Here is a 144,179-nt window from a genome sequence, read left to right on the forward strand (position 1 = left end):
TATTTTATTTATGGACTCTTAGGGAGGGCTACCCTGTCTGTGTAGCATCTTTTCTTCCATGTTCTACTAAAAGAAAGAGGTTGTTTCTCCTCTTATTTTCTTAGTAAATAAGTGAAGTTCCAGAATGATGAAGCATGGAGGGCTACCCTTATTTTCTAACCATCTATGGTGTTATTCATATATGCGTATTGTGTGTGTGTGTGTGGAAAATTCTTCTATGAAGCCTCACCATATGGTTATTTTTTGTGAGTCCAAGTATGACACTAGAAAGGCATATGTTCTTCCGGTTTCATACTCTTCCAGCATAGACATTTGCGAGGTTGATATCATTTTTTATAGAGTGGTTTTTGAAGGGATTTTTACTTCCTGGAGATTATTTGGCCAATGTCATTTTCCAGCTACAGAAGTGCACCCCCTGCTTGTTGTCTCTCTTAATTGATAACACTTAGCAGGCAGCCTCAGAAACTGTTTAGAGATCCAACGGCATGGTGAAACTCAAACTGTTTATAGTTTTTACTCTTTGCATAGGGAAACCTGCCAAATTGCAAGAGATATAAAAGAGAGGAAGTGTTACATAATGAATTATGCATGAATGGAGATGGATCGGTATTCAATTCTTTTTCACTTACTGTCACACCATAATTATCCAGATTGGATGGCTCTAACCATATTATCTATCAACATTTTTCTGGAGAGCTTGAAGAACCACTGGGGTAAATCACTAATTTCTCTTTGAGAAATCCATGAATGATGATATTTTGATTTAAGTTTTCCTGGAAATAGTTTTACAATCTGCACCGTTGGAAATTATCTGAATGGCATATTATCAACCAGTGCAGACAAGTTAATTGAAGATGGAAATGGTTGGAAAAAATAATTCTATTGGAAGTTGAAGTGCTTAATCATGTCGGTCAAACTTGGTTCCTTTGTTATTTTTAAGCAGAAAGAACCTTTTTGTTTTCTACGATAAATTGATGCATTTGCTGTTTTATAAGCTCAGTTTGGAAGGAATACAAATACAAATATGTAGAGTACATACAAAATACAAGGTTTTGCACTCTACATATTTGCATTTGTACTCCTTCCAAACTGGGCCATAACAACTCGGATGGCTGAACAGAATGACATAGTTCTTTGTCTTTTGGTGGATAAAATAATAAAATATTCAAGGGTATGGTAATTAACCCACTTTCAGCTTCGGCCATTAAGAAGCTCACAGTATCCTTAAAAACTTACTAACAGACAGAATAATAAACCATTCAGTTCAGCCACTTGGTGCCTGTTTGGGAGGGCTGAAGCACAGTGGCTTCTGGCTGTCCATGTGCGGGGCCCAGAAAGACAACCTATAAGCTATGTTTGGTGAAAATTCTGGAGAATGAAATCAGGTATTGATCGGTGAGCTGAAGGGCTGTCTACTCCAGCCTCTTTGAATAGCTCATTCAGAGCGCCTTGCCAAGATTATCCGACTTCTCTGACTTCTGACTTCTTAGGCAGCTAAGAAAGTTATCAACAAACATAGCTTAATGTTATTTATGCAGCTGAACCAAAATGGCTTCTTTTAAACATCTAAACCAGCTTGGGTGAACCAACTCAGCCCTCCCAAATGGGTCCTTTGCTGTTATCGAGCTGTTTCAGCGAAAAATGATGCATCAGTTGTTTGAGAAATGATAGAATTAAATGGAACTAGTACACGTTGCACCAAAACATACCGACATCTTTCACATTGGAACTGGTGAAAAACAAAATTAAATAAAAATTCTTCACAATCAAATTTACCTAAAACAGATGGTTCTGAGAGCAGAATATTAACAATCTGAGTGTTAGAGGGGCTTCCATGCTATAAGATGTCAAATAATACATAATGTGGGCCAAATACAACTATAAAAGTTGCAAAATGTTTAAATTAAACAAATGATATTGTTCTAAAATCTTGAGATGAACGGGCATCTTCGAAGTGCTCATCAATCTCGAATTTATCTGATCTCAAACAAGGTGGTATATATTCCCTGAAGATAGTCTCCATGTTTGGCATCTCCTTTAATTCCAGACAGGCAACTTCTAAAGGTGTGTAGCGGAAGGATTTGTAGAATTTCTTTGAGCAGACAAAAGCAAAGACTAAGGACAGTACAGGAAGGGGTATCAGAAGAGGTGTGAACGGGAATATCTTCACTCCAAAGTAACCAAGCATGGTAATTTGGTACACAATCAGAGCTGCAAGAATACGTGAATGCATGTGGGGCCACATCCGTCCATAGCTCTCATATGATGGAACATAAACTTTGAGAGCCTGTACAAGAAAAGAATCTTAGATTAATGTTGGGAAATCAGACAAAGAACTGATTAACACCCATTCTTAGAGATACCTAACGAGGATATCATTACCAGCAGCACTTCCTCTGAAGAATTACCACTAATATATTGGTCTGGACAAATGGATCATATCCAATCACCCATCCATTTTCTTCTGGAATGTTGCAATTGTAAGATCTCAGGTTGACAAACATGAAAATTCAGGTTCAAGTCCAAGAAGGGCCACTTAATAGGTGGGTCCTGTATCTACTCCACCTCTCTCAGGACCAGATAGCTGGGACCAGTATTAAGTGATGGCCCTTTTAATGTCAATCCAGGAAAAGTATAATGTCTTTTAGGTCCCGTTTGGTTTGTGGGAATAGAGGTTTAGAATCGGAATTGGAATGGGCCATTCTGATTCCAATTATTTGATTGGGCGGAATTGGAATCCCATTCCTATTCCTGGTGGAATGGAATTCTCCCATTTGAGGGAATGACCATTCCCTCCCCCTCCCTTGGGAATGAAGTCCCATTCCAGTTGATTCTAATTTCCATTCCTATTCTTGTCTGAACCAAACAGACTATGGGAATGGGAATAGACCATTCCAATTCCGATTTTGATTCTGACTGCGAACCAAACAAACCCTTAGTTGTTCAAGGGACTGACGGATTCATTTTACTGGATTGACATTTGACCTAGAGTATCACCACCAAGTCACGGGCTTATCTCTAAATTTGATATCAACAGACTTTCCAGTTAGAGTGACCAAATCTACAATCATAAATTTATTACCTAGAATTTACCTAAAACTGTAGCACTTAGGTTGTTCTAGACTTGTACATAATGGCTGAGAAACTGCATTAATATTTATTCTAGCATGTTGAGGATTGTGAAAGCAGATTTCAATTGTTTCTAGAATTTAGAACCCAAAACGCATTGAAAGTTCTAGACTTGCCTGATTCCTAACAATAAGCCATCCAAGGCTGAAGTACGCCATGCCAAAGGGAATGATGATAGGAGTTATTACAGAGTAGCAGATGACGATCGTTATGATAAGCATATCATTGGGAACCCTTGTTGCATAACCAAGATCTCCAGGAGCCCAAGCCTCTTTGAATTCTGCTTCAGTTTTACAGAGAAACTTTCTCTTAAGGTAGTAGATTATCAGAGGAACTAACCGGGACAGCTCAAGCCCATAGCCCACAAAGAACCTGGTAACCAAGGGAAACAAATATATTTGGATATTTATCAAACAGTAGCGTAACCCTCCAAACTAGAATATAAGGAACAAGAAATTTCTATGTCCAACCACAAGAAAAAATGGTCCACTAAATACAATATTTGCTTCCTAGATTCCTATAGTGCCAAGAATTCTTTAACAGGTAATTAGCATGGCTAAATAAAAAGCAGTAATAATTAACCAATATATTGCTAATTTATGCTTCTTGTAGACCAATTTTCCTAACAAGTGATCAAGATTGCACGGTAATACAAAAAATTATCCATTCAATCATGGTATTATGACCCACTGAAGGTCAAGTCATGGCAAACAGGAGAGATGTATTACCTACTTCGATACCAAATTGATGTGGGACTAGAATGGCCAAAGGATGACTTTGGGAGGTTTAGGATGGGTATAGGGTGATCTAGAACTAGAAACCAGTGTTTTAAAAAATGACCTGAAAATAGAACCTTTTTTCCATGGTAGTGGGTCAATGGTTCAACCATATGTGTCAAACAAATCAACTGACATCATAATTAAGTAATAAAAAAGATAAAAATATTTAAAAATACAAGAAGTTATAGAAAATACAAAGTGTAGAAAAATTGGGCAGATCATATTCATTACATAAAACAAAAATAAGTATGATAAATAAGAATTACTTTTATTAATGATAGAAATGGTTAAAAATACTTTTATTAATGAAATAGGTAGAATTACAAGGAATAGTTGTAGAGGGTGACCAAGTCTGGTTTGGTTCAGAGTGTTAAAGTTTAAGCTGCAGGGGCAATATTGTCTTTTCCCTTTTGTTTCTTAGCCTTATGTTATATGTAACTCTTGGAGTGTACTGTAGTGACTTTTGTCTTTATTAGAAGCTTAATAAAACAAAGGTTGATAGGAGGGAGAAGGCAGTTCAAATCTCTCTCTCTCTCTCTCCCTCCCCTGGACCTTGTTTCTTCTCTCTTCTTCCTTTTCCTCTCTTTTTGGACCTTGTGATGTAGGACCAGCTCAGTTCTAGTCCTTAGAGATTGTTGAATGGTCTTCTTTGATCAGAATTTTATGGCTGTTGATGGCTGTAATCACTCACAAGGTGCCTAGAATCACTCACCATAGTTAGTATAAGCTGAAGAAAACTCAATAAACTTCATTGTCCTTTGTGTAAAACGTCCACACATATATATAGACTCTAAACTCATAATAAACCTAGGAGTCAAATTGTTACTCATAATGATAGTCCTAGGAGTCCAACTGTTAGACTCAATAATCCTAGTAGAACTCAAACTAAGCTGTCATATCCCATTTTAATTCAAAGAAGACTCAATAACTCTAATCCTACTTATTCAATGACTGAAATTTTAAACATAAAAAAATTATAATAGACAATCAAACCCTATTATTGGACCCCACAGAAAAATTGTAAAATAACAAAAATACCTTTGGTGTCCAATTCAGTCCAAATCCCAAGTACCATCACTATGCCATATCAGGACCTGTTGTAAGGCCTTCTTCTTTGTAGAATAAGTCTTCAAGAGTGCTGATTGATTCCAATCATGTCTCCCCGGCTTGAAAGAACTCGACCTCGATGAGTTAAAAGCATGGTATGCCTCATAAAGATCTAGGTTGAGATGATGAAAGTCTTCAGCAATGATCCAATAACTCTCAGACATGGGCCTGCCTTTCTACTTGACAAGGAATTTCTGATACCCTCCTGTAGCAGTAGATATTATTTTCTCAACTAAACATCCTCTAGAATGTCATTTAGAGATGCAATAGTTGGCAACTTAGGTATATGGGTCTTAAAAGGATCTACATGTCCATGATAAGGAGTCAAGTCCTCGATGTTGAAGATAGGACAAATACCCATGTCACCTGGCAGCTATAGAACATAGGCATTAGAACTTATCTTCTTGATGATTTTGTAAGGACCTGCACTCTTTGAGTGTAGCTTCTTGTACACACCTTTAGGAAAACACTATGGTTGTATGCATACCATAACCATGTCTCCCTCTTGATAATTTTCCAACTGTTGATGAATATAAGCTCTAGCCTTGTATAAATCATTGCTTAATGCAATTTTTCTCATGACATCATCATTTATCTCTCTTATGTGCCTAGCAAATGCTTTTGCTTCAATGCTAGTACATGCATCTTGTGGTAAGGTAATTAAGTCAATTGGCTGCTTAAGCTGAATACCAATCACCACTTCAAATGGACTTCCTCTTGTGGATCTATTTATTGAGCTGTTATAAGAAAACTCAGCTATTGGAAGCACTAGATCCCATCTAGAAGTATGATCACTGACTAGACACCATAAAAGATCTCCCAAGCTTTTATTCACTACCTCAGTTTGACCATCTTTTTGGGGGTGAAACGATGTAGAGAATTTCAGCTAAGTACTGAGTAGTTTCCAAAGTGTCTTCCAAAAATAACTCATAAATTTGGTGTCCTGATCTAATGCGATAGTAGAAGGCACTCCATGAAGTCGAAACACTTTTTTGAAAAATATAGTAGCAATATGTTAAGCATCATGTGTTTTGTTGCAAGGTAAGAAATGAGCCATTTTGGAGAAACAATCCACCACAACATAGATTGTATTGTGACCCTAGAAGTCTTGGGCAATCCAAGGACAAAATCCATGGATAAATCTTTCCATGGGCCCATGATTCATGAGGAATAGGTAGGGGTATATATAGACCATTGTATGCTTTCGTCCTTTGGCAAGTTGGCATGCCCTACATTGCTTTATTATTATTTTTTTTGAAGAATCAGAATAAAAATTTCATTAAAATAGAAAAGAGTCACACAACCCGGGGGGGTTAAGATAGCACCCAACCTAGAAAACAAGCTGATTACACTGCACTAGAAAAATCAGTAAAAACAGAACTGGTCAAGATTACAAGACTGTAACTCAAGAACATCCCAAAAATTCTCCCCCATCTCTGTTTTGCTAGTCTGAAGGAAGTCTGGGTGCACCAGAACCCAATCTGACACCAGATTTACAATCAAAGCTAAAAGACCTTCAATATTCTTTCGTTTGTTCTCAAATAATCTTCTATTTCTCTCATTCCATAAGACCCAGCAGACCGCAAAAGGGATACAGCTCCACACGATCTTTGCTTTCCTGCACCCATTAAGTCTTGGCCAGGAGGAAAATAACTCTGTTGTAGACGAAGGATGAAATAAGTTCATTATACGAGCAACATCGTTCTTCAAACTAGGCTAATAAAACCTATCTTCCACCATAGCAATGGTATCATAAAACAGATAACCATTATGTAGTGAAAAGGAAGGATACTCATCTTGCTTCCTAGCTTGTAAGTCAGTATAGATGATGATGAAATCCTTACAACCAGCATAGTCTTGCTTTAGTTGATCAAAACCAATGACTTGGACATTCATGGAATGAAGTATGTAAGGCATCAGACTTAGAACATCTGCCACTTTATTCTCATTTCCAGCTTGGTGATTAAGAACGAAGGGGAAAGAAAGCTTCTTTCCCTTGAAACAAGTCTTCTTTCACCCCCAAATGACTCTAAAACTCCAAATCTCATTCATAAAATGCTAGATATGCAAAGAAAACGCAAAAATACACATGTGAATCATCAATGTTTTTGAAAAATTTTCAAGTTTTGAAAGATATTACAAAAATAGGTAATTTTTTTTTCAATTTTTCATAATATCTTATGATTTTTTCCTTGAATGATTGAAAATATTTAAATCTATGTTGATCTAGATTAAATATGTTCAAAATCAAATTTTTTATGTGTTATGAGTAGATTTATGGAAATTTTATGAAGAGATTTGGAAAAAAATATAAAATAACAAAAAAATTGAAAATGTATTTTTTTTATCTGCCTAGAAAGACTTATTATGTTCTAGATCTATGGATTATCTATCATATCCATAGAGCAATTGCACTTTACTCCTAAATAAATTTTTGTTTTTTTTATAATTTTAGAATTAAAAATAATTAATAATAAATTATGTTTAATTGAAATTTCTTCTTTAATAAAAATTTTTTGAATATGTTATATAATGTTTATTTATTTTTTATTTTTTATAATTTATGAAAATAAAAAATAAATAATAATTATTTAATAAGAAATAATTATTAATTATATTTGCACTTAGAAATTGTGAAAATGAATGTTTCATGGTTGGATAGGAAAGCTGGGTTTTCCTATCCCTTAAAACTTAAGAATTATAATTTATAAATTATAGTTAAGCATAGGGTTTTTTAATGAAATTATAATTGACTACGGTGTATTTCTTCATAAAACCATTAAAATATATTAATTTAATGTATGTACGCCTCATTGAGGCCTTATATTTAGTGTTATTGATGTATTTTTATGATTTATTGAAGTATTTATAGTGTTTCTATGCATATCTATGCGTATCTTAATTTTTCTCCAATACACATGCATATCCAAGGCGTATCTTGATAGTTGATACGTCTCTTAAACTTGCCTTTTTGATACACTTGGCGTTTGTGATACTTTGAGCATTGTGTGCCTACTCGATTTTGAGGAGATGTAGTTAAAACAACAATTTATCTCATTAATAGACTTCCCTTACAAACTTTTCATCTCCAGTCTTCTCATCATCTTCTCTTCCCTAATGATCCCATTTTTTGTCTTCCTCTTAAAGTCTTTGGTTCTAGTTGCTTTGTTCATAACTTGAGCCATTGCCTCAAACTCAACCCGAAGTCTATCAAGTATGTTTTTTTCGGTTACTCCTTAGTCCAAAAGGGGTACAAGTTTTGGGTCCTCACACTGTTGGATGGTATGTGTGTAAGGATGTTACATTTCTTGATTATACTCCGTTCTTTTGGTCACTTTGTCCTTCTATTTAGGGGGAGAGTATCAGTGAAGATCGGACTCCATTTTGTCTCCTAGTTCTTGCATCTATGGATATTCCTAGTTCAGTGATAGTATTCTTGCTCCTTGTCCTCCTCTCTCTATTCCTCTACAACGGTCTTGGCAGCAATGGTTCAAAAGGCACAAAAGGAAGGTTACTCGTGTGGTTAAATGTCCACAACAATCTAACCTCTTGGTTCCAAGTGATTCTGAAAGCAACTTGAGCCTAAGACTCCTGTTAATTCTAAACTTCCTATTCCTACTTTACTAAGCCTTATATCTCAGACCTTGACTTTCCCATTGCAATCCGAAAAGGAAAAAGGAAATGCACTGCCTATTCCATTAGTATCTATGTTTCTTATGATGACCTTTCACCTTCCTACTATGCCTATATTTCTACCATTTCCTCTATTTCTCTTCCTCGTCATATTGCATATGTAGTGCAGTCCCCTCAGTGGAAGGATGATATGAACCAAGAGATGGAGGCCCTCATAAAGAACCAAACCTAGGAGATTGTTCCACTTCCTAAGGGTGAAGTCCTAGTGGGTTACAAGTGGGTGTATACAGTTAAACACCGAGCTGATGGCTCAATTGAAAGATACAAAGCTAGGCTAGTGGCAAAAGGGTACACCCAAACTTATGGGATTGACTATCAAGATAACTTTGCACCTGTGGACAAAATGAGTTCTACTCGAGTGGTTATGTCTCTTGCTGCACACCATTCATGATCTTTGTACCATATGGATGTGAAGAATGCCTTCCTTAATGGAGGTCTTCAAGAGGAGGTCTACATGGATCTTCCCCTAGGAGTTACCCTCCCTAATAGTGAGGGAAAGGTTTGTTGTATGAAGAAATCTCTTTATGGGCTCAAGCAATCTCCTAGAACTTGGTTTGATAGATTCAAAAGGGCTATTTTTAAAATTGGGTTCACTCAATCACAGGCTGATCATAGTCTATTTATAAGAAGGGTTAATGGACTAATGACTTTGCTGAAAGTGTATGTTGATGACATTGTTATAACTTGAGGTGATAGCTCTGGAATATCCTATCTAAAGTATTTCTTGCTTCCAAATTTGAGGACAAAGATCTTGGGAAACTCAAATACTTCCTTAGAATTGAAGTAGAAAGGTCAAAGGAAGGGATCTTCATTTAGTAGAGAAAGTATGTGCTTGATGTCAACTCGGATCAAATCAAAGAAGAAAGAGTTGAGAGTGAAAAGGGTGTGTTCTGTCTTGAACCACACGCCCAAAAATATTTAACTTATATATGAAAGAATACAATGTTATGGAAGGACAGTTATGCCCTTGTCTTACAAGAAATAGTAGATATTCAAGACTGCTATCAGCCTTGAACCCTAATAGATTTCAGGTTCGAAAAAGGAGAAAAAAGGTATAGAGAGAGGAGAAAGAGTAGAGAGAGAGCAGTAGAACACATGAATTGAAAGGAAGGACAGAATCTGAATGTTCTGCCGCCGCCACTTCTATTTAGTATTTATGGGTTATGCTAGTTACATGAAAGGACAAATCTGCCCTTGGTATTTACATAACACATAAAACAATATAAAACTGAAATATAAATAACAACTAGAATAACAGATTGACCATCAGCTAACCCTAGGATGACTAGGGCACATTCTACCTTACGGACAGAGTGGGACCACAGCTGTGGGGCCCACATCAGTGTTCTCTACACTCCCCCTCAAGTTGGGAATAAATGTTTATCATTCCCAACTTGGATAGATCCGCCTCTAGCTTCTTTCTTGATACGGCTTTAGTGAGGATATTTGCTAGTTGCATACTGGATGTGATGTAAGGGAGGCATACTTCTTAAGATGAGACCCTCTCTCGTACAAAATGTCGGTCAACTTCAATGTGTTTGATTCTGTCATGCTGCACTGGATTATGTGCTATATTAATAGCTGCTTGATTATCACAATACAACATCAGGGGCTTCTCATACTCAATACCCAACTCCTCAAGTAGAGATCTCAGCCATAGGATTTCAGCCACTCCGTTAGCCATTGACCTGTATTCTGCTTCAGCACTAGATCGGGAGACAACACTTTGTTTCTTACTTCTCCAAGAGACAAGATTACCTCCCACAAGAGCACAATATCCTGAGGTAGACTTTCTATCATCAACACTCCTAGCCCAATCGGCATCCGTATAGACCTCCACCTTCATGTGGTTATTGTTCTTGAATAGTATACCCCTACCCGGGCATTTCTTCAAGTATGCTAATATTCTTTCTGCCGCAAGAAGATGTGTGGTTCTAGGAGAATGCATGTACTGGCTGACAACACTAATAGCATAAGTAATATCTGACCGAGTGAGGCAGAGATATAGGAGCTTTCCTACTAATCGCTGGAACATAACCTTGTCTTTAAGAGGCTCCCCACTCTCTGCACTAATCCTGTGGTTCTGTTCAATGGGTGTATCCGCAGGCTTGACACCTAACTTTTCAGTTTCTGCTAGAAGATCTAGGACATATTTCCTCTGAGAGATAAAGATCCCCTGTTTGGATCTAGCAACCTCAATACCCAAAAAATACCGAAGTACACCAAGGTCTTTCACCTCAAATTCTTGATGAAGGAGCTGTTTAAGGGATTCAACCTCTTGGCTATCATTCCCTGTCACCACAATATCATCAACATATACTGCAAGTAGTGTCAAGGAGAACTCAACCCTCTTGATGAATAGAGTATGATCTGATTGGGCCTGTACGTAACCGAACTTCACAAGGGATAGTCTGAATCAATCGAACCAAGCCCTAGGTGACTGCTTCAAACCATACAAAGCCTTGTTGAGCCGGCAGACCATCTTACCTATTTCTGCATCATAGAATCCAGAAGGCAAACACATGTAAACCTCTTCCTGTAGGTCTCCATTCAGAAAAGCATTTTTCACGTCCATTTGGTATAAAGGCCAAGTGTGACTTGCTGCAAGGGATAATAGGACTCGAATGGTGGTCATCTTGGCTACCGGGGCAAAGGTCTCCAAGTAATCTATACCATAAGTCTGGGTGAACCCTTTTGCAACTAACCAAGCTTTATACCTCTCAATGGATCCATCTGAATTGTGCTTCATGGTAAATACCCATCTGCAGCCAACTAGTTTCTTTCCTTTGGGTAGATCAACTAGCTCCCAGGTGTTATTTTTCAATAGGGCATCCATCTCAACCTGCATTGCATCTTTCCATTCCGGGACGGATAGGGCTTCTTGCACTGTTCTTGGAATAGGGACATTGGCAACGGAACTAAGGTAGGACCTGTAGGTTGGAGATAGGCGACCATAGGATAAAAACTGGGAAATACAGTGGGCTGTAGATGTGGTACAATGTCGTTTCCCTTTACGGACGACAATCGGAAGGTCAAGGTTATCTGCAGGAGGTGAAATGGCAACAATAGAGGAAGTCTCTGTGGGCCCTGGGACTGTAATACCTGGACTTGGAGCTGCATATGAGATTGGAGCTGGCCTGGACTGCTGATGACTGGGATCAACCTGCCTGCATCGCCTGTGATAGACCCTCAACTCCTGATCCCTCTGACCACCTTCACCATTGCAGCTCTCATCGCCCAATGGAATAGATAAAGGAACTACCCCACTCTCACTGCTCTCCCCCTAAAAAAATGGACTCAAACCCCCACTCTCATTGCTCTCCCCCTGAGGAGAAACCCGAGGATAATAGGGTGTCTCCTCAAAGAAAGTGACATCCATGGAGACAAACTTCCTCCCTAAGACAGGATCATAGAAGCAATAACCCTTTTGAGTTTGTGCATAACCAAGGAAAATGCATTTGGAGGCCTTGGGTTCGAACTTGGAGTGATGGGGTCCGAGAAGCTGAACAAAGCAGGTACAACCAAATGTTTTAAGGGGAATAGAAAACAACTCCTCACTTGGGCATAGAAGGGAAAAAGGAGATCTCATATCAAGGACCCGGGAAGGAACCCAATTAATAAGATATACCGCCGTGAGGATAGCATCACCCGAGAAGCGAATAGGGACATTAGAGGTAAACATAAGACTTCTAGCCACCTCCAAGATGTGCCAATTCTTCCTTTCTGCAACTCCATTCTGCTGAGGTGTATGAGGGCAAGAGCTCTGGTGTACAATACCCTGTGGTTGACCTCCTGTCTGATAGAGAGCCAGCCCAATCAGCATCTGTGTACCCTACTATCTCAAGAGGTCCTCCTTTTTGGTATAACAACCCACGACCTGGAGCACCCTTTAGGTACCTAACAATTCTCAGAATAGCTTCCCAGTGAGGAACCCGGGGATGTTGCATAAACTGACTCACCACACTCACAACAAATGATATATCTGGTCGGGTAATGGTCAGGTAGTTCAACTTTCCCACCAACCTTCTGTATCTTCCAAGATCATCAAACTCTTCACCTGCATCCACACTTAACTTGGCATTGAGTTCCATTGGAGTCTCTGTTGGTTTAGCACCTAACAACCCTGTTTCTTCAAGTAGATCAAGAACATATTTCCTCTGACATAGGTTGATCCCCTGTTTTGACCTCGCAACTTCTATTCCTAAGAAATACTTTAGCTTCCCCAGATCTTTCGTATTGAAGTGGTCCTGTAAGAATTTTTTCAGCCTGTCAATTCCATTGTTGTCACTTCCAGTTATGACAATATCATCCACATACACGACTAGCAAGATTTTTCCATCTTTCGAGTTATAGCTAAACACGGAATGATCAACCTGACACTGTTTCATCCCAAAGGCCTTCACCACTTCACTGAACTTGCCGAACCATGCACGAGGAGATTGTTTCAGTCCATAGATTGCCTTTTTGAGCCTGCACACCTTACCAACCTCCCCCTGAGCAACAAACCCTGGTGGTTGCTCCATATACACCTCCTCAACAAAAGATCATACATAGTAGCCAATGAGATCAACACCCGAACTGAACCAATTTTAGCCACAGGAGAGAATGTCTCCATATAGTCCACACCATATAACTGAGAATAGCCCTTGGCCACTAACCGTGCCTTCAATCGTTCCACACTGCCATCAGGAAGATGCTTCACTGTATAGACCCATTTACACCCAACAGTGTGCTTACCAGGAGGAAGGGTGGTGAGTTCCCACATATGATTATGTTGTAGAGCAGAGAATTCTTCTTCCATGGCTTGCCGCCACCCTGGAGAGGCAAGGGCTTCCTGTACAGTCTTGGGAATGGGAACCGAAGAGAGTAATGATATAAACTTGCAATGGGAAGCAGAAAGGTGAGCAGTGGAAACATAGTCTGAAATGGGATGAGAAGTACAAGTACGTTTACCTATCCGCAAAGCAATAGGGAGATGAAGATCTGAGGGAGAAGGAGCAGTAGCAGGATCTGTCGATGGGTGCTGAAGTGGAGGAGGAGCCGAAGCACTTCTGTGAGTATACACTTGAGTAATTGGCGGCCTCTCTGTAGTAACCGACATATGATGTGCATTTGTAGTAGGAGTGGGAGCTATGGGAAGGGGGTCCACAACCGGAACAGGAAGAGGAACTACAGAGGGAGAAGAAGAGACCCCGGCATTGGAGAAAAAAGAAACTGATTCAAAGAAGGTGACATCCGGGCACACAAATGATTTATGAAACTTAGGGTTATAACACTTGTACCCTTTCTGAGTCCTTGAGTATCCAAGAAAAATACACTTTGTAGCCCGAGCATCTAGCTTGTCTACTCCATGCCCCAAGTGCTGAACAAAACAAACACAGCCAAAGACTCTTGGGGTGAGAGGAAAGGGAGACAAAGTGGGGAACAACACAGAGAAAGGGGATTGACTTCCAAGGATTGACATGGGCATCCGATTTATCAAAAAACAGGATGTAAGAACAGCATCACTCCAAAAGTGCTTTGGGACATGCATATTGATCATCAAGGACCGAGCAGTTTCAAGAAGATGTCTATTTTTCCGTTCAGCTACACCGTTTTGTTGTGGGGTGTAGGCACAAGAAGTTTGATGAATTATTCCATGATGTTCTAGGTATTGCTGAAATGATGAGGGGATGTATTCTTTGGCATTATCGGAGCGAAGTATTTTCATATGAACACCAAACTGAGTGCGTATTTCAGCATGAAATTTCTGAAAAATAGAGAACAATTCATTACGGTCTTTCATAAGATAGATCCATGTCATCCTTGAAAAGTCATCAACAAAGATTACAAAATACTTAAAACCATTGTATGACACCACTTTAACTGGATCCCATACATTAGATTGAACTAAAGTAAAAAGACTTGAGACACGACTATCAATTCTTAGACTAAATGAGACTCGATGATGTTTTCCCAACTGACATGACTCACAATCTAATGATGAAAGATGACTCAAGGAAGGAACTAGCAGCTTCAAAGCCTTGAGAGAGGGATGACCAAGTCTGCAGTGCCATTGGAGAGGTGTAAGAGATGACTGGAAAGCCACTGGAGGGCCACCACCATCAAGGTAATACAAACCACCGGCTTCATGCTCTCCACCAATCTTCGTCCCCGTCTTGAGATCCTGAAACACACAAGAAGAAGGATAGAAGGTTACAGAACAATTAAGGGACTTGGTTAATCTACTAACAGACATAAGGTTAAAAGGGAACTTAGGAACATATAAAACAGATGCTAAAGACAATGAGGAGAGATCAACATCACCAACACCACAAATAGGAGATGTAGAACCATTAGCAAGTGTAACTGTCTAAGATGTGGAGGTGCGAGAAAGGGAAGAAAATACATCAGGAGTCCTAGACATATGGTCCGAGGCGCCAAAATCAACGATCCAGGGTGAGGCTTTGGAAGCTAGACAAGTCATACCTGAATGGGCAAGTGTAGCTGTGTTCTACTGAGATGTTTGAAGGAACTGATCATATATTGCCCGTGGTACACACCATTTCCTGCCCGGAAGCACAAGTGGGTGTGGAGGGGGTTGGTGCAGTTTGCTGGCTTTCAGTAATTGTGCTACTACTCTTAGATGTAACATGGTTAGCCCAAGTGTTAGGTGGACCATGCAAATCATAGCAGAAATTAACTGTGTGCCCCTCTAAGCCACAATGTGTAAATTTTCTCTGAGCATTACCCCTTCCTTTTCCACGGCCTCCCCCTGACTCACGGCCTCAGTCTGGCTACTGGCTCGGTTAAACATGTGTCAACCACGGTTGCTTGGAGGGCCACAGCTGCCACCACCACTTCTACTTCCACGACTACTCCCTTTAGTCACTACCAAACCAGATCTATCAGAGAAGGAAGAATAATCCACTGGCTCAATGGATGTCCTCTTAAGATGGGCAAAAACTTCTTCAAGTGAGGGGAGAGATGATCCCCCCAATATCTGTGCTCTGACAGGCTCATACTCAGCCTTCAAGCCCACAAGAAACCTAGTCACATCAAGCTGTTCACATTGCTGTTGTTGGATCTGGACATCTGATGTGAGAGGGTGATACACATTTAGCTCATTGCGGATGTTTCTCAAACTTGCATAATACTCTTCTAAGCTTTGACTTCCTTGCTTCAAATTGAAGTACTCTTGGTATAACTGATATACCCTAGTTGTGTTGTCTTGTTCAGAGTACAACTTTTTAGCATGATCCTAGATCTCTTTGGCTGTATCTAGGAACATGAAGTTCACACTAATCTTTGGTTCCATGCTGTTCCAAAGCCATGTCATTATCTGTGCATCATCTTGTTCCCAATCACTGAACCCAGAAGAATCAGAGGAAGGTTTCTCCTCCCTCACATGTTTTGCTTTCCTCTTGGCCTTCAAGAACACCTCCACAGATTTTGCCCATGGTATATAGTTCTCACCATTCAACTTGATGGATGTCATTTGAACACTTAGATAATCTGAAGAGAGCATGATGCCTGTTTTGTTGTCATTCCCAACTACAATTGAAGCCATCTCAATTATGTCTCCTCTGAATATACACCACAATCTCACACTTGTCACAAGACTTATTTCACTTACAATACCACCAACCCACTTTCTTCAATTGCACATTACACACTACACTCTAAAGCTGAAATCATTCAGTCAACACATCAAACACTTGGACTGGACACTGCAGGACCATTTACCACCAACACACCACTACTGAAATTACTCAGTCATTTCATCGAACACTTCTTCTGCAAACTGCAGAACCGATTACACACAAGGTCTAGGGGTTCACTTTTAAGCATTTAAAAACATAGATATGTCAGCCACCACAACACAATCAACACTACACCACTGCTGTCGTGGACATCAGCAGTCTACCACTCTTCTTTCAGCACACATGTGAGCAAGAAAACACAAAAAAAAAACATGACTGATATGTGTATCAGTTTCACCCAGCACCACAACAACTAACTTTCGAAGCACACAAAAAAAAATCAGCATTCACAGTCCATTTCTGAACACGCGACAGCAGTGTCCATACCTGTATACGACCAGCCCTCTTCGTACACTGAATAGAGGGTCTAGTATACCACTTCAACGACCACCACAGCACCGGCCAGAAGCATTCTCACCTCCAGGCCCTCAAAACGACAACTCCTTTTCAGCCCTTTATCGAGTCTTCAATCAGATCAGCTGTAGGATGATGAAACCTACTGTGAAGCTGGCGGCGAACCCAGGAAGAAGACAGCAGCAAGAAAAATGAACACCAGACCTTAATGCTCTGATACCATGTGAATAAACCCTAGTTGTTTCTAGGTCAAAGTAGAGAAGAAGAAAGAAGAAAGAAAGAAAAGAGAAAGAAGAAGAAGAAGGAGAGGAGAAGAGTATTCAGCCAGACTATAAGAGAGGATATACAAAAGTACCTCTCCTAGCCGACCCACTTGACTTTTATTCATGAAAAATTTGAGTTACAAGAAAGACAATTTTGTCCCTCATAGAAGATGGGACACATAACTTAAACTCAGATACAATAGACATTTCACTTTCAATAAGATATAGCAGAATGACCAAAATACCCCTGACTCGAGCATTCTAATAGCCGGAACCAAGTGAGGATGCAGTTTCCAACATGTTTCTTTTGTATGTTTGGGTTTCTTACAATGTTCACATACCACATCCTTTTTGTCTTCCTTCCTCCTGTCCTCTGAATCACCCCCTGATTTGGGTTTGATAGCTACAAAGGCTGGTGTGAGAGGCTGAGGTTGCATCATAACTTTCCTTCTGGTCTCTTCACTATGTACTAAGGAGTATGCCTGAGAGAGAGTCACACTGTCTCTAGTCAAAGTCTGTTGCCGCACAATATCATACTCTGAATTTAGGCCTGCCAGAAACTCAAACACCCGGTTTGTCTCGACCTGCTTTCTATATATCTGTGCATCTTTGGGACTCTCCCACTCAAGAGTCTCTAAGTGATCAATCTCACGCCACAGAGACTGCAAGGTAGAGAAGTATACTAAAATCGGTTTCTCTCATTGTTTAAGGTTTTTCACTTCACATTTCAATTCATATGCTTTGGCAACATTAAGGGGTTGGGAATAAGTTTCTTTCATAACATCCAATATCTCCTTAGCTGTCTTTGCCCACAAGTAATTTCGGCTAATATGAGGCTGCATAGAATTACACAGCCATGTCATAACCAAGTAGTTTTCTTGGATCCACTTGGTATACATAGGGTCTCCCTTGGGGGGTTCTTTCACATCTCCCAAGAGGTACCCTAATTTACCTCTTCCCCCAATAGCCATCACGGCTGATTGGGCCCATTCCAAATAGTTTGATCCATCAAACTTTACGGTTGTAATCTGACCACCTGTCTCAGAAACACTACCATAACTGTTGTTCCCAAAACTGCCTTCTGCCTGATTTTTAAACTCCATCTCGGTTAACTCTCAAAAAACAGCACTTGGACTACCAATCACAATCAAAACAGTGTAGGACCAATCTGTAGTTATAGTGTTTGTGCACAAAACAGGTATAAATCTGAAACCAACTAGCAAACACAACAGCAGCAGTCCATACAGTTCTCACCCCTTAAGAGAGTTCAAAAACCCCAAAAGGATCTGAAAAATCAGCTTAGAAGCAGGTCTGATATGCTTGGTAGAATTAGGGTTTTAATCAGTCCTTAAAGAAAACATTTCAGTTGCACATTCCAATCAGTACCGTATAGATAGACTTGCAGTAGGGTTAATATGAAACCCTAAAAGCTGATCAATGCTAACAAAACTTGAGGACAGCTCCAGGTAAATCGCAAGGTTCAGTCTAACATTAGGGCTTGCCGCAAGCTTATTAGGGTTTTCCGCAAGATCACTTTCAAACCCTAGAGTAGGAGAAAAGAACCCTAAGGCAGTTCGGCCCAACAATAGGGTTTGCTGTAAAACCCTAGAGAATAGAAGGGAGAAAACCCTAGAATGGTTCGGCCGCCCTTTCCAGATAGGTCCAACCTATCCTCTCTGATAATACTTCTCTTAGAAAATAAATAACTTACAAGAAAAAAACTGTTCGCTGCCTTCCAAGGTTACCCGAACCTTAGTCTTCTCTGATTCTTCCTGATCACCAACACTCTGCAACTGTGACAAGTCTTCAACAACTGCTAAACCCTCTGGCGATCTCCAAGAATCAGTCCACGAACTCCACTTTCTCAGCTTCCAGCCCTAGGGGATTCTCATGTGGTCGGCTGGACTAGACTCACATGAGAAACCCTAACCTTGCTCTGATACCAAGTAGATGTTCAAGACTGCTATCAGCCTTGAACCCTAATAGATTTCAGGTTCAAAAAAGGAGAAAAAAGGTATAGAGGAGAGAGGAGAAAGAGTAGAGAGAGAGAGCAATAGAACACAAGAATTGAAAGGAAGGACAGAATCTGAATGTTCTGCTGCCGCCACTTCTATTTAGTATTTATAGGTTATGCTAGTTACATGAAAGGACAAATCTGCCCTTGGTATTTACATAACACATAAAACAATATAAAACTGAAATATAAATAACAATTGGAATAACAGATTGACCATCAGCTAACCCTAGGATGACTAGGGCACATTCTACCCTATGGACAGAGTGGGACCACAGCTGTGGGGCCCACATCAGTGTTCTCTACAAAATAATAAAACAAAAGATAGTGTGCACAAGTTACAACATAAAAGGGTGGTCCCAAGTAGGAATGGCAATGGGGCGGGGATCATATTCCCCGTCCCCGACCCCGATTATAAAAGGAACCCCCGTCCCCGTCCCCGATCCCCGTCGGGGATAAATTTTGTCCTTCATCCCCGATCCCCGACGGGGATGGGTTCCCCGCGGGGACCCAAATCCCCGGAATTTTTTATATATAACAGTATTTATTTGAAAAATAAATTTACTTAAAATAAATAAATATTTTAAATTATAAATAATTTTTTAAATATGTTTTGATATATATAATATAAATAATATAATAATATATAAATAATATAATAATAAATATATATATACATAATCGGGGTTGGGTAGGGCGGGGACCTCAATCCCCATCCCCAACCCCGACCCCGATCAGGGATTCCTATTAATCCCCGTCCCCGTCCCCGTCCCCGCCCCGCCAAAACAATCCCCATCCTCGACCCCAAAAGACACATGCCCAAGACGGTGATGCCACACTTTCCATTGACTTAGTTTCTCATCATGACAGGACTTAGACTGACACGTTAACCTTAACTTTGGAGACTGATCAAGAAGATAAACTCCATCGGCTTCATGTCCATTGCCAATCATCTTCCTCGTACTCAGATCTAGAGAGACAATGAGATGGAGAGAAGGTTACAAAACAATTATGAGACTTTGCAAGTGAGCTAACAAATAAGATATTTCTATACAGTTGTGGGACACAGAGAACATATTTTAGAGAAAGGTTGTTGGTAAGTTTAACTTCACCCAAACCCGAAATTGGGGTTTGAGTTCCATCAACAACGGTAATCTTACCTTTCCTTGAAAAAAGTTTATAAGTGGTAAAGTAGGAAGGCATACCAATCATTGGCTCTTGTGTCAATTATCCAAGAAATAGAGGATGAGGCATGACACACAAGTGCAATACCTGATTTTGAAAAGGCACTAGAAGGTGTATGTGAACTAGCAGATGTAGGCAACCCACTTTTTTCAAGATGGAGTAAGATGCCTCTCAATTTTTTCATCACATTAGAGGTATCATGAGTAGATGCCTGAGCAGAAGAATTTCCCTCAAGCATGCGAGTCTGAGAATCATGACTAACTATAGCAACACGAGCATTTACCTTCTTTCCAGTTTTAAACTTCCTAGGCTTTAGGTGGGAATTTAGTTTCCAACACCTATCCTTGGTGTGCTTTGGCTTCTTGCAATATTCATAAACTACCTCTTCAAGTTTACTAGAACTTTATTTGGGTTTTGTGGACAAAGAGGTGTGTGTTCACCAACAGGTACTTGCATCATGGTATTCCTCCCACTCTCTTCATTTTGCACCAGAGAATATGCTGTGGAGAGTGACAAAATATCAGCAATAAGGATGTGTTGCATGGTGAAGTCATAACCAGCATTTAGTCTAGCAAGAAAATAAAAGACTTGGTTTTTCTCAATGTACTTCTTGTATTGTTCAGCATCAACAGGATCCTTCCACTCCAAAGCCTCTAAATGATCCATTTGTTCCCAAACTGAATGTAAGGAAGAAAAATACATGGCCACCGATTTCTCCCCCTGTCACATATTACATGCTTCTCTTCGCAACTAATAGATTCTAGTAGTATTCTTCGCTTGAAAACCAGTTGTAGTTAACCTATCCCAAATGTCCTTAATTGTTGGAAGGAACATATAGTTGCGGATGATGTAAGGCTGCATAGAGCATACCAGCCATGGAATAATTTGGATCTTCATTCTTCGACTTAGCTTCCTTACCGCTAATAAACCCAAGCTTACCTCTTCCTCTGATTGTAAGCTTAGCTGATTGAGACTATAGAGAAGATGGGCCGAATGGCCCATAGGCTGTTTATCCTTTTTATCTTTTATGTTCTTTGCTGTAATGGGCCTTAATCTGGGCTTTATTCTTTCTTATGTTATGTTTTTTAATTTTCTGCCCAACTAGGGGCCTCTCTGTAAATTACTAAAGTTTAACTTAATGAAATGGAATTAGGGGTGTAAGAGAGGAGGTTATGCTCGAAAATCTCTCTCTCTGAACCCTAGTTGCCACCACCTTCTTCTTCTTAAAACCTGATTTCTGCTACTTCCTTTTGATTTTCTGCAACCTTTTAAACAGTCCTTTCTTTTCAAAAGGCTGTTTTTCTTCTTGGTATCAGAGCAGGCTTGACTTTTCCTTTTTTCACCTCTTTTTCCCCATACACAGTGTGTATGGAGAACTGAATCGTATGAATAGTTAAAGAAACCTGTTTCAGCCCAGTTGTTAGTGGTTTTTGGAGAGAAGGGGACTGGTTTTGTCGTCCTCCTGACAGATCAAGTGTGTTGCCCGAAACCCTAATTTTCTGAAGAAATCTGATTGCTGGCCCCACAAAGAGTTTGACCTAGGCACTCAGTGACTAAAAGTCTTCTCATCCTTCACCTTGAAGATCGATTCAAGTGGATTTGTGTTCTGTGAAGTCTACAAGGAGCGGCTGAGATTACTCTATTTCTCCGGCTTCTGGGTGTAACGCAGGTAGCTAGTACAGCTGCATAGAGGTTGGCTCACAACACAGTTTTTTATTCTGTCTTCATTTGTTTTTATTCGAAGTTTTTAGAAGTTATTTTCAAAGTATTTTAAGAAGATGAACCCTTCAGAAGTTGAAAACAAGCATGTTGCTGAATCTGGACAGGTTCCGGGAGCCTCTATAGACTCTACTGGCTGTGACCACAGTCAAGCTAGATGGAAATAATTATCTGGCTTGGTCACAATCAGTAAAAATTCATATTTGCAGTAGAGGCAAATGTGGTTTTATCTCCGGGAGCAAAAAGGCTCCTTTGGAAGATGATCCATCATATGAAAAATGGATGCAAGAAAATTATGCTATTATTGGATGGCTTGTGAACTCAATGCAACCGTAGATTAGTCAACACTATTTGTGGATAAATTCAGCAAAGGAAATTTTGGATAGTGTTGCTGAAACCTATTCCCAGAAATTAAATGTGACCAAGGCTTACAAGCTAAGGAGTAATGTGAAAAATTTGAGACAGGGGGAAAACCTTTAGCTGCTTATTTCTCAATACTAAAGTTTTTATGGCAAGAAATTGATTTGATAGAAGCTGTAGCCTGGGACACCACTAATGATGCTGAGAATTACAGGAAACTTGTTGAGAGAAACAGGGTGTTTGAGTTTTTGACAGGGCTGAATCTAGAGTATGACATCACAAAGCAAAATATTTTATCCAAGGATAGTGTTTCACTGTCTCAAACCTATGCCTTGGTAAGTAGTGAAAAAAGCAGGAGACTTGTCCAGTTCAAGGGGTTGGTCTAAATGATCACTTTGCTAATATGGGAGTGAAACCCAAGGGAGTTGCAAGGACTCCAAGTAGCTCAGGGAATAAATAAATTATTCGTGACAGATACCTGTTGGAAATTGCATCCTGAGCTTCTTCCTCTTCGGTTTCAAAAGAATTCTGATAATATGAAGGCAGGGAGTGCCAATATTGCTACTAATCCAGATAGTGACAGATACCTAACTGAAGAGATGACAGCTAGTGAGCAGTTAGCAGCTATGAAGGCAGAGTATGAGAAGTTTGGAAAGATGATCAGTCACCTAGAGGGTGTGGCCTCTTCTTCCAATCCGCCAGGAAATTCAACCTCTTCTGCATTTGCTCATTCAGGTATACAGGCTTCTGCCAATCACGCAACTATTTCAGGTAATCGTAGGATCCCTTGGATTATTGATTCTAGTGCTTCTGATCATATGACCAGCCTTTCCACTCTGTTTGTTTCTTATGATTTACTTCCAAGCCATAAAAAAATCACCCTAGCCGATGGCTCTCTTGCCCCTATCTCCAGCAAGGGAACCATCAAGGCTACAGATTCCTTGGTACTTCCTTCTACTCTTCATGTACCCAAGCTAAATACAAATTTGTTATCTGTAAGTAGCCTAACTAAGTCATTGAACTGTTGTGTAACCTTCTTTCCTTCCTACTGTGTTTTCCAGGATCTAGAGTCTCAGAAAGTGATTGGGAATGGCCATGAGGCAAATGGAATATGTTTGCTGGACACTCCTGGACAGAACCATGGACAACCTGGAAAAGCTGCTTTTGGGTCTACATCTACAGAGTCCATCATCATCTTTCTTTTTCTGCATTAAGTCATTTATTCCCATAACTGTTTAAGGGAATTAGTCTGTCCAGTCTTCATTGTGAGTCATGTGAATTGTCAAAACATTGTAGAAGCAGTTATCCTTTGAGTAATAAAAGATCTTCTCCATTTCATATTGTACACTATGATGTGTAAGAGCCTTACCACTTACCTTCCATGGGTGGCTACAAATATTTTATCTTGTTCATTGATGACTTTTCTCGGTTCACTTGGATATTTTTTATGAAGTCCCGTGATGAAATTCCTAGACTTGTGAGGCAATTCCATGAATTTGTTCTAACCCAGTTTGATACCAGAATTAAAATTTTCAGATCCGACAATGCAAAAGAATATTTTAAGAAAAACCTATCCTGTTATCTCACTGATTTGGGGGTTATTCACCAAAGCTCCTGTGTTAGGACCCCATAACAAAATGTAGTTGCTGAAAGAAAAAATCAGCATATTGTTGAAATTGCAAGAAGTATCCTATTTGCCTCACATGTCCCTACAAAATTTTGGGGTGATATTGTTCTCACTGCAACCTACCTAATCAATCGTATGCCATCCAAGGTTTTGGGGTTTAATTCTCCTTTCAGTCTTCTTCATCCGAGCAAGGATCTTTTTCCTATTCCTCTCCGTGTCTTTGGATGCACTTGTTATGTACATATCCCAAGTGTCCAGAGACATAAATTTGAACCAAAAGCCCACAAGTGTATCTTCCTTGGTTATCCCCCCACACAAAAGGGTTATTGTTGTTTTGATCCGAAGACTGCCACTTGGTATGTCTTAATGGATGTCACCTTTGATGAGCTCTCTTCCTTTTATGATTCTTCTCATGAGAGGCATTGTCAAAAGGGGGAGAATTTGTCATAGTTGCTTGCTCTCCCCCTTCCTATCCCAATTGAGTCTTCTATTGAGACTCTTCCTCCTTCAGATGAGTCAAGGGAGGATCAATCATTTCATTCTCATTCCAGTGTTCCTACCCCTCCTCCTTTACCTCCTCGTCCTCTTTTTAATCCCAGGTTGTACCAACAACAGAGAACCAGAAGTGAGCAGATTGTTTCCCCTACAACACATTACCCTCTTACACTTCCAGTCAGAGAAGAGACAATAGGTACTGATACAACCCCTTTGGAGTCATCCTTTCCGGACCTTGATATCCATATTGCTATTAGGAAAGGAAAAAAGGAAGTGTGCTGCACATTGCATTTCCAAACACCTTTTTTATAGTTTGCTCTCTCCTTCATATTTTGGCTACCTTTCTTCTGTTGCTTCTAACCCAATTCCCAGGTCTGTGTTAGAAGCTCTTACTATTCCAAAATGGAGGGATGCTATGAGAACAGAAATTGATGCCTTGCACAAGAGTGACACTTGGGAAGTGGTTGATTTACTTGAAGGGAAGGATCCAGTAGGCTGTATGTGGGTTTTTACCATCAAATATCATGTTGATGGCACCATTGAAAGATACAAGGCTAGGTTGGTTGCAAAAGGTTATACACAGACATATGGAATTAATTATTTGGAGACCTTTGCTCCTATTGCCAAGATGACTTCTGTGAGTGTTCTGTTATCTCTAGCTGCACACTCAAACTGGCCACTTTATTAGTTGGATGTAAAGAATGCATTTTTGAATGGAGAGTTACATGAGGAGGTTTATATGTCTCTTCCTCCAGGGATGTATGAAACAGATATGAAAGGGAAGGTCTGCAGGCTAAAGAAATCTCTTTATGGACTTAAACAGTCCCCTAGGGCATGCTTTGAAAGGTTTAGGGCTGCCCTTGTTAGCTTTGGCTATGTACAGACACAGTCTGATCATACCCTCTTTTTGAAGAGGAGAGGATCCTTGGCCGTTTACCTGATTGTGTATATAGATGATATTGTTGTGACTGGTAATGATGTATCAGGGATTAATGATCACAAATCTTTCCTTCATACAGAGTTTGAGATCAAAGATCTGGGGGAATTGTGATACTTTCTTGGCATAGAAGTTGCTAGATCCAAAGATGAGGTCCTTATCTCTCAGAGAAAGTATGTACTTGATTTGCTTTCTGAAACAAGGAAGATGGGTGCTAGACTAGTTGTTACTCCTATTGATATGAGTCATAAACTCTCTACTTCAGATGGAATATTGTTGAAAGATAAGGGAGTCTTCCAGAGGCTACTTGGAAAACTTCTCTATCTATGCATGACTCGGCCAGACATTGCATATGCTGTCAGTTGCATCAGTCAGTTCATGCATGCTCCCAGGGATACTCACATGGTAGCAGCAGAGCGGATTCTGTGTTATTTGAAGGGTTCACCTGGAAAGGGAATTCTATTTGCTAAGCATAGCCATATGAAACTTGAAGCCTACACAGATGCTGATTGGGCCGGAAATATTGATGACAGAGGATCTACCTCTGGGTACTGTAGCTTGGTGATAGGTAACATTGTCTCTTGGAGAAGCAAGAAACAATTAGTTGTTGCCCAATCTTCAGCTGAAGCTGAATACATAGCCATGACTCAGAGTTTTTGAACTACTGTGGCTTAGATCCTTGATGGAGGAACTAGGTATTGAGCATGATAAGCTAATGATGTTATACTGTGATAATCAGACTGCCATCAACATTGCTCATAATCCAGTGCAACATGACAGAACTAAACATATTGAAGTTGACAAACACTTCATTCAAGAAAGAGTGGCTTCTGGAGAGGTGTGTCTACCTTTCATCACTTTTGAAGGATAGTTAGATGATTTCCTCACCAAGGGCATTCCCAAGGCTAAACTTCAGCATGGTACTGGCAAGCTTGGCATGATTGACATCCATGCTCAGCTTAAGGGGGAGTGTAGAGAAGATGGGCTGAATGGCCCATAGGCTGTTTATCTTTTTTATCTTTTATGTTCTTTGCTGTAATGGGTCTTAATCTGGGCTTTATTCTTTCTTATGCTATGTTTTTTAATTTTCTACCCAACTAGGGGCCTCTCTGTAAATTACTAAAATTTAACTTAATGAAATGGAATTAGGGGTGTAAGAAGGAGGTTATATTCAAAAATCTCTCTCTTTGAACCCTAGTTGCCACCACCTTCTTCTTCTTCTTCTCTCTTCTTGAAACCTGATTTCTGCTCTTTTGATTTTCTGCAACCTTTTAAACTGTCCTTTCTTTTCAAAAGGCTGTTTTTCTTCTGAGACCATTCATGAAAATTTCTTCCATCAAGTTTTATAATAATAATATGCCCTTTGGCATTGTCATTACTTCCTGGGAGGACATAGGTAGGTATGCAAACATCATTGTCTGAGTCCATCGATCACCACCCCTCTAAAAACACCTTTCTCACCAACACTACAATATCCCAACACTGGCTGAACACCCAAACACCTTTCCCTCAAGGTTAAACACGAGCTATAACAATAAAACAAGGAAAAATAGGTGTTGGCGGCAAAATAGAGAAAGAAAAAAATTTCCCAAAAATGTTTTAGGGCTCCAAAAAATCTGAGACTACTTCCTATAGTCTCAGAAATTTACCACGATTCAAACACAAGAAGATTTAACAGCAACCAATCCACCATGCGAGCATGCAAGCCCTCAACTCCATATCTGTATTTTTTGCCAAGTTTCATCCAAAAAATCCAAGAAAAATATAAATAGCTTCAAACCTCCATGAAAGCTATATCAAAATTCCTCTAAAAATGAGGCACATCAATGGGCATCAGAAACGCATATGGATGCCTCTGACTGTATGGAACTGGCAGTGTGCCGACATCAGCAGGTTTGTCTATGAGTCACGACTAACAGCTAATGCTCTCCTTGATCTTACGATGCTCTAATACCAAGTTAAAGTAGGTTTTGTCGAGAGCTTGTGGTGTATTATTGTTCAAACCTTGAAATCCTTTCACTTAACATATTGAAGAAAATTACAAAGGGGCCCTTGAATAGGCACCCAAATACAAAAAACATGAAAGGGCATAAATGCCCTTACACTTTCAACATGCAAAACAGGATTCATGTGGCAACCCCATATAACTGGGATAAGGCTTAGATGATAATGATTTTAATCATAGTACATAGTAGTTGCAAAGAGGAGTTTTGTTTACTAAAAAGGGAATCTTGGCAAGGGAATTCACAGCATGATAATATGGAGGTGGAAATTTTCATAGACACAAGTTGGGCAAGTTCATTAGAAGACAAAAGCTTAACTTTTGGGTAATGTTCTTTCATTGGAGGTAATATCATGGTTTATGGAGAAGTAAAAAGCAGTCAATTGTTGCTTAATCTAGTGCAAAGGTAGAATGTAGAACCATGGCACATGGAGTATCAAAGGCCTTGTAGTTGTGATCACTACTTGAATAGTTGGGAATATACCAATAAAGAAGCCATTGGTGCTTATTGTGATAATAAAGTGGTGTTTAATATTCTCACAAGTCACAACTGAGTGCAATATAAAAGGACAAACCATATTGAGGTTTATCTCCACTTTATATGAAAAGGAATCATGTTTGGTGAAGTTTTTCTCCCTTCGTGAAGACAAATCAGTTGTCAGATGTGTTCACTAAAGAAGCTTATTCTATGTTGAATTGATTTATAGTATATGTACTCTAATTAATTATTCTAAATCGGTGCACACATATACTAAAATAAATAGAGTAAAATAGGTAAGAAAGAAAAATAGAAAGATATCCCAATATGGAGAAAAGAACTAATGGGAATTTATGATACAATACTATGGAACCTTTCTATTCCCTACCTATATTTGATACTTTATATTTATGCAATTGCTCTAAATTTAAGATTCAAGGTCACATTATTAAGATAAATCTGAAAATTAGTTTCTCTTGGGTGGAGAAAGTCAACTATTAGAAAAGGAATGGAGAAGGGAAAAAGAAAACTTACTTCAAAGCCACAAAGGTCAGAAAGAAGGTTGCATTTCTAGGTAGGCCAACTCCAAGCATATTGGCAATACTGTTGGGATCCTTCTCAAGGGTCTCAGATGCACTAAACAAGGTGCCACCAACTGTAACTCCAATAAATACATTTAAGACAGTGAAACAGAAATACTTTCCCGAGGCAGCTCTCACGGCATGACTTTCAGAAGGGATCCCCTCAGCCTTGGATAGAATCATAAGAAAATTTGGCAGCAATGCCAAGAATACAATAAGTGCAATATTAGGCAGATAAGCTTCCAAAATTGTCTTAACCACTTGTTGATGCACAATTGGCTTCATAAATGGCAGGAGCTTCTCCAGATTCTTCACAGTTGTGAATGCAGAGATGAAACCAATTGGGAACATGTAGAAGAATATGGTCAATGCCACTACAACATAAACCATATACCGCCGTATCTGCCTGTAATAGAACTTCATTTTAAGATTACTCCATATTACTTGGCGGGGTTCAGGGGCTTCTATCACAGTCCACGTGTCAAGCATCTGGGCATGAAGTGACTGAGCTGCAGAAGCTGCAGCCAACCTGTTATTAAAGAAGACAAAGGCAGCAGATAGCTGTTTCTCTCTGATGGTCAGCTTCTGTTCAGCCTCTAGTTTTGGGGTAAGTTTTTTTATCTTCTCATTGCAGTAATTTATTGTGTCTACTTTTCGTCCTATGAGACCAAGGAAGCCAACTCTGTTTGTAGGTCTTTTTCCTTCCGGTTGGCTTGTTGTTTTTGATTTTGCAAATACGGCTTCTGCTTGGGCGAGCTTCTTTTTGTATCCTTCCAGTTCTTCCCATATTTTGTTAACCTGAATAAAGCCAAACAAATAAAACAAACAACTTCAAATACTAGATTGCATGGTATGAACATAAAGTGGGCATGAATCTACAACAAACTTCACCAATTAGGTAAGCATAGCTAACGCAGAGGATTTAATATGATCAGAGAAAAATGGTAAATGGTACAGGAAAATGGTCTACAAAAGAATTACTGTGGTCTTTGCGCTATTGGAAGAACACTGATGATGAAAAACTCAGCAACATACCTAATAATTGGTAAGGAAAAATGATAAATGGTACAGGAAAATGGTCTACAAAAGAATAACTTGGTGCTTAATTTTGCAAGAGTTCGAAATGATGCAGATTTGTTTTTAAGAATGGCATGCAAGACTAGGCTCAAGCCTGTATTATTTGATATATTTCTTTTGTAATGGATTTATAATTTTATACTGTTGAAGTGTCTTTATTTATCTTATTTTCTATTTACGGTCAGTAGGGGCGTAGTTGGGATTTCATATTATGTTATGTTATATTTCTCTTCTTTGTTAGTTAGGGGTAAAGTTTTAATTTGATATTTATTAGTAAATCAATAAAAGTGGGCGGCAGTTAGAGAGATGAACAGACTCTCGATGTCTACTACTTTCAGCCCTAGTTCTTCACTTCTTCTTACATCTATCTCTACTCTTTCTCTTTCAGACTGAGACTTCTAGGGGAGATTTCTACTATTTTTACCACTTATTTTATTCTATTTTTATTTATTTTGAAGATGGTATCAGAGCATATTCACACAACTGATTAGAGAACTCTGTTACTGAACACCATGAACAACTTTCTCCCTTCTATAATCAATCTTCAAAAAGGGTTTGATTATAATCGACTATGGTCAGGAGAGTTTCTACTTCACATGTTGATTCTACCTCAATAATCGAAAACTCAGCTATGGCAGCTAATAGAGGTGGAAGAGGAGGTATACGTGGCAGAGGTACTGGAGTAAGGGGTGGTGGTAGAGGTGGACAGATAGGTGGTAGGGATGGAAGTGGTGTTTGAGGATGAGATACTGGTGGATGTGGCTTTATTCGTGAGTGAAATCATTGAGGGAGAGAGGGACAAACAATTGCTTGTTGTTATGATTTGCATGGTCCTCCTTCCACATGGGCTAATCATGCATCTATTTGGGGAGGAATCTACTATTAATGATACATCTACTTCTGCAACAGGAAAAGACGAGTTAGTTTTTATAATACAAGGAGTATGAAAAACATTGTCTATCATCTTCTTCTAGTGGTATTGTGATCCTTGCCAAATCATGTATTATGTGTCTAGTTTCTCAGTCCAAACCATCTACATGGACTATTGACTTTGGAGCCTTAGACCATATGACTGGGTCTCCATATGTGTTTTCCTCCCTTACCACTCTTCCACATCACAATCATTTATTACTTTGGCCGATGGTACTACTTCCTCAGTTTCTAGTACTGGCAATGTAACTCTTGATTCATCATTACCCTCTGTTCTTTATGTTCCTAAATTCCCCTTTAGTCTCTTGTCTGTTTGTAAATTAACCAAGGCATTGATGGCAGGATCTCAAGATGGGGAGGATGATTGATGGCAGGCATGAAGCTGGAGGACTATACTATCTGGATGGTGGTGGCACTTGAGGGCTGTACTATCAAAAGGTCAAGCTTTTGGTAGTATATAAGTTGTGAGAATCAGATGGATGTGTTTTTCTTTTCTTTTTTGGATTGGTGGTGTTTGAAGTTGTTTCGACTACTGATTTCACCATTGTGTAAGAAGTTCTGTGTCTTCCAGCTGCTAAGTGTGCTGTTAGCAGACAGACAGTCCTGTTTTTCCTTTGTTGTTGCTGCTTTTATCTTTTGGTACAAGTTTTAAGTGTGGTTGTTGCATTTTGTTGTGTTTGGGAAATGTCTACTAATGATTCAATCATATCCAAACGACCAAAGTCATCAGAAGTCAGAATATGGTCCAGGGGCTGAAAGTTGGAGTTTCCCTGTATCTATTACTTGGAGTGGTCAAAAAGTGTTAAACTGTATATGGGCTCAAGAGGAAAGATTGGATATTTGTTTGGTGATGCTCCTCAACCCAAGGAGGTTGGTCCTACTCGTGATAAGTGGGATTAAGACAATTATTTGATTTTGTCTTGGCTTGTTACCTCTATTTGCCCTAGCCTGAGGACGAACTTTATGTGATCTAATACAACAAAGGAGATTTGGGATCAAGCTAAGGCTATTTTTTTCTAAGCAGGGATACTATGCTCGTATTTATCAACTTTAGGTTGAGTCATCCACTTGTAAACAAGGGGAGAAAAGTTTGTCATCCTACTATTCTTCCCTTACCTTGATGTGGAAGGAACTTGATTATTATCAAACAGTTGATTAAAAGAATGAGTCAAATGCAAGAGAGTATAAAAAACTTGTGAACCAGCAATTCGTGCTTGCCTTCTAGGCTGGTCTTAACCGTAGTTATGAGCCCATTAGAGTTCAAATTTTAGGGAGTAAGGAGCTCCCATCACTTTAGGAAGTGTACTCTCTGGTTCAGTCAGAGGAAAGTAGGAGGATAGCCATGAATCCTCCAGAGGGGGAGTAGCAGGTTGCTCTCTTACCCAAGGGAATGGAAATAAAAAGGGTGGTGTAGGGATGAAGAGAGCTGAGGAAGTTGACAAAGATAAGTTAAGGTGTTCTCATTGTGGTAGACCAAACATGCCAAAGAGACATGTTGGGACCTTGTTGGCAATGCAGTTTCTGGTGGTTCGTCTCAAGAGAGTATCTCCACAGGTTAAACTTTTCTAATTGGTATCAATGCTAACTTGGTATATAGGACCAACTGCAAAAAAGCAGTTTAGCCATATACTTGTCCAAAATTGAATGGGCTTCTCTTGCTTTAATCTAATCCAATCTGGATTTTTTAAGTATGGGCCGAATTGGTCCATGTAATGGCCCATAAAACCCTTGACCTAAGTTATAATTTGATCACTTAACAGTAATCTTTGAGGGCTGTTAACAGTCCTCAAACAACCATAGGTTCGGCCCAACTATTTGGACCAATCCTAGGTCAATTTGGCTTAGGTTTTGGTGTTCCAAACCATGCACCACTTTTAGGGTTCATGATCTGAATATTCTCAGTTCAGATTCATAATTAAAACAGCAGAAAGATAACACACAAACATATAAAAAATAAAATAAAATTGGCTGGGAGTGTGGTGGTCCGAATCTAATCCAGAAAAACTGCAACTAGCCATCAAATTGCTCCTAGTGCACCATTCTTGAACTTCTTCAAGTTCTGCGGTCTCAAGCTCTTTCTCTAATGTAAATCAACAAGATAATAAACCCTAATTTTCTAGTACTTACATCGGAAAAATCCTAATACAATTTGTCTAAGAAAAATAAAAAATAATTACAAATTGCACATAATAGCTGAAATCGCATTAATGTGAATAATTCGTTCAAATATTAAAGATTTCGATCTCCGCCACACTCTAGTCAGGAAGTCCAAGATTATACCATGAAATTATTCAAAAGAATAGCAGAAAAAAGAGACACAATATTCAAAATTACGCAGTACAGAAGTTTTTAGGTCAAACCAGCTAAACTAGTTTTGGCTGATTTGGCTCTTGGTTCAAATCTGCTCAAGTCCAGTGCTAGAACCAGACCTAGAGCTCTTATACCACTGAATAACAGACCGATAATCAATGGCTTGACATCCGGACCAGTTAGGCTTAATGGTTGAATTTCAAAAAATTTCAGTCCGAACCCGAGAACCGGATTCTCGAACTTTAGAGAATTGGATTTTCCATGGATCAATCTAGTATGTATTGAACCAGATTTGAAATCCAAAATTAAATTGAACATACCTGATACAGAGTCCACAAATTGAAGCTCCCAGATTGGTAGTTTGTGCCCAACACTAAAACCTAAATCAGCCTCCCACTTGAAGATGGTGCAATTGAAGCTGGATGTTGATCCTCTATCTAGTTTTCAGCTGAATTCGATCTCCAACAACCTTGGATGTATGCAGCTGTGAGAACTACTTCAATTCTGATGTTTTTCTTCAAAAACACAGCAGAGAATGATGGAAGAACAGTATCCTCCTAGGCTGGTTTGAATTAGGGTATGAGAAGTAAGAGAAAAGAGAAAGAGTGCAAGAGAGTAACTAGAATAGTGTAGGTCGAACTCTCCCTTTTGTCTTTATATATAGACCTCATTCCTAATGTAATTAGGACTAATCCAAATCTGATTTGGGTTAGTTCTCTAATTACATTAGATAATATGGGGATCCAAACCCATATTCAATCCAAATCACATAAGTTGTCATGTGACTAGTCTAACTAGTCTTACTAGTGAATGGGCTAAGGCACATTTCTTTAAGTGGTTCATCTACATAAATGTTGCAAGCCTTATTGGGCTTGAATAATGTATGGTGTGGGACCCATAAAGGTCTCATATTAGTCCTATGACTTCAGCCCATGTCTGGAAACACGTAGGCCAATTGTATTGGGCTCAATCTAGGCCCAACACTTAAGTCTAAGTTACCCTTGGTTCCAACCACCCTATGAAGCCCAAGGATAATGGATTGATATAATCATATAAGATAAAACCCATCAGGTTTTAGCCCTGTAATGGTCCTTTGCTCTTAACCTCTCATCCCTAAATGGTCAATAAACTACTTACAAGAAAGGATCTCTCTCCCTGACTATAAAATATAGTGTTACACCCTCTACTCAGATGGATCCTGGGATTAAAACCATTTGAAAACCTTTTTCATAAAATAATATATCACAAATATAAATACATCTTGCAAAGATATTTCAAAACTAGTTGAAATCCACTACTGACAGTTTTAGGTTTCCATCAAAGAGAGTATAAGTATTGATCTTCTCTTTGTATGACAAAGGGATTGATCCTATCACAATGATCACCTACTTAGATAATATTTTGAACTGCTCCAACATACCTAGGTATTTGACCCTAAGAGGATCTCACTAGTTGCCACATCAAAAGCAGCTCAGTCCAAGACCTAGTACAATATCATTATCAAGTCTAGGTTTAAGTGCAACTTTCCAGTTTTACGCATCTATCTCCAAGGTCTAAGGCATAACTAGAAATTGGTCCATGTTCAGTGTTTCTTACAAACACCCACTGACTATACTTAGGGTCAAACCCCAATAGCTGAGATAAGCTGCTCCACCATTTTGGCAACACATTAGTGTCATCCTTGTCAAGATAAACTCCCCAAGTTTATCCAATGGCCGAGAACTTTCTAAACTAACACAAGTCTCACAAGTGTTCAGTTTAAGGAATAATTCACAGAAACATACCAAACTGAACATGAAACAATAATGAACTGATTTTATTAATACATAAAGCCCAGGGTACATTAAGCTAATTGGAACTAAGGGCGTACGTTGTCTAAGAATATGGTCAAAAGCATCAAAATCTATTACCCAGGGGATCCTACGATTACCTGAGATAGAAACATTGTTCATAGTGGAACAAATACCTGAGTATGCATAAGAAGAAGAAGAAGAAGAAGAAGAAGAAGAAGAAGAAGAGACATTGCCTGGAGTAGTAGGAGCTGTAGCAGTGGACTCTAAGTGACTAATGATTCGACCATACCTCTCATACTTTGACTTCTGCAAGTTGTTCCCCCACAGACTTCTCATCACTAGACCTTTTTCATTCTTTGGTGAGGTGGCTACATTAGCATTGCTACCTTTCCTACTCCCATTCTTTCTACCATTATTATTGTTCTTGAACCTTGCATGTAAGAGTTCCAGATGCAACTTCCAACGGTTGTTCTTTAAGTGCTTGGGTTTCTTACAATATTCACACACAACGTTCTTCTTCTCATTAGCCTTTTTTTGCATCATCCCAGCATTGGAAAAGTGGTCAACTGGAACTTCCAAAATTTGAACCTATCTTCTATTTTCTTCACTATTGACTAATGTGTATGCATGAGATAGGGTCACCTCATCCTTTGGTAGAATATTTTGCCTAACAATGTTATATTTATGGTTGAGTCTAGTAAGGAACTCAAAGACTCAATTCCTTTCTACCATTTTTTTTGAGTCTCAACATCTTTAGTACACTCTCACAATAGTATCTATGAGATCAATCTCCTTCTAAAGAGAGTTTAAGATTGAGAAGTATATGGCCAATGGCCTCTCCCCATATCTTCAGTCGTTCACATCATTCTTTAACTAATCAATTGTAGCTACATTCAACTTTTGGGAACAAGTCACAGTAACATCATCCCATATCTCCTTTTGTAGTAACCACCCAAAGGTAGTGTTGGATAACATGAGGATGCCTAAAATTTACTAACCAGCCTATAACTGTGTAGTTTTCTTGCATCCACTTCTCATAAGCAAGACCACCCTCTTTAAGTTTCTTCTTACTACCAATATTTTACCCCCATTTACCTCTACTATAGACATGAATTCTCACTAATTGAAACCAAGCCAAATAGTTGTCCCATCTAACTTTCATAGTAGTCATTACACCTAATAGTGTCTCTACAAACCCTCCCTAGCCAAACCTAAACTTTGTAGGTTGTTTTGTCTCAATTCTAGATTGTTTAATTGGATAAAAGGAAACAAAAAAAATATGATACTACTAACCAAGAAACACCATCCAAAAGCCAAAACAACTCCTCTATCACCTCAATTTAGGGTTTCACAAAACCATACAACTTTGGGTAAGAAGAAAAACGGTAGTTGCTCCTTCCAAGAGATTTAGGTCAAATTTTGACAAATGGGTCTCTTGAAGTGTTTAAAGTTCAATGATAGTGTCTAACTGGTCCAAAGCTGGGTTAAAGAGAGATAAATCTAAGGATTGTAGTTTTCATGCAAAGAAAGTCAAAATTGGATTACTTGCTTAATTGAGGCTCAAATGGAGGATATTTGGGGTAAAACCTAATGGGAGAGCATTTTAGAGTTTCTATGATTTAATATATTTAATTAAGAGTTAGCGGTAATCATGGGTCAGGCCGAGCTTAGTAGCTAAGATAAGGGTTATAACCCAAACATAGGCTTTGCCTGGCCCAGACCTTGGGCCTAAAATATAAGCTCAAGTCCAGGTCTATGGGCCTTTGGCATCTAAAAATTAAAATTTAATTGTTTGAAAAAAAATAAATTAAATGATGTATAATACATTAAAAAAATATTGCACAAGCCCAAGCTAGGCTAGGCTTGGCTAGGCTTTAGGCCTATGGCACAAAAAATAAGGCATGAGCTTCATTTAATTCCTAGGCTTGGCTTGGCTTGCCTATCCTTCTATGGATGAAGACAAGACCTTCATTCCCATTCCTAAGAAATGTGGGATAGGGAACACCACTCAGTAGTATCTCAAGTCTTACATTGCTTAGGACTAGGAATGAAGGCCTTGCCTTCATTTGTACAAGGCCCTGTCTAGGAGGACAACTCTCATACTTGATTTGACTCATGTTTTGGCACATACATCATTTCATGAATATGTCTATGTTAAAATTTTTATATTTTACATAAAATATTTAATATAAAATAAACATATAAATAACACATAAAATATATACAATATTAAGCATAAATTATGTATTATATATAGTACATAATATAATTAATTATATTATGTGGGCTTGATGCAGGCTTAGGCCAAGTCAGGTCTACACACAAAAGCATAGGCCTAAGTTCAAAAATTTGTGGGCTAGGTCAGGTTGGGCCAAGAATGATAACCCCTAGTAAGAGTGGTGTCAGAAAGGTGGATTAAATATTATGGGTCTTTGGCCCATGAGATTGGCTGGAATGGAATTTGAGTTTGGTGGAAGTAAAAACTATTCTTTGAACAAGAGTGCAGGATGGGGGATGTAATAGTTCAAAGCATTCTAAGTGAAGTTGGACTGGACAATTTAGTGTCTCATAATGGAATCTAGGTTCGTTCAAGGGTCAAATTGAGGAGATTATGAATGAAACTTGGATGGGTGACAAGGGCTAAGTTTCTAGGCTTAAGGGTAAGTTTCAATTAGATTAGTGGTGTGCAGACAAACACTTTCTAGAGCCAAAGGTTTGAGTCAATTAGGGGTATTGGAATGGAAACTATTTTATAGTAAACAAAAAAAATTATTAGAAAAAAGAAAAAGGAGTACATTAAAAGAGGTGGTGAGGAATTACCAAACAAACAGGCCAAGATTAAAAGAAATACAAAAAAATCATAACATTCAGATATAAGACATTAATTCCTAGGGTCCAAATCAAACAAAGACTAAAAGCCATTTCTAAGTGATTCCTTTGAGATCTCGAGCTTTGTCTTAAAAAATTTTTTCTATTTCTTTCCTTCTAGATTTCCCAACAAATGGCAAAAGGAACATAACTCCAAGCAACCTTCACCTTAATATTCCTCTTAAATGTAGGGCAATGAGCAAAATTGTTTCTGTGCAGTCTTGGCTCCCAAATCTAAATGTTAAAGAAACCAAAATCGAATCTCCAAATATACTTTGAATAGAAGTAGCCAAAGAAAATATGCAACATGTTCTCTTTAGCAGCGCTACATAAATAACATCGACCAACAATCTGAACTCCTCTATTTTGGATATGATCCTATGTGAGAATGCTATCCAATGCAACCAACCATGTAAAGGCATCCACCCTAGGGGGAATTGGGTTTCCCCACACTCCTTTTACTTTTGACTTTTCTACTTGATTTCTTGCAAGTGGATTAAAAAAAAATCATAGAGAAAACCCTATTCTTGAACTCCTTCCACCTTCTGACATTTCTTCTCTCAACTTGTATCTCCATTGGCTGTGGCTTTGACAATGACTTTAAATGTTCCTAAATTTCCCAATCAAACAAGGCCTTCTAAATTTCGGGCCCCATACTACCATTTTTTGGGGCATTTTAAAGGAATTTGTGATAGAGACATTTTTCCTACTTAAATTGTACAACCAAGGGCATAAGTCACAAAATTTACTAATCCCTGCCCAATAATATTCCCAAAACCTTATAGATGAACTATATCCAACCTTGAAACAAACATAATTCAGGAAAGTAGATTACCTTTCCAAACATACACCCCATATTAATCCACAACCCCATATTCACATGCCACCACCCTTTATTTATCAATAATAGAACCATTTTATTAGAATTAAGCAATGAGAAACAAGTACAGGTGTAGGGAGAGGTAAACTCTCTTAACTCTCCCCATGAGGAACAACAGAATTATAAGATAGACCAAAACATTTGATTCCTTCCCATTCCTTGTTTGGCAAGTGTGTCTACAAAGGAATTAGCACATCTTTTAACCCAATGCAGTCTCACCCCCACACCAATTGGGCCACTACCCTTCCCCAAAGAGCATTCCTTTCTACCCCAAACTTCGAAAGCCATTTACGCAAAATCACCTTGTTAAATAACTACTCTCCTAACTCTCAACCCTCCATCTTTTTTATCCCTACAAACACAATCCCATTTTACTAAGTGATACTTCTTTTCTATCCCTTTAATACCCCAAAGGAAGTCCCTTTGCATCTTCTCAATTGAATTCACCGTAAATGATGGAACTTTAAGGACAAGTAATACATGGGAAGGTTATATAAAACAACTTTTTTTAATGCAATTATCTCCCCAAGAGAGAGATACTTTCCTTTCCGTCCTGCTAAACTTTGATCAATTCTATTTGTCGACAAGATATGATTTGCGGCAAATTAAGAAAGATATGATTTGCTGCAAATTTAGAAAGATTTGATTTGATTAATTACAGATTTGAATAAATTTAGGAAAGATTAGATTTGAATAAAATTAGGAAAGTTGTATCCTAGGATTAAGGGAAAGATTTAATCAATCCCTAATTGAGAGAGATTCTAGGAGAAATTGAGAGAGATCCTAGGAGTTTGTCTCTCCTATCTTTTCTTATTTAAGTTGTATGCTCAACATGTTTTTTCAACACATTATCATTACAGAAGTATTTCTTCTTCTCTTCCTCTTTATTTTTCCACATGGTATCAGAGCTTTAGGGTCCGATCATGAATTTTAAGGCCGCCATGGTTGGCTCTGGTTCAGCCTCTTCGGATGCTACCAGTGGTGTGACATCTTTGGAGGGAAGTATTCAGTTAGCGGCCATCTCTCCCTCTGAGAATTCTCTTCAAATTACCATTCACAAATTGAATGGAAAGAATTATCTTGAGTGGTCTCAGTCCGTGCGGTTGGTGATCGACGACAAAGGGAAACTCGGCTATTTGAATGGCGAAGTAAAACCGCCAGCCACTAATGATCCAAAGTACAGGCAGTGGCGTTCTGAAAATTCTATGGTTACCGCCTGGCTGATCAACTCTATGGACCCTGTGGTTGGAAAACCATTCATGTTCCCGTCGACTGCTCGTGATGTGTGGGAAGCTGTTAGGGAAACCTATTCAAATCTGGACAATCATTCACAACTATTCGAACTGAATACCCGAATGTGGAAGATGCAACAAGGTAAGCGTGAAGTAACTGCTTATTATAATGAGATGATGGCTGTTTGGTAGGAGCTGGATTTATTTGAAGAAGAAGAATGGGAAAGTCCGAGTGATAGTGCTCGGTACAAAAAGAAGATAGAAAGAGGTCGGGTCTTTGTCTTCTTGGCTGGTTTGAATAAAGAACTCGATGAGGTTCGGGGACGTATCTTAGGGCGAAAGCCCTTGCCTACAATAAGAGAAGTTTTTTCAGAAGTTCGTAGAGAAGAAGCACGGCGGCAAGTGATGTTGAAGAATGTTAATGAAACAAAAACTGAGAATGAAGGGTCTGCTCTTGTGGCCCGAGGTGCAGACATAGACGGAGATAAACGAGGAGGAAAGCAAAGGCCTTGGTGTGATCATTGTAAAAGCCATGGCATACTCAGGAAACCTGCTGGAAGCTGCATGGGAAACCAGCAGGTTGGAAGAAAAAATCAGACAGTGACAACAAGTCAGGGGGAGATGTCCGCGTGCTTCAAGTAAGCAATTCGGATCCAGGGCAGCAATCATCCTCAGAGTCTCTTCCTTTCACAAAAGAACAAACATAGCACTTATATAAAATGTTTCAATCTCAATCGTTAAGAAACTCTAACCCATCCTGCTCTCTAGCCCAGTCAGGTAATTTTTTCACTGCAGCCATTGCTTGTACCAAATCTAATGGCTCCTGGATATTAGATTCAGGTGTCACTGGTCATATGACCGGCACTTCACAATTCTTCTCTTCATATAGACCCTGTGCAGGGAATCAAAAGGTTAAAATTGCATATGGTTCCTTTGCTACTGTTGCTGGGAAAGGAACTATCATACAATCTCTTATCTGTCAGCAAACTAACCCTTGATCATAATTGTCAGGTTAATTTTTGGTCTTCTTGTTGTGAATTTCAGGATTTAACCTCGGGGAAGATGATTGGGGGTGCTAAACTAGATGGTGGCCTCTACCACTTTAATAAAGGATCAACCTTTGGAAGGCAAGACCGACAGACTTGTTTCAGCTCTATCTCGGTTTCTAGTGACAGCGAAATTTTGTTGTGGCATTATCGGTTAGGGCATCCTAGCTTTCAATATTTAAAGCATCTATTTCCCAAGTTATTCATGAATAAAAATCATTCGTCTTTTTAAGTGTGAATCTTGTGAATTAGCAAAACATCATCGTGCTGTTTTTCCGTCCCAACCATATAAAAAATCAAAACCATTTACCATGATTCACAGTGATGTTTGGGGTCCTTCTAGAGTAACAACTCTTTCTGGAAAGCGTTGGTTCATTACTTTTATTGATGATCATACTAGGGTCACTTGGATTTTCCTTTTAAAAGAGAAATCAGATGCTGAAACTGTGTTTAAAACTTTCTATAACATGGTTCAAACACAATTTCAGACTCAGATTAAAATTTTTCGAAGTGATAATGGAAAGGAATTTTTTTGTTGAGAAAGGAATTGTACACCAAAGTTCGTGTAATAATACACCTCAACAAAATGGGGTGGCTGAAAGGAAAAACAAACATCTCCTTGAAGTTGCTAGAGCCCTAAGTTTCCAAACTAAGGTTCCTAACTTTCTTTGGGGAGAAGCCGTTTTAACAGCCACTTATTTGATTAACAGACTGCCTACACGAACTTTGGATTTTAAAATACCCATACAGGTTTTCATTGACTGTTTTCCAAACTCTTGGCTAGTGACAAACATTCCCTTAAAAATTTTTGGAAGTGTGGACTTTGTTCATAACCATGATCCTAAACGTTCAAAACTTGATCCAAAAGCACATAAATGTATTTTTGTAGGCTATCCCACTAATCAGAGAGGTTACAAATGCTTTGATCCAATTTTGAAAAGGATGTTTGTGACTATGGATGTCACATTCTTTGAAGGAACCTCCTACTACAGACACTCCCATCTTCAGGGGGAGAGCAACACTAGTGAAGATGGTCTTTTAGTTGGTTCTGATTTAATGTTTGAATTTGTTCATAATGATGTTCCTCACAACCAGTCACTGAAAGAAAGTGAGGCAAAAAATACAAAATCAGTGGAAACAAATGAATTAAATATTGAAAATGAACAACCTCCGGTGATGCCATCTCAAAATAAAAAAACTGAAACAACAGAGATGTGTGTGAAACAGTATAAAGGCCTTGTATATTCAAGGGAACATCTACAACTGAAAAGGAGAGGCACTATTCCGCAGCATCAACAAGAATGTAATCTGAGGGTGGATCATGAAATTCATAATAATTCTCCAAAAATACCTGAAAATATTCCTCCAGGTAATTCTAATTCTTCCAGTCAGCTTGATCTTCCCATTGCTCTTAGGAAAGGTGTTAGGTCTTGTACAAAACATCCTCTGTCAAATTTTGTATCTTACAAAAATATTTCACCTTCATATTGTGCCTTTATTTCACAAGTGTCTAGTGTTTCCATTCCTAATAGTATCCAGGAGGCTCTAAATGTTACTGAGTGGAAAGAAGTTGTTTTTGAGGAGATGAGAGCTTTGGAAAAGAATGCTACTTGGGAGAAAGTGGATCTGCCGGATGGAAAGACAGTTGTTGGTTGTAAATGGGTGTTCACTCTGAAGTACAACTCAGATGGATCCTTGGAGAGATATAAGGCTCGCCTAGTAGCTAAAGGCTTTACTCAGACGTATGGAGTGGACTACTCTGAGACCTTTTCTCCAATGGCAAAACTAAATACAGTTCGAGTACTCTTATCTGTTGCAGCTAACCTTGACTGGCCACTGAATCAGTTGGATGTGAAGAATGCCTTTTTGAATGGAGACTTGGAAGAAGAATTATATATGGAGCCTCCACCTGGTTTCACTGAGAAGTTTGGAACTAAGGTATGCAAGCTAAAAAAGTCTCTATATGGACTTAAACAGTCTCCTAGAGCCTGGTTTGAAAGATTCATAAGGTTCGTTAAAAGTCAAGGACAATCTGATCATACTCTTTTCACAAAAAGATCCACCGAAGACAAGGTATCGGTTCCGATTGTCTATGTTGATGACATAATCTTGACTGGAGATGATATTGAAGAGATGAGCAGAATAAAGCAGAGCTTAGCCAAGGAAGTCAAGATTAAAGATTTAGGCCAGCTAAGGTACCTTCTTGGAATGGAAGTGGCTAGATCAAAGAAGGGCATTGTGGTTTTGCAACCAAAATACATTCTAGACCTCTTGAAAGAAACTAGAATGAGTGGATGCAAACCTTCAGACACTCCGATAGAAGTTAAGGCTAAACTCGGAGAAGTTAAAGATGGGGTTCCAGTAGATGCAGGTAGATACCAAAGGCTGGTAGGAAGATTGATTTACTTGTCACATACACATCCTGACATTGCCTTCGCTGTGAGCATGGTGGGTCAATTTATGCACTCCCCGTACGAAGAACATCTTGAAGCTGTGTATCGAAATCTTAAGTATCTAAAAGGCACACCAGGAAAAGGACTCTTCTTCAAGAAAAATGAGAAGAGAGGGGTTGAAGTGTATACAGATGCTGATTGGGCAGGCTCAATCACTGATAGAAGGTCAACTTCGGGGTACTGCACATTTCTTTGGGGCAATTTAGTCACTTGGAGAAGCAAGAAGCAAAGTGTAGTTGCTAGAAGCAGTGCTGAGGATGAATTCAGATCAATGGCTCAAGGAATGTGTGAGGTTCTTTGGCTAAAGAGGGTGCTAGCAGATCTTAAGAGACTAGTGAGCTTTCCTATGAAACTGTATTGTGATAACAAGGCAGCTATCAGCATTGCTCATAATCCACTTCTACATGACAGGACTAAACATGTTGAGATTGACAAACACTTTATAAAGGAGAAACTTGAAGAAGGAATAATTTGCACTCCGTTTGTACCAACCACGCAGGAAGTTGCAGGTGTTTTGACTAAGGGCTTATTGAGACAGCCATTTGAATTTCAAGTTAGCAAGTTGGGCATGATAGATATCTTTGCACCAACTTGAGGGGGAGTGTCAACAAGATATGATTTGCGGCAAATTAAGAAAGATATGATTTGCTGCAAATTTAGAAAGATTTGATTTGATTGATTATAGATTTGAATAAATTTAGGAAAGATTAGATTTGAATAAAATTAGGAAAGTCATATCCTAGGATTAAGGGAAAGATTTAATCAATCCCTAATTGAGAGAGATTCTAGGAGTAATTGAGAGAGATCCTAGGAGTTTGTCTCTCCTATCTTTTCTTATTTAAGTTGTATGCTCAACATGTTTCTCAACACATTATCAATACAGAAGTATTTCTTCTTCTCTTCCTCTTTATTTTTCCACACTATTGAACATTGGCTTCTAGCAGATGACATTGAAGCTTTTGCACCAATTGGAAGCCCCAAATAAGTGAAAGGAGATTCCCAAATTTCGCCACCAAACAACCCAAAGTTGTTGCACACTCCTCTAATCAAGACTGAGAAATGTCTCCAACTCCAATCATCTCATTCTATTAATTTCTGACCAGAAAAGACTTCAATGCATTCAAGAATGGTCCTAAACTTCAAAACTTGGTCCTAAAAAGCATTCAAAAAATCATATTTCATCTACAAATCAAAGATGAGTGACAGGAACACCTTCCTTGCCAACTTTGAAGCCTTCTATCATTCCGAACTCTGCACCCTTAGACACCAGCCTGCTTAGTACCTACAATTAACACAAATAATATAGGAGAGAGAGGATTACCCTACCTTATACTTCTTGAAACCTGAAAAAATTGTGTTGTGACACCATTAACCAACACCAAAAAGGAAAATGAAAAACATAATCAAAACATCTAGCTCCTCCATCTTTCTCCAAAACTCATCCTCCCCAAGACTTCCTTCAGTAAACCACACTCCACATGACTATAAGCCTTCTCAATATACATCTTAAAAATTAACCTCTCCCCTACCACTTCTTAATCTTGCATCTAAACACTCACTTGCAACCATCACCCCATCCAAGATTTCCCTTCCTTCAACAAATGTCATCTAAGTAGGAACTGTTGGATAGAGTATGTCCTTAGCTCCAATTAGATTGATGTACATAAATATTTATGAATAAATAACATAAGTACATTATTGTTTTATGTTCAAATTGGTATATTTTTTTGTGAATTACTCCTTAAACTAGACACTTATAAGACTTTTGTTAATTTAGAATGTTCTCAGCCATTGGATAAACTTTGGGAGTTTATTTTGACAGGGTTGACATTGGTGTGCTATCGAATTAGTGGAGCTGCTTGCCTTAGTTGCTAGGGTTAGACCCCAAGCACAACTAGTGGGTGTCTGGAAGAAGTGTTGAACCTAGATCAATTTTCAGTTATACCCTGGACCTTAGAAATAGATAGGCAAAATTGGAAAGTTACACTTAACCCTAGACTTGATTATGATACTACACTAGGCTTTGGACTAAACTGCTTTTGATAGGCTAATTGGTGAGATCCATCAAGGGTCAAATATTTAGGCATATTAGGGCAATTTAGGAAATTACTTGAGTGGGTGATCATAGTGATAGGATCAACCCCTTTGTTAGACAAAGTGAATACCAAGGTTTACACTTTCTCTAATAGAAACCTAAACTGTCGGCGATGGATTTCAACTAGTAGAAATCTACAAAAATAAAAAAACATGTAGAAAATATGAAAAAAGGAAGTGTTCTTGAGAGAAGAGAGAAAAAGAAGAAGAATGAGAGAGCAATCAGTTATGGCTGCCCCCTCTCATTTTATACTTAAGGTAAAATACAGGTACAATGACAAGTATGCCCTAATAAGGGGTCTGAACACAAAAACTCAAAAGTACTTAAAAAAGGCACTCTAAAGGACTCCAAAGGGTCCCAGAAAGTGTGATGTGGTCCCCACTACTTATCTAAACAAATAATCAATAAAATTAACTCATAAATCTACACAAAATCCTCAACACTCCCCTTCAAGTTGGGAGTAAATGTCACACATTCCCAACTTGCGTAGGTTATGTTAAAGTTTGTTCTTTGCAACCCCTTTAGTGAAGACACCAGTCAACTATAACTCAAAGGAGATATATTGTAGGCAAACTTCACCGGCTATCACCCTTTCTCTTATGAAGTGTCTTTCAACTTCAATGTGTTTTGTCCTGTCATGTTGAATTGGATTGTATGCAATACTGATTGCAACTTCATTATCACAATACAGCATCATGGGCTCCTCTGCATCTACCCCAATCTCACTCAACAAGGATCTAGCCCAAACTAATTCTGAGACACCATGGGCCATAGATCTATATTCGGATTTTGCACTTGACCTTGCAACAACTGACTGTTTTTTTGCTTTTCCATGAAACAAGATTTCCTCCTACAAAGGTGCACACCCCTGATGTAGATCTCCTATCATCTAGACATCCTGGCCAATCTACATTTGTATAGAATTCCGGCTTCAAATTCCCCATGATTTGAGAATAAAATACCTCTGCCTGGATGTTTCTTCAAGTATGCAAGTCTCCTATCAATGGCTTTCTAGTGCTGAACCCGAGGAGCATGCATATACTAGTTCACAACACTCACAACATAGGAAATGTCTGGGTATGTCATGCATAGGTAGTAGTTGACCCACCATCCTTTAATATCTCCCCACATCCTTAACCAACTCACCATCCAAAACATTAATCCTGTGGTTCGGATCAATAGGAGTATCAGTTGGTTTAACTCCTAACTTCCCAGTTTCCTGTAGTAGGTCCAATACATACTTCCTCTAAGAGATGAATATCCCTTGCTTGGATCTTGCAGCCTCAATCCCCATAAAATATTTCAGTTCTCCTAGATCCCTAATCTGAAATTCTTGCTACAGAAAATATTTCTTCTTGAATGCATCAATCTCCCTCTGGTCATTTCCTATAACAACTATGTCATCCACATATACAATCAGTATTTACACTAGTGATTCTCTCCTCTTTACAAATAGAGTATGATCTGACTAAGTCTATGTGTATCCAAGGCAGATCAATTCTCCCCTACACCTGTGGAACCATGCTCTAGGTGACTGTTTCAAACCATATAATGATTTTTTCAGCCTATAGGTTTTTCCCTAACCAACATTCTCATAGAAGTCGGCTGGAATATCCATATATACCTCCTGCAAATCACCATTAAGGAAAGCACTTTTAACATCAAGTTGGAAGAGTGGCCATGAGCAAGTAGATGCTAGAGACAAAAGAATCCAAACTGAGCTCATCTTAGCCACAGGTGTAAAGGTCTCTAAATAATCTATACCATAGGTTTGAATATACCCTTTTGCAACCAACATTGCCTTGTACTTCTCAATGCTGCCATTGGCTTTGTACTTCACAGTGAACACCCATCTACAACCAACTGTCTCCTTTTCTCCGAGAAGATCAACTATCTCCCATGTTTGACTCTTAAGCAAAGCCTCCATCTCTTCTATCATGGTTGTTCTCCACTCAGGTTTGAAGAGAGCCTCACTAACATTCCTTGGTATAGACACATAATCTAGTGAAGAAAGGAAGGCACAGTAGGAGGGCGAAAGGGCACTATAGGAGAGATGGTGTGAAATGCAATAAGCTGTACACTTCCTCTTTCCCTTGTGGAGTGCAATGGGAAGATCAAGATCAGCTGCAACATCATCAGTATTAGGTGCAAGAAAATCATCAATAGGATCAGAGGCAATAACAGGCTCAAGGGAAATACCTAGAACTGTATCAATCGAACCTGGAATCTCAAATGGACCAATGAAGAGTGGTGCAGGTTCTTTTACTGGAGTAAACCCTCTTGCAATGGTGCTGAAAGAATTGAGACACATGCCATAGTGGGTTAGGTAGTGGTACCGGAGCTGATGGTGGAGCAAAGATGGAACTGATGATGGAGATGATGGTGGAGAAACAAATGGAACTGATGGATCAAATGGAGGAACAAGAAGAGGAACAAACTATAAGCCCCCCCCCCCCCCAAAAAAAAATAAAATAAAAAAAACACTCCTCTTGAGGAGAACTACCATAGAAAAAGAATGTAGACTCAAAAAAGGTAACATCCAATAGTAACAAACCTGCTCCCTATCATTGGATCACAACAGCAGTACCCCTTCTAGTTTTGAGCATACCCGAGAATAATACATTCCTGGGCTTTAGGATCCAACTTCCTACGATAAGGACCAAGAATGTGAACAAAACAGGCACACCCAAAAACTATCAAAGGTACACGAAATATCTCCTCAGTCATAAGAATTGATCAAATGCACAACTGTGAGAATTGCATCCCCCAAAATCTGAACAACCAAAGCACACACCATAAGACTCTTTGCCACCTCCACAATGTGTCTATTTTTCCTCTTTGCTACTCCATTCTGCTGCGGTGTATAAGCACAATTACTCCGGTGAATCACCCCATGCTCCAAAAAATACGTAGTCAAATCCTTCTCAAAATATTCTCTACCATTATCTAATATGAAAATCTTAATTCTCACTCCAAATTGTGTGAGAACCATTTGGTAAAATTGTTGCACTAAAATAGGTACCTCATCACGAGATTTCATCAGATATATCCAAGAATACCGAGTATAATCATCCATAAACAAAAGAAAATACCGGTAACCACCCATGAAAGAAATATGATAAGGTTCCCATACATCAGTGTGAACAATATCAAAAGCAGAAGAACTTCTTTTATTACATGGTTTAAAAGAATGTCTACAATGCTTTCCTAGTTGACAACTCTCACACTCCAGACTAAAAGATTGAACAGACTCAAAGAACTTTGGAAACAAACATTTCAAAGAACTAAAAGATAGATGACCTAAACGATTATGCTAGAGCATAATCTAACTCACTGACTCTGACCCACTACTATTGCTATTAAAATGATGGCTCTGATGTTTTGGAAGCTTATCTAGAAGGTAGACTCCATTCACCTCATAACCACTCCCAATTGTCCTCTTTGACTCCAAGTCTTGCAAAACACAATTACCAGGAAGAAAAGTCACCGGAAAATTCAAATTCTTTGTCAAACTTCTTACAAAAAGAAGGTTAGTATGAAGTCTAGGGAACATGAAAACCATTTGCTATAGAGACTTTATCTCTACCAGAATAATTGATAAGAACTGAAAAGGGTAGACATACTAGTCATGTGCTCAAATGCTCTCGAATTTATAATCTAGGGAGGTCCTTCCTTACCTGAGGTGGAGGAATAATGTGCAAAAACATGTGAACTACTTAAATGAGCAAAGGAAGTAGTGTGACTAGTGCCTACACTCTGCTATCCACTTGAAGAACTAGAACTAGTCAAATCCTTCTTACTCATAAACTGTCCATACTTTTTTGATTCAGTTCTAACTGTTGCCATTGCAATAGACTTCAAATAAGCTTGGTTAAGAGGTCCTAGAGAGTCTTCGGTAACTGTCACATTTGTATCTCCCTTCTTGTTCTTTACCCGAGCTGGTATGAGATGTGGATGAAGCTTCCAACAGGTGTCTTTGGTATGCTTAGGCTTCTTGCAGTAATCACACACCAGGTTCTTCTTATCCTCCCTCCCGATCTCACTACTCCCCTTATCTCCATTTACCTTAGGTTTGATTGTACTAACCATAGCCGACTGGTCAACTCCAGGCTATCTCAACATGACATTCCTCCTACTCTCCTCTCTAAACACAAAGGCATAAGCTTGAGAAAGAGTTACACTCTCCCTGGAACGGATGTATTGCCTATCAATATCGAATTCAGGATTTAGTCTAGCCAAGAACTCAAAGACCCTATTTTTCTCTACCAACTTCTAATAGGTTGTTGCATCCTTCGTACTCTCCCAAACCACAGTCTCTAAGTGATCTATCTCCTGCCAAAGTGTTTTCAACATGGAAAAATACATAGTAAGAGTCTTATCTTCCTGTTTTGTATTAATCACCTGATTCCTCAACTAGTAGGTTTTGGCTACATTCTGTTTTTAAGAATAAGTCTCGGTCACTCCATCCCAAATATCCTTTGTTGTATTTGTCCACAAAAAATTCTTCCCAATATGTGGTAACATTGAATTACACAGCCAATTCATCACCATGTAATTTTCCTGTACCCATCGGGAGGAATTTGTATTAGGTTTCTTCTCATCCCCAATAAGATATCCTAGTTTCCCACGAGCTCCAATAGCCATTTCAGCTGATTGTGCCCACTCTAAATAGTTTGTATCATTTAACTTAACGGTGGTAATGATCTCAAGTCCAAAAGATTCTCCAGAAACTGCTCCACCCAGTCCTCCACCTAGCCCCATGTCACTGGTTGAGCTTTACTCAATGCTCTAGCCCTCCATAAATCTCAGAATAGATTAGTAAAGAAAATATAGGTAAGAAAAAATAAATGTATCTCCTTCAGAGGCTTCAATCCCCCTTTTGGTACTCAGAAACCTCCTTCCACTAGGATTCTAGTCTCAATGGAAGCAGTAGATAGAAAAGGCTGCCGCTCCCTCCATAGACCTCAAAAATAACTAGAACTTGAACCGCCCCCTTCAGAATTTACCAAGAAATCTAAGAAATCTAGATCGCCCCTTCCTAGGTCAAAATTGAAGAGTCCTACAATCAAGATTCTTTCCTGTTCTCTAATTCTTCCTGATTTTGGTGATCAACCCTAGATATGCCACAAGGGGTTCTAAATCCACCAAAAAATCTAGAAATTGGGCACTTTTTAGGTCTTCGATCAGTCCTCTTATTCACCATGCAGTTAGTTGATCTATGGCTGCATGATGGGAGCACAGAAAAGCCTCAAAACCTGCTCTGATACCAAGTAGAAATTTGTAGAAATAAAAAATCTATAGAAAAAATGAAGAAAGGAAGTGTTCTTGAGAGAAGAGAGAAAAAGAAGAAGAAAAATAGAGAAAAGAATGAGAGAGCAATCATTTTTGGCCACCCCCTCTCATTATTATTTATACTTAAGGTAAAAAATAGGTACAATGACAAGTATGCCCTTATATGGCGGCTGAACACAAAAACTCAATAAAGAACTTATAAAAGGAACTCTAAAAGGTCCCAACAAGTGTATTGTGGTCCCCACTATCTATCTAAACAAATAATCAATAAAATTAACTCATAAATCTACACAAAATCCTCAATACAATTGTATTTGAAACTAATTTACAAAATGCATTTATATGTTATGTTACTATTTTATGACAAAGGTTTGCAAAAGGTTTTAATCCCAAGATCCATCTAAACAAAGAGTGTGACACTACATTTTGCAGTCAGGGAAGAGGTCCTTTCTTGTGAATAGTGTTTTGATGATTATGGGCCGAGATGTTAGGTGTAAGAGATCGTTATAGGGCTGATTACTCGATGAGCTTCATCTTACATAAGTCCATCATCCTTGGGTCTTCATAGGGTGGTTGAATCCAAGGATCATTTATGTTTAAATGTTGGGTCCGAATTGAGCCCAAGTTGATTGAGTTAGGAGTTCATTGCCCTTGGGCAATGAATTTGGCCTCACCTCTTTCAGGGGTAAGGCTGAACCTTTGTGGACTTATGTGAGACCTTTGTGGGTCCCCAGCCATACAATGATCATACCTATATGACCTTGCAATGCCTAAATTAGTGAGCCATTGAAGAAAATGGGCTAAGGTCCATTTCTTATGTGATTAGTTAAGTGATCATACAAGTTGTCATGTGATTTGGATCGAAAATGGATATGGATCTAGGAATGGAGCACTCATTCTCTTAAGAAAATAATGCTTATCAATTAAAGATAAAGTCCTAATGCAAATCTGGTTTGGATCAGCTCCTAATAGGATTAGGCGAGTGCTCTATATAAGGGACTAAGAGGATAGGGACGATTCAATCTATTCCCTCCATTCTCTTGCTCTCTTCTCTTCTCCCTTTGCTTCAACAAACCCTAGTTCAAACCAGCTGTGGTAGGGGCTGAAATTGGTAAACCCTTTGCTGTATTTTTCGCAAAAACCAAAGACACATTCCAGCTTACATTGCTGCAACATATCCAAGACAGTTTGGAGATCAGTTTTGTAGATAAGGGATTGCTGAATCGGCTTCGCTTTGCAACTTTGCCATCTTCAGTTGGAGGCTCATTCGGGTCTAACATGGAGCATGAGCTACCACTTTGGAAGCTGCTTTTGTAGACTCCGTATCAAGTATCATCAGAAATTAATTTGGGTTTCAAATCTGGTTTGGTTTAGTGCAAGATGGATCCTGAAATTTCAAAATTTAAATTATCGGGAATTACCTAGGTTGGGTTAGAAAAACTTAAAAATTCGGCCAGCCACTAGATCTAGTTTGGCCATGTCTAATTTGATCTCTAAGTAGAAATCTGCTGAATTAAAAAATATAAAAGAAAAGTAGTTTTTGAAGAGAGAAGGAAGAGAGAAGGAGAAGAAGAGAAGTTGGAAAGAAAAGAGAGCAATAATCTAGCCGCCCCCATCACTTATTATTTATACTAAAATAATAGAACAGTACAAAGACAACTATGCCCTTATAGGGCGGAAAAACATAAAATAACATATATAACACTCAAAAATATAATAAAATTTGGACTTACATAACTACTGTGGTCCCCACCTCCTATCTAACAACTAACATAAAACATCTACTCAGAAAAACATCATAAAACTAATTAATCTTCAACACTCCCCCTCAAGTTGGGAGTAAATGTCGCACATTCCCAACTTGCGTAGATCATGCTCAAGCTTGTTCTTTGCCACCCCTTTAGTGAGAACATCAGCCAGCTGCAACTCTGAAGAGACATAAGGCAAACAAACTTCTCTGGTTGTTACCCTTTCTCTTATAAAGTGTCTATCAACTTCAATGTGCTTTGTCCTATCATGCTGAATTGGATTGTGGGCAATATTGATTGCAGCTTGATTGTCACAGTATAACATCATAGGTTCTTCTGCTTTTACCCCAATCTCACCCAAAAGAGATCTAACCCAATGAAGTTCTGAGACACCATGAGCCATGGATCTATACTTAGCCTTTGCACTTGACCTTGCCACAACCGCTTGCTTCTTACTCTTCCAAGAGATCAAGTTTCCACATACAAAGGTACACACTCCTGATGTAGACCTCTTGTCATCTAAGCATCTTGCCTAGTCTGCATCTGTATAGGATTCTAGCTTCAAGTTCTCATGATTTGAGAAAAGAATGCCTCTGCCAGGGTGCTTTTTCAGATATGCAAGTATTCTCTCAATAGCTTCCCAGTGATGAACCCGAGGTGCATGCATGTACTGACTCACAACACTGACAACATAAGAAATATCTGGTCATGTCATACACAAATACAGTAGTCGGCCCACCATTCTTTGATATCTCCCACATCCTTTACCAACTCACCTTCCACACCATTAATTTTGTGATTTGGATCAATAGGAGTGTCTCCTGGTTTGGTCCCCAGCTTCCTAGTCTCCCGTAGTAGGTCAAGTACATACTTTCTCTGTAAAATGAAGATCCCATGCTTGGATCTTGTAACTTCAATCCCTAAGAAGTATTTGAGCTCACCAAGATCTTTGATCTCAAATTCTTGCTGCATTGATTTTTTGAGATCATCAACCTTCTTCAGATCATTTCCTGTCACCACTATGTCATCCACATACACAATCAGAATTGACACCAGAGCATCTCTCCTCTTCACAAAGAGGGTGTGATCAAACAGTGTCTGTGTGTATCCAAAATGGATGAGTGCCCCTCTAAACCTGTCAAACCAAGCCCTAGGTGATTGTTTCAGCCCATACAAAGATTTTCTTAGTCTGCACACCTTTCCTTTACCAACATTTTCATAAAAGCCTGTTGGAATGTCCATATATACCTCCTCCTGTAAATCACCATTGAGGAAAGCATTTTTGACATCAAGCTGGAACAAAGGCCATGAATAGGTGGCTGCTAGAGATAAAAGGATACGAATTGAACTCATCTTAGCTACTGGTGCAAAGGTTTCCAGATAATCAACACCATAGGTCTGAGTATACCCTTTTGCTACCAACCTTACCTTGTACCTCTCTATCTTGCCATCGGCCTTATACTTCACTGTCAATACCCATCTACATCCGACTGTCTCCTTGTCTGGGGGGAGATTAACTATTTCCCAAGTTTGGTTTTTGATCAAAGCATCCATCTCATCTTACATGGCTGTTTTCCACTCAAGTTTGGAGAAAGCCTTAGTAACATTCCTAGGTATAAACACAGAATCCAGGGAAGAAAGAAAAGCACAATAGGAGGGTGATAAGGCACTATAGGAAAGATGGTGTGAAATGCAGTGGGCTGTACACTTTCTCCTCCCCTTATGAGGTGCAATGGGAAGATCGAGGTCAGTGAGATCAACTGCAACAATGGTGTTAGGGACAGAAGCATTATCATCAGAAAACATAATAAGCTCAGGCTCAAGAGGAATACCTGGAATTGTATTTGCCAAATTTGGAGTTTTAGAAGGACTGACAAAAGAGTGGTGTGGGTTGAGGATGTGTGGAGTCAACCATCATCTTCCGGCTGAGATTTCTATGAGGCTGCCCGTAATGGCTCAGGTAATGAAAATGGATGTGGAGGTGCTGACTGAACTGATGTAGATGTTGGCTGAACTGATGGAGGCACCACAGAAACAGGAAGAGGAACTGATTGTGAGTTCTCCTCCCCAAAACTCTCCCCCTGAGGAGAACCACTCGAGAAGAAGAATGTGGATTCAAAAAAGGTAACATCCATAGTGACAAATCTGTTCCTCGACACTGGGTCATAACAGCAATACCCCTTTTGGTTCTGAGCATACCCAAGAAAAACACATTTCTTGGCCTTAGGATCCAATTTCTTACGATGAGGGCCAAGAATGTGAACAAAAGAAACACAATCAAAAACTTTCAGAGGTATATGAAATATCTCTCCATCTGGAAAAAGAAGGCTAAATGGCACCTTAAACCCCAAAGCCCATGAAGGAACACGGTTAATCAAATGCACGGCTGTAAGAACTGCATCTCCCCAGAACTGCACAGGAACTGAAGCACACACCATAAGACTCCTTACCACCTCCAAGTAGAAATTTGCTGAATTAAAAAATATAAAAGAAAAGTAGTTTCTTGAAGAGAGAAGGAAGAGAGAAGGAGAAGAAGAGAAGTTGGAAAGAAAAGAGAGCAATAATCTAGCCGCCCCCTTCACTTATTATTTATACTAAAATAATAGAACAGTACAAGACAACTATGCCCTTATAGGACGGCAAAACATAAAACAGCATATATAACACTCAAAAACATAATAAAATTTGGACTCACATAACTACTGTGGTCCCCACCTCCTTTCTAACAACTAACATAAAACATCTACTCAGAAAAACATCATAAAACTAATTAATCTTCAACACATTAATCCTTTCAACAGGAACCACCATCTCATGGAATATTGATCTCAACCACCTTAAAATCATTTTTACAATGATTTTGTAAGGTGGAAATTAAGCTTATTGTCTAAAATCTTTAATTTTACAGGCTCCATCAACTATGGGGATAAGAGAGATGAAAGTTGCATATGTACTTTTCTCCAACATTTTTTCTTGCCAAAACTCCCTCACCATCGCTAGTGTAGAGAGAAGGAATGATCTCTTGGTTTTCTTATTCGGGAGTATCTTTTTATTGTGTATCCTATGCACCATATCACTGCATATTTCTCTTGTTAGTTCTTTATACTCTTTCTTGAACTAGAGAATGGAACAATGGTCCTTTCTAACCTATTGTATTTCATTAGAATATAACATATCTTGTTTGGACATGTGATACACAAGAGACACACCCCTCAAAATTGTTCTCTTCTCCTGTATAAACCCTAGTTGTTATGGTATCAGAGCAGGTCTTCTACACCAGTTTTTATTCAAGTTCAAAAGATTAACATTCAAGATTTCTAGCCCAATTGTCAAAGACTATTTTGAGGACCCTTTGAAGGTTGTTCTGCTCAGTACGATCACAGATTTTTTTTTGGTTTTTCACCTTTCTAGTTGGGTTTCTTATCTTTTCACTCAGCATCTTGATCCAATCACCTTGTGCTCCTGGATTCTGAGTCACCCTAGGCTCTAGAACCTATCCATTCACTTGGACTGGAGTTCATACCTGATTTGAAGGGTTTTGATCCCTTTCCTACCATCGACAGGCCTGCAACTTACCTTTCTGAACTTTTACATCCTAGAACTATTATTCTATGGTTATTTGTTGAAGGTTTTGATCCTTCCCTCTTTGCCCCAGTTATTTTAGCTCCTCACATTTTCAGATTAGTGGCTGGACCACTTGCTTTTTAGGGTTTTGACCCATCTTCTAGACTTGTTTGAACCTGTACTTTCCATCTTTGGACTACTACTCTTTTTCCTAGTATATTGGGTGTTATTTCCTAGTGAAAACTGTTTTCTTCAGTGCTGAACCTCCTCATCTCTTTGTCATTTACATCATTGAGTCTGATTTATGTTGGATTACAGAAAGTTTTTCCTTTATTACTTGCTTTAATACTTTTTTTTCTTGCTTTGGAGTATGCCTTCTTGGTGTTTTCTTTGTTGGAATGGCTATAGACAGGAAAGATATTCTTGCAATCAGATTTGATGGTAGTAATTACTCACTATGAATGTTCCACTTCCAGTTTTATGTTGAGGGGTAGGGTCTGTAGGGTCATATTGATATCTCTTCACCCAAACCCAATGAATCTGATAGTAAGGGGGTCAAACCATGGAAAATTGATGACGCCAAAACTGTTTCTTGGATTCTTGGATCGATTGAGACTAATGTAGCTATTCCAATGAGGGGCCTGAAGACAACAAAGGAGATGTTCGAGTACATAGAGAAAGTTTATCAACAATCTAATCTTTCCGGATAGTATCAGATAGAGACTGAGATCTTCTCCTATAGCCAAGGAAAGAAGAAAGTTCAGAAATATTATGCAAGTTTAGTGAATCTGTGGACAGAGTATGAACTGATTCATATGGGTGAATCCTTTACAGCATGTTGTGTTAAGGCGGTGAAAGAACATTTTGATAGAAGAGAGATCATGCATTTCTTGATGCACTTGCAACTAGAAATATGAGGTTATCAGATCCAATATTTTGAGTAGAGATACCACTCCATGCCTAGATGTGATTTTGGGAGAACTTTTAAGTGAGGAAACAAGACTTGTAACTCAGTCAACTAAAGAGGGAAGTAGAATATGGGGGAAAAAGTAGTTTTTTTGGCAAATAGGTCCAAGCCTAAAAAGGATCTATCCAAAGTGCAATGCTATGAATGTAAGGAGTATGGTCATGTAGCTTCTCATTGCAAAAAAAAAAAAAAAAAATACATGTACCTACTACAAGCATAAGGGACACATTATCTGAGATTTTGAGTGTCCTACATATCCACCTAGTTGTAGAAACTAGGGTTTCAAGAGAGAGGAAGAAGAGAAGAGAAGAAGAAGAAGAAGAGGAAGAAGAGAGCAAGTGTCGAGAGGTGTGTGTTGTTCACTGTTCACACCCTCAAAAGATTACTTTATAATTTGAGAAAATAATAATTACAAGAAGGCCCCTATATGGGTGCCCAAATACTGAGAGAGTATAAGAAAAAAGAAAAAAACCAAAAACACCCCTGTCTAGCCATTCTCAACACTCCCCTTCAAGCTGAGCATATATGTCAATCATGCCTAGCTTAGCAAGGTTCTTAGCAAACTTTGGATGGTGAACATCTTACAATCAGCTAGTTGGTCTTCTAACCTTACAAAAGGAAGGCAAATCTCTTTGCTAGCAATTCTTTCTCTAATAAAGTGTCTATCCACCTCAATATGATTTGTACGTTCATGTTGGACAGGATTGTGAGCAATATTTATGGCTACTTGATTGTCACAATATAGTCTCATTGGAACATATGCTTGGATGCCCATCTCAGTCAATAAGGTCTTTAACTAGAGTAGTTCAGATACTCCATGAGCCATTGCCCTGTACTCTGCCTCAACACTAGAACGAGCAACCACAAATTGTTTCTTACTTCTCCAGGAAACCACATTGCCTCCAACCGAGGCACAATAACTGGATGTAGATCTTCTATCATCGATGGACCTTGCCCAATCAGCATCTGTGTAAGCCTCAATCTTTAGATGGCCATGGTTGGAATACAATATCCCTTTGCCAGGGTATCCTTTCAGGTAGGCTAAAATTCTATTAACTGCCTGCATATGAGATGTCTCGGGTTCATGCATATATTGGTTAACCACTCCAACGGCATAGGAAATGTTAGGTCTAGTCAAACAAAGATACAAAAGGCATCCACCAATCTCTAATATACCCCCTTGTTTGGAAGAACTTCTCCTTTAGTAAAGTTCAACTTGTGGTTGGGATCAATTGGTGTTTCTATAGGCTTACACCCTAATTTCCCAACCTCATGAAGCAAATCAAGTACATATTTCCTTTGTGACAAAAAAATCCCCTTCTTGGGTCATGCAACTTCAATGCCAAGAAAGTATCGAAGATCACCAAGGCCCTTAATCTCAAATTCAGAAGCAAGGAATGACTTTAACTGAGAGATACCTATGATATCATCACCTGTCACAACAATGTCATCAACATATACTATCAACATTGTTACTCTATCATCAACTCTTCTAATAAATAAGGTGTGGTCAGCCTGAGATTGAGAAAAACCAATCTTTAAGATGGCATTCCTAAACCTGTCAAACCATGCTCTTGGAGATCGTTTTAGCCCATACAAAGACTTCTTCAAGTGGCACACTTTTCCATCACTGTTAGGAAAACTTACCCCAGGTGGTAAGTCCATATGCATTTCCTCTTGTAAGTCCCCATTAAGGAAGGCTTTCTTTACATCCATTTGATATCAAGGCTACGAGTAATGAGCAGCAAGAGACATGATCACACAAATAGAGTTCATTTTAGCAACTAGAGCAAAGGTTTCCAGATAATCAAGGCCATAAGTCTGAGTGTATCCTTTGGCTACAATCCGAGCTTTTTATCTTTCAATTGAGCCATCTGCCTTGTGATTAACAGTATAAACCCACTTACACCCAACAGGAATCTTATCTTTGGGGCAAGGAACAACCTCCCAAGTCTGGTTCTTTATTAGGGCCTCCATTTCTTGGTTCATAGCTTCCTTCTAGTGGGGGCACTGCATTGCCTCTATAACACTGCGAGGGATGGAAACAGAAGAGATAGCAGAAATATAGGCACAATAGGAAGGTGAAAGAGCATCATAAGACACATAGTTAGTGATAGGATACTTGCTACATGTCCTCTTCCCTTTTTGAACGACAATAGGAAGATCAAGGTTAGAATCAATAATAGGATTGTCAAGAGGTTCAAGATTACCCGAGTCCAGGGAATCAAATTGTAATGGGCATTTTGCTTCAAGAGCCACTCTCTTACTGTGCCTGATGAAAAACTGCTGCCAAGACCGAGGTCGATACTCAGGAGGAGGAGGAGGAGGAGGAGAAGGAGGAGGAGGAGGAATAGAGGTAGGAAGAGAGGGAGGAATAGAGGTAGGAACAGGAAGGCAAAAGGGAGTCTGATCTTCACTTGCATTCTCCCCCTAAAGAGAAGGATGGGGTGATTGGAAAAAGGAAGAGGATTCCAAAAAGGTAACATCCTTAGAGACATATCTCTTGCCAGAGAGAGCATCAAAACATCTATAGCCTTTCTGGACTGGAGAGTAACCAAGGAATACACATTTAACTGATTTAGGATCAAACTTGTGTTGGGAATGACTTATATCATGAACAAAACAAACACAACCAAAGACCTTAAAGGGTAGATTAAAAGGAGGTTCATCAGGGAAGAGTAGTTGATGAGGAGAATGAAGGTTAAGGACCCTTTATGGGAGTTTGTTAATGAGATATATAGTTGTCTCAACAGCATCACCCCAGAAACGAGTTGGAACATGAGTTTGGAGCAATAAGCCTCGAGCAACTTCAACCACATGCCTATTTTTTCTTTCAGCCACCCCATTTTGTTGTGGAGTATGACTATATGAACTTTGGTGAATAGTGCCTCTATCTTCAAGAAATCTATGCAAATGATGTTCAAAGTATTCCTTGGCATTGTCAGATCTTATTATCTTAACTCTTTTCTCAAGTTGTGTCTCGACCATATTCATGAAGTTTTGAACAATCATAGGAACTTCATATCTACTTTTCATCAAATAAAACCATGTATACCGACTGTAGTCATCAATGAAGAGAATGAAATATCCGTACCCCCCATACAGGGGACAGCATATGGGCCCCAAACATCAGTATGTATCAAGTGGAAAGCAACATTACTTCTTTTATTGCTTGCAAAATATGTGTTTCTACATTGTTTGGATAAATGACAAACTTCACATTCAAAATTCAATTTGGACACAGAATCAAACAAGTTTGGAAACAAAAACTTAATAGAATTCACAAACATATGACCAAGGCAACAATGCCATAGTTTCAAAAGACTCATTTTCTCATTGGAACAAGACTTAGTTTGTCTTGAAAATCCATGCTCTGAAGGTCCATCCAGGAGGTAGACTCCATCCACTTCATGCCCACTTCCAATCGTCTTCCCCGTGCTCAGGTCCTGAAAAACACAATGGTTGGAAAAATGGTCACTTAGCAATTGTGGGATTTTGTTAGAGAACTGACAAACAATAATTTTTTTTTTTGTAGCTGGGGCACATGTAGAACAGAGTCAAGAGAAAGGTTATTAGTAATTTTGACTTCACCCTAACCCGATATTGAGGTTTGAGATCCATCAACAACAGTAATCTTGCCCTTCCCCGGGGTTAACTTATATGAGGTAAAAAGTGAAGGCATACCAGTCATATGGGCACTGGCCCCAAAGTCTACAATCTGTGGGCTAAAGGAGATGGAACAAGCAAGTGTAGTACCTGTCTTGGCATATGAACTAGATAGATTACTAAGTCCAGAACCAGATGAGGAGGATGTACCACCCTTCTCTAGCTGCAACAATATATTCTTGAGTTTGTCCATCACATCAGAGGAGTCAAGCACATCCGAGGGCTGAGCATCATTACCAACTGTAGCCAAGTTAGCATGGCCCTTCTTCTCGGTTTTGTACTTCTCCGGCTTTAGATGAGGATTGAGCTTCCAACACCTTTCTTTAGTGTGTCTTGGCTTCTTGCGGTACTCACAAATAACATCCTCGGCCTTCTCTGCAATGGGATGTTTGCTAGTATTTTGCTTGGATCGTGATGACATAAAGGCAGAATGATCACTCACAGAGGATTGCATCATGGCGGTTCTTCGACTTTCTTCCCCTTATACAAGAGAGTAAGCAGTAGCAAGAGGGACAACGCCTGCACTAAGAATGTGTTGCCTGGTGAAATCAAACTCTGGGTTTAAGCCTACCAAAAAATCAAAGACTCTATTCTCCTCTATGTACTTTCGATACTCTCACCATCTTCAGGGTCCTTCCAAACTATAGATTTCAAGTGATCCATTTCTTCCCAGATAGACTGTAGAGAAGAGAAATACATAGCAACAGATCTCTCCCCTTGATGCATACTGCAAGCTTCCCTTTGAAGCTGATACACTCTAGCAGTATTGTTAACTTGGGAATAAGTAGCAACCACCCTATCCCAAATATCCTTGGCAGATGGAAGAAACATGTAATTTCAAGCAATATGAGATTGCATTAAGCAAATCAGCCATGACATAACAAGGGAGTTGTTCTGTTCCCACCTTGCAAATTTTGGGTCTTCAGGACTCGGCTTTACTTCCCATCCTGTGATGAATCCCAGTTTACCCCTCCCAGTAATGGTAAGTTTAGCAGACTGAGACCACTCTAAAAAATTAGTTCCATCCAGTTTAACAGTAGTTATCATACCACTGGAAATATCTGCAGTTCCCAAGAGCACGCCGGGAACCATCTGAAAATCCTTAGATGATTCCATATTCTAACGAGACACCTTTTCACCAACCAAAAAGGACCCCCAACACTTTAGTTGAGGTTCCAGACCCAAAAACCAGGTTACCACACAGTTAAGAACCAATGGAAGCTCAAAAAAACTAGGTTGGCGACAAAATAGAAGGAGAAAAAAATCTCCCAAAAATCACATAGTGCTTAGAAAATTACGAGACCACTTCCCGTCAATCCCAAATTGAAAAATGACCTGAGTGGTCTAGGTTTTACAGCAGAAAAATATCATTAAACCTGTTGTACATGGCTTGACATCAGATCTGGAATTTTTGCGATTTTTTCCTTAAGCTATCCACCAAAAATCATAAAAGCTTGATATGATGACAAGAGTCATACCAAATTTTTTCTAAAATCAGGGCAAATCAAACTGTGTTGGTTTCATAGACTGTCGCTGGCACCTGTACGGACTACTGACATCATCCGGCGGTGGTCTGACGTTAGCAGTTTGCCTCTAGGTAGGAGATCAGCAGAGAACAACTCCTAGATGCTTCTAATGGCTCTAATACCAAGTTGTAGAAACTAGGGTTTCAAGAGAGGAAGAACAGAAGAGAAGAGAAGAAGAAGAAGAGGAAGAAGAGAGCAAGTGTCGAGAGGTGTGTGTTGTTCACTGTTCACACCCTCAAAAGCTTACTTTATAATTTGAGAAAATAATAATTACAAGAAGGCCCCTATATGGTGCCCAAATACTGAGTATAAGAAAGAAGAAAAAACCAAAAACACCCCTGTCTAGCCATTCTCAGCACACCTAAAGGAAGTACTTCTAGCTATACAATTCCCTCTTCTTCAGCTGAGCCTACAACCAAGGGTGAACCTTTTAGTATTCTTACTAAGGAAAAGGTGCAACAATTAGTCTCTACTGCTATTTCCTCTCGTTTTCAACCATTGGATTGTCTGGTGAGTCTTCTTTTTATTGTTTTTCACCCAATCATGTTTGGATTATTGATTTTGCTCCTCCAATCACATGACAGAGGCACATTATAGTCAGTATCTTAAACCTTAGTCCCTTAATAAACACATCATTACAACCAATGATGAAAAATTAGAAATCATTGGTTGTAGTGATCAGTGATTTAAAAGGCACGCCTAAGGCGTGCCTAGGCACACAGGTGAGGTGCATTTTGGGATATGTTCCTTGCCCAAGTCCTAGGCGCACCCCTTTCAAAAGGCGCATGCCTGGTGCGCCTTACGCCTCAACCCAGGCATGCACCTTTTTAAAATTTTGCGCTTTTTGCTCCGAGAACCCCCTATTTGCTATTGTTGTTCATTCATTCATTGCAATAAAATATATTCTTAAAAAGCAATGAAAGTTATAAAATCATTATTTTTAATGTGAGAAATAAGAATTTCAGACCCTAACATAGACTTCTTTGGGCTTGCCGCGAGGGGCGTGGTACAAAGGCGACTCATAGAATCAAGAATGCAATATTTTACATCACATTAGCTACTTTAAGCAATGCAATTAAGGAGAAAAAAAGATTGTGGGCTTTACATGCTTGAAAATGCTTTATATGTTTGCTTTAATTTTTAAATTTTCATTTAAATACGCTTTACATGTTATGTTTATGTATTTTAATTTTAGATAATAAGTTTTTTAAAACATTTATTTTAAATTTTAAGTTTATATTTTTTATTAACATTATGTTTAATATTTTTTATTTTTTTTGCATTTTTTTTTAATTTTTTGGCATTTTTTTGAATTTTCTCTTTTTTTGATTTTTTAGCTTTTTTTTTTGTAATGTTGCGCCTTTCTTAAAAAGGTGCATGCCTCGCCTTGCGCCTTGCGCCTTGCGCCTCAAGCGCAAATTGGCCCTTGCGCTTTTTTTGTGCCTTGCGCTTTTAAAACACTGGTAGTGATTTGTCTTTACATACTTCTACTTCCTCTCAGATTCACCTTCCTAAGACGTTTCTTTTACCTAAACTTACTACTAATTTAATTTCAGTTGGACAACTTGTTGAGGATGGTAACAATGTATCCTTTTCTCATAATGGACATCTTATTTAGGATCAACGCACTGGGACAGTGAAGGAGAAGGGGCGTAGACTTGGACGACTGTTCACCTTAGAGTTCGAGAAGATACTTGCATCACCTAACTCATCTTGCCTACTCTATACTACACCTAGCTCAAAACTTATTTGTAGAAACAATGAGTGGCATTTATGGCATTGATGTCATGGCCATCCTTTTGCTAATAAACTTGAATTTTTGTTTTTATTCTAGATGTTTGTCTTCTAAAGCTACTTCTTCTAATGTTAACAGATCATGTATTTCTTGTGGTTTGAGTAAGTCATATTTTGTCGTTTCCTACTTCTATTGCACATTATGACATTTTCAAGTTGATTCATAGTGATGTATGGTTGTCTCTTGTAACTTCACATTTGGGTTATAAATATTTTGTGATTTTTGTTGATGATTGTACCTACTATATTTGGGTATACTTCCTTAGACAGAAATCAGAAGTTTTGTCTATATTTAAACTTTTTCTGACTATGGTGAAGAACCAATTTGACACAATTGTGGGAATATTCTGTTCAGATTCAGGGGGGAATATATGATGGAGACTTCCAATTCTTTCTAAGAAAATAGGATATACATCCACAAAAGTCTTGCCTTGGCACTCCACAACAGAATGGAGTTGTAGAATGCAAGAACATTCATATATTGAGTGTTGTGAGGACCTTGTTGCAAGACTCCCATGCTCCCACTTCCTTTTGAGCGGAGGCAGCCGACACATGCACAGACTAAGGGCTTGTTCGTTTGCTCTGAAGTCTGACATCTGAAAGTGTAATAATTACATTAAGAGGTATATTGGTATTGGTAAACTTTTCTTTCCTCTGAACTCTGAATGCAGAGAATGTTGTTCTTAATTTTGAACTCTAAATTCTGAAAACTATCAAATATCCATTTTTGACTCCATATATGAGAGTTTTTGTTTGTCTTTTTGGGGGTATCATTGGAAAACAAAAAATTGTATGATTGCACTTTAAGAGATAAGAGATAAGAGGAAACAAACAACCAATTTTCTCTTAAAGAGGTATATTGGTATTGGTAAACTTTTCTTTCCTCTGAACTCTGAATGCAGAGAATGTTGTTCTTAATTCTGAAAACTATCAAATATCCATTTTGACCCCATATATGAGAGTTTTTGTTTGTCTTTTTGGGGGTATCATTGGAAAACAAAAAGTTGTATGCTTGCACTTTAAGAGATAAGAGATAAGAGGAAACAAACAACCAATTTTCTCTTAAAGTTAAAAGATTCCTCTTAAGAGATAAGAGTTAAGAGGAAACGAACAGGCCCTAAGCTCACTCCTCAATTTGCCATGTGTGCCTTTATGGGATACAACTCCAACCACAAAGGATTTCTTTGCAATGATCCTCAAGCTCGTCAAGTCAAGATATATAGAAATGTTGAATTTCTTAAAAATATCTCCTTTTTTAGTCATTTTGCAAAGCGTCCTGCTCCTTTCTTGGTTTTGTGCTCCTTTGATATTGTAGGTTCTTTGGACTCCTAATCAAGTCTTGTTCCATCTCTCATTCAGTATGTCAAAAGGTGTTATCTCCTCAAGAACCTACAGACCCAACTCCAACACTACTAGTTCAAGATCCCTCCTTTGACACTGTAAGTTCTCTTTGTACCTCTTCTTTTGATGCCTTACCCTCTTCTCCACTACCATTATGTTGTTCCACTCGTGTTTATAAGCCTCCTAACAGCTAGGGTTTCTCTCCACCCCATAGCTCATTTTCTACTATTTTGTCATCGACAAAGATTACTAAGACTTACCAGCAAGCTATGGCTGTTCCACATTGGAAAGAAGCTATGAATGTTGAAATTCAGGTTCAGGACCTCTTAGAAAATGATACTTGGGATTTGATTCTTGCTCCTCCTGATGCTTCTATTATTGGCACCAGATGGGTCTACTCTGCAAAATTGAATTCTAATGGCAGCCTTGATAGGTACAAGGCCCGTTTGGTGGCACAAGGATATAGATAGGAGTATGACATTGATATAGAGGAGTCATTTGCTCTTGTTGCCAAGTGACCATAGTTCACATTTGTGCTTGCCATCTTAGTTGTCAAACAATGGGACATCCATCAAATGGATGTCAAGAATGCTTTTCTACATAGACATTTGGAGGAGACAGTGTTTATGAAACCCCTCCAGGATATTGTGATGATCCTACCATGGTCTGTCGATTGAAGAGATCTCCATATGGACTCAAACAAGCTCACAAAGCTTGGTTTGAGAGATTCCATTCCGTTATAACAGATGCTGACTTTATTCAAAGTCCTTAAGATTATTTACTCTTTATCCTCGCTCAGCAATAGGGTATTACTCTTTGCTTTTCTACGTGGATGACATTCTTATTATTGGAGATGATCTTCAGGGTATAACTCATGTGAAGGGTCTCCTTAATAAGACCTTGAAGATGAACGATCTTGGTTTTCTTACATATTTCTTAGGCTTGGAGGTAACTCCTTTTTGGGGTTATTTTGTCAACCAGCAGAAGTATGCTACAAATTTAGTCACATTGGTTCATCTTACAAATGATAAGCAGGTTGACACACCACTTAAGATCAATTTGAAGCTTTCTAAAGATGATGGTGAACCTTTTACAGATGCTACATTATATCGGTAGCTTATGGGTAGTCTTATTTATCTTACTCGTCCTGATATCTCCTATGTTGTCCAAGTGGTTAGATAGTTTCTCCTTTCTCCTCAACAACCACATATGTCCATTTTCCTTCTGATTATTAAATAGCTTCGTGGTACTTTGTCTCATGGACTATTTTTCTCATCGTCATCTTCTTTGGACTTATCTACTTATGCTAATGTTGACTAGGCAAGGTGCCCAGACACTCAAAGGTCTACACCAAGATGGTATGTTTTCTTGGGTGATTCTCTTGTTTCATAGAAGTGCAAGAAGCAACAAACAATATCTAATTCTCTACTGAAGCAGAGTATCACACTATGTCATCTATTTGTAGTGAGATTGCATGGTTAAAAGCTCTTCTTCAGGACCTACGTATTCCAACCTCTCATCTGGTTCTTATCCATGCTGATAATGTTAGTTCAATCAAGATTGCCTTAAATCCTGTGTTCCATGAATGTACAAAGCACATTGAGGTTGATTGCCATTTTATTCAAGATCAGTTTCTTGTAGGCCAAATTTCTCTTCCTCATATCTGTTCTGGACTTCAGCATAAAAACATCTTCACCAAAGCTAATAACTTGTCCTCAACACAAATTTCTAGCTGACAAACCAACGCTTCCTTCTTGGCATTAGTTTGAAGGGGGTGTAAAGAGAAGGGCTGATCTCTTGCTTTTCTTATTTGGGAGTATCTTTTTATTGTCTATCCTATGTACCATACCCCTGTATATTTCTCTTGTTAGTTCTTATATTCTTTCTTGAACTAGAGAAGGGCACAATGGTCCTTTATCACCGATTGTATTTCATTAGTATATAAAATATCTTGTTTGGGCATGTGATACACAAGAGACACACCCCACAAAAATATTCTCTCTTCTGTACGAACCCAAGTTGTCAGCCAGTGCCACCATACCAGCCTTAATATTGTTCCAACAAATTTTGTAGAAAGATAAGTTGAACCCATCTGGCCCAGGTTCCTTATCACCCTTCATTACATTAATTTCCCCCTAAACCTCATCCTCAACAAACTCTCTATCTAAATCAGTTCATCATATCTCCATTTTGTCAAATTCCATATGAGCCAAAAAACACTTCTTACTTGGGGTAGATTTGAACAAACTTTTATAAAACATTCTACTTGTTTCCACAATCACTTTTTGATCATCAATCACCCTATCGTCTTTCTCCTTTCTTGAACTAGAGAAGGGCACAATGGTCCTTTATCACCGATTGTATTTCATTAGTATATAAAATATCTTGTTTGGGCATGTGATACACAAGAGACACACCCCACAAAACTGTTCTCTCTTCTGTACGAACCCAAGTTGTCAGCCAGTGCCATCATACCAGCCTTAATATTGTTCCAACAAGTTTTGTAGAAAGATAAGTTGAATCCATCTGGCCCAGGTTCCTTATCACCCTTCATTACATTAATTTCCCCCTAAACCTCATCCTCAACAAACTCTCTATCTAAATCAGTTCATCATATCTCCAATTTTGTCAAATTCCATATGAGCCATAAAACACTTCTTACTTGGGGTAGATTTGAACAAACTTTTATAAAACATTCTGCATGTTTCCACAATCACTTTTTGATCATAATCACCCTATCGTCTTTCTCCAACCATAAAATGAAATTTCTTCTTCTATTTCTGGTTTCCGCCTGAAAAAATGAAGTACTTTTGTCACCTTTCAGCCATAATGCTCTTGATTTTTGTCTCCAAATAACCTCTTCAGAATGAACCACCTTTTCTAGCTCCTCTTTCAACTCTGCTCCCTCCTTTCTGCCTTCTCTTGATAGGTTATTTTCTTTTTCCATCCTATCCAGATTTACCATTTTCTCTTGGAATGGAATCTATGATGGATTGGGTGGTGAAATCCTGGAATTCAGGGCTTTGATTTGGTATAATTGGGTATCTCGTGGCCATAATCAGGATTGTTGGTTTGATTTAATGGTATCCATATGGAGGAGGGCTGATCTAGATCGTTGGATTAGAACCTAGCAGTTTTAAGGATTAATTTAAGGGATCCTATGTTAAGATTTGGTTTCTTATGGTTTCCAAGTGTTCTAAGGCGACAAGAGCAGTCTGATTGGGTGTTTGGGGTTCTTGGCATTCCTTGCTCAGATCTTTGATTTTTGGGAACTTAGGGAAGTTTGGTGGGTTTTCTGGTTTGCAAGGTTTTGGTAGGGTGAAGGGAAAGAACCAAGCAAAAATTGGGTGCTGGAAACTATATATCAATTTATAAGTAGTAAAATGCTCAACAAAAGAAGGAAATGATAAAACATGACTCTAACTTAAGCAACATGAAATGTATGATTCATTAATGTGTGCAAAATAAGTAACTTTAGAAAGAAACATCCAAAATCAAATAAAAACTCAAATTTATCAACATAAGGGTGGCCAAGGCGTTTATACCAAAGATACCACACATTATTTTAACAATCATTGAACTAGGAGTAGTAGAAAACAAACACAATGGAGTGGAAGGATCTTATGTCTTCTCAAATTCCAAGGCAAACAGCAAACCCAGCTTATGCCCTTGGTCCTGAATCAAACAACCATCACAAGAGAAAGAAACAATGTTACCATCTTCGACCAATTGACCAACATAAATTAAATTAGTAGTATGTTTAGGAACAAGAAAAGTTTAAGGAAGGTGGAATTGTTTACATCCAATGATTTCAAGTTTTTTACCATTAGCAATAATGATATGTTTATTGAGTAAGGTTTAAGAGGCTGACCAGAATATGTCCTTGTCATGTGATTAGAGGCACCAGAATCGATTTACCCAAAGATTATTGGGAGAGGAACAACATTAATATGACAACTCACCAAATAGACTAATGGATAAAAATGCAAAGGAAATGGCTTTAGCTACCAATATCATCATCTTCTTTTTAGTAACTACACTTGAAGACCCGCCCTTAACTGAAGTGGAGGTGGAAGTGGAAGAAATTGTATTACCTTCTGACCCCTCTATAGTAGTTTGATAGGCTCTATGCCAATTTTTCTTTAAATTGGATCCATTTCCCTTAGGCAACCAAGTAGGAAATCAGTTATTATGTGTCGTTGCTGCTTACAATAGGTACACATGTTCTTCTAACAGTGAGAAACCACGTGACCATATTTCTTAGATTCACAACACTACACTTGGGATAAATCCTTCTTTGGATTTGACTTATTTGGAAGGACTATGGCTTCAACCTCAAAATCTTGCTTCCCATTAATAGTGGACTGGGTGATCAACCTTGTTTCTTCCCTTGGGAGTTCTCCCAAGATTGCATCCAAGCTAGGAATGGTATCCCTGCTAAGAAAATTTGATCTAATCACCTTAAGGTCTCAAATGCATAATCTTCCTCCTATCAAAGTGTTCTTTCATAACTTTGATGCAACAGATGAAGTTTCACTCAAGCATACTAATTCATTCAGTCCACTATAGAAGAGATGAGGGATAATCTTGTCTTTTTACCTTTATTGACTCTCTAGGAGCACCATTGTATTATGCATCTTGTATACTAGATAATTGTAACTTATTTGTATTTACTTCTTTATGATAGGACAGAATGGTCCTTTCATTCCATTAATATAAATACTGTTTCTAGGTGTTATTCTCATTTTTCTAACACATCTTCTCTTCCTCTTCCTCTCTTGTTTCTCTCTTGTTCAATATGACTATAACATGGTATCAAAGCAGGTCCGGTGTTGGAATCAGTTTGGAGAATTAATCAAGTTACAATTCACGGTTACTATTCACAATTATTGCTCATGGCTACTGTTCACGCAAAGTCTGTGGTACTTGAACTTATGATTTGACCTAACTATTCCTCTTGGACTGATCACCTTTTAGGTTTTCTCTGATAAAAGAAGAATCAGATTCTTCTCTGTTCGTGGAGTGCTACCAAGGTTCTTTCAATCAGCCCCACCTGATATTTTCCTCTACCTGCACAACCAGGTTTGAGGTTTCTCTTTTTCTTCACCCCAGAGGTGTAGGATCCTACTGAAAACATAGATTTTGGATCATCAAAACCTACTTTATCTACTGTACCTTGCTGTTCTTGAATAGGAACAGATTTGGGAGGGTTTTGATCCTTCTCTTGGGGTGACAACCTGCTACAGTTACCTTTTTTATCAGTGACCAGACCTGTTGCGTGGCTTATTTCTTTTGTTGTGGTCACTAATTCCCTTCAGCTATTTAGTTTTACTTTCAGAGGAAGGTTTTCCATCCTATACCTGCTTGGCGTTAGTCTTCTCTAGGGACTTTCTCAATCTGACTGGAAGGTGTTTGTTGAAAGTTTGAATTTCTATTCAGTTCCACTTTGTGAGTCTACTGAATGATTATTGAAGTTGATAAACTATTATCTTGCTGTTGTTTTTTATTGTTTCATTGATTGAACCTCTGCTGTTATGGATTTGGAAAGGACTGATGTTCTCCTTATTAAGTTCAGTGGAACTAATTATGCCTTGTGGAAGTTTCACTTCTAGTTTCATGTTGTGGAAAAGGGACTAAAGATGCAAAAGCTCTCCAACAGTGGAAAATTGGTAATGCTACGATTGCTTCATAGATTATTGGATCAAATGAAGTTTTACATTGCTATTACCATCTGTGGGTATCAGACTGCATATGAGATGTATTAGTACCTTGAAAAGGAATATCAACAACCCCACATTTCATGGAAATATCAAATAAAGGATGATATATTTTCTTATCGTCAAGGAGAGAGGAAAATTCAATAATGCTATTCAGTGTTCATTAACCTATGGACTCAATAGGAGTTAGTGCATTTGGGAGAGAATATTTTAGCTTGTTATGTAAAATTCATGAAGACACACTTTGACAGACGGAAGATTATGCATTTCTTAATGCATTTTAGACCTAAATTTGAAGTTGTTAGCTTCAATATTTTCAATAGGGAGAACCTACTAGATCTATACTATTCTTAGGGAGCTGTTGACAGAGGAAACCAGGTTGGTCACTCCTGATTGGAAGAGGGACACTAACTTTAATATTGCCTTTCTTGCAACTAAATCTAAGGGCAAGAAAGATTTCTCTCAAGTCCAGTGCTACAAACGAAAGGAATTTGTTCATGTGCATTCACACTACAAGAAGAAAAATACTTGCACTTACTGTAACTTCTAAGCAACAGTGATACATTATCATCAAATGTCCTACTTGTCCACCAGAGGGAGGTGTACCTAGTTAGAAGAAAGGGTAACATAAAGATTATCAAACTTCCATAGAAGACTCAGATACAACATCTCATCCAATTCTATATCTGCAATTGGAGATACTTCCAGTGTTATGACAGAGGAAAGGATTCTTGAACTAACCATATGATGTGGGCCTCATTTGGTCAGCCACCTAAACCTCATCCTTTAAATAAGCACATTTTTACTACTAATGGTGATAAACTTGATATTCTTGGTCGTAATGATCTTTTTTGTCTACCACAAAATCCTCATATTTTTCACCTACTGAAAACATTGTTTGCTCATAAACTTACTACCAACTTAATTTTTGTTGGTCAACTTGTTGAAGATAGTAACATTCTCTCTCACATGATGGTTGCTCAATATAGGACCAGTGTATAAAGAATAGGGGTATTTTTGTCATTTTATCTCTTGTTGCATGTATACTATTGGGCTTATAACCTATGGGTAGAGTTGCACAGACCTGTATTTTATCTTAGACCAACCGAACAGACTCTCTCCTCTGTTACTCAATCTCTTTCTCTCTTTCTCTTGCTCCAATACCAAGTCAGTTCAAGCAAGAGAAAGAAAGAAAGAGGAGTAATAGAGAAGAGAGACTATTTTAGTTGGTTGGTCTATTCTGTGAAACTTAAATCAGATGGTACTTTGGAATAAAGCTTGCTTAGTTTCTCAAGGTTACAAGCAAGAATATGACATTGACTATGATGAGACTTTTGCCGATGTTGCTTAGATGATGACTGTCCATTTTCTTCTGGCTATCACTGCAGTTAAATAATGGATTCTTCTTCGGATTATCTTCATCTGTTATGCTAAGGGAGCACTGTCACATGGACTCTTCTTCTCATCCTCTTCAACTATGTTGCTTAGAGCTTATGCTGATGCTGACTTGGTAGGTTGTCCTGACACTCGCCCTTCTACTACTAGTTGGTGTATTTTTCTAGGAGATTCCTTAGTCTCTTGGAAATGCAAGAAGCAACAAATTGTTTCTAAGTCATTTATTGAAGCGAAATATAGAGCAATGTCATCTGTATGTAGTGAGATAATTTGGCTCAAAGCTCTACTTTGTGATATGGATATTGATCACTCATTTGCCATTCCACTCTTTGTTGATAACATGAGTGCTATCAAGATCGTATCAAACCTTATCTTCTATGAGCATACAAAACACATTGAGGTGGATTTCCATTTCATCAAAGATTTCCTTCTTGTTGGTCACATCTTTCTCCCACATGTCTCTTCTAGCTTGTAGCTCGCTGATTTCTTTGCCAAAGCCATGACTAGGACCAGACATATTATGGACAAACTGATGCTTGTTCCTCAACATCAATTTGAGAGGGGAGCGTAGAGAAGAGGGGTAGTTTTGTCATTTTATCTCTTCTTGTATGTACACTATTGAGCTTATACTCTATAGGTTGAGTTGTACAAACCTGTATCTTGTATTTCATCTCTTTTGTAAGGATAATTTTGTCCATTTACTATTATTAATATAAACGCATCATTTTTGGGTTGGGTTGACTAAAAGAGACTAACCAAACAGTCTCTCTTCTCTTTTACTCCATCTCTTTCTCTTGCTCAAATTGACACAACACACTGGGAGAGGTGTAGACAAGATCGATTATTTGCTCTAGAAATTAAGAAGCACCAGGATCCATCCTCTTATAGCTCTTGTTTTCTTTCTAATGTTTATAGTTTTGAGACTGCTAATCATAATAAGTTGTGACACTTGTGGCATAGACACCTTGGTCATCCTTTTGCTACGAAACTAGATTACTTGTTTGCTTTTGGTTGCTTACGTTCTTTTGTTGCCTCTTTTAAATTATTTGTTGTTTGAGTAAGAATCATGTTTTACCTTCTAATTCTTCTCAACACACAACCATACCTTTTTAACTAGATGTTTGGTCATCTCCGATTACCTCATGGTTGGATTTTAAATATTTTGTTATTTTTATTGATGATTGCACTCATTATATCTGGATTTATATCCTTTGCAAGAAATCAAAGATATTTCCCACTTTCAAACTCCTTGCACTTGTAGAATTGTACTTTGGACAAGTCCTTAGTGTCTAGCTTCATACCTTTGTGTGCAATAAATGCAGTGTTGGACTAGATGTAACTAATTTTCCTTCAATACTTGCTGCATTTAGGATTCTAGTCTCCTCCCTAAGTCGTTCTCTCCCAACACTTAGTTGAAATCTTGAAGAGTTCCTCTGCATAAAATATTAAATTTTATTATCTCATGTTCAGATCCAAGTCTCATGAGAAACTAATTCACCTTCCTCTTCTCAAAGTGCTTCTAAAGACACTTAACACACTTTGAAGAATCAAAACGATTAATAGGAACCAACTAACTCATATTCTGCCAACAAGTAGAAACCAAACATAATACTCCTGTATTCTTTTATCTCCCTAAAAATAAGCAAATATCTTTGATTCAATCTGATATTGTCTTGACATATTGGACTGGTGATAGACTCTCTTCAGGTAAGAATACATTTCATAAGTTGTCTGCATCCTCCTCATAGGTACTGCAATGTTAGACTAAATCAAACTAAGAATCCTGGAAGAAGAAGTTGAATAAGTCATAAATCTTAGGTGTATCCTACAATGGTTCGAGGCAATATCAAGTCTGAAAATAAATTTGCATAAAAGTGAAACGATACCTACGGAGGAGGTTCCTAAAATGGAAGAGTTGGCCAACATTATTGAGAGTAAAGTGTGTAGCCTGCTCACCATTTATTTGGCCCTACCTCTAGGGGCTAAATGCACAGAAAGGCAATTCAGAATCCAGTATTTGATAGGATGGAGAGGAAGTTAGCCACATGGAAATCAAAATATTTCCATGGGGGGAAAATTTACAGTCCTAAAGAGTGCTCTATCTCAATTGCAAACCTTTTTTTCATATGCCAACAGAGGTGGCTGATAGGTTAGAGACTGCAAAGAAAGTTCTTTTATAGAGGAAAGGAGGGTAATAAGATCCATTTTGTTGACTGGGATCAAGTCTGTAAGCATCAAAATCAGGAGGAATTGGGGGTTAAAAAGCTGAGGGTGATGAATCAGGCCAAAATTGGCAAACGATTTTGGAGATTCAATGCCCAGCCGAATGGAAGTTATGGCTGCTCCATTTGGAGAGGTTCCAAGAAAAATTCCAGCAGGGTGTGGCCCTTAAAGTTGGCTCCAAGGATAGCTTTTGAAAAGACAGCTAGTATGAAGGAAAAGCTCTAATGATTAGATTTTTGAGTCTTTTGTGCTAGCAGATAGCAGAGATGCAAGGGTGGCAGATTTATATGAAGTTATTGGTGGTAGGGTCATGTGGAGCCTCTCCTTTAGGAGGCTCTTCAATGATTGGGGAATAGAAGAGATGGAATCTTTAATTGAAATGCTAAACTGCAATCCCGCCAACCAAGTGAGGCTGATGTAAGAAAATGGAGATTGGATGCATTTGGAAGTTTCACAGTCCAATCCTTCTACAAGAAGCTTTTTGAAGAGGTGGATTTGGGCTTACCACACTAGCAGATTCAGATTTGTTATATCCCCTTTAAGGTGACTTTCTTGATGTGAACAGCAGTTCTGAATAAATTCCTTGCTGCAGATGGCCCGTTAAGAAGAGGGTTGCAGATCACAGATAAAAGATGTGTGCTTTGTGGAATGGACAGAAAACAACAGATCATTTAATCAATCACTGCCTCATGGCTATAGAGTTATATAATCATTTTTGTGAAGGTTTTAACCTCTGCTGGCGCTTTCCTAGGTCATTCAGTGGCCACCTGCAAAGTTGGCAAGTAGAAGGATTAAATAAAAGAGGTAAGACATTATGGAGAAGAATCACAGAATCTATTACATGGGGTGTTTTGAGGGAAACAAACCAGCGGATTTTTGAGACTTATAGGGCAGGATGGTTGGACTGATTCATTCCTGGTTATCATTGAATGACAGTTTCAAGGACATCCCCCACCATGGTTATTGTAAATTAGTTTTTGGACATTTGTATTTCCGGGTGGATGGATCCCCAAGCTGTTGTAACTTTTACCATGATTATTTTATTTTTGTAAATTTGTTTTATTAAGGGAGTTGGTGTAGGGTTAATCTAGTTATTTTTTGGCTGTGCTGCACTGTGTACAGTGGCTCACTGTACATCTGATCTCCTGTACATGTTTGATACATAATATCAATGAAATACTTCACCTTTATTCTTCTTAGAGAGAGAGAGAGAGAGACAAAAATTATGGGACATTGTCCCTTTCATTAAGCTTTATACTAATGTACATAGAATTACAATCAAGCCCTCCATTAGTATAAAACATAAACTTGGACAGATTTTCCCTTAAATAAGCCATTAGAGTTTCAAAAAATATTATTCTGAAGACACCCAGAATAGAGGGTTACTAAAATAACTACACAGAGTAATGCAACTAAACTAAGATGGTGAATACTTGAAAACCTATGGAGTCTCCCCACCTAAGTTGCCACATTAAAAATTACTAAGACATTTAGATCTATTAACAGGATATACAAAAACAAAGATCAAGAAAAAAGATGCCAGAAATTCATTGTGGACAGCTAAAAATGCAAAAAGCTAAAACCATGAAATCAGGTACAAATAATTCATATATACCTTTTAATTGATGATATAACAAATATAAAAAAGAAAAGCCAACTCCCAGTATCTTTTTAACAACAATATTGTTTTTTCAAAACGTTTGTGTTGGATGCCACAACTACTTTGAAAAGCTTTGTTATCATATATCCCTTTCTCTCAGGCACTGAATATTATTTTATTCTTTTCATGTTCATAAGACTTATTGAACATACTCCTATATTTCAAGGTTGAATGCCCTACATCATTTTCCAAACATATATTATAAATATAAGAAATAAGCTGTATGGATTTACTGTAGCCAGCATGTTATACAAAACATCAGCATCCATGTTACCTAACCAATCTTCACATTTCCAAAATGTCAAAATATTTGTATCACTGGTTTCTCAACCAGTTATAATCAGAATTACATTCTAACACTTTCACATAAACTTATACCTGGATAAAAACCATCAACATAAAGTAATAATTCTGAAAGTGCAACATTGCAAAGAACCCTTGCAATAGTGTCAGTTTCATAAGAGCACTCAACCATCTGATTGTGCTGATCCTCCAGATTTAGTGTTAATAGGCATAGATGGCATGAGTATGGACTGGTGTGGGTACTGGTGTTATTAAGGCTTCAAAAATACAGCATTAGTGGCTAATTTTGTTAACTTATTTTTAGGGCCACTCAGATTACATTATATCTCTTTCCCTCAGAATCCCACAGTTGAGCGCTCCAGCACAAATTCTGTCTTGTGTCTCTTCACAGTGACAAAACTCTTCCCATAAAACCTTAAAAATGTATACAGAGTTATGGACCAAATCATGTAAAAATAACATAAATCTAGTCAAAATGGAAAACATATCATACCTCTTCGTTGTCTGTAACCACCATTGATCTGTAAAATGTTTCTGGATGAATTGCTTTGAAAAATGAGTCAACCTGTTCTTTATGAGTTTGACCTTCAACTGGAGGTATATCCCTAACAAGAATTGTAAATTGCTCTGCTTTCACGTCTGCAGCCATAAAAGCAGTGGCTCTCAGCTCAGATACATGTGTGTACCCCCTCCATAACATGTAAAATGTAACAAATGAAACCCAGTAGGTGCCTATAAAGAATGCCCACAACCTTGGACTTCTTGCCTGGAAATAAATGCATAAGAACACATGAACAATCAAAATTGAAGGAAACATGACAAAATTTCATTAAACAATGGCACATTATAGCTCAAATGTCACCAGGCCACCATATAAAATACAGCCTTGTACAGCAACACCAAGCATCACACAAACCAACTAAAACTTCTAATACCATGAATGAGGACCCCCTGGTGTCAGAAACTACAAACAAATCTTCTTGAATTGGTTGGCAAGCAAATATGTTTCTCAAGAACACCACAAGATTGTTAGAAAAATGATTGAATACTGGAGTTTAATGGGAAAAGTTTGCAAACACCAACCTTCTCTGCAGACATTGGTTTTACAAACTTAAGAACCACCAAGCCTAGTTGTCCACTCACCTAGGTGGCCTACAAAAAGCCTAGGTAATGCTTTGGTTAACTGATCAACATAAAGAGAAATGATGGGTAGAACTGCCTTAACAGTTCTCCTTTTTTAGTGTCTAGATGTAAACACTAAAGAGTGATGCTTGGAATTCTGATATTTCCTACTGAATTACCAAACCAGACTTTTCTTCCTAAGAACTTATCATCACATAGACAGTGAATTGCAAAACAGGGTTATACACATCTTCAGAATACTCAAGAGAATGGGAAACTAGCAATTTATAGATAAATTTTAGGGTAAATAGCAGATTAGTACCCTGTACTTTGGGGCTAGTCTCACTTTAGCACCCAAACTTCAAACATGCCACTGCAGTACCTGAATTCTCAAAAACTGCCAGTTTAGTCAAAATTGTTAACCGATGTTAGATGGCATGTGAAAGGACCCTTTGAGTTTTAAGAGATTATGAAAGCTTCCAAAATGCCTGAATATCAGAGAGCCAAGCTCCTTTATACCCTACAAAATCAGTCTATGTACAGGTGCACATCTTTATGCTCTTCAGATTGACTGAATGGAAAATCTGTCAACCCCGAGTCTGAACTAAATTCTGTGTTGTTCTGGTTGTTTGAAGGGAAAATTTGGTGACGTTATTTTACCTCATGAAGAATCAAAGCCTCAGAGATTATTTAGTAAAGGAGAAGGAGAAGAAGAGAGGCCAGCAAATGTGCCTTCTATGAATGTAGATGTTTCAGAGTTAAGAAGACTTTCTCCCAATATTTTGGTTGGCCGCTGTGACAGCAAAACCAGGGGAAACATCTATGACCTTATTTGTAGAATTTGTTGCCACTTCTGCAGGAAAAAGAAATTGTCTGGTGAAGGTGATTGCAAGCGGTGTGGAAATATTGATCTAGATCATCAACCATGCTTGGGGAAGACAGATTGCTCAATGTGCCATTCTGATTATGGACCAGCTTCAACGAGCCACAAAAGGAAAAAGACGATCCAAAGAACAATTCAAGGAGACCAAATAATAGAGAGTTGCAGGTTCACTTTATGTGTAGAACTGTAGAACTAATTGGGTGGAAAAAATTTAGGAACAATTTCTGACATGTAATAACGCATTGTAGTATTACATTAGTAGATGATGAATTTGAATCATGTCTTCAGCTTGTCTTCCATTTTAATGGATTTTGGTTGTGGATATGAGGTTTGAGATTATCTCTGTGCTGACTTCAAAGTTTTATACAGTAACCTGGAGCAAAAAGATCAGTAATATTCAATCAAGAATACAAACAAAATACATCAACCATAATCAATCAAGAACACAAATAAAGCAAGCCATGGGCCTTTTGTTGAGGTTAGGTTCTTCTCCAATTGTTGTCATTGGGGCTCTTTCTTTGCATAGCAACCCATGAAGAGAAACAAAGCTCCATTAGACTTGGACTTTTGTTGTCTGAAAGAGTCATTAGACTGAGGAAGAATGCTTCTGAAAGGCTCAATGGGGCCTGGTATACAAGAATATAATACAGTATAACAGTTGAAAGAAGTGTAGTTCATAATTGATACACATCATTTTCTATTGTTTCATCCACAAAAAAAAAAAAAAAAACGAAGAGATCTTTTTTCTTGTATGAAAATAGTTCTAATTTTAAACTTCTAGAACCATTGTTCTGTCAACTTTGATGAGTAAATGGGCAGAACTGACAGAACCAATGAAATTTCTACATCACTGGATGTCTTTCCACGCAAAAGCTCAGAAGATTGATCTACATAACCAGTCAACCACTAGAAGAGCTTTCTACAGACTATCAGAAGCCTCTCTCACAAAAGTACTCTCAAAGTGTGCACCAGCACTGGAGAATCTTGATTGCAAAAACTTCAATAAACACATTGCTACCTCCTCTGACGTCGCCGGAGAAGAGGGGTTTAGATTGTCATCGTTGTATTCTTTCTCCAGTTATTAAATCCATAACAAAGGGGGGTTTAGACAATCAAGGTAAAATGGTCTTGGCATTTTTAAAAAAAATCAAGTCACAAATGTCTTCATGTGATACCAATAACTGGCAGATTGCTAACAGCAGGTACTAAATTGGCAGTTTTTGGGAGTTCAGGTACTGCAGTGGCACATTTCAAGTTCGGGTACTAAAGTGAGACTAGCCCCAAAGTACAGGATACTAATCTGCAATTTACTAGATCTTATCTTGGTGAAAAGGTTCTTGGGTTCTCCAACATATATAGAATCAATAAATGGGTGTTTTTTTTTTTTCTTATTGAGAAGGAAAGAACAATAAGGATAAATGAAGCATAAAGGATAAAATATAAATTCATGGAAAAAGCTAAAAGTCTTACTTTAACATTTCCCATGGATATTTTGTCAAGGTTGCTGAAGGTCCCATTGCTGGTGCTCTGATTTGACACACTATCATCAGTTGCAGCAACTGGAAGAAGAACTGGGAGCAGCACAAGCCCAGATAAAACCAATATACCCAAAACTGAAACATTGATTAAGCAGATGAATATTTATAATATCATAGATCTAATTCTAAAAAGAAATGAAGTACCAAGAATATAGCATGTCCTCCAACATATTTTCTAAGAATAAGTTTAGCATTTTTGAAAACCATGACTCTCTTCTGCTGTGCAGTGGAAGCACTATAACAAAATTGTTGATTCTATAGTACACAGTAGAATATCAGATAAGACCTCTAGCATGATCACAGTTTCATCATTGGGAAGGGATTTTATGTCTTTTTTCTGTTTTCAATTATTCAAAAATTGTGTGTTTCTCTCTAAATTTCTCTCCTATTGTCCAGATTGGTCTATGTTAAAGGAATATATTCTTTATTCTTTGTTAGCATGTTTCAGCAAGCATGTTCTTTTAACTTTTCGCTCGCTCACCAAAGCTCCAACAACCCCATACTTTCTAATGTTGTTCATTCATTCATCCTAATAAAAAATATTTTTAAAAGACACTTAAAGTTATAAAACTTTTTTATAGGGATTAAGAATTTAAGACCTTGATATGGACTTGTTTGGGCTTGCTTCAAGGGGCTTGGGGGCGGAGCTCCCAGCCCAGCTGCTAAGCATAAAAAACCAGAATAAATGCACAAATTTTCAAAAGGTGCGCTTCTGGGATGAAGTGCAAGGCATACAAGGCACACTCCTTTTGAAAGTGTTGTGCCTAGGACCTAGGCAAGGCACATATCCTAAAATGAGCCTCACCTGTGCACCTAGGCATGCCTCAGGTGCACCTTTTAAATCACTGGTCTTCTCTTGTTCGAACTGCACTTACATGATATCAGAGCAGGTTTGATTTCTCTGCTATTATTCTCAGCTTTCCCTCCTCTATTGTGCACCAAATAGGGATTTCTTTTTCTCTATTTGCACTGGTTCTTGGCATCTTCTTGGAGCTGTTTCGATCAGAACAAGGAGATTTGGTTTTTTGAGAAAAGATGTCATTCAGGTTAGTGTTTACATTGTTTCTCTCATTTGGCCTAAGATTTTAAATCTCGTGTTGCCCTAGGCTGTTCCTTCAGCCTATAATTTTGGCAAAACTCGGATTTGGTTTACTAGGATTTCAATCCCTTCTTTAGTTTGATATACCTGTGAACTTTCCTTTTCTGGACTGTCAAGGAATTTTCAGCATCTTTTTGCCTTCCAGTGCTTTTTTTTTTTAACTTCATTCCTTCTGATGACTTCAAAAAGAGGTGTTGTGCTTCCTATTAAGTTCGATGGGACCAATAATGCTCTATGACAATTTCATTTTCAATTTTATGTTGAGGGAAAAGGTTTGTGGGGGTACATTGATGGCACTACCACCAAGCCAAATGAAACTGATGTGAAAGGGCTGCAAACTTGGAGGATTAATAATGCCCAAATCGCATCCCAGATTCTTAGTACTATTACTATAGATGTTGCTATCTCTATGATGGGTCTCCAAACAGCCAATGAGATGTATGATTATCTGGAAAAAGTTTATCAACAATCAAACATCTCGAGACATTATCAAATTGAGACAAAATTTCTCATATAGCTAGAGTGAAAGAAAAATCCAGGAGTATTATGCTGGTTTCATTAATCTTTGGACAGAGTATGAATTAGTTCACACAGGAGAGATATCATCAGCCTACTGTATCAAGGCCCTGAAGGAACACTTAGAAGGAAGGTGATGCATTTTCTAATGCATCTACGACCTGAATATGAGGTGATAATATCAAATATCTTGTGTAGGGACATTGTACCATCTCCTGACAGTATTCTTGGTGAGATCCTTCATGAAGAAACTAAAATGGTTACTCAGGTTTGTATGAATGCAAAGAATGAAGGGGTGGAGATTGTGTCTCTAGTGGTAGATAAGTCCAATCAAAGAAGGATTTATCTAAAGTACAATATTATGAATGTAAGGAATTTGGGCATGTGGTGTCTCATTGTAGGAAGAAGAACATGTGCACCTACTATAAGAAGCATGGACATATTATATCCTAATGCCCCACTGGACCACCAAAAGGGGACTATTCTGGAGGAAAGAAAAATCAGCACAGGGCCTATCACACCTCAGTTAAAGGATCAGATGGCATATCATCCTCTACTGTACTGGAAAAGGGAGATGCTCCTAACGTTATGACAAAGGAGAAGATCAAGCAGCTCTGTCCTCGGCATTTTCTGTTTTCAGCCTGTTTGGTGAGTTTACCTATTATTGTTCTTCACCTAATCATCTCTGTATCATTGATTCTGGCACCTCCAATCATATGATGGGGGAAACTTGTGGTCAATCTTCCTATCCTATTTCTTCACATAAGATATGCTACTGATGATAGGCACAAAAGTTTAAAAAATGAATCTTCACTCTGTTCTTCCACCTAATTAAATAACTGACTAGAAACAGCAAAAAAAAAACACATGAAACAATGTATGAGTAGAGAACAATACCTCTGAGCAGTTTATACTTTAAATTAGCAGTGGACATGAAAAAAAAAATACCTTGAGAAACATCAAAAACATTTTCTCTTAGAAAATTATAGACAATAATTTAAAGTACTCGGCATGAAAACCTCATCAAAATGTGAAGACAAGTACTGAAGAGAACACTATTTACTAGAGAAAATGTCCCAACAAAAAAACTAGAAAATAGAAAACTAAAGAGTAAAGAAAAGCACTATTAAGTGAATTTTTGAATAAAAATAAGGGCGAATATTAATTGCAATATAATTTTTGTTTCATAGTATTAACTGCGAAAGAAAATTCAGAACGCAGACCTATAATGGTACATAAGTCATAATATCATATGATCTATGTTGGGTACAACTGGTCAAACAAAAAGAAAAAAAAAAATTAGAAACGCCAATAAAGAAAGAACAAAACTTCTAAAGGAAGGGAGTGGGGAAAACATTTAAAAAAAAAGTCACAAGAAAGTCAAAAATCCAACAAAAAGGAGGGAGTGTAATAGATTGCAATTAAAATTTTCAAAAGAACATATAAAAGGTACCAAAAAATGGAACCTCCAAAAACCCGTCTCAGTATAATAGAGTGAAAATGAACAAACAACTTGATGATGAAAAAATCATCACAAAAAGTAATCCATCTAAACTAAAAAACAACAAAAAAATAAGTTAAAATTTCTGACACCACCCAACCTTACAAGTAAACGAAAAACAATAAACACCAGCAGCACTAAAAGATAAAGAGATAGACCTAGAATTAAATATAATCACCATAAATAAAAGAAGAAAAGAATTATTCAAATCCGTTTAACATAAAAAAAAAAAAAAGATTAAACAAGAAAAAACAGGAAAGTGGAAGAACGAGAGACTAACCGGTATTCAAGAAGACAAAATAAACGGCCGTGTCGATGCCAGACATGGAAATGATATCTGCTTCAGTGGAACACAGAGCCTCCCAAATCCAAGTAAATGGGCTCCTCGTCCTTGCACCCTCATAAGGCTCCAAGCCTTTGAGAATCCGATTTGGGTAGTATACAACATCGTTCCCGGGTTTGCTCGAAAGACATGCGAATATCCACATCAACACCACAAATATTAGGAATGAAGTTCCGAGAGACGTCAGAAATGAACTTAAATCCATGCTCCTATTCCCTTGTGCTTCACTTCTTGTTCTACCTCAGCTTTTTCTTCCTTTTTCCGTGGTGGGTGGAACCCAGAAAAGCAGGTTCTCTAAAATCCAAAAACAATAGCCATTGAATTGTTCAATGAAAGCGAGAGCTGCAGAGATCGATGATGATAGTTGTTATTATTATAATACATGTTTTCTGGAGAAAGAAAAAAAAACTGTAGAGATGATTAGCTAGCTGTTCTCAGGTCTTCTTTCATTTATTAGTTTTACCTCTGCAAAAAGAGGCGAGAAGGGAAAAGGAGAGAAAGGGGAAGAAAGGAGATCCGAAGTTCCGAACTGACGAAGGGAAGACGGAGAGAGAGAGAGAGAGTGGTAGGGTGTGATTGTGTGAATGGGTTCAAATTACTGAAATATCCTCCCTGTTTAACTGTCAAACCACCTAAAATGTCCGAATTGCCGGTAATTTTAATACAAACTGACAGTATTGACCTTAGACGTTGTTTTATATAACATAATGTCCGGTGTCCTGACTCTGGCAGGTAGAACCGAAGTCTCAGGTAACGGTTCTTTCTGTCAGACCCGGTTGGTTGGTTCTTCGGTTCAAACCAGGAAGCAGAGACAAATCGAACCAGAAGGCTATTCTTTTCTGGAAAATAGAAACCGTTCCTTATCCTTGGGGGAGGAGCAGCCTAAATTGGGTGCAAGGCCGGTCTGGTCTGGTCTGATCCGGTTATTTGTTTTTGATTGTGCACATCAAACTCAAAGGGTGGTTTTGTAAATTACAGGAAACTAAAGCATACCCCTCAGGGGCTACCCTACGAGCTACGACCTAGGAAGCAAAGCTGACAGGTGTTGACATATCTATTCTACTCTCCTGCCAACACGGGACGTTTTGAGTTTTGACCAGTTGGCATTCATAAGTTTGTTTTCTTGTTTCAATTGCCGATGACCCCGTCCCCGTGCGTTGACATGGTCTGATCACTCTTCACTCCACGCAACGGGTTTGGGATCCGCTGCAAACTGCAAAGACGTGTGTGAAAAACAGGAGAGAAATGAGTCAGGATCTGGTGCTAACAAAACGCGTTCCAACCCTCTATCAATTTGAGCTAGCACCCCACATTTCATCATAAAAATGGGATTCATCATGTATGAGATGTGTGGTGTGAGATCTTTGTTGGTAGAGGTTTGAAACATGTTTTGTTGGCAGGTGATCCGGATTTGAGAGAAATGCATACATTTTTGTTGAGGTGGCAATTATAAACCATTAACATTGTCGAACACCCCCTACTCCTAGTATTCCTAAACATGGTTACGTGTTTACAATACTCGCATATTGACTCTTGGTTTGATTAGGAATGGCAATGAAACGAGTTTAGGGCAAAAAATCCCCAAATTTTTCTTGCCTGAAGACAACCACTTAGAAATACATGGGGTAAATCCCTTAAATTACCCCTAAATTATAGGACATGGATTAAAACTTCTATCCTATGGAGGCTTTCTCTCGTGAAGATGTAGAAGGATTACTACAATGGCATGTACAACATCATCATCATTTGGAGATGTGGATACATCGTCATATTATTATTACAGTAGTTATGCCAAATACATGCAAATCTTTGATCCCATGCGTTCGAGGGGGCTTGTTAGGGAATGTGATTAGACCCATTTGTGAAGTCTAATTCCAAGCTACCACGTGTCCCTAAATGAAACAATCAAGTAACTTCTTGATGACCCAAACCAATCCGGACTGTCAATCTAACCGACTGGTTTCACCCAAATGCCTCTAACACGCCTAGACACCGATAAGGATAAATGATGAGAAGCTTAGGTCAGACCTGGCAGTCATCTCCCAACAAGATTAGGACTCCTCGACGAGCACGATGACTCCTCTATAAATAGGTGAGATATCCCTCAAAAAAACATAAAAAAAAAAAAACAGTATGCATATTTTAGCCTTCTCTTAGCTTCCATATCTCGTCCTTTACTTTCCGGTTTGATGTCTCTATGTACTTACTAGCTTAAGCATCAGAGAGTTTTCCCCCAGAGGCACCCCAAGACTCTCTATCTTTTCTTGCTTGCAAGTGCCTCCAGAAGTTGCTTGGTTCATACGACCTCCTTGGCTCATCCGACTTACAAACTCCTCCATCTCTTCTATCTGTTGCTCAAAGACTTGTACACACATTAATAGGGATTCGCAAGCCTTGTCTCACTCTTAGCAAGTCTCCACATCTGCAAAGAATTGACCAAAAAACCAACAACAACCCAACCCTCTACAAGCATCGCAAGAGAACCAACCCATCACTTAGGAACAATTCTAGAGTCTTCAACAATGGGTTGACAATCTCTTGTAGCCATGAAGCACCTCAACAACAAGGTCGGGATCCAAAACCCGCTCACCATCCAGATGACCAAGCAAGCAACAACAACTGTAGCAGTACGATGCTCGGGACCATCCAATAAAAACCCCCTCCAATAATCTTCAGGACTGTCTCAGTTATAGACATGCACAACTAGTCCTCAAAAATGGTGCTCAAAGACATGTGAGCTTGACTCTCAGTGATCGATGAAGAAAGAAAAACGTAACTCAACCTTGGACAACAACTCTCTAAGAATCCACTATTCACCGCATATATTCGAGAAGAGCCACTCGCATCCAACTTCAAGACACCAACCATAAAGGCCTACAACGGAAAAAGAAACCCTATAGACCATTTGTAAAACTTTAGGGCTCTCATGCTCTTCTACAACTACTACAATCCAATCACCTATAGGTCCTTCCAAGCCATGTTCACAGAGGTATCTCAATAGTGGTTTCTAAATTACCACCTGAGTCGATTTGATTGTGGGACCAATTTGCCAACCTGTTCATGGACCATTTTATAAGCAACAAAGAACCACTTCATAAGGCCTACGGTAAAATTGGAGACCCCATAAACCATATGAAAAACTTTAGGGCCCTCATGCTCCTTAACAATTACTACAAGTCAATCACTTGTAGGGATTTCCGAGCCACATCCACGGGTGTAGCTTGATAGTGGTTTCTATATTACTGCCTAAGTTAATTGGATTGTGAGACCAATTCACCAACCTATCTGTGAACCACTTTATAAGCAACAATTAGTACAAGAGGACCTCAACATCACTACATAAATGCCAAGAAGACATAAGTGCGTGCATAGCTAAGCAATGGAAGAGGAAAGATCTGATCAAAGGAAAAAAGACAAAGAAATAACTGTAGAGATCAAGACAGAGACGACCATAGGAGGAGCTCGTTCCAAGTCGACAACCTTAATCAAGTCGTAAAATGCTCCAAGTTATTACCACTACACACTTGAATGCTTTGTAGACACTTAATTACTTGAGGTTCGCAATAAGCCCTTCCTTAGATGGCCCAAGAAACTTAGATTCAATGAGTAACAAGAGAAATCAGAATAAGTACTATTGACCCTATGTGTTTTGATAATAACAAATTCATTAAGAGTACTAATGGTGTGATTAAGTGTGCAACAATCTTTACTAAGCTTCTTTGTTCCAAAAAATATTAAAACAAAAATGCTACAAAGATAAAGAAATGGAATTTATTGAGCTAGTTGCTTAAGCCTCATATTCTGAATACCATCATCTCATCTCTCTAAGCTGAGGAAGCTCCAAGCAATTTAAGCATATTGGCGTGCTGTCGTAGGCACCCAAAAATAAACTTCTACTCGTAAAGATGGAATGTAGTAGTGCAAGTAGGGATCGTTCCCACAGAGAGTATCTAACCCAAATTATGTGCTACGCGAATCAAAGATGAAGGTGGGGTGTATGTAATGAAAATCATATTTAAAATAAGGAAAATCAGAATTGATAAAGAACGCAATTTAAATGAGAGTATAGGTAACTTCGAGTGCTGAAATTAATCAATGAATAAATCTTGGTCTAGGATAACATCTACCATCAAAATTATACTATTGCTCATCGATGCAAAGATAAATCAAGGAATAAATCGTTCATGCATCTTCCTACTATCAGTTAATCGGAAAACAAGCCATCATCTTAACCCTTACTACTGAACAACCCCTAAACAAGTGTTAAAGATTTAATCCAGCAATATCATTAAGCATTAAAGATCGATGAAGCTAAACAACACAAGCACAAGTGGTTGCATTTAATTTAGTCGATTGTTTTTCCTAAGATCTAACAATTTCTGACGCATCAAATCATTAAACCCTAGTTGCTTCGCAGATTAGAGGGATCAAACAATTACGGATTTGATATCTAATCTAGCAATAGATTGTAACGAATAATAAATTAGTAGGCCTTCCTATCAATCAAACGAAACAATCATAGATATAAACATAGAAGAACATTCGATATCCCAATAATGAATAAAACAATAAAAACTAAATTAGATCTCACAGTTTGGTGGATTCTAAGGCTTTTGCTTCCTTTGACCAAGTACAAGACTTTAGTCATGCATGGTCATGGTGAAAACTCAAAAAAAAAAAAAATCAGAGAACGAAGAAGATAGGAGAAGAGAAAAGAAGAACTGAGGTCTTCTCCCCCAAGGTTGAGTGGTGCCTTGGGTGCTAGTCTGCCCCCTTTATATAGACTTAGGAGGGAGTTGTCTCCTGCTCCTCTAAGGAGTTCTTTCTTCATTGGGAGTTTAGTTCTCTAATAGATAATGCCCAGATTAGATCTAATCTACTCCTATCTCCTAACTGGTAATCTTAATCTCTTTTATCCTTCTATAAATACAATAGAAAGTTGAATCTGATAGGACTCTTTGATGTTTCTTATTCTTGCATTCGTATTGGGCTACTGCAAGGCTTCTCTGTGAATTGGGCTTCTGCTGCGAACTGGGTTTCTCTACGAATTGGCTTAAACTTCGGGATCGATTTTGACCTTGATGCATTCCGAATCTATCAAAACTCAAAACATGAAAGTTGTATATTTTTTCTTTATCTTTTCAATGCATCTTGAATCATCTCAATCGGAGTCCGGATGGGAGAGTTATGCCCAGATTACTGCATAGCACCGAAATTGTGCAAAATTATCCGATTAGCCTTGTTTTTCACCCTACGCCTTCTTTCATGCCCTAAATCGAAATACAAGAATTGTTAGTCCAATTAGATACTAAATAAGTGTAAAATACTAAATATAGGGATAAAAATATGATAATTTTTATTCTCATCACATATTAAAGCTATTGAAGAACTAAATGATTTTGGAGTTACTCAAAGGTCAACTGCTACAACAACTCATTAAAGAGAAGACTATGTCAAGTTATGCTCAATTTATGTCAATCATTTAGGATCCTGATGTAATTAGTTGCATATGATGCACTTTCTTGATGCTCAATAAGACTAAACTTAGTATAAGCAACGTTAGAGACTAATGGCTAGAATAGGTTTGGTTCCTAGGCTTTTCTGGACTTAAATACGTGATTATAGTTAGAAAAATATATTTTGAAAGCCAATGGAAGAGAACCCAAATCTTTGGATAAGAATTCCCAAGGTTTCTAAGTGTTGTTAAGCAAGATTATATTAGCTCTTTAGAGTAGTCAACTACTTAGAAGTGTATAGTCGATTAACTGTGACAATCGAGGCAAGTTTAGCTTGATTGAGAGACATTGTTGATTGTCCCAAAAGGCATAGTCAACTAATCATGACAGCCTATGTATAAATATGCCTTATTTGAAAGAGTAATTGATTGCCCAAAGAATCATAGTTGACTAATTTAGACAGATTAAGTTCAAAAATGATATCAATCAACTAATATAGGGGAACCAATCGACTGTATAAGAAAAAATATGTCTCCCTTTGTGAAGTAGCCAATTAGCAATTTTGATAGTCAACTACTTTGAAGAAATTTGACCGTGAATGCTCAAAAGGCTATTATCATCTACGGAAATCTTTCTAACGTGTTAAAGGAAATTTGAAACAATCACTTGCTCACTAATCCTCTATAAATAAAAGGCAAGAGATTAAAATTCAGCTAAAAAACAACTTGTGCTTTTCTTATACATATGTATAGTTGTTTCTCAAAGAGAGCAAGTTAGCTAGAATCATTTTGTTGAAGATATTCCTGAGCTTCAATATTTTTAAGGATGAGAAAAGTTGAGAAGCCCTTGAACTTGTACAATCTCCCCTATCTATTGTAGATCTCTTCACTGAGTTGAGTATTTATAGAAAAACCCTAACAACTGAATAATTTGTGTTTTGTATATATGCCTATTCAGAGGCATCTCTTGCTGTAAACCTACTATTATGCTAAAAACTAAATATTTGTAAGCAAGTAGGTGTTCAAGTTTTGAACACCATTAAGGTTTTGTTATCACATTTGTTAAGCCCAAATACAAGACCTTGCAAGCACCTAGAACTCCTACTAGATAGGTCTTGTTGCAACCTATGAAGTCCAACTAATTTAGGTCTTGCAAGCACCTGTGAAAGCCTGCTAGTTGTAAAGGCTTTGTTGATGCCTAGGAAGTCTAATTGGTTAGTGGAAATCATCAATGGTAATTTGAGGTAGAGGATGTAAGTAGGGATGGCCAAAGCTCTATAAAAATCGTGTGTGCTTTTGTGAGTATGTTTTATTTTCTTCAAGTTTTGTAGTTTATCTATTTACTAACATTCTCTCATAACTATAATAACTTGGGCTTTTGAGATCTTGAAGATATTGCATTTATTATTATTATTTTCTTTCTATTGATATGCAAGAGACAAGATCATTTAGTGCAATTACTAAGCTGCTAACCCTACTACCATTTATTAATTGCATTAACTCTCAATTTGGATTTTATCGCTTACTAACCTCTTCCAATTGCTAACCATTTATTCTAATGGATTTACATTTAACATTTATTAGTTGTTTGTCTCTATTGTTTATTTATTATTCAACTATATTTACATTTTAAGCAGTTAGATTTATCCTTGGGATTTTGGTAGTAGTTTAGCGAACAGCTTGAATCACAAGTTGATTCAACTTGAATAGCTAGTCCTTGTCTCAACTATCTTCTTGTGGTTGGTCTTTTTCTCATCTACCCATTAGTGATTGGTCCTCTCTCTCCAACTACTATTTCAAGAACACACCACCGGTACAACTGCCATTATTTTATTTTGACTGCCATTTAAATTTTTGTAGTTATTTATTTTTAATGTTTATATTTGGTTATATAACAACATTGCCACTAACAGGTTGCAATATTTGATTGTTCTATTTTATTATATAATTGGTTTCTTGTTAGCAATTACTTGATTATTGTTTATACCCATTTAACTACTAACCCCTATGATTCCTAGTATTATATTATTTACTAGCATGAACCTGTGCGATACACAAAAATACCCAACATCCAATTTAATAACAAAAATGATCAAAAAGATATACCAAGTGTCACTCGAATCCACATCTCCGCTGGACTACCCAGCTAAAATGCCAACTGAGCCACCACTCGGTGTCCTTCTATCATTTTATGAGACTATTTTTTCCCATATATTTATTTATAAAACAGTGTTACCACCCCAAAGTAAAGGCCTAAGGGGTAGGCCTATATCGTGATTCGTGTATACTTACAACATTGGGTAATCAGCACAAAGATGATCATAATAGAACGGCTCTCTCTCTCTCTCTTACAGTGTTACATCAAAACGTCAACCTCCTAAGACCATATACAATATACTTTTACAATGGCCTCAGTTGCAATTGAGCCACATGCAGGGACTGTGGCCATGACCTAAACACTCTTCCAAGTAAATGCAGTGACCGATCAACACGTAAAGACCCAGAAGCAGACCAAAATTGCATGAAATATTACAACGCGCCAAAAAAATTGAGGGGAAAACGGTGGGAAGAAATGAGGGGGAGGGCTACAAGATCTCTTCAATGATCAAAGCTGTTGAATGTCATCTAAAATTGCAGCAGTGAGCCCGACCTCTTGCCAACTTGTCCCACAAACAGATCATCTGCCTCGGTGACTGATAATGTGCAGTATAATAATCTGGCATGCACCCATATTGACAAAATTTCCAATTGTGGGAGTATTGGACAAACTTTGTACCGTTGAATTGCTCAACCCACATTCCCATGCTCACGTCTTCCATCTTGAACAGCTGCAGAACAAAAGTATATTCAGTCAGAAGGATAACAACAGAATGAATAGGCACAATTTAAGGAAATAATGGTTTCCCGAGTTAACAAACCCTTAGGCTATGATTGGTATGTTGAGCAACAATAAATCTGGCAATGTCGATTGAAATAATGTATCCAGGTCCGTTGGCATAAGGAGGATATACTTCTTCCGGCCATTCCTGTCATTAAAATAATGCGTCAGACAGAAAAAGGATTCTACTTGAAATCTAATGCAGGCATACTCCGCACTGTTAGGAACTTTCTTCTCATCCAATTTCTACTTGCTATCAAGGGAGGCATTCTCACGCAACTTGTCAAGCAAATTTTAAGGTGGCCATATTTCAAATATCAAATTAAATCATTTAAGGTTCCAAAGTTCCATTTGAAAATAGCAAGTAACTCTGCATTTATCACTCCAGTGTAATTGGAAAGAAACCTACTGAAAAAATTCTTCCAGGTCAAATTTGACGATTTCCATTTATCAGCTTCATATTTTGGATATCCAGTAGTGATATGGCTCAGCAATGTCACAAAAAACGACCTGGAACCAGAACCGTTCTGGCCACTGGTTTCCAGGTCAATGGTTTGACTGTCTGGTTTGAACGGACAGCCCATTCTGACAAAAAATAAAAAATGGCTAAAAACCGTTGAACGGGTTGATGGTTTGACCACCCGGGTCAACAGGTTGTTGACCAATTCAACAGTTTTTGGCCAGGGGCCGGGTTTGGGGTAAAACGGAACCAGTTGCCTGGACGGTTCCCGGGTCGAATGGTTCGACTGTCTGGATCAACAGTGGTTCGAAAACATTGTGGCTCAGTGCAAATATTGGCTAAATTGAATTATTAAAATCAGCAATTTGAAATAGGATATTGCTTCAACTTTTTAATAAACGGATCCTGATCGCATACCTCATAAGTGACCGCCCATTTTCCACTTCTGAGAGGCCTGTGCAAGAGATTGAGATTGCCCATATAAAGGGACTTCTTCTGGGAGATTCCCTGAATTTCTGTTAATACAGTATCCACCCTAACAAATGTGTCATCATCACATTTCATGACATAAGCAGCAGTCAAATTGCGAACCTGCAAAAGAACGATTGGAACATTTAGGGTGAGAAAAACTCAAGATAGAACAGGATGAAGTTAGGAACCATCATCACAGGACTGATTCAATATAAGACAGCTAGAAAGAAAGATTTTAAATGTTGGAATTTTGGGCATGGACGACCCTTGGGCTGTGGTGAAATTTTTATGGTAAATGTTAAATTAATCTTTAGTAGTTTTTGTATTCCATAGTAATGTCATATTTAAAATTCCAATTTTCAGGAAAATAAATGGCCAAATTCCCAAAAATTTAGGCAAAATTCAATCCAAAATAAAACTACTTAATATACTTTAGATATTGTGTTGGTGCTTGGTGGCTTTGTTACAACCAAAATTTCCTGAAACTTCAGACATTTAAAACCATGGCTAGGAGATGAACTGAAATTTAACTTACCCCAAACTCACAGATGGCAATTGTTTTAAGAACCACAAGTTCGTAGCGATCCATAAATGGCAGAATCACAATATCACTGAAGTAAGCTGCCTCTTTCTTTAGCACTGCATTCACCTCCTTCCTTGGATTCTACATTTTGATCTTACAGATGAGTAGAAACCAAACAGAACCCTATAAACATTCAAAGTGCAAAATACTTGCACCAGCATAAATACAAGAATAGTGTCTCAAAGGGCTCAAACCAGAATAGCATATCATTTTCCTTTTTCACACCGAGTCCAGTTAAGTCATGAACTTGATTCCATATGGATCTGATCAAGGATGCATCAATTATGAATGTATGGTACTGGGGTAACAACACATTTTCTTAGGTTTGATACTATCTAGGTCATCTCTCTGCATCCTCTTTCAAACCTAAGTTCAAGTGGGAAGTAAATTCTACCAAGACTGTTTGGATTCAAGGAGCAGAAACAGAAATAGACCCTTTGACTACACCCTCCCCTGGATTCCAGAATCCACTATAACACAGGCAAAAAATAACAGATTTGCTTCCTGATTGCATGCAGTTATATTTTAGAGCCAAACTGCGAAACCTAGGAAGTAGAGGAATCTGCATTTCCATTTCTATCACGGTAATCTTTTCTCCTAACACATAGGAGCAGAATATTGTTGATCAGTATCATACTGGTTAAACTTAGATACATAACATGGACAACAACTTACCAATGCCACAAAGAAACGAGCCACCACTTTTGAAGACTTGAATGCAGAAGATTGCATCCAGGTCTTTCTAACTGCCATACGCTCTGCAAAGTGATTTGTAGCAGAGAGAATCCCAATAAAAAGTTGAACAGGAGTGCTTGGCAAAGGAGGAGCTCTCCACTTTTCTGACATCTCCAAGATTTGCCGGGGTGAGACACTAGGATGAGAACTGGGAAGAGATGTTGCATGCACAGAATGCACATCAACATCACCTTTAATTACTAATCCTGTTGCATCTTCAAGAGTAAACCCCTAAGGAAAGAACCACACTTAGTCAGAACTGCATTTTCAGCACAAAGTATACAAAGGAAAGAATATAAAAAATAGATTTCAAATTCACGTGAAAATTGATATAAGAGAGGAACATCAGCAACATCACAGGAGGATGAGAAAGGTAGCCCAGTAACTGTACCATATGAGTCAAACATGTTGAAAGGATGCAGGACCAACTGCTGGTTAGTCCCAACATGGAGTCTTGGCTATCTATCTAATTCACCATTCTTCAGCATTCTTTATGTTCTTTAGACCCCACCATAATGAGATAGATCAGATGGTTAGGTAATTTGATTGGTCATTTTTTCTAGGGCATTACCTATATTGGAGACAATATATAACCAGCTTGGGACTCATTGCCCGCACCAAAAATTTATAACCCAACCGGGAGCCAACTAATTCTTATTCACCCATCTTGGAAAATCAGTATTCCTTGTACAAATACATTTGGATGTTATAAATTACATACCATACGATAAGGGAAAGAAGTCACATGTCGACCACCAACATTGATGTGGTATCCTTCCAAACCAGCTTGTATGGTCAGGATAAACAATCTTCCCTCCACAAAAGGAAATGGCCATGTCACTTCTGGCTTCTGGGGACGTCCTATGAATCGTTTGAACCATGATGTTGTCTTGGACTCTTTTGGATCTACAATATCATTCCGCATCCATCTCTCACATCTTCCAAATCCATCAACTGTCCAGCATAAGTTAAGAAATAAGGGAAAAACTCAGAGAAACGGGAGAGAGAGAGATCATCGGTAGATAAAAAAGAAAATGATAGGCTTTATTGCCAGTGAAACTGTAAATTATAACATAAACAAAGAATAGAATATCTAAAGGTTCCCTCTCCTTTACACAATGCATATGCTGGGGATATCTATCATGCCACAAAATGGATGCATTAAAGTTAAACCAAAATAAAGTGGATACATTAATAACTACAAAAGATTATGAGAGAACATAGATGACCATGATGAATCATAAGCCTATGAGACGAGGACACTAAGCTTAGCAAGAAAGAAAATGTGATTTGACTTTTAGTGAAAGCATGGTGAATCAAAAGTTCAAGGCAAGCTCCAATGGAAAACATAAGTGATCTTTTGGTTTTTTTTAACTAATTCTAAAGACTTTGAGCACACAGCCTTACCCCAACTAGGGGTGGAAACGAATCAAGCTTTTCACAAGCTATTCAAGCTCGGCTCATGAAAAGCTCAATTCGGCTCGGTTCAAAATCAAGCTTCGAGCCAAATTGAGCTTTCCTTTAACTTTTGATTCACCAATCGAGCTCGATCTGATTGCATGTAAAATAAGATTACTTTTTTATTTTTTTTGCATGTTGTAATCATTCATGGAGAGAGAGAGACGAGAGAGAGAAAGAGAAGAAGAGAAAGATATGATTGAGAGAAAAAGAAAAAAAACTATTCTGGCTGCCGCCAGTTCATTATTTATATTAACTTAATATAAAAAGAATGAAAATTACAAGTATGCCCCTGGCAGCACTCCCTAGAAACAAACTAATAAGAAAGAAAGAAAATAACTAACTGACAACATCTTAAGAGGACAACCCACTAACAGCAACTATAAAATAACAATTAAATAATCCTCACAACACTCCCCCTCAAGTTGGGCTGAATATGTCTATCATGCCCAGCTTGTCACATAACTCATTGTGCCGCAAGTATGAAAACCCTTTTGTGAGGACATCAGCGAGTTGTTCCTTGGAGTTGACATAAGGAATGCAGATTTCCCTTTTTTCCAATTTTTCCCTTATGAAGTGTTTATCCACCTCAATGTGCTTGGTCCTCTCATGTAGGACAGGGTTGCTGGCAATGTTTATGGCTGCCTTGTTGTCACAGTATAGAGACATAAAATTATGAACAACAACTCCAAGCTCCCCTAGAAGATTTTTTAGCCAAAGGACTTCAGCCACCCCATGTGCCATTGCTCTATATTCAGCTTTAGCACTTGACCTTGCTACCACACTTTGCTTCTTACTTTTCCAGGTCACTAGGTTTCCTCCCACAAATGTGCAATACCAAGCCGTGGACTTTCTGTCATCCACAGCACCTGCCCGATCAGCATTTGTAAAGACTTCCACCTTCAGGTGATTATGTTTACTGAATAGTAGACCTGTTCCGGGATACTTTTTCAAGTATCTAAGAACTCTCTCTGCTGCCTCCATGTGTGGTTTCTTAGGAGAGTGCATGAATTGGCTTAGAACCCCAACTGAATAGGCAATGTCTGGACGGGTCATGGACAAATAAATCAGCTTTCCCACTAACCTTTGGAACTGTTTCACATCTTTCAGAGGTTCACCATCACAGTCACCCAACTTGTGGTCAACATCCATGGGAGTATCTGCTGGCCTTGCACCTAATTTGTTTGTGTCTTGTAATAGATCAAGGGTGTATTTCCTTTGAGAAATGAAGATACCCTTTTCTGAGCGGGCGACTTCAATTCCAAGGAAATACTTCAGGGGACCTAAATCTTTCACTTAAAATTTAGATGCAAGGAATTGTTTCAATTTTTGTATTTCTAAACTCCAACTTCCTGTAATGATGATATCATCCACATACACTACCAATACAGCAACCTGTTCCTGACATCTCTTCACAAAGAGTGTATGATCAGACTGACATTGTTTGAAGCCCACCTACTGAACTGCCATGTGAAACTTACTGAACCAAGCTCTAGGAGATTGTTTTAAACCATAAAGAGACTTTCTCAGCTTGCACATAAAAGAAACATGACCTAACCGACTATGCCACAAAAAAAATTTGTCTCTTATTTGACTGACTATGTGACTCTGAGGATGACACCAAGAGACCAGCTTTGTTGTCGAGAATGTAGAGACCATCCACTAGGCTCCCTCTACCAATCGTCCTCCCATAAGTTAGGTCCTGAAAAACACATGAGCCAAGAAAAAAGGTTACACTACAGTTTAAAGAGCTTGTGATACTACTAATTGAAAGAAAATTTATAGGAAGTTGAGGGACATGCAATACACAATTCAGGTTAAGGCCATGGGGAAGAGATATTGATCATTGGCCTGCAATGGAGGAGAATGAGCCATCTGCAAGCCTCACTTTATCCCTTCCTGACAAAAGGCTATAAGTCTAAAACAAGTTCGGCTTACCGGTCATGTGGTTAGAGGCCCCTGAGTCAATGATCCAAGGGGAACCAGTGAGAGTGACATGGAATGCAGAAGTCGTATTACCTGATGTAGATGCAAATGAAGTAGGAGTAACAGTGATTTGAGCTATCCATCTGTCGCAAAGCCCTACCATAAGACTCCAAGTGGTCTCTGAAGGAATTCATTATATCTTCCTTGGGGTCAGAATTATTAAGGTGGTCCCGGGTAGTACCGGCAACCTGAGTATCTTAGGTTGCCACATGTGCTGCATTATGTGTTGTGTTCATCTTCTTCTGACCTTGCCCTTTACCCTGTTCTTGGTTCTTCACTGCCCACTTGGGTTTCCCGTGAATGTCCCAACATGTGTCATGTGTATGCCGTGAACGCCGACAGTGGGTACAAAACAACTTGTCTTTATCATCAGCCTTCTTGGTATCACTTTTCTTCCCCATGTTGTTATTACTCATTGCATCCAAAGCAACTTGTTGCTCCCCCTCGGCTGTAACCATCACACTCCGCCTACTTTCTTCCGATTGAACAAGGAAGTATACCTCGTGAACTGACGGCAACTCTTTGCTTCCTAGGATCTGAACTCTCAAGGGTTCATAGGCAGGGTTCAGTCCCAACAAGAAGGCAAACACACGCTGCTGAGAAACCAGCTTCCTGTAGGCCTTAGCATCGTCATCATGTTTCCACTCTATAGCCTGATAATGATCCAATTCTTTCCATATGGAAGTAAGGACTGAATAATAGGAAGACAAACTACGATTTCCCTGTTTACAAGTTGAGGATTCAGCTTGCAACTAGTAAACCTTGGCATAATGCCTTTGCTTAGAATAGGTAGTTTTGGCCTGTTCCCAGATCTCACTAGCGGTGTCTGACCACATAAAGTTCTTCACATTAGGTCCCATGGCTATAAGGAGCCAAGACATCACCATACTGTTTTCTTGGTCCCACCTATCATGTTCAACTGTCTCACTCTTGGTTTCTTTCACCCTTCCAATTATGTAATCAACTTTTCCCCTTGCCGTTACATAAAGTATTACACTTTTAGCCCACTCTAGGTAGTTTAGACCATTTAAAGGGGTAATAGGCATGGGAAACATCATGTTTTCACCTCCCATACCAGTTGTGCTGCGGGTCGGTATAACCCCCGATGAAGTTGAATCATAGTTTGCCATAGAATACTGCTGAAATCAGTCCAAATCCCACACAACTACACAACAGCCACAAACAGAATACCAACCCTCAAGAAATTTACTTCTGGGATGTGGAAAAGAAAACAAAAAACTGTTGAAATCAACTCTGTGATGGTTCAGTCATTAAACCAGCCCGGTAATTAGTCCAACACCAGCCAAGGCAGACGTTAAAATAGTATACTATCAGTCCAACTACAGCCCATACAGTCTAACAATCCAGCATCCAAACAAATGTATAGAACCAAGGAATAAGGCCTTCACACCATTGGCCAAAAACAAAAAAACAAGAACACATACCTTGTCTAGCACCTGTACAAAGGTGCCAACCAGAAATTGACTTCACAGCATCGAATAGAGAAGAAAGGGAGTCTCTATCCGCATCGCCCTTCTTCGACTAGGGTTTCCTTGATATTACGACCAAGGAAGAACCCAAAGGAAGAGCCGCAAGTAGTGTACTAGGGTTTCTCTGTCTTCCACGTCCAAGAAATCAAAGAAGGAAAAGAGGACGAAGCAGGTTCAAATAGGAGAGACCGAAATTCTTTTATAGCCCATAACCTTGCTCTGATACCATGTAATCGTTCATGGAGAGAGGGACGAGAGAGAGAAAGAGAAGAAGAGGAAGATATGATTGAGAGAAAAAGAAAAAAACTATTCTGGCTGCCGCCAGTTCACTGTTTATATTAACTTAATATAAAAAGAATGGAAATTACAAGTATGCCCCTGGCGGTACTCCCTAGAAACAAACTAATAAAAAAGAAAGAAAGAAAGAAAATAACTAACTGACAGCATCTTAAGAGGACAACCCACTAACAGCAACTATAAAATAACAATTAAATAATCCTCACAACACGTGTAAAATAAATATAATTTTTTATATGTATAATTTTTATTTTTTATAGGAAGTTTAGGTCACAATCGAGCTCGAGCCAAGCCAAGCTCAAATGTACGAGCTTGTATGAGCTTCTGAGACGAGCCAAATTCAAACTCAAGTCTCTAGCTTGAATCAAGCTCAAGCCTAACATTTTTTTGGTGAGCCAAGTGCAAATAGTCAGATATTTGGCACGGCCCGGCTCAAATCCACCCTTAACCCCAACCCAGGCTTAGAAAATTTGTTGTCTCCATGTTTCTGCAAATGAATGCCCATTTTCAGGCTGGTGACAAGGCAGAAATCCCTGTTTCCTAGTGTTTCTGCATGTTCCATATGTTCTGCTTAATAGAAGCTTTTCCATTTTGGTACAGTTAATCTTGAATCAATTTTTTTTTATAGGTTTAATCTTGAATCAAAATTTATAACAAAAAATTGTAATAGTCTCGAATGACATTGAAAATATTATGGAACCATAGGTATCGTGGCATAGAAGTAGAGGATTAATTATTATCACAAGCAATGCAGGAATTTTCTGTAGGCACTAAACAGAACCAACTAGGTTCATTACAAGGTAGGCAGAAACTGGACACATTAGGGTTGCTTGATGAAAGGCTGATGGAAGAAATCAATATCTTAATTTTAATTACAGGGCCACTATAATCTTGATCTGCACTTAAGAACAAGGGTTCAATTATAGATCTTCAGAAACCCAATAAAAAAAGGTGTACAGCCAGCAATTCTCATTACATTAGAGAGAAGATAAAAATAATAATTTGATTGACCTAACATTTATTTATAGACCAACACTTCCACTGTGAGCTTGTCTTACAATGCTCATCCCAAATCCAGATAAAGGAGGAGGGTTGTGTCAGGTTGGCAGCCAGCATTAAAACTTCTGCCAAACTCTCATGGTCATGGACCACAATTTGTCGTCTCATGTGAACGTAATGGAATGACAAAACAAGATCCATGTAGCTGACCTCACATAGTTGGGACAAGGCTTAGATGATGGTGGTGACTTTTTTTTTTGGATAGTTGAAGAATTAATTTCAATAACCAAGCATAATAGAACTTTCCAAGCTTCCCTTAATCAATACAAAGGATCACAAAAACAGATTACATAGCTGCCCAAAATAGCCCATCCCTAGAGGACCCTTGTTTAGCAAGAGAGTCAGCCAAAGTACTTGCCAGTCTGCCCACCCATTGAATTCTAAGAGTTATACGCCTTGTCAAGTATTTAACTTTTTTATGAGGTCCCTATAATTCCAAACAACTGAATCCAGGTTCATCAGCCAACCCACAATCACCTTGGAGTCACCTTCAATTAGCAGATTCTCTACTCCAAGTTGATTGGCAATCTGAATTCCTTGTACTGCAACCAATAACTCAGCCCTTGTAGAGTCCTCTATACCCACTGGGCCTGAAAATAAAGAGATGATGCTGCCATCCTCATTTCTCAAAACCCCCCCAATGCCTGATGGTCCTGGATTGCCTTGGCTACTATCAATACTCTACCTTAATGATGGTGGTTACATTTATTTATAGACTCCAATACTCTACCTTACTAGATGAAAATAATTCTGACTTTATTGATAAAAAAAAAGAAAATAATTTGACTTAAAACAAGCTATATAACGAGATCCTGATTCAAGTAAAACTCTTAATTAAATAAAATCCTAATCAGTAAGTTATAACTTGCACAAATCATGTTATAACATGGAAAACTTTGGGCTAGTTTGATGGTAAATAGAAATGCTTCTAGATCCAATCCTTTGTCCACAGCCCTATCCCCCACCCCCATGAATGCATGAAAGAAATGGGGAAAAAAAGAAGAATGAACAAGATGGTGTGAAGTAAAAAATCTCTCTTAATAGACTCTCTCATTCCATATCTAAAGTTCCACAATAATGAAAACATTTGTTAATTGTACCCACTAATAATCAACTTACAATTACAACTTTCCTAAAAACCAATACCAGTGTTTTAAGAGCACAAGGATCTTCTGGCACCCTAGTCAGAAGATACAAGGCAAGGCACACCTTTTTGAAGCAAGGCACAAATTTTTGAAAAAAAAAACTATAAAGGAAACAGTGTAAACCTAAAATTTAAAAGAAATTAAATGTTTAAAAAAAAAAGCTTATTGGCTTAAATTACAACACATGCATAACACAATATTTGTTGGGGATTACATAGAATAGATTACAGGGGAATCAAGGGTGGGACAAAGTAAGGAGCACATTAGAACAATTGGCCATACCATAAAGAGTCTGTGGTTCTGTGGTTTTTGATCTTATGCCTCTTTAGTTTTTTGATATAAATAAAAATTTTATTAAAAAGAAAAGAAATACAGATCTTGCGCCTCTTATTTTGGAGGGATACTGGTTGACCATCTCAAATAATGGGTCATTGGTGTTTAAAAACATAGTCAAAGAGAAAATGTGGAAGTGAAAACAAACATACATGGATACTAAACACTCAGCAATTCAAGTAGCTAATATGCCAAAAGTGCTTCAAGCACTCGGTAATTCAAAAATGTGAACTTTCTATCTGTTTATCTTTATCCTTGTTGCTTTATTCCACGTAGCTAGTTTGATGTTAAACATCTTACATTCCTAATTGTAGGGGATTGCCATTTTGCCTCTATGAAGGCCCCTTGAAGCATCCCAAATAAGTTCATGTGGAGGTTTAGGGAAGCACCCCCAACCTAAACTGGAGGGATTTGTAACTCTAATAGTAATAAAAAATAACACATACTTCGTAAAATCAAAATCATTGACAACTGAACCTCAGGTGGCAAAACTGTAAAAAGGGTTCTCAAATCAGAAGTGGACAAGGGAAGCTCATCAAAAAAGATGGATGGTCTTGTAGACATGAAATTGAAGGACCGCTCGGAGGAGGGCATGGATGAGGAAGGAGAGAAGGAACATGGGAATGATGGTACCACTGAAGGGGAGTCAGGTAAGGTCTCCAACACAAAAGAAGACACACAAGGAAAGGGGGAAATGCAAGACAAGGAAGGTGAAGAGGACGATGGAGCTGGAGAATACTAGGGAGGGAGAGAGAAGGGCACCAAGTGAAGCTGGGTCCCCAAATTTGGTGACTACACCAAAGGAAGTGGGTTAGAAGCATTTGGGGAGTGAAAGCTGAGGGGAATTAAGTGGGCCTATTCACCATCATGGGGTGGCATCTGGAGGTACAATCACATTGTGGCAAGAAGAATCAATGGATTGCTTAGAGGAATTAGCAGGAACTTTACTATCTCATTAAAATTTAAGAATGTGGATGATGGTTTTATTTGGGCATTAACAAATGTCTTGTGGCCCTAACTCTTATATAGAGAGAAATATGATGTGGGAGTTGGTAGATATCAGAGGTTTAAGGGGTAGACCTTGGTGTTTGGTCGGAGACTTTAATGTGATCAAGTTCTCAAATAAGTCTAATAATCCTAGGCAAAGGATGACAACAAATATGAGAAAATTTAATAGATTTATTGGGTCATATGAGCTTAAAGAAGTCACTTTAGGGGAAATAAAATACACTTGGTCCAATTTCCAAGAGAACCCCATTTGCTTTAAACTGGATAGATTTCTTGTGACAATTGATTGGGAGGAACACTGGGAAAGTTTTTCAAGGAGGCCCTTTCCTAAAATTACCACAGATCATTGGCGCATTTGTGTCTTTCAAGAGAGAGATGATCCTTACCCATTTAAGTTTGAGAATATGTGTCTCACCACTCACTCACCCAGGATTTGTCCAAAAGGTGAATTGGATGTAGTAAGAAATGATTTAAGCACTCATAATGTAACAACAGATATAGCACTAAGCAAAAAGAAATGGTGAAATGGGATTCATGTAGTCAACCCCATATAGTTGGGACAAGACTTAGATGATGATGATGATGACAATGATATATAGAGGGGTTGGTTTTGTGATCTTAGATCCAATTCATTTTGTTTTACAATTAATGATCAGATATTAGTTGTATCATTGTTGCTTCTCTAGTGGAAATTTGATATTCGATATCATATTTGCAAGAAATAAGGCTTCAGGTATTAAAAAGGTACTTGAGATCCTATTTGCAAGAACTAAGGCCATTACTAGTACACAAGGTAATTTAGAAGTTGACAAACCATTACAAAGGGGTAAAACACATAACAATCCATAAAAAATAAAAAACAGAACATTTAAAAAGGAATTTGGGCTGAGGTAGAACCGTACAAGGTGCACATCTTTTAAAAGGGACTATGCTGGGTTAGATGAGGTGCATGCCTTAAAATGCGCCTCGCTTGTGTGCCTAGAAGCATCTTTTAAAACACTAACTAATACTCCCAAAATAAACTCCTTAGCCAACCACATTAGGATAGTAACTGATAAGAATTATTTATTTAAAATGGAAAATAAAGAATTCATGTAGAATTTATACCATCTATAAAAAGGATACTAAGAATATAAAGTATAAACTGTACCAACAATGGAAAGTTGGAAACTCTTTTGAATCTCCAGGATAATGGGCTTTTCTTGTCAATTATTGTGATGATTTCAGTGCCTTTGCACTATATCTTTACTATGTTCCTTGCTACACATGTAGGTTTTGAGCAAAAATGTAGATGTGCTCAAATCCAAAAAAAGAAGAGCGCTAGAGAAAAGATATATTATTAAGACTTAGGTTTGTATTATTACAAGATTCTTACTATTTTGTTTCAGCTTTTTAAAAAGCTTACATTTGTAAGCATTATTTTGCATAAGAAATTCAAGCAAAGAGACAGTCCCCAGGTACCCAATCCATATATGTATTCTTCTTTGTGAAGATGGGCAATTTATTTTTAATCTGTTCCAAGATAGGTACCTTGGGGAGTTTCAATTCTCAAAGGATCAGTTTAGACAAGTGAAACCATGTAATACTTGAATCACATTAATGACATATCTAGTTAACTACACTAGCAACTCTATTAAACAATGAAGAAAACATAAAGTTTTAGTTTCTTACATGTATATCTTCATTTTCTTGTACTTACAATAAAACATCTTGTATCAAGTAATAAACAATGTTCAGATCCATGTCTATAAAGCTTGTCACATGGGAACAACATGCAAGCAATTCTACATTAACGTCTAACTCAGATTTTCAAAGCCATTATATTGAAAAATCAGTGGTGCACACCAATACCTTGTTACTAGGTTGAAGCATAGAGGTTCTAGACTTAGCTAAATGAATTTTGTAGGCTCTTTTTTCTTTTTTCTTTATTTTTTTTTTAGCTGGTAAAATTTTGTACCCACCCATTACTCCCGCCCCTCCTTTACTGGGACCAAACTACCTTAACCTACCTTGTACAACTGAATTTTGATGGAAGCTCATTTGGAAATCCGGGATTGTCAGGTATCAGGGGAGTAATCAGAAATTCTGAAAGGAGAATATTGGCATTATTCTCTGGACCTATCGGCATGGGCAACTCTCTAAAAGCTGAGTTAATGGCATTGCTACAAGGATTGAAGATAGCCAAGCAACTAGGAATGAGGCATATTGAGGTTGAAGGGGATTCCAAGGTGATCATCTCTTGGGTTAAAAACAATAGAACTACTCCGTGGACTTTCAAACAAGTGATAAGGGCTAAGGGAAGTGGAAAAGGTTGCAAGGGAGATAGAGGCAGAATTCAAATGGGTTAGAAGGAGTGCAAATGGGCTAGCTGATTATCTTGCTAAACAAGGGGCTTTGAGGCAACAATTGTTTTGGGCTGCAATGTAAAAAGGGACAGAAACATGTAATAGTGTGGGACTTCTAGTCCCATATACAAAGTTGTAAAACTTTTTAACTTTAATTTCAAATAAAATTCTCCTTTGATGATAAAAAAAAAACACCACATTGAGATCAATCATCAATGGCCTTAGAATGGCAGGTATCACTAATTATAAAATTATCTTTACAAGCCAGTCCATATGGCCAAGCTTGTTATTCACTGAGGTGCCAACCTAAAAGGATCTTATTAGTAGTTCCCAATCACCTTTTATAGTAGAAGAAAATTTTATTTAAAAGCAAAAAGAGAATACAAGCATTAGGGATATGAAACCACTGAGGAGAAGAGTAAAATCATTCAAACACTTGTCACCTCTCCGGCTCTCCCTACAGAACCAGCATTTTTTTTTTTTTGAATAGGTTGCAAAACCAAACTTATATAACCATCCATATCCCCAATACAATAAAACCCCACTTTCCAAACATAAAACAGGTGTTTCTGTTTTCACATATCCTCAAACAGCCCACTACTTATAGGTGCACTTTCAGATTGCCTCTTTAATAAGCCTCTGCATAAATTAAAGCATCATAAACTTGTTTCAAAAAAATCTCCCTCCAGTAGGAACTTTAACACCCTCATAATTTAGTATCTCTCTCATATTAACACTAATCACTATACCCTCATCCTTTTCCTTCCCTGCTCAGCACCTTTAAACCGGGTTTAGACTTTGGATAATAACAATCTTTTTATTCTTTCTTTTTTTCTAATTCAAAGAAAAAAATCTATGCCATCAAGAATTACATAGGCAATGAATTTGCACTATACAAAAAATTCGTCTACTTTAACCACTTCATCTAATGAGTTGCCTTCATCAGTTTTTCATCTTGGTCTGAGTATACTTCACCTCACTGCTCTGAATTATTATCATTATTCTTTGACAAAACCAAAGTATGTGCTTTGGTTGTAAAACTCCTTTTTCTGACTGATATCACTTACAACATTATACAAGAAAAAGATTATGGACCATTTCTTGACTTGTTCCTATAATTCTTGTGCAGGGACTATGCTAATCTTCCCTGTATAGTTCCATTTTATCAGATTTCTCCAAAGAGACCTAGTTCTCTATCATATTTGGCATAGCCTCTAAATCAACTTATTACCTTATAATACATCCTTTTACAAAAAACTAGAAGGTCTTTGCTTGTAGATTAGTTGGCTAACAAATTGACTGCAGAAAAGAAATAACTTGACAAGGAGAAAGAGAAGAGCTTACCCAGCATGTCATCATCATTCTTGAATGGCAATCCATTGCACCTCTGAGCTGTTCCCCACTTCATCCTATAACATGTATTGTGCTCGATGACTGGTCGATGGCTCCAGTCACCTTTCAATCGAGGATTCAAATGAAGAATCTTTGGTGGATCCTCTCCATCAACTGTTTTCAGCCCTTGCAATTCAACCATAAATTGTGAAATGAAGACCCTAGGATTTCCATGCTTCAACCTTGCTAGCTGAGGCAAAAACTCCTCATGAGCATTATGAGGTGTCCCAACCACCGTTATAGAAGAGCCTGCAGCAAGACCACAAGGAAGAAACATGACATGTTCTCCATTACCAAGTTCTTCTCCACTCACTGATACTGATGAAGGGCATGGCTCAGGGTTTGCTTCAACCAAAGAGCTCTGATTCGTTTCCTCTGAATCAAAATTCTCAATCTCTTCCCATGCCTTCTGGCCCAATGTCCATGCCTCATCTGCCATTCTTTCTAGCACAGAGAGATCCATTGTTTTATTCCTTCTCCTCATAATTTCCCCTGTTATCCGACCAAAGTGATACTGAAGAGGCTTGATAGACAGGGACTTACCCTGTTGCTCTCGAAATGGTTCCTTCCTAGGCATTTGTGGTGCAGCATTGTATTGATCATCTTCCAATTTCCTATGAAAAGTATCCTTGTAAACTGAACTAAAGAGGGGCTTGCTTATATCCCCACCTTCCTCAGCTTCTGTCAATCGATCCATCCCAACAAAACTGTCATCCCCGCTCAACACAGTTGCAATCTCCAAGAAATGAGGAAGCTTGAGGGACATAAAAAGCAAGTATAATGCCCCTACAACCAACAGAAGATGAGACAACTTGAATCTCCTCCCAGCAGGAGGGTCGCCCTTGGATCTCCTCATCTTAAGTTATCGAAAGAGAACCTCCAGTTCCTCACAGGTATCTGAAACCCCTTCAAATCATTCTCTCTAGTTGTAAACCATACTTTAAAAAAAAAAATCAAAAATTAACTGAACCCACAAACAGAAAAACTCGAAAAGCCACACCCAACTGAGAAACTCTAGTTCTTTAAAGGGACCCACCAGACCAACCTATCAATGGAGCTACAAATTCAGTAAAAGCGTTATAGAAAACGACCCAAAAAAAGGAAGAACCAGGTAGAAAGCCTTTGTAAATTCAAAAGGCTCCAACTTTACCAACCAACAGAAACTACTACATTCAGCAACATTGTACAAGGTCACCAAATGCTTCAAAAAAAATGGCATGAACCCTAGAAATTTCAGAATACAAGCTTCAGTCATTAATCCACCAATGTCTCCCAACCCGCTGCCATCTACGGACAAAACCGATAAAAAAACCAATCTCGGACAAATTGAAATCGATATCAACCACCGATCCTTCAACAACCTTCACGAACCCAAACCCAAACCCATAGGAATTACGAGAAAGAAATCTGCTCCGACGCCAGAACCACCATTTCCAAAAACACTGATTCCAGGAATTAAAATCAGGTTAGTGAGGTGCCAAAAAGAACAGAAACTGAATGAAATGAAACCCTAGAACATGAGAAAGTCACAAGAAAAAAACTGCAGTACAGAAACAAACAGGAACTCTACATTTCCATTAATGCCTGAGGACCATTTCTTTATTCGAAACCCCAGTACCCACCAAATTTCTCCCTTCCATTTTAAGTTTCGCCATGAAAATCCATCTCTGTTGCTTTCAGAACTCAAGAGGGATATGCACGACAAAACCAGAGTCCAAAATATTCCCTATTTTCTCAATTTTATTTAATTATTTTTAATTTTACTTAATTGTACGGTCTGAAAACGCATAATTTTAGGAGGAAATCTCTTAAATTACGCATTACTTCTAGAAAATAGGCTTATACACCCCTAATATGTTATAAATTCCGTTAAAATGTCCCTAGCTTTTCAGGATATTGACAAAACCTGCCCCTACCATTACCTCGCCGTCGAATTCCGTCACATGTGTTTGCACGTGATTGTTATATAACTTATTTAAAACCCAATTTTGCCCTTTATCTATCAACACAACAAAAGCCCTCCAACCTCCTCTCCTCTGACCAAGCACTATTGACTCTGTTGTTAGAAGCAGAGGTGTAAAGTGGGCCATGCCAGGCCGGTATGGCACGGCCTGCACAAAGTGCGGGCCATGTTGTTATGGCCTGCAGGCCATCATGGGTCATGCCACCCTCCCCAATAAATAGTTTGGGAGTCAGTTTGGCACGATCCACGGCCCAAGCCCATGTAGGCCCGTGCCGTGCTGTGTCATGCCATGCTGCGGGCCGAGCTAGCCCGTGGGCCAAGCCAAGGCCCAAACCAGGCCATGGACAGGACCAAAGTTATTTTTGCCTATTTATTTAAAAATTTGAAAAAAAACTTAAAATTTTAATTTTATATGAATTTTGATTTATACAATTGCCTATATATACAATAATTAAATAAATTAGTATAATAAAATTGAAAACAATTGTTTATTTTATTAATATATTATATAATATACATTATTATATAACTATAATTTATATATTATATATAAATATATAAAATATATAAATGTTTATATATATAATATATATAAAGTATATATGGGCTGTGCCGGCATGCAAGCCGTGAGCGGCACAGCCTGCTTGATCGTGCCATACCGGTCCGGCCCACGGACCTAAAACCCTAGGCCCAGCACAGTATGGACCATCATGCCAAGATTGACACGGCCCGCGTGTCATCATGCTAGGCTGGTCCAAAATCGGGTCGGGCCGTGCTAGGCCACAGACGGCACGACCCGATTTACACCTCTAATTACAAGAGCATGAAAAATTCATATCCTTAAACTCCTTCATTAGGATTTGTCCAAAATTAAAACCTAATTCAAAAAAAAAAAAAAAAGATATTGCATAAGGAAGAGAGCTCTTTGCACTACAAAAACGAATTAGGCATTACTATGCAATATGCTCTAGTTTTCTTGGAAAAACATTTGACAATGACTTGGGAATGTTGCAAATGAGCCTTTGACAACTTTAGGAGACCTTGGAGTGCAAAAAAAGGGCAAATTTCTTAAACTATCCCTATTGTTTAGTTAATTGACAAATTGAACTTGATGGATGGTGATTTAACCTGACCTCCTGAGAAGACGATACAAGGACGTGATTCAACGTAACCAACAGCTCAGCATGACAGCCTGGCTACGACTGAGTAGCGAGCTCGTTAAGGTCCTCGCAGGATAGCTCGCTACATTATACCTCGCCACGGAATGAGCTCGTTACAGCGCAAGCTCAAGGACCCCGGTATGTGGAAAGGGAATGCCGCAAGCCAAGTCTATCCCAGCTCACAAGCTGAGAGAATCAACTCGCTCCAATACTTAGGCAAGAAAACTGCCCCAAAGGCAACCTCAGGCGGAATCACCTCGGGACACATCCAGGAGCTCGCTACAAGGCAGCTCGCTAAGGGAAAGCTCGCTACAAAGCAACTCTGTTAAGCGACGCAACGTTCTCAGGAAGCTTCTTATCTGACGAGACCATACCCATCAGACTGCATCACGTCTCCTGATTTACGGCATAGTCCTGTCAGCCCAGCAAACTACACCCACGTCTCTCAACAGGTGGTGGCGTGTCTGTCCTTTTCGGGTCGTGTCTCTCATCCGATTGGGCAGTACTCTGCAACAGTCACCTGCGCAACCTTGGAAAATAACAGCTGCGACAAAGGGCTAGTGGCAGTTACGCCCGATTTGACAAGACATCTACATCTAAAGGCCCCAGGGTCGAAGGGGCGAAGGTATCTTGAATTAGCGCAATCTGCACTCTTAGCTCTCTTTGCATCCCTTACAGCTCTCCCAAGTATTCTAACTTAAACATCAGAGTATTCCCACCGGCGAGCTCCCCGGGAATCCTTCACCTTCCTCCTCTTAGGTACCGTTCGTCGCTAGCTAGGATCCAAGCATCCGCCAACTAAGAGTGCTCGGATTGCACTGCATCATTTGGTGCCGTCTGTGGGAACGCTTCAGAAAGCCTTCATCTAATCTTTGCAACTCTCTCTAAGAACTCAACATTCATGACTTCCTCTAGTAATGCCGGACGTGGTGCCGACCAGAACGCTTCACGGGAGCAACCCCAGCTCCCCACAGTCTGCATTGGACAGTTCACCATCCCCCTCTTTGTGGACGGAGTTCCCAGCCTAAATGTGCCTCTGACAGTGCCACCTGTGAACGCTCCACTCCCTTCCACGATTGGAGCAACTTTTACCAAACCTTCCGTTGTTCCCCTAGTGAGCAACCAAAACCAGCTCGAAGACCTGGTGCAGTACATGCGAGCCATGCAAGCCCAAATGCAACAGTTCCAGCAGTTTCAACTCTACCAGCAGCAAGTGCTACATCAAGTTTCTCAGTATCAGTACCAACAGCAGTTCCCTTCACTGCCTCAAGACCAACAGCCGCTTCCCCCTCTGCATCCGGCCACGAAGCAAGCCAAGCCCTCTCGCCGGAGCAAACGTCCTCGTCGGGGAGAGGCTTCTCAAACCCATAATCCTTCCAAAAGCCAAGCTCGTCCCACGGTAGGAAGGAGAGACCAGTCACCCCCGCCTTGCAGCCTGTAGGCAGGTCGAGGGTCTCCCAGCCGGTCAGACCCGCATCGCCTCAGCACTCTCAATTCAAGCTCCGGCTTGCAGAAAACCAGTTTTAGGACCTAGCCGCAGATTATAGGCAGGGCCCTTCGGTTCACAACTATCATCAGCAGTCTGAGCCCATCGAACTCGGTAATGCTGAAGCCAGCAGCACCAACGCCAAGCTGATGAAGCAGCAGTGGAGGCACCAACGAGCTCGTCAAACTACTACCCGCATCCTGCCCGAGCTCAAGGGTAAGGAGGAGGTAAGCTCAAATGAAGTAAAAGTTACTCCTCTCCTTTTAGTTCCTTCCCCTTTGTCGTCATAACTTCTTGCAGTCCCTATGCCGAAATACTTCAAGCTTCCTCCCCTGGATAAGTATGACGGATCCTTCGATCTGAATGACCATGTGGATGCCTTCCAGTCCCAAATGCACCTGGCAAGGGCCAGTGAATCCTGTATGTGCGTGGTTTTCTCCACCACCTTCAAAGGGGTGGCCCGCACATGGTACCGAAACCTTGCACCCGGATCGATAGGAAGCTGGGCGCAGTTTGTGCAAGTCTTCACCTTCCATTTTGTCACCAGCAAGAGGTGCCCAAAAACTCAGGAGAGCCTCCATGGCATAGTCCAGAAGGAAGGGAGTCCATTCGAAGTTATATCAAGCGGTTCAATGACGCTTGTTTGCAAATACCCAACCCGAACCACGCAGTTCAGCTCACCGCGGCCAAACGAGGCATTACCCATAAAGAATTCAAGTGGTATGTGGTTGTTAATCAGCCCAAAACTGTGATCGAGTTCCTCAAGCTCGCATATCAGTTTATAGGGACAGATGAGGAAATCAACCAGAAGAATGCAAGTGTGCTCGAGAAGAGAAAAAGGGAAGGCGAGTCCTAGATTCAAGGGGACAGTAAGAAGAAGAAAGACCCAGATCAGGGGGCAAGGCCGAGTCAGCCTTTTCGAGCTTCAACAGCTGAAAGAACGGACTACACGCCCTTGAACGCGAAGAGGGCCGAGATCCTTATGGCAATCAAGGACGTCCCATATGTGAAGTGGCCACCTCGGCTGAAGGTTGATCCGAGTGTAAGAAATAAAAATTTGTATTGTAGTTTTCATAAAGACCACGGTCATAACACCGAAAATTGTAAAAACCTCCGCGACAAGATAGAGGAGCTCATCCGTCGCGAATACTTGAAAAATTTTGTAAAAAATAAAAATAAAAATAATAATAATAATAAAACATGTCGACAATGAGAGCAAAATAGGGATGCTCCCGAATCCATCAGGCAAGCATAGCAACCGCAGAGGTAGCCCTCGGAAGAGAGACCAGTTTGGGAGACCATCCACATAATCGTCAGAGGTTCGATTATCGCGGCTGCAGCTCGGGCATCAACTTGTGAGGCCGCTAAGGAAGAGTAGAATCCCCCGAAGCGACCAAGGATGAAAGACCCGATATTTTTCACAGAGGACGATGCGTACGGGGTCCACTACCCCCATGATGATGCGCTCGTCATAAAGATGAAGATTAATGACTTTGAAGTCAGGCGGGTCCTCATCGACTTGGGCAGCTCGACGGATATCATTTTCAAAGCAGCATTCGACCAGCTCTAGCTCTAAGAAAGCGACCTAAAGCCTGCAAATACTCCCCCGGGAGGCTTCAACGGAGAGGAAGTCAGGCCCCTGGGAAGGATTACAGTTTTTGGGGATGTTGGCACCTGGCCTATCATAGTGAGGCTCAACCATGACTTCTTAGTGGTCGCAACCCCCTCCCCGTACAATGCCATAGTAGGTCGGCTGATCACCCATGCCCTATGCGTAGTGGTCTCCACTTACTATTTGGCAATGAAGTTCCCTACGGACTTCGGAATTGGGATAGCGCGAGGTGACCAGCTTGAGTCTCGCAAGTGCTATGTCGCCGCCCTCAAAGGGAAAGCCAAGGTGGCCGACGACCTCGAGGTGGAGTGACCTACAGAGCAATGCGAGGAGCGAGCTGCACCCATAGAAGAGACTGTCTCCATCTCGACATCGATGGGGGACCCAGCTCGGACACTTCAGATCGGCACTTCCATTGAGGAGCCTCTGCGATCTCAACTGGTACGCTTCTTACTTAAAAATTTAGATGTTTTTACATGGTCCGCGACAGAGATGTCCGGCATAGACCCTAGCATCATAACTCACAAGCTTAATACTGATCCTGTAGTTAGGCATGTTAGACAGAAGAAACACAACTTAGCCCAGAGCGATGGAGGGCAGTCAACGAGGAGGTCGGGAAGCTCCTCGCAGCCGACTTTATTAGGGAAGTCCATTACCCGAGCTGGGTGGCCAACCCTGTTCTAGTAGAAAAGGATAATGGTAAATGGCGCATATGCGTCGACTACACCAACCTGAATCGAGCTTGCCCAAAGGATTGCTTCCCACTCCCCAGGATCGACCGTCTAGTGGACGCGACCTCAGGGCATGAGTTGTTGAGCTTCCTAGACGCCTATTCGGGCTACAACACGATCATGATGGAACCAACTGATGAAGAAAAGACTGCCTTCACAACCGAGCTCGGCCTGTACTGTTATAAGGTCATGCCCTTTGAGTTGAAAAATGCTGGGGCAACCTTTCAGAGACTTGTGAATAAATTGTTTGAGCCATTTATTGGCAGAAAAATAGAGTGCTATGTAGACGACATGGTCGTCAAGACCCAATTTTCGCATGATTTAATACAAGACTTGCATTTAGTTTTCAAAATTTTGCGTAAATTTAACATGAAATTGAATCCCAATAAGTGTGCCTTTGGTGTCACCTCGGGTAAATTCCTAGGGTACATCGTTAACCGGCGCGACATTGAGGCCAATCCGGATAAAATAAAGGCCATCCTAGACATGAGACCACCTTGGAAACTAAAGGAGGTTCAGAGGCTGAATGGCCGAATAGATGCTCTGAGCCGATTCATGTCGAAGTTGGCAGACCACTGTCTGCCTTTCTTTAAGGCAATTAAAAGCAAAGGTTTTGAATGGACCAAAGAGTGCCAACTCGCGTTCGATGAGCTCAAAAGGTACCTCACTAGTATATCGGTCTTAACCTGGCCCGAGGAGGGCGATGTTTTAGAATTGTACCTCTCGGCAAGTGACGAGGTGGTCAACTCGATACTGATAAAAGAGGTAGATCGGGTCCAATGACTTATCTACTATGTTAGTAAAGTGTTGCAGGGAACAGAGACGAGATATCCAAAGATAGAAAAGTTGGCCGATGCACTAGTTGTTACAGCCCGGAAGCTCCGTCCGTACTTCTAAGCTCACACTGTCATCGTCCTCACCAACAAACCTCTGAGGCAAGTTCTGCTCAAGCCCAAGGTCTCCGGTAGACTGACGAAGTGGGTCGTTGAGCTCAGCGAGTACAATCTCCAATACAAGCCGCGAATTGCTACCAAGGCCCAAGCCTTGGCAGACTTCGTCGCAGAATGCACTTTTGGCTCCGAAGTCCCCAGGCCGGTCGAGCACGAGGCCCCCAGCTCGGGCGAGCCCGAAGTTCACAAGCCAGTTGAGCTCGAGCACCGTGAGGTAGTAACCAATGCGGCATCTCTCCTAGTTAGGCCAAGCGCAAACTAGGATGAGGAGCCATGGATCCTTCACGTAGATGGCTCGTCAAACCAGCAGGGCAGTGGAGCCGGAATGGTTTTGTACGGCCCAAGCGGCACAAAACTGGAGTACACACTACGCTTCGAGTTCGCGGCATCCAACAATGAAGTGGAGTACAAGGCATTAATAGTCGGGCTGACTCTAGCCAAAGAAGTGAAAGTCAAGCACGTCGTCATCTACAGCGATTCCCAACTCGTGGTCAATCAAGTTACATGCGAATACAAAGCTCACGAACCAACCTTGATCGCCTACTTAGCCAAAGTAAGAGAGGCTCTGCTCAACTTCCAGTCACACTTCATCAAGCAAATCCCGAGATCGGAGAATGCTGAGGCTAACGCTATGTCCCGGTTAGCCAGCACCAGTGATAATACCATGAAAACCGTGTACATAGAGAATTTGCCTCGGCTTAGCATTCTCGGGGGGAGGCAAAGGTGGTTGCTCCTATCGTTCAAGCAGAGTCGAGCTGGATTGATCCGCTTGTGAGATTCCTGCTACACGGGACCCTCCCTGCAGTTTGCAATGCCGCCAGAAGGGTAGAGCGTCAAGCGGCCAAATATGTCATAATAGACGAACGGCTGTACCGAAGATCTTACACGCTCCCCTACCTGCGCTGCTTGCCACCTTTCAAAGCCGAGCTCGTGCTCCGTAACACTCATGAGGGCCTTGCGGCGGACACTTGGGGGGCAGGGCCCTCGCCCCAAAAGCGCTACGATAGGGGTACTACTGGCCATAAATGAAAGCAGATGCGATCGAGCTCGTCAGCAAATGTGATAAGTGCTAGAAGCATGCCAATATCCACCACCAACCCGTTGCCAACCTTAAGTATCTCACTAGCTCGTGGCCTTTTGCACAGTGGGGAATTGATATACTTGGTCCATTTCCACCAACAACAGGCCAGAGGAGGTTCTTAGTGGTAGCATTTGATTATTTCACTAAGTGGGTAGAAGTCGAACCTCTCGTAACAATCACAGCTCGGAACGTACAGGACTTCTTTTGGAAAAGTATAGTGTGTCATTTCGGGTTACCTCAGGTACTAATCTCTGACAATGGTAAGCAGTTCGAGGACATTAAATTCCAGAACTGGTGCCAAGACATGAGAATTCGACAAAACTTTACCTCAGTCGCACACCCTCAAGCAAACGGCCAAGCGGAAGTCACGAATAGAGCTATCCTCCGCAGAATGAAGGCACGCCTGGACCGAGCTAAAGGACTATGGGCAGATGAGCTACCCAGTGTTCTATGGGCTTATCGAACCACAGTGAAGACCCCTACAGGCGAGACCCCCTTTAACCTCACCTACGGTACTGAAGCAGTCATCCCAACCGAGGTCAAAGTTCCCTCACTACGACTAGAAGCGTACGATGACAAGGCAAATGAAGACGAGCTACGCACCAACCTCGACCTGCTTGACGAAGTACGAGACCTCGCATATATTAGGACTGCGGCCTACCAGTAGAGAGTAGATCGGTACTATAACGCCAGGGTCAAGAAGCGGAACCTCCGCGTCGGCGACCTGGTCCTTCGTAAAGCGAGTGCTCGGGGGAGGAACATACGAGCTCGAAACCTAGAAGGGAAACAAGTACCTCGGACATGGAATATTGTCAACTTGAGGCAATATTACCTATAAACTACTGAGTAGACCACGAGTCACTCCTAGAGCCTAAGGGCCAAAATGCCGAGCTAACGACGACCTCGGCACGATAAGACCCAGTCGCCTCTATGGCATGGGTGAACTATTGAGTAGACCACGTGTAACTCCAAGAGCCTAAGGGCCAAAATGCCAAGCTAATGAAGACCTCGGCGCGATAAGACCCAGTCACTTCTATGGCATGGGTGAACTCTAAGAGGGGACTATAAGTCACTCCCTTGGCCTAAGGGCTAAAACGCCGAGCTAAACAAGACCTCGGCACTGTGAATGACCTAACCATTTCGTCGGCAAAGGCTAAGTATTAATACCGAAGGCATAGGCAGCTCGGGAATGAACCCTATGAAGCGTAGCTCGCCTCGGTATACTATTTGAACCTGATAAGGGACAACCTATGCCAATTTAACCCAGGTGCATAAAGCTCAGGCTTACTATAATAACCACCTCGGGGTATATCATAAAACTACCCCAAGTACGGAAGGACAACTCGAGGTAGCAACTACCAAAAGATCCTACTTCGTGTATGTAGCTCTAACAGATCGAGTGATAAAGTCGCTTTGGTAGAAAGTAAAGAGCACACAACACTTACCAGGAAAAACGAAAACTACTAGTTCTTATAAACAAATAAAACAAAGGGCCTAACAGCCCGAGAGAAGTCATCTAAAGAAGAAATATTTAAAACCGGGTCCAAACACCCGCGAACAACCACTTTAGAAAGTCATCCAGAAGAAAGAAAAACAAGAGTAACCAGCCTCAAGGATCCGCCGCCTCCATGTCCTCATCATCCTCCGGGGATTCAGGCTCCTCCTCCTCTGCCATGGAGGGTGATTTGACCCGACCTCCTAAGAAGGCGACACGTGGACGTGATTCAATGTAAGCAACAACTAAACATGACAGCCTGGCCATGACTGAGTAGTGAGCTCGTTAAGGTCCTCACAGGACAGCTCACTACATTATAGCTCGCCACTGAAAGAGCTCGCTACAGCGCGAGCTCAAGGACCCCGGTATGTGGAAAGGGAATGCCCCAAGCCAAGTCTATCCTAGCTCGCAAGCTGAGAGAATCAGCTCACTCCAATACTTAGGCAAGAAGACTGCCCCAAAGGCAACCTCAGGTGGAATCACCTCGGGACACATCCAGGAGCTCGCTACAAGGCAGCTCGCTACAAAATAGCTCGTTGTTAAGCAACGTGGCGTTCTCAAGAAGCTTCTTATCTGACGAGACCGTACCCGTCATACTGCATCACGTCTTTTGACTGACAGCGCAGTCTCTGCCAGCCCAGCAGACTGCACCCACGTCTCTCGACAGGTGGTGGCGTGTCTGTCCTTTTCGGGTCGTGTCTCTCATCCGATTGGGCAATACTCTGCAACAGTCACCTGTGCAACCCTGGCAAATAATGACTGTGATAGAGGGCCAGTGGCGGTTACGCCCGATTTGACAAGAACATCTGCATTTAAAGGCCCCAAGGTCGAAGGGGCAAAGGTATCTTGAATTTTACTGATCTAGCGCTATCTGCACTCTTAGCTCTCTTTGCATCCCTTATAGCTCTCCCAAGTATTCTAACTTAAGCATTGGAGTATTCCCACCGGGCAAGCTCCCCGAGAATCCTTCACCATCCTCCTCTCAAGTACCGTCCATCGCCAGCTAGGGACCAAGTGTCTGCCAGTTAGGAGTGCTCGGATTGCGCTGCATCAGTACTCTTATTATTTAATTATTGTCTTAAACCACCCTTATTGTTTTTTACGACAACCTTTAAAACCCAATATTACCCTTCGTCCCTCTTCTACAAGCTAGGTAAGAATCATTGCCCGTGATCAGGACTGTTAAATTGGTTTTTAAATCCGATGTTTTCATGAGATTAGCAAGGTTAGGGTTCAGGAGTAGCCAAGAAGTAGCTTCCACCCCCACACCGCACAGGTTTGCATTGCCACTGTTTTTGGGGACCTCTTCAGCTATCATGGAATTACAGCTATGGGGAAGCTAGAAGAAGCATCGGATTCGATGGTTTGGGTTCTCTGAAGACACACTCCCCTATCTCACTCAACCTGGTACACACTCCGCCTCTCTCCCTGTTGTCAAAACATCTACGATAGCAAACACCATCGAAATGATGTTGGTACACAATCCCTCCCTCTCTCTTTGATTGTAGGGGTGGATTCGAGCCGAACCGAGTTCAAATAGCTACAAGGCTCTAGCTCGGTTCGAGCTAGAACCTTGAGCTCGAGCTCGGCTTGAGTCAAAAGCTCGTATGCTCGAGCTTAGCTTGGCTCGAGCTTGACTTGAGAAAAATGTTTTATAAAAATAAAATAAAATTATATATAAAAAATAGTTTTATTTGATATTTAAAAAATTAAGAAATATAATAATTAGTTATTATTATATATATTGTTTTTTATAATTTATTATTATTATTATTATTATTTTTGATGTTGTTGTTGTTATTGTTGTTATGATTATTGTATATATATAGATATTTGAGCTCAACCCGCGAGCCTCACAAGCCAATCTTTATTAGGCTCAAGCCCAACTCGATTAATAAACGAGCCTATAAATTGGGCTCAAACTCAGCTCGAGCTCAATTGAAACCAAGCCAAATCAAGCTTGAGTAACTCATGAAGAGCTTGACTTGTGGCCACCCCTAATTGATTGTACTCTCTCTCTCTCACTGAATTGAATAGAAGTTGTAAAAAGTGGCAGTGCTCTTGTACCTGGAGAAATCATAGTTAGATGAGAATAGAAATGCTCTTGTAGGAAAGACAACTTCTTATGAGAGTTTTTTCACTATCAAAACGAAGGGTCGTTTTGATTAGTTTTTTGAAAACAACAAAAAGGAATGAGCCCCAAATCTTGTTTTCTCATCACCACCGACCGCCATACAGACATCTAGTAGCTGGTTCCCTCACCATATTGAGTGTTCTAGAGCTTATGGTGGGGGAAGAAAAATCCTATATGGCTAGCAAGGCCACTTTTGGGACTACTACTCACCATCACACAATTAGGTCATGGGTTTCGATTGCAAAGTATTGTGCAAGATTGATGGGTTCTTGCTGTTAATAATGGGGAGGTCACAAGTTGTCGAGGGGTTCTGGGTGTTTGAGGGGTCTAGGAGGTTCGAAGCTTACGGGGAAGGTCACAGGTCGCCATGGGGTTCTAGGCGTTTGAGAGATTGGGTTTTCCTTTCTCCGGTTAGGGTCAGCACAGAGGAGTAAGAAGATGGCAAGAAAGAAGTCTAACTCAATCTTTGCTAAAATGCGCATGTGGAGCAGCGTATCATAGAGGATTTGGATCAGAGCTGAAGACCTAGAGGCATTCTCTCTTATTCCATCTGCCACCGTTGGGGGAAACTGCTCCTACTACAAAATAAAGTAAAAAAATCAAACAAAAACAAAAACAATGAAAAATTGGTGAGGAAACCAGATACTGTATCAAGTTTAATTTCTCTGCCGATACGGCAAGTTTCAAAGTTGAGACCCGGTTGGCCACTTCTTCACCATGCAATTTTACTTTACTAGAATGCTAAAGGTTCAATAGAATCTTCTATAAAGCAAATCTTTATATAGTCCAATAGGCAATGCAAATACTTGGTGAAGGTGGTAAAACTGACATTTCATCAAGATTTAATTAGAAGGGTACAAGTGACATTTCATCAAGATTTAATGACAAGGACAATTGTTAGAAACAATAGGTGTGGTTTAAGACAATAATTAAACAATAAGGGTACAATTTGTCAATTAACTAAAATATAGGAATACTTCAAAAAATTTGCCCAAAAAATATTACCTTCAATAAGATATCTTTGGAAACCTAACAAAAAATGAAATCAAAGAAAAATAAAGAGGGAAAAGAAAGTGGATGAAAAGTAACCAAGGCAAGTTGTGGCTTTCAAACTCCTAAATGCACTTTGGTTTGCTCCAAACTGAAGATGAATTCGCCTCTATAGCCTTGAATCCAGATTTTCTACTACTTGCACCCTACCCACAATACACTATAGGTAGGGGTGTCAATTGGACTAGATTTGGTCCAATCTATAAATCCAGATTTTGGACTGGTCCAATTCAATGTGTGGACCATCCAATCTGTTCAAATTTATTTTAATTTAGATTAATTCTAATCCAAACCTGGTCCATTGACACGTATATTCCTATCTTCTATCAATTGACCAGATATTGGCTCAATCCAACCCAATCCAATATAAACTCATTACAGATGGACCAAGTCCAATCCAATCCAATAAATACTTTGGGCCATTAAGTTTGGACTGGTCCAATTCAATATGTATTGTTGGTCCGTCCAAATTGATTTTGGTTTGGATGAGGTCCAATCCAAAGCGGGTCCATTGACACCTATAACTGTAGCCGCACATCTTACAATACATGATGATGATGTGTGACTATAATTCAAAGCAGGTAGAGTGTGGGTAGAGAGTAGTAGATAGGAAATCCATTTTGCCATAGCCTCTCACTGGAACTTTCCCAACAGCTTGGATGACTCAAACCTGATTTCAAGTTACAAGAACACATGCTCATCCAATAATCGATGGAAATTCTTGAATTGGATTTCTCTGGGTTTTGAGGTTTTCTTTTTCGAGTTTGAATAATCCCAACCCCCCCAACCCCCTACCCCCACCCCACAACACCCCACATGCACATCTCAACGTGCATTGTGAACATCTCCCATAGTTGTCATTGGGATATGTTCGCAATACATGGTTAAAATGTGTTGTGGAGCGCCTGTGGAACACACTTTGTGGGGAGCATATGCGAATTCTTCTTTTTCCTAGTAGGATTTCAAACATAAGCTCATCCAACAATTGTAAGGACTTTGGACAAGAATTAAACTAAATTGAACAAGTTTGGACTATGAATAAGATTCCTAAATTTCTTCCACTTTGGGAACCTTGGGTATTGATGACAACTTGTTCCACCATGAGATCTTAGGATTCTATCAAGGATTTAAATATCGACATGATATGCCTTGTATTAGGCATATCATATCAATATCAATTATAGGGGATACCGAGCCCATATCCCTTGGGTCGTGTGTATTGAAGCCAACACATTATCGTGCTAAATTGTAGAGACCTCTTACAAGATTTTCTTGATGCTGAGCTCATTTATACATCTCGATCCTTTAGTAGGGTGGCCCATGCACTCACTCATTATGTCGTTCAACATCCTCATCCAATCACTTGGTCAATCATGCCTGAATTTATTAAATCTCTTATTTTGGAGGAGATGTAATTTTTGTTGAAATGAAAGTGCCTAATGGCTTAAAAAAACAAATTCTTTGACACATTAAAACTTATTCTTAATCAAAAGTGGCTTTAGTTGAAATGATCAAGCACGTACCATGGATCCTAAGCATGAGGTGTGAAATTAGGGCTACCAATTGGTCGGGTCCAACCTGATGGACCCGATTGGGCCGGTTCTAGTTCGGGGAATTGGAACCAACGGGTCGATTCTGAGTCCTGATATAGCGTCCCGATTACTATCGGTTTGGAACTGGTTCCACCTAGTCCCGAACTGCTTCACCAGGCCCAATATATATTAAATAATATATATACTATACATATAATATATAGAATATTTAATATATATTAAACAAATTTTCTTTATTTATTATAATCGGGTTTGTCGGGTCAAACCCGATTGTCCCAAGAACCGAATGATTCGATTCCAGGTCCAAAAATCATAGACCCTGTCGGGTCTGGTTCCGAGTTTGGGTCTTCAACATTTCATGTTGGGTCGGTTCCGGTTCCAACTGGTTTTGACCCATACCCGACCCGTTGACAACCCTATATGAAATTCCTATATTGAGGTATGTAATTTTATATAATGCTTGGATTATGTTTGTTTTGTTATCATTATCTAACGTGATAAATGGACTTTTTTCATAGTCTCGTTGAGAGGCAAGACAATATCATGGGGAAAATTTTGATAACTATAATGGTTTGACACTTGTTTGTGGAAATGATCAATTTACTATAAGTGGAGCTTTTATTGCAAGGGAATTGAACGGATGCAAAGTAACTTCAACTTTTGTGACTTATGGTATTGATGGTCAAGCTCCCACTTCCTTAGATGACATTGGTGATGAAATTAGATATTTCTCACTACGAGCAAGAGCAACAAATCCACCATCGTCATCAAAAGGAAAAGGAAAGAGAAAATTAGAAATTGAAGAAAAACTTGGAGATGTTGTAGAAAACTTGGAAAAACTTGCAAAGGCTCTTGCACATGAATATGGATTGTTTGATAGATGCTCTCTTCCGAGATGTTATGAGTTTGGAGAGAATATCTTCCCCATTCTTGTTGAGTGCATTTGATTTTTTATTGGAGGACTGGTTTCATGACTTGATATTTATGAAATTATGCTAGAATCGACCAAGGATTGGTTGATCATGTAGCTAGCATGCCATTTATGCATAATTGACATGGGTCTATGAACTTAACCAGCTTTTTACCTTATAGTTTGACATGATAATTTTGATAAATTTTTAATTGTTTGAACTATGTTCTAATGTCAATTGTTCTACTTGTCATTAGGCATGACAATTTTGGTATACTTGTATATAAATATTATATACATTTTCTCTATCTCATTTTGGAATGGAGATTAGTTGAAGAAATGACTGAAGATGAGTATATCTTTCATCTGTAATTGTTGTACAGCCCACATTATTCCTTTTAGCTTTCTTGGTTTGGGTTCCACAAGTTTTGGTTATGTATTTGTCATTGAGTATTTTATATATAATTATCTAATAATTTTTCATCAAAATTTGATTATCAACTTTCCTCATCAAACAAGGGAAAATTAATTTTCCCTACCTTTTCCATTGGTTAACCAAACAATGGATGGGGAAAATTTTTCTTTTCCCTTTCCTTCCCTTCTTTTTCCTTCCTTCCTTAATCCTGGATAATGGAAATTTTAATAAGATCTTACATCCCCCCTTAAGAACTCTTCTCCTTTTAATATATAAGATAATAGAAAGCTTAGAAAAGTCCAATCCATTTATCCCTAAAGGAAGATTCAATCTACACTCTCTAGTGTCCAATAGATCCAGAACTGAGTGTTAGAACGCAGCAAATGAAGGAAGCAACATGACTTCTATTGGAGGAATCAATTTTGCAACTTTGGTCGTGTAATTTATTAAAATTTTTAAATAAAAGAATTTAGTTTTGAGCATGTAAATCAAGCTTATACATGTATGAAATATTAGAAAATTTAAATAGTCAAATACATCATGGAGATCTTGGGGTTACAATGAAGTTGATTGCTTATCTGTTTGCTATTTCACTTTCATTCACCACACAAAAGGAGCTTTCACCCAAGAAAGCTCAATGGCAAGAGTTCTTGACCAAGTTTGATGTTACATTTTAGTACAAGCCTAAGCATCAAAACTAGGTTCTAGTAGCTCTAAGTAGGAAGGCAATTAGCTAGGCGATATTTGTGATAAGTGCTCAGAGTGAGAAATATTGACCCATTTGTCTCAAACAGTTGAACCACTAAATCATCACCCAAACAAAAAAAAATGTTTCATTTCTAATCAGTTTGGAATATTGAATTTTGTTTTCATTATAAATAGAAATATTTCTTGTTTTTCACAATTATTTTTGTTTATTATGATGATATATGATATTAGACATGTGTCCAATTTTTTTTTATACATTTGTATTTCTGTTTACTTTTTAAAACTTTATTATTTAATTATGACATGATAGATTAATCTATTTGACCCAAACAGTTGGACCTCTACCACCACTTGGGTTGGAAAAATAGTTTACTTTCTTTGTCAGTTTTAATTTTATATTCCATTTTCGTCATTAATATATATCTCCATATTTATCATATTTATTTTTGTTGAATATGATAAATAAATATTAAAGTTGTGCCCTTTTTGCAAAATTTAAGGATTAACAGCATGAATTGACCTATTTGATTCAGAAGGTCCAACCATTGACTCACTACCCATATGGAAAAATAGTTTCATTTTTGGGTTAGTTTTAAAAACATAGGTTTTTATATTGTTAAAATTATGGAGTATAGATTTAATTAGTGAGTTTTATGAAAATTAGTGAAAGTAAATGGTAAGAAACAAAAATGCCTTAAATATGGGATTAAATGAGATAGAATTGAATTTAATGCCCGAAATACAGGTCTTAATGAGAGGGAATAGGATGAATTATGTTTTCTGCTTTTACAATAGAGAAGGAGTGGATTTAAAAGTTGGGGTATTTTAGTTAAAAACTCAAGGCTTTTCCTACTTTTTATAGTAATAACATAGATATAGATATTTAGGCTGAAATAATTCAAAAGTAGGCCGGACCTTATTTTATTTGATTCCAGAATGCCCACACTAGCCTAGCCCAAATCCCACTTTGGACTTGGCTCAGCAAGAGGCCGAGCTCATCAGCTCTCTAGTTCTAGATGCAAATGTTAAAGCCAGGTTCTACCTGACCCAAAATTCATAAGGAAATGCATGGGCAGGTCCATCAGGCCTTTGGACTGGATAGTGCAAGAAAAATTTTCTAACCATCTCCTTCCTAATACAAGTTCTACCCTTCTTCTATAGGACAAACCACAGTACTAACTGAGGGGTGGCTCAGTTAGTGTGTTAGCTGGTTTATTCCAGCAGAGATGGGGATAAGAATCCCACTACACCAAACTTGGGGAAGGGGAGTTATAAATGATTCCGGATCTCCTGCTCACGAGAATTCTGTTCACGTCCACCCACAACACATTACCCCCATAAATTGGGAACATCTCCCCCTACATAATACTATGTAGGAGGATGAGATGTTCTTCATGTATGGCTGAGATGTTATGTGGGTAGACATGGACAGAATTTGTATGGACAGAAGATCCGGACTCGTTATAAATGTGGTGCTGTTCTACTCCAAACGGCTCCTTGGATGTATCACCAAATAAATAAATAATTAATTAATAAAAGCAGCATCATGCAATGATTTGAATAGGGCCAGGTGGGGTTCATTTCATGCTCAACTCAATGTATCAGCTCTGGCCCAAATATAGAGCAATCTTAAATACACCTTGAGCTACTCTTCCCCTTCTACAGATTACAGAACAACTTGATTAGCTAGGGTACTATATGGATTGGCCAAGCGTCCAGTGTCCAATGCACATCAACTCTGTAGTCCATCTGGTATTAGATGGGTTTCAAGCAATTGAAACCATTGAAGTTTATAAAGAAATTGGCAAAATAATGGGCTTTTCGTGAGAGAGAGAGAGAGAGTATGGGCTGGGCTTCAAATTATGATTTCTACCTTAATCTGCCCAACAATTTTCATTTCTTTTTTTTGAAAGCCAATAGTATGCTATGCAAATAATTTCTTTTAGATGTGGAAAGTTAACAAGTGACCCAATTTACCTCGTGAGAGAGAGGTAAATTGCTGAAATCTCCCTGGAGTTTGATAATTGTAATAACCTCTCCTGAACATTTTGATACAGTTGCAAATAGACTCTATTTATTAGAATCTTTTAAAAAGAAATATAAAAATGTTCATAATACCCATGCAATTATTATTGAGTCTGGTTTTAACAGAAAAAAAAACAATACAATTTTTATAAACAATAAATAAACATAGAATTTAAAGTTGTAACTTTGTCTTTGAATGATTGATATAAAGGGCAAACTTGAAAAATAAATCAATTTGAAAAAATAGATTGAAGGGTTTGGACTAGCAATTCATATGAGGATAAAATTTGGAGAATATGCATTTTTGTCAGAAGTAATCACATGGGTATTTTGGACATTTCCATACCTTTATTTAGAAGATCCTAACAAAGGGGATCTACATGCAACTATGTCAAAAAAGTTCAAGGGAGGTGATTGCAATTACTAAACTTCAGGAAAGGTTTCAGCAACAACCAGAAACTTCAGGGGAGGTTTTAGTAATTTACCCTATAATAAAACATGGTTAGCTTGTTAGGTTTACCACTGTTTCAAGAACTGGATAGAATGGGCTGGTTGAAGTGAGAAAAATGAGAAATGATTATTGGGTGGTTTTAGGGTTACAAGTCGGGTATCTGATTTGAGGAGTTTATACTGCAATGGGCCTGAACCGATAGCCCATGTTGCACCTCTACGTGGTTTTAAGGTTAAAAAGGCCTTAAATGAGAATAGAGTTTCAACTCAAAAAATTAGAGCACTTGTCTAACCTAGCTTTTGCACGGGCTAGACTTAGATTTCTGGTTTCTGGCTTTTGTCTTGGCCTGAAAACTGAGACTTGATGGATCATCATTATCCAAGCCTTATTCTAATTACATGGGGCTCGTTACATGAATCCTGTTTCATCAATTCTGCAAAAGTCATATCCAATGTTAAATTATGAGCACTTAAATAGGGATATTTGGAACTGTGGCCGTTTTTCAAAAAACCAGTGCCACATCAGATCCACATAAGTGTTTCAACAAACGACCATATATTTCATTGTTTAGTTTAGGCGTTTATTGAAAAACCGGGCATTGCCTTGTAAATCAGAACCTCACTGATGCATGAAACGTCATGTCAAATTTGGCATTTCATGCATCGATGAACCGTTTCCCCCAACGGTTAACTGATTCGCATTTACATGTATCCTATGTGGTGCTTACCTGTCAGTACATACATAAAAAACAGTGATGAAAATCACCTCACCAAACAGCATAATGTTGCTCACTGTCGTGACAGAAACACTCCCAGATAAAATTAAATTATTTATTTTTCTTTTTTTTTTGTGAAAAAACGGGGCTTTGAAGCATGGGCATTTTTTCTTGAAAATCGGTCCCAATAAATGCCCACACTTCCAAATACCATCATAATTTCTAATTATGATTTACGTCCATTTTTTTTGTCTAACCCTACCCCTTCTCGTCCCTTCAATTTGCAGTTGATCACTTCAGAAAGCTTTAACTCAAGTTGGATTAGGGTTGAAGCATATTATAGCCTCTCGTCCAATCAAACCGGAGCCCATCCAACCTACTATAATATTTGCTGGCAGGAGAGCCCCTGCATTTGCACAGGTACACAGGCGTAAATAACAGGAATACAAAAATAAAAATTGCAATGTAAGAGAATAGGCTTTGGGGGTGGGAGAGAAAGAAGGAGAGATGGGAGAGGAATTTTAAAGAAAATGGGTTTGTTATGAAAGAGAGCAAGTAAAGGGATTTAAGAATTGGAACCAATTCAGATTTAGTCTCTACATTGTCGTCACCACGGTTTTTAAAACCGACTGAGAGACCGAACTGGTTAGGGGTCTGGTTATTGGGTCGAACAGTTTGACTGTTCAAACCAAACACTTGGCCTGTTCTGACAAAAAAAAAAAAAATGGTCAAAATCGTTCGAACGGTTAATCGTCCAATTCAGTGGTTCGCTAACCAAAATCAACAATTTTGGGGGAAAATCCGGTTTTTGGGGAAAACAGAACTGGTCACCTGACCGGTTCCCGGTTTTTCCGGTCCGGTTTAGAAAACCATGGTCCTCCAGCCCTTGCAGCCATGCATTGGAAATATCTCCCTATAAATAGAAACATACAAGTGCAAAGATATTCCCAATACATGGGTGCAAGTGTTGTGAGGACATTGTGAGGACACAAAAGGCAAAAATATTAAGAAAAAGGAAAGGAACTTATGATGGGAGATTTGGCTCTCTGCTGACCTGGCGACACATGGCATTTGCCTTCGCCACTTGACACCTCAATGCCATGCAGATAGACATGTATCTCACTGAGTCAAGGAGACACACCCCGAAATCAGTTTGTGACACCTTATACATAGCTTGGGCACCTCGGTAGGGTGGCTAGAAACACCTCATCCAGGGACGACTTGTGTTATCTCGTCATTATCGGTCTAAGGGACCTCGGCGTGAGGAGCGACCTCCACGAGGACTTGCTGACTTGTGGTATCTCGTTAGTACCAGTTGAAGTGACCTCAGTGTGGGGGGCAACCTCCCTCGAGAACATGCCGACCTAACTGAGGTCCAGGGGGCGACTTGCGAGACGTGCTCGCCGACCTCCTCCGCGGGTGTCCCATCATTCCTGGGTCCTCTGGAAGTTTGCTCTCGTACCAAATGTTCCGAAGGAAGGCACAAAAGCCTAGTTTGCATGTGAAACTACTTCCGAGGACTTTAGACTGGTCAACCACGTCCTCCCAGAGATCTCGGATGTGGTGCGTGGAACTCTCACCAAACAATACCTATGTAAAGGTCTCATTTCCAACTTTAAGAGGTATGTGCAATTTAGCTCTCGTAGATCTCTAGCTCTTTTGCTCTTTAGTTCTCTTCAAAATTTTCAATTCGTTGACTTAAGCATCGGAGTGCCCACCCCGAGTAAAGCAGTCCGGGCATTCTGATTTTGCCTTTTTTGTAAATCAACCCGATGAACTCGCCAACTCAGCATCCGAACTGCCCTCTAGTAGGGAGCTACTAGATTGCACATCATCACAAGCACATGCTTAATATCACATCTAAAATCAAACGGAGAGCCATGTAGTCGTCACTCGTCAGATAATATGTGCCCGTTTGGGAGGATTTTCCAAAGAAAAAAAAATCTACTACTGTTGAACTGAGAATTCAGATTTTCTGGTGAAGCTAGTTTTGGTAGCTTCACCAGAAAATCTATATGCAAATTGTGTAGGTATGTCATGTATATATTCACACTGTTATGTACACTAATATTTATATGTTCATGCCAGTCTCATACTAATGCACAAACATGAAAAAAAAAACACTTGAGAGAGAGAGAGAGTTTGTGTGAAAAATAAGGTTAGGATTGTAACTTTACGCTTGCTCTCTACTCAAACTTAACAGAAGTAATTTACCCTTAAATTTCTAACATGGTGGTCTGAGACTGAGGCAAGCATCCGGAGTATTATATCATACAATGACTGTCATGTATACACGAATAAGGGCTTTGAAACCAGAGCGATACAATTATACAAACCCTTCTAACCTGAGCCCAGTGAGCTTGGATTGGCAAACTTGAACATGGGCCTCCTGTAGGGCTGGGCCGAATTCTGAGGTCATGATTGGTTGGGTCTGAATTGGCCTTAAACCCAGTCAAACCCACCAAGTTGCATCCTCGCCCCCCTCTCTCTGATCAATAATTCTATTATTTTGGACATAAAATTAATTTAATTATTTCCAAATTGTTAATCATAACAATAAACAACCCTAATTTTATGAAAACTACTATAATCAGCGATTAAATAAAAGAAAAGTAGCTTACACAATTTTGAATATAATAAAATCTTCTTAACAAGTGGAGATACTTAACATGCAATGCCTACCAGAAAAATAAAAGAAAAACTCACTAGCGTGCAATTCATAATAAAATACAAACTTAATTATTACAAATATCTTAATACTTTAGGCTCAGTTTGGAAGGAGTACAAATGCAAATATGTAGAGTGCAAAATCTTAAATTTTGTATTATTTTGTATGTATTTGCATTTGTATTCTATCCAAACTGAGCCTTAACTTTTAAGTTCGAATACTATTATTTCTCTATTACATTAATTATATCTTCGTGGATTTAGATGAAATTAGAAGAGGCCCATGCGATGCACGGCCTGGTGTTAAAAGATAACCATAGTTTATAGGGGAGTGATTACAGGTTTCCTAATAAAAAGAAAACTGAATCAATTGTGAATAGCCCTTATATTATTTTTTATTTATTAAATAAAAAAAGAAATCTAAGGGAGGTAAGAAAGCAAGATAGAGTAGGCTGAGGTAAACAACTACAATTTAGAATATAGTAATAGATCTGCTGAGATTCAATATAGATTGAGAGGAATAAGAAAATAACAACTCTCTAGATTTGCCCAATGCAAGGACCATTGAATTCGTCCATTTCTAGGAGGGCTTTTTTATTTAAGCCAAGGTGAGGTGGGCTGACTCAGGCCGAGTCACAAGTCAACTCATGCCCACCACATTGGAAAATGGTTTTCTTAATGTATCACCTTAGTTTTCTTTTCTTGGGTGATTTCTATATTCTCAGCTTCCAACCATTTTTTGAATTTATTATTGAAGTTCCAAAATTTTAATAGAAGTGGGCTCTCCTCTCCTTTCCCACATTGACAAAACTCTTCAGGCTCAAGCCTACCTATCTTGCTCACACAATATTCTCAAGGCTCAAAGTATTCATATACACGATAACATGATTCAAAGGGGAGATACACAGAGATCATCATAATCATCCATCCTAGCCTTATCCCAACTATATGGGGCCGGTTACATAAATCTTGTTTCACCATTCAGTCTTGTTTAATGTCATATCCATTGTTAAGTTATTAGCCCTTTCAACTTGCAACAAGTCACTTCTTATATGGGTGATTTAAGTATATCTATGTGCATCCCATAGATACATAGATAGAAATTGTTTTAGGTTTCAAGCTTTGAACCAGGCCATCTCTGGAGAGGATCAAGTATTTAGTGTATCGATGACTCTGAAAACCAATACATATTCGTCGATATGCACTAATATGTTGTGATATTTTTAACCTTGAGTTATTGAGTATTCTAGCAAAAATGGTGCCAAATTTTGGTTGTCTTTTGGGTCATCAAACAAGTTGTCACAATAAAGACTTATTGGGTCTCCTTTCTCTGTGTGCAATAGAGTTTTAAATAGGACACTATTTTAGAAATTCGGGTGGGATCTCTTTAGAACTATATTAGAATTTTGGCAACTTATGAAGGTGTGAGGAAGTTAGAGTGGGCCAAGATACCCAAGCCCACCACCTTGGTCCAGTCCCTACGAGCCTGTCCAAGTTGTAGTATAATATACACAGCCTTCTTCTCAATGCACTTTTCATTTGCATTACAACAAGCATCTCTCTCTCTCTCTCTTTGTCAATACATGTTAGCCTTCCCCACAATATACAAATAATATATTAATGTAATGATAAGCAATAAGAGAAACAATTAAGTGGGATTTGGGAAAAGTCTCAGCGGTTCCCATGCAAAGAGAAATTAGGGCCCATTTGGCTTTAGTTGGATTTCTCTTATGTAAGCAGATTTCCCTTTCAAATTGAAAACCAACTATTTATTTTGAGCATAGTGACTTCCAGAGTTTTGACTGTATATTCTACGAGACTAGGGACAACCCTTCCCCCACTAAACCTTTTTTTTATTTATTCTTTTAATCCTTGATATTGCTTCCATGTGGGCTTCAATATCTAGCTGGGTTCTTTGGAGACTGGAAGATCTCAAACCTATTTCTTCTTACTCAATCATCTAGATCTCTCTCTCTCTCTGAACTCCAAAATCAAGTTGATTGAAGTTTGAACAAATGGGTGAAGCCATATAGAGGGTGGGCCCACTATGGGTGACCAACAATGATGGGCCCATTGCCAAATGGGTTTCACAGTGTTTGAGAGAGAGAGAGAGAGGGATTTGACTTCTTCAGACTTGGAGGGACTCTTCATCATTCATTTCTTTTGTTTTTTAAACTGACCCAGATGATGCAGATATGATGATACAAAGAGGTTGGTCAGTAGGGGCATCATGAGAACATGCGCTCTAATGAGGATGTTTGTTGGAGACTCCCTGTCACCCAAAATAAGATCAAGAAAAGAAACAAAGATTGCTTGCTTTCTTGTTTGCCTCTCCGTATGCATTGAACAAACCAGAAGAAAAACAAAAACTAACAAAAGTCCGGTCAAACTGTAGGCTAGGTTTTACTGTCGGGCATCTTTTGCTCTAGGGATCAATCAAGGAGAGAGAGAGAGAGGAAACACACTTAACCCATTTTTCTTTTTAATCATCATTATTAGTGTCCCTTTCAACCTTTCTTAGTCACTTAACTCTTCACTATTTTACTTGCAAATGATTAATTATATGGGGTCCACATTAAGCAAGCTCCCTTGGCATTGCATCTCCATTAGTGTCTACCTGTTCTCAAACTGTCTGCCCTATAATGCACCAATCTTAATTTAGTACTTCATCAATTTGACTTTCATGCCTGTTTATGCAACTTGGGTCAGATTGGGCTGAATTTGTTAAATTTTCAATGGGCCTGATGTAGTTGAAATTTTTTATGTGGGGCAACCTGATTTGTAGCCCTAATAGTAATTAATGATTAATCACCTAAAAACATGAATAGCTATAAAAAAATAAGCATTATGATTGGCTTATATCCTTCTAGTTTTGCTCCATTCCTCAATTTTTCATTTTTTGTTTTGAATGAGAACCTTAAATGATGAGAATTGGTACTCTTACCAACTAAAAAGCAAATAGTGTTCCCATTCAAAAGTAGTCCATCTCCATCCTATTATTATTATGAAAAAGAAATTAAAAAAGCTCTTCTGATCAGGTCAACAAGGGAGTTTCTCTACACAACCTATCCAACTTTTGCCACTTGGATGGATAAGATGACTGATCCAAACCGTTTATGGATTAGGGGTGGCCTGGGTGTGGGTGGGGCCTTCTACAGTGGCAACATTTTTAATCCCCTTAACTTATATTTGGATGCTTCCCTAACTAACGGAACTTGGCAACAGATCCATAAATGCTAAGTGAGAGATTGAATGGCTGTGGACCAATGTATTTATGACTGGTGTGGGGTTTTATCGATCATTAAGCCCCCCTAAACAGTCATTTTGTTCAGTTAATCCGTTCTCATTTTAAAGTCATGACAAGGTCTTTTGGGCTGAAATTTTTTTGACAAATGTAATATGGGTAGAGATAATTAAATAGTTAGGTTCTTTTGGACTCCAAACTTATTTTCTATACATGGTAGATTCCTGACTATTGAATCATTTTTAAGGGATTCCAGATGTGTATATTGTGCTAATTAACACCCCAATTGCAAACAAACGCATCATATCAGGCCATACTGGTAACAAATGGGCGGTTGGAAAGGGCCAATCAAAGGAATCTGTACATCTAGTAATTGTACAGATCACCGACGACACCCAACCCTAACAGAGTAACAGATGTACATGTATTTATTTGTGATTGGGGAGTGTGTGTTGACCATTGCGTTTGAGGGGCAATAGATAAAACTTTAACTAATATCACCACTTGGTCAAAGCTCTATTATGGATTGGGTATGGGGAAAATATGGAGATGCACGGGACCTCGGCAATTCATTTGTCCAATTATATGGATTGGCCATATCATTCCCCCACATGGTAGAAATAGGGAGGAGACAAGATATAATCATCATCTTTCTTTTTTCTCATCGTTCTAAAAAACGATCTGGAAACGGAATCATTTTGATCATCGGTTTTTAGGTTAATGCTCTGATTATCTGGTTCGAATGAATGGTTTATACTGACAAAAAAATAAAAAGAAAATAAAAAACCGTTGAACAGATCGACAGTTCAACTGTCTGTGTCAATTAGTCATTGACTTTTTTAATAGTTTTTTATTAGGGATCGGATTTCGGGTAAAATAGAACTGATTACTTGAACGGTTCTTGGGCCAAATGGTCCGACCGTCCAAATCAACTACAGTTCAAAAACCATATTTTTTCCCTCTCTTCCTTCTTTCCTTGTTTGGAAGAGGGGGAGGGGTGGTAAAGTAGGTCTAATCATTATAATATTTAGTGTCTTTTGACAAGTCTTCTTTGTAAGATTTATCAAAAGATCTAAAAGTTAGAATACATGGTGAGCTTTTTCTTTAAGATCTTGCAAGTTCAAAGGTCATTTAGTTGGAGTCGTTTTTTATAAGCCCAAATCAAACTTCTAGCAAGAAGCTGGGAAGGCAAAAAATGCGAGAAACTCTATTTCTAACTTCCTGAAATAAGTTCGAATCAAAATTCTTGCATCGTTTCGGCCATGGTTTTTTGACAAAAAAGATCAACCTCCAATCAATTGGAGGAAGATGCAAACATGAGCCATCAGATTTCTAAAAGGCTGACAGCCCGCATGTAAAGACACATCAAACGGAGCCAAATATTAATGCTGATACTTGCTTTAGCTTCACATCCATGCCATAAAAATAAAATTAAAATATTATGATAATATTATATAGTATCAATTCTTGCAATCGGAGGTTGCCCAAATATTTTCATCTTGAAGCTTGCAGCTTTTAGAGAAGAAAGTTGATAGTGATTGTAGTCAATTAATCTTGTTATTGTGTAAGCTGGGGAAGGGTGTCCCAAGGAGACTTTCATTCAGTAGGGTAATAGAGCAGCTCATGGTACAGCTGCTAGGTGAGGTCCTAACCTGGCTAGTTGATTTAGTGGTTGAAGAGAGTCGAGGATTGGATGATTTCAACTCTTGAGTTGTTTGTTTTAATGTGTCTGTGTTTAGTGTTTTGTTCTGGTTGTTGTTTTGTTTCGTTGTCCCTGTTTAGTTGTGCTGTGTACTGTCTTTTAATTAGGTTCCTTCTGTGGCTGCTCAGTGGTCAGAGTCTCAGAGGGGTGTCAATTGAACTGGACTTATCTAATCTGATTCAATCCAATATGAGTTCAATACAGATGGACCAGGTTCAATTCACTCTGATGAATTACATTAGACTATTTTGGACCAGTTCAATTCAATGTCTGGACCATCCAATCTGTGTTTGAATTTAGATTGGTTCCAACTCAAATATGGTCCATTGGCACTTGTATTCTATCTTTTATCAGTGGATCGGATATTAGGTCAATCCGACCAGTTCCAATTCAATCCATAAATACTTTGGACCATCAACTCTGGACTATTGGTTTCAATTCAATATATTTTATTGGTCTGTTCAGTCCATCCAAATTGATTTTGATTTGAATGGGATCCAACCCAAAACTGATCTATTAACACTCCCAACTCCAAGAAAAATAGGTTAGACTGATGGTGGCAAAACCGCCGGTTTAGCTGTTGGTTCTGCTTGAATGAAATCCTTTTCAACAGAAAAAAAAAATTCCAATCAGAGTTTGGGTTCAGTCAAAAGATTTTCAAAATCTCCATATCTTTTCATCTTGCATAGTAGGGCTGTTCACAAATAAATCCAATCCGATCAAACTGACCAACCCAGTCCGACCCAACTCGAGTTGGCCGGGTTTTTTTTACTATCGGTCGGTTTTGGGTTGTAAAAATGAACAAACCGATAATTTGGTTCGGTTTCGGTTTTTATATATGAAAATCGAATCGAACCGAACCGAGTTATGTGAAAAAATATATATTCTGAAAAAAATAGCTGTTAAATATAGATATTTTAGTTTTAAATAATAAATTTATATCTAAAAAATATATATTCTGAAATATATCAGATATATATTTCCAGAAATTAGAAAACATATATTTTGATATATTTGTTTTGGTTTTAAATATATATTTCCAGAAAATATATTCTAAAATATTATATATAATATTAGCACTTTTCCTTCTTGTGCATTGTGCAAGCTTGGAGTTGGTTGACACCCAAACCGATCAGGTCGGTTTTACTTAATAGAGGGTCAGTTTCGGTTTGGTCTATAGGTAATCCGACCAGGTTGGATTGGTTGAAAAAACACTACTAAACTGACCCAACCCAACCCATGAACAGCCGTATTGCATAGTATAGATGCTATTGATATATAGTGGTGTGACCTACAGTCTAGATTAATTATCACATGTTTTCTTATTTTTCTTCATCAATATAAAGCCAGAGAAACTAGAAGCCCAGCATTTAAAAACTAAGGCTCAGTTTGGAAGGTGTACAAATATTAATTTGAAAAGTGCAAAACCTTATATTTTACATTATTTTGTATGTATATGCAGTGTATATATTTGCATTTGTATTCTTTCCAAACTGAACCTAAGTGGAGTGAATAGGTATTGGGATGATCTAATTAGTAAGTCAGATAACAAAAGAAACCACGAACAAGCAAAGAATATAAGGACTAAGGGAAGAAACATACGTCAAGTGGGTTTTCAACTGAATATTAGAGAAACCAATAGAAAGGTTACAACATATAGATTGTCTTTGGTACAGTGGTGTTGTTTAGGCTGCATTTGGAAATGATGTAAATAAGTGTGAATACAAATATGTAGAGTGTAAAATGGTTCATATAAATTGCAAAGTTGGGTTAGTTTTGCACTGATAAATTTATCTTCTTACCAAACAGACCTTTAACTATAATGGATGCAAATATGAATTACAATAAAGCATATGCCTTTTTTTTTATCAAAAGCCACTTGAATGCAAATTTACTTCTTTTTTATTGATGTACTTTACATCTTATTCTCAGTGTAAATATGCATTTTCTGTCATTTGTCAATACATAAATGCCATGTTGCCAAACAAAGGCAAAAGTGAATCAGAGTGCAAATTTACCCTGATTTATACTTTATTTGCATCATTTTCAAAGGCAGCCTTAGTGGTTGAGTTTTGGGTTGATCAATACAAATTTGTACCAAGAACAAATTTGGATTAATCTTATACCAAGCACTCTCTTAGGTATTTAAGTATTTCAAGTTTCAACTGCATTCAATGGTACAAAGTAGAAAAGCATATCCTAACTATTCATAATCCAAAACCAAATTTAAATCCTTTTGTTTTTATTTATTTTTTTGTTGCTGCTTTCAAAAGACCAAAGTTCAGTTTTACCAAACACCATCTAAATCTTACTATTACATATGTCTTAAATAAAACAAGCTAAATAAATACAACTAGTATAGTGTTTACGATCCTAAAACTTAAACATATTGACTTAACATGCATAATACATTTCAATAATTTTAAGGCTTTTGATGTATTGTTAATAAGTAAATAACAGTTGCGGAAAAAAAAGTAAATAGCAGTTGGTATTAGAGCCTAATACCAAATCTTAGGTCCAAATCACAAAAAGGATACCTAGAGTAGAGTGAATAGAGTGACAATCACCAAAAGAAAAGGGCTACCTACCACCAAAGCGAGAGACGTCATGGAAATGACTACCTATTGCTAGGGTTAGAAGCATTGTGGAGAGAGCTACTTACCACTAAAATGAGAGCTGTCAGAAAAGGGCTACCTACCACCAAAGTTTGATTGAAAAACCATGAGGCATCAACAACAAATACGTCGTAATATGTTACAATTCCACAAGGCAGTGTTTGGAAGTGCTTATTTGAAAATAAGTGTTTATAAGCGTTCGGTGAAATATACTTATTTCAAACAGTGTTTAAAGATATCTTAAAATGACATGCCAAATGCAAATAAGTACTTCTTCAATAATCACTTATTTGCATTTAAAGATATGCCTAAAAAATTGGATTTCTTCAAATAAGCACTTATTTGAAGAAATGAAGCGTAATTCTATATATAATTATCTATGATAAAGCTATTGTAGCACTCTATTTTCAAACAAATTTCCAAATTAGCTCGATTTGATCAAAGTTTAATCTTCACACATTTAAGATGACCTCTAAGAAATAAATTCTGATTCTTAGAAAGTGGCACAAATTCATCCAAACTAGTATTACAATTCAAGCTTACCAAGTAAAATTCATTGAATACCTTCCCAAAACCCATTTTCAGAAGAAAAAAAAAAAGAATTCTTAGGTTTAGGAAAATCTGAAACTATCAACCAAGTAGATCAATTGATCTTTGCTCTATGTGACAGTCATACATATTATATATGTATATACCAATAAGGTTCACTAGTACAGAATGACCAGACACCCATTTCATGAATGAGCATTCAATGCAACAAATTTCACAATAAGTTGTTCCTATTTGTAACTAATTAATCTCTGCTAAATTTAAAGTTCATGTGTTCAAGGTTATAGTGTGGAATCTTCAAGAACACGATATTCAGATGAGTATATAAAACAAATACCATGGTAGCAAGAAAAAGACCATTACCCAATGTTGGTTCCAATTATATAAGGAAAGATTCAAAATAGCGCTATCAGTGGATATCAACAAATACATATTGATTTTCAGGGTCCAAGATGGATAGGAATTAGGCGATTTGAAAGAAAAAAAAACCTTAATAACTGAAGTGATACATCTACTTTCAAACTACCAAATCGAAAAAAAAAAGCTTCAATCAAAATACAATCTTGTTTATTGAGAGTATTGATACTTTGAACCTTGATATGGGGTTGTGGGAGGGATGAACTAGATATGAACCTAACCTCCTCCTCCTCTCCTTTATTTTTTTTCTTTATTTTTTTTGCACAGAGTAACAACTCTAAGACACAAATTCATCATGTTTTCATGCTTGTGATGAGGTGGAAATTTTACCATTACACTAGACCAAATAATATATTTATAAAATAATTTTCAAACCATGTTTTAAATAGAATATAGAGAAAAAACCAATCACACCGTCTTACCAAAAAAAAGGAAAAATAAATAAATAAAGCACATGCATTCCCTTATAGAAGTGATTGAATTGGTCTAAGCTAAGTTGTCCAATCCATCAACCCAATTTCTGAAAAATGCCAACCTAATCTAGCTATATGTTGACTTAGAATACTGTAGACCAAGATGCATTGGATCTCTCCATGAATTGAATGATTGAGCAATAGTCAATCATCCCTTTTAGAAACTGCAGTTATGAGAGAGAGAGAGAGAAATTGTACACTTAGGTTCATGGGCTAAGAACCCGAGTATATGAATCGTGGACCCTTTTTCCATGATGGTTCATTGTTAGCCATTTGTCATATATCAGAGAATCAAGACACCATAAGAAAATTTTGTTTAGACAATTATTTTTTATGTCATTAATGTTGGCAATGAGGGTAAATCGGGAACTTTTAAGTTAAATATGGCCGAGGGTCCTACTTACAAGCACAAAAAGACGTCAAGAGGCAATGACTCCGACGGTTAAGTCAACTGAGGTGATTAGAGCATCAAAGTGTTGAGGTGACAAGGTGCGAGCAAGAGCACGAGAAATAGAGTAAGAGAGATACATGCTGCTTTTAGATGAGACACAATTAAACGTGGTATTAGGGGGACTTTGAAACGAGTCCAGATTTCCTACTCACTTTTCCTACCCAGTTTCTACTCGTCCTGAATTGCAGCCACACATCTCTTAATTCATAATAGAGATGTGTGGCTCCAATTCACAGCAGGTAGAGAGTGGGTAGAAAATCCCGAGTGCTTTGTAACAGTTCTACATGTCAACTTGAATTGATTGTTGGCTTCATTAAGAACAATGACCACGTAGTTGAGTGTTACTCTAGAACTTAACAAGTCTGAGTGCTTGAGTGAGATTATAATGCTTAGAGAGGACTCGCAATTAAGGTTAAGGGTGAAATTTCATAGCTACCCTTTCAAGCCATATGAAAAGATGAGGCTACCCTTGAGGCCTCCATGTGTTACACATTGATTCATAAAGTAATTTTGGTAATATCACATGCCCCCCACTTTTCATTATGTCTTCTAATCAGACTGAGAGGCATATGATCTACTGAACTAGGATTTTATAGTAGCTTTTGATCTTCTTTTTCATAGTTAGAGTTAGAGACTATGAGTTCAGGTCGGCCCTCCATGGTGGAGGTCCTTACGTACAGGTCTATGTTGGTTCAGGTCCAGTGGGGTAAGCTAGTTCAGCCCCTAAGGAGAATGAGGCCATCAAGAGAGAGATAGTTCCCATGATGGGTGAGACTATTGCACTACTAGAGGTTAGGTCCCAGCTAGAATGTATCCTCATGACCATTGATTTGGGGAGGATATGCCAACAATATTACATATTCGACCGGTTCTTAGTTTGCTGAGACATTCCATCAATGAGCGGAATTTTTCTTGAGTAACATGAGCATGAGAAGTTGATGGGGAGTTTCGCCTTGAAGAAATGAGTGTCTCTAATTTGGAGTCATCAACACATACGTCTCGCTGATAAGCCATATTTATTCAAATGTATGTCATTCACACAAACGATGCCAATTGATGTTACCATAGTTAGCAATAAGAGTAAATCAAGAACATCTAAAGAAAATATTGATGAAGGCCTCACTTGTAAGTGCAAAAGACGATAGAGGCCCTTTGATATTGTCCCAAGGCAGTGACATTGACAATTAAATTAGCCGAGGTGTTGAGGTGAAAGCAAGAGGAAAAGAATCAGAGTGCATAGAGAGATACCTATTAACTTTCCATTCTATTTATAGACAAGACCCCATTAAATGTGGTATTAAGGTGACTTTATAAGAATTTCACATGTTGGCTTCAATTGACTATCGTCTCTATTAAGAATAGTGACCATGTGGCCGAGTGTTACTCTTTCATTTAATGAGCCGCCCAAGTGCTTGACTAAGGTCATAACGCTCAAAGGGGGGCTTACCATTAAGATCGATGATGAAATTTTGTAATTACTCTCCGAGACATACGAAAGGATGAGACTACCCTCCGAAGCCACCACATGTCACACTCTAGTTGGTGGAGTAATCTTGTCAATATCAATTTCCGTTTTTGATAGTATTAATATCAAATTTGGTTCAAAATTCAAATGTTATCCATTGATGTGACTTAGATCAGACATGGATCTCCATGTTGGTTATGTTAATAAACTAAAAGTGTAAATGAATCAAATTCCAATTTGAACCTGTACAAATTGATACCTTTGCAAGCTTACATAATTCTTCATATAATTAAAACATTAAATGATGTTTTACTCTTGGCATATGAGTTATCTAAAGAAAGGTTGTTGCACATGCAACACGCTACTAAAATTATTGGTTCATTTGTCAAGGCTGAAATTTTGATTGATTTGCATTTATTTTATTGAGCTGTTTTGAAAATGTCACTAAGTGCCCTTTTGGGAGGACTTTCATGCAACAATTTTAAGCTTTGCATGAGCTAAAGAATTTGGAATGTTATGAAATCGTATTTGGTAAAATCCCATAAAGTCAAAAATAGGCTTATAGAAGGCTAGAAGCTACAAAATAAAATTTCTAATGAAGCTAAGTCAGGTATCTTTTTTGAAGTAGTAGTCAACATAGCTAAATCAACGCGAAATCCCTCACAAAAAGCCATAGTTCAACCTAAGAAACAATAACCATTTTGGGATTCTAGAGGTTCTCACCAAACATAACTTATGGGTTGTCTAAGTGGGACCTACTCATAATGTTAGAAATCACTATTTGAAAGCCTGTTGAAGAGGGTTTTTTTTTTCTTAATAAAAAGGATCTACTAAAAACATCATGGGTACAATTGAGTCCCCCTTTTACAACCATCCAAAAAATATGCGGTTAAGTACGTAGGGAGGTTGGTAGTGTTTTTAAGCCTAGCTCTCTTTGCAAGTTCATGAGTTGGTTTAGCTACTTCCCTGTTTAATTAAAGCAACTTTAAATTTTCAAATAGTAATAATAATTCAAGTATGTAATTATACAGCGCTTGAAGATCCCAGGTGATGTTTTTATCAGTTCCTCCTATTTTCAAAAGAACATCTTTTGCATCTAATAGCAAAAAACCTATTTTTTAGCCCATACAAAAAAATTTACATAAGCCTCTTAGTATTGCCCAAATCATAGTTTTTGCTGATGATCTTGCCATGCACGATTGTCCTTCTACAATGAGAAGGGTAAGGAGCCAAAATCAATACATGTCTTATATGATTTGTAAATACGAATAACCTATAAGATATCTTCAATGAGAAATCCAAAGAGCCAAAATCAATTGTTTTTTGATCGTTTGATAGGATGTGCTTCAACCTCTTTAAACACCCAATATTTGTAACTTGCCACATGTTTAAGGGGCTATATAACCATTCATAAGTGAGCACACCAATTTTCCTTACACATGGAACTCATATCCATGTGTACAAAACACTTGCATGTTCACTGGTGATTAGTATCTCCCTTTTAACAATGACAAACCATTTATGAAAAATGATATAAGCAAGGGGAAATCTATGATGCGGAAAAAATATGGTATGGAAATAGTTTTGACCAATCAAAATCCATCCATGAATTTTGATAAGTAACACCTAATTGGCTACCACATTTATGATTCTATTTGACTGGTAAGAAGTTTTTCAGATATCATATTTTTTCCATATCATAACCGAACCCTATAAACAATTATAGATTCACATCAACGTTGCACATATAGCAAATTTCAATCAATATTCTCCCTAAAAATATGCATTCTCTCAAAACAAGTATAGAGTATATATTTAGGCACATATTCAAATGATTTATCAAAACAACATTATCAAAATGGAGATTTTACAGAAGATATCTATATGCAATAACCTGAAGGCTTTGTTGCTAAACGACAGGAACACATGATGTGCAAGCAAAACAAGTCAATCCATGGGATGAAGCAAACTTCCAAAAGTTGGAACATACAATTTGACTTAATAGTCAAGAATTAGGGTGCTCATGGTTCAGTTTATTGAATCATGGGACTTTTTTTGAACCGAACCTGTATCATCTGTTTTTTGGAAAATTTGAAATCGAAACCAATCGGTTAACCAATTGATTGGTTTGGTTTTTTATCAGTTTGGTTCTTCGATTTTGTTTTTGTTTTTTCTTGAATTTATAATATGTCATAGATAAATATATAATTATACGTATATATTGGTTGATTTGGTTAATCGCTGATTTTCATATTGGTCAACCGAAACCAAACTAGTTGGTTTTTCCAAAACACCAAATCAATTGGTTTGGTTAACTAGATTTTACAATTTGATTGCATTAGTTCGTTTTGATTTTTTAGTTTTTGATGATCACCCCTTTCAAACAGTTTAACTTTGAGAAAAATCCAAATAAACCCTATGATTACAAAAAGACAGTGGGGGATAAAATTATGCTTTTAGTATATGTTATGCAACCAACCAAAGCCCCATTGATCTTGCCACATGATAGAAGACAATGACACCCTAGGAGCTTTTGGTTGGCTACATGGGGAATAGTCCAATATGGACTTGGCCCAAGCCCACTTGGCCAAGGCCACCAAGAAAATGGTGAAGTGGGATAATAAAAAAACAATAGGTAGGATTCTACCCATAGTACTTAGAATCTATAAAAAAAATCCTTTAGAAGCTGATTTTGATTCATTAATCATGGAAACCTATATGTTGGTCACTCTTGCTTTATCTCAGTGTGTTGACTCAGGATTGATAACCTGTTGTACCCAATGTAACGAGCAACAACTCTAGACACCCCTTTCAATAATTTATCTAGAGCGCTTCAAAGCACCTGAACCTAAGGCGATCAATAGACTCTAAAAGTCCAATACCCCATTTGGCTTCAAATTCAATTATCCCAAATTTGGATATTAAAACTTGCATTCAATTAATAATTAGATTGGATGCACATTTGACCCCATCCAACCCGGTTAAAATTTGAGTTTAATAAAAAAATTATAACTCTATGTATGTATGTATGTCTGTGTGTGTGTGTATAGTTATTATGTATAATTATATAAAGTTTATAATTAATAAATTTAATATTTGATATTTATATACCTTTATTATACATATATAAGTTAAAAATAATTAGTTTTTTTAAACTATATTAATTTTTTTTGTGTATTTAAAATGGTTGCAAATTAAATCCAAATCCGATCTGAAATTCAACATGATAATTGGATAGGGATGTGGATCAAAGGTTTCATAATTACATGTGGATGTGGATACAACTAGATTTAATCTGAATCTGATCCATTTATAGACATAGTTGAACCAACTTAATTGAATCTTCAGTTCATCCTTTCCAAAATGGACCTTTAGGGTCTATTCGTTTCCTTTTAACTCTTATCTCTTAAAAAGAATCTTTTAAATTTAAGAGAATAACGGTTATTTGTTTCCTCTTATCTCTTATCTCTTAAAGTGCAATCATACAACTTTTTGTTTTCCAATTTTATCCCCAAAAAGACAAACAAAAACTCTCATATATGGGGTCAAAATGGATATTTGATCATTTTCAAAATTTAAAACAACATTCTCTGCATTTAGAGTCAGAGGAAAGAAAAGTTCATCAATAACAATATACCTCTTAATGTAATTATTGCACTTTCAGATGTCAGACTTCAAAGCAAACGAGCACGCCCTTAGTCTTTGAACATAACTA

The 144,179-nt window shown here is 38.6% G+C and overlaps 2 protein-coding genes, 2 long non-coding RNA genes and 1 other non-coding gene across 7 annotated transcripts; 1 reads left to right on the forward strand and 4 right to left on the reverse strand.

Moving 5' to 3' along the window:
* Positions 1 to 1,745: 1,745 nt before the first annotated feature.
* Positions 1,746 to 83,908, reverse strand: LOC104610811 (CSC1-like protein ERD4). Of its 2 annotated transcripts, XM_088904411.1 has the most exons (7): positions 83,811 to 83,900; positions 83,285 to 83,689; positions 79,821 to 79,963; positions 76,839 to 77,111; positions 28,419 to 29,263; positions 3,246 to 3,501; positions 1,746 to 2,287 (listed from the first exon to the last, which is right to left on the reverse strand). In XM_088904411.1, the coding sequence occupies exons 2-7, from the start codon at positions 83,550 to 83,552 to the stop codon at positions 1,904 to 1,906; spliced, it is 2,169 nt and encodes a 722-aa protein (XP_088760537.1). In that variant the 5' UTR covers positions 83,553 to 83,689; positions 83,811 to 83,900; the 3' UTR covers positions 1,746 to 1,903. The 2 variants fall into 2 exon arrangements, with proteins under 2 accessions (XP_088760537.1, XP_088760536.1); XM_088904410.1 differs by having other exon boundaries at positions 83,285 to 83,908.
* LOC148800876 (uncharacterized) lies at positions 69,662 to 79,786 on the forward strand. The gene is made up of 3 exons (XR_016085926.1): positions 69,662 to 70,716; positions 72,153 to 72,274; positions 78,103 to 79,786. It is a non-coding gene; the product is annotated as an uncharacterized LOC148800876 (long non-coding RNA).
* Positions 83,909 to 91,118: 7,210 nt separating the features above from the next.
* On the reverse strand, positions 91,119 to 108,152 carry LOC104610812 (Galactosyltransferase family protein). 2 transcript variants are annotated; one of them, XM_010277606.3, is made up of 8 exons: positions 108,013 to 108,152; positions 106,395 to 107,884; positions 94,651 to 94,883; positions 93,870 to 94,160; positions 93,147 to 93,275; positions 92,558 to 92,731; positions 91,721 to 91,828; positions 91,119 to 91,630 (listed from the first exon to the last, which is right to left on the reverse strand). In XM_010277606.3, the coding sequence occupies exons 2-8, from the start codon at positions 107,296 to 107,298 to the stop codon at positions 91,424 to 91,426; spliced, it is 2,046 nt and encodes a 681-aa protein (XP_010275908.1). In that variant the 5' UTR covers positions 107,299 to 107,884; positions 108,013 to 108,152; the 3' UTR covers positions 91,119 to 91,423. The 2 variants fall into 2 exon arrangements, with proteins under 2 accessions (XP_010275908.1, XP_010275909.1); XM_010277607.3 differs by having other exon boundaries at positions 108,065 to 108,147.
* LOC148800877 (uncharacterized) lies at positions 95,600 to 106,388 on the reverse strand. Its single transcript, XR_016085796.1, has 2 exons — positions 97,407 to 106,388; positions 95,600 to 97,089 (listed from the first exon to the last, which is right to left on the reverse strand). It is a non-coding gene; the product is annotated as an uncharacterized LOC148800877 (long non-coding RNA).
* Positions 106,134 to 106,235, reverse strand: LOC148800878 (U6 spliceosomal RNA). Its single transcript, XR_016072495.1, has one exon. It is a non-coding gene; the product is annotated as a U6 spliceosomal RNA (small nuclear RNA).
* Positions 108,153 to 144,179: the final 36,027 nt, after the last annotated feature.

The sequence above is a fragment of the Nelumbo nucifera genome, chromosome 4, assembly GCF_055504915.1.
Source record: "Nelumbo nucifera cultivar China Antique chromosome 4, China Antique-T2T, whole genome shotgun sequence".
Lineage (NCBI taxonomy): Eukaryota > Viridiplantae > Streptophyta > Magnoliopsida > Proteales > Nelumbonaceae > Nelumbo > Nelumbo nucifera.

Bases quoted from the DNA above. Each gene is read 5' to 3' on its own strand.
- LOC104610811 (XM_088904410.1), bottom strand. From the start codon at position 83,552: ATGGATTTAAGTTCATTTCTGACGTCTCTCGGAACTTCATTCCTAATA. The intron at 3,502-28,418 runs GTAAGTTTTCTT...CTTGGTTACCAG, and splicing joins CTGACCTTTGTGGCTTTGAA to GTTCTTTGTGGGCTATGGGC. The intron at 2,288-3,245 runs GCAAGTCTAGAA...TTTCTTGTACAG, and splicing joins GGCTTATTGTTAGGAATCAG to GCTCTCAAAGTTTATGTTCC.
- LOC104610812 (XM_010277606.3), bottom strand. From the start codon at position 107,298: ATGAGGAGATCCAAGGGCGACCCTCCTGCTGGGAGGAGATTCAAGTTG. The intron at 92,732-93,146 runs GTAAGTTAAATT...GTTCTTTTGCAG, and splicing joins TTGCCATCTGTGAGTTTGGG to GTTCGCAATTTGACTGCTGC. The intron at 91,631-91,720 runs GTTTGTTAACTC...TTTGTTCTGCAG, and splicing joins ATACCAATCATAGCCTAAGG to CTGTTCAAGATGGAAGACGT.